General features: G+C 40.8%; 1 protein-coding gene across 1 annotated transcript; it reads right to left on the reverse strand.

Annotated features, from left to right (window-relative positions):
- Positions 1-18,060: 18,060 nt before the first annotated feature.
- LOC124552636 lies at positions 18,061-91,538 on the reverse strand. The gene is made up of 7 exons (XM_047126964.1): positions 91,180-91,538; positions 86,986-87,068; positions 77,115-78,183; positions 59,129-59,316; positions 53,231-53,419; positions 24,153-24,292; positions 18,061-18,912 (listed from the first exon to the last, which is right to left on the reverse strand). The coding sequence occupies exons 1-7, from the start codon at positions 91,238-91,240 to the stop codon at positions 18,897-18,899; spliced, it is 1,746 nt and encodes a 581-aa protein (XP_046982920.1). The 5' UTR covers positions 91,241-91,538; the 3' UTR covers positions 18,061-18,896.
- Positions 91,539-144,179: the final 52,641 nt, after the last annotated feature.

Genomic DNA, 144,179 nt, shown 5'->3' on the forward strand with positions numbered 1-144,179 from the left:
GTGGATGTGTGTATTGTGTCTAATTCAAAACGAGGTCTTTTGGCTGAAAGGTTACTTGTTTAGGAGTCTTTTAGTTGTGCTTGCCTACGATTTGACATCTGTGCTATACACTACGTAGCAGTCTACCATTTTTGTAGACTGTCATCATTCCATCCTGGGTTTTCCACTTTTTAACTTGTGTTCTTTTCTGTTCCATCTGTGACTCTACTCCTACTTTTTTGTTTCCTCAGCACTTCTTTCACTTTTGTGTGGTATTACCTCAAAAAGTGACTAATGCTTTGATGTAGGCTTCTCACTGACCGTAGTTATTGTTATAGTTCTTCATGTATTAGTTAATGCAGTTCCGACTTTTGGAATTAACGGACAGTTGTTAATGCTCCAAGATATTTTCTGCCACTTTCCAAATGATTTAAGTGAATGGATATTATTGTAAAATACAAATTTTTTCAGCAGAAGACCGAATCACCAATAAATAAAAAATTCACTCAAGACACTGCTTGATGTAATGATTGACGTACGTCAAAGCAGCAGCTTCCTCAAAATTATCTTTCTGCTTCAATTTTCTTCCACTACATTCTCTGTCAAGAAAGAATACCCATAAGATAGATGGCCAACTGGTAATGACTTAATGCTTCTTTTATAAATGTTAGTGCAAAAACCAGTAACGAAATATAAATTACTATTGTGTAAAAACATGTACACTCAGAATTTCCAAATGTCCTGATTTATCTTATTTGATTTTGTTATATTTAGACTGTTAAATTCCTATTTTCAATTTCATGTTATCATTTTGTAGTTCAGTCCTATTTAAAATCACAAAGTTTTTATTACTGCAATGCACCAGTCATAAATTATATTTGGCCTCATTTCCACAGCTCTGTGACAGAGAGAGAGAGAGAGAGAGAGAGAGAGAGAGAGAGAGAGAGAAACGGTTTGTCATTTTATGATGTCCCACTAAACAGAGCTTCCCAGGATGAATGGTCAGTATTCAGGCAAATGACTGGAATGATCATTTGAAACAAAAAAGTCCAGTTCATATGGGCTCTAAAATGCATACCTTAAGAGCTACGACTGGAATGCAGTTGTAGGGAAATGAGTAAAAGAAATGGTTACAGGAGAATAAGGGCTTGGGACAAGGAATGAGAGAGGAGAAAGACTAATAGAGTTCTGTAGTAAATTTCACTTAGTAATACGGAATACTCTGTTTGAGAATCATAAGGGGAGGAGGTGTACTTTGAAAAGGCCAGGGGATACGGGACGATTTCACTTAGATTACATCACGGTCGGACAGAGATTGCGAAATCAGATACAAGATCGTAAAGTGTACCCAGGAGCAGATATATACTCAAATCACAATGCAGTAGTGATGAAGAGTAGGCTGAAGTTTAAGAAATTGGTCAGGAAAAATCAGTACGCAAAGAAGTAGGATAAAGATGGTTGGTCGTTTGAGGTTTAAGGGACCAAACAGCAAGGTCATCAGTCCCTAGGATAAAGAAACACTAAGGAATGACCAGATACACTTTAAGTTCTCTAAGGTTATAGACACAACAATAAAGAATAACTCAAGAGGCAGTACAGTTGATGAGGAATGGACATCTCTGAAAAGGGCAATCATAGAAGTTGGAAAGAAAAACATAGTTGCAAGAAGATAACTGTGAAGAAACCATGGGTAACTTAAGAAATACTTCAGTTGATCAATGAAAGGAGGTATCAATATGTTCAGAGAAAGTCAGGAATACAGAAATAAAAATGGTTGAGGAATGAAATAAATAGGAAGTGCAGGGAATCTAAGACGAGCTGGCTGCATGAAACATAAGAAATAAAAAAAAGAAATGATTGTCGGAAGGACTGACTCGGCATATAGAAAAGACAAATCAACCATCAGTGAAATTAAAATGGAGGGTGGTAACATTAAGAGTGCAATGGGAATTCCACTGTTAAATGCAGTGGATAGAGTGGATAGGTGGAAAGAGTGCACTGAAGACCTCCATGAAGTGCAAGATTTGTCTGACATGATAGAAGAAGAAACAGGAGTCGGTTTAGAAGAAAGAGGGGATCCAGTATTAGAATCAGAATTTAAGCAAGCTTTAGAGGACTGAAGATCAAATAAGGTAGGAGCGATTGCTAACATTCCATCAGAATTTCTAAAGCCATTGGGGGAAGTGGCAACTAAATGACTATTCATGTTGGCGTGTAGAATGTGAGAGTCTGGCGACATACCATTTGACATCCAGAAAAATATCATCTACACGATTACAAAGATTGCAAGAGATGACAAGTGTAAGAATTATCATACAAAAAGCTTAACAGCTCACGCGTCCAAGTTGCTGACAAGAATAATATACAGAAGAATTCCAGAGAAAATTGAGGACACGTTAGATAACGATCAGTTTGGCTTTAGGGAAGTTACAGGCACCAGAGAGGCAAATCTGGTGTTGCAGTTGACAATGGAAACAAGACCAAAGAAAAATCAAGACACATTCTTAGGGTTTGTCGACCTGGAAAAGGTGTTTGACAATGTAAAATGGTGTAATATTGTCGAAATTCTGAGGAAAACAGGGATAAGCTACACAGAGAGACAGGTAATATACAATATGTACAAGAGCCAAGAGGGGAATAATAAGAGTGGACGACCAAGAACGACATGCTCAGATTAAAAAGGGCTTAAGACTAGGATGCAGTCTTTTGCCCCTAGTCTTCAATCTGTACATTGAAGAAGCAATGATGGAAATAAAAGAAAGGTTCAGGAGTGAGATTAAAATTCAAGGTGAAAAGATATAAATGATACAATTCACTGATGACATTGCTATCCAGTGTAAAACTGAATGCAATGAACAGTCTAATGAGTACAGAATACAGATCAAGAGTAAATCGAAGAAAGACAAAAGTAATGACAAGTAGCAGAAATGTGAACAGTGAGAAACTTAACGTCACGATTGGTGGTCACGAAGTAGATGAAGTTAAGGAATTCTTCTGCCTAGGCAGCAAAATAACCAGTGACGGACGGAGCAAAGAGGACATCAAAAGCAGACTAGCAATGGCAAAAAAAGGCGAACCTGGCCAGGAGAAGTCTAGTAACGTAAAATACTGGCCTTAATTTGAAGAAGAAATTGATGAGAATGTATGTCTGGAGTACAGCATTGTATGGTAGTAAAACATGGACTGAGGGAAAACCAGAACAGAAGAGAATTGAAGCATTTGAGACGCGGTGCTACAGGCAAATGCTGAAAATTCAGTGGATTGATAAGGTACTGTGACAGGATGATACGACATCAGGGAATGACTTCCACAATACTAGAAGGAGCTGTAGAGGAAGACAGAGATTGCAGTACATCCAGCAAATAACCGAGGATGTAGGTTGCAAGTGCTGCTCTGAGATGAATTTGGCACAGGGGAGGAATTTATGGTGGGCTGCATCTACCTAGTCAGAAGACTGAGCACTCAAGGGGTGAATACTGATCGTTTCTCCTGGAGCACCACGTATACTCTCACGTATATTGCAATTCTACACTTCATTTGAGTCTGGCCGTCAATCCAGTGCTGTCGTTTGATTTCTTTTCGGTGCACGGAGACTCTTTAATTGAGAGCGGTGGCTTTTTCCGAAGTACAATTTTTTTCCCTAACACAAACACATAAAGTAAACTTAGAAGCAATTATCTCTATTATCAGCTCGAGTGGATTAGTGCTAGCCACAATTTGTCGTCAGTACAGAGGGTCAGTAAAACGAGGGCAGAGCACCTACCACACTGCGACCACAGAAGTAATCGCCACACGTGTTAAGACATTTATCCCACTTCCCGTTTTAACGACTGTGGTCGGCTTGCCGACGGACCCACTGCCACACCAATTCTTGAACTCTCTCGTCTGACTGAAACCGAAGTCCACGCACACCTTTCTTCGGGTCACCGACGGTGTGAGAGTTGCACGGTGCAAGATCTGGGCTGTACGGAGGATGTCACACTATATTGCTACTCAATCGCACAAGTGCAGCCTTTGTCCAATCGGCAGTACAGGGTGGGCATTATAGTGGGACAGGACGATTCCATCCCACACCATATCCCGGCATTTCAACTTTACGCCGCACTGCGAGCTACCGGTGTGCCCCGTCACGTCAGGGGCCGATGGGGCCTTACCGGGCACAGATTGTCTCTCGGTGGAGTGCGCCCTTCCCAGAATCTCCTCTTCCAGTCGCACACACACACGTAAGGTACACACGGCAGTCACTGTATGCGGCGGATGTGCGATGACAATTTTGTGTACTCCAGTGCCCTCGGCCACTGTAAACCTAATCGCACCTCGCAGTTCTCTTTCGCTCGCCTCCACGTAAGAATCTGGACGAACACACTAGACGGGTCTGCCAACTATCGAGGTCATCACCTGACAACTGCACCGATGTGGCTGTTTCCTGGCGACAGTGGTAATAAAATCGAAATGTACTGACTGCAGAGGCCAACTGTTGTGCAGATCATGTGTTCCGTGTTTGTTTGACTGCCGTTTCCACTTTACAGGTGGAGCCAGCAGCGGCTGATCGTACCTACTTTTCACTGATTCTACATCCTTGAAGTCTCTTCTTTAGGTTGGGTTTTAGGGAGCAGGTTGTGCAACTGCTTAAATGAAAGCAGAATAAAGATTGTAAAAACTGCAACTATGATGATATGTGCATTTTACTTTTACATCATGTGTGTTGTTGTTGTTGTCGTCGTCTTGTTCTTAGCCCCTTCATGTCAGCACAACTACTGCAGCTGACACCCATTTGAACCATTGTACCTGCTTATTGTGTTCACCCTCAGTCTCAGCATACACCCCGCCGCCCCCCCCCCCCCCCCCACCTCCCCCAAAAATTTTCTTCTGTAACCAAATCCGATGACTTATTGACATCTCAGGTGTGCCATGTAACTGCCTAAAAAGCGAAGCATAAATGTGAGGTAAGCAAAAATGCTGATCCCCAACTAGTGCTGCAGGTAACCTAAACTGAGGACCACACGTGATCTCACTGTAGCAAACGATTAATTCGAGAAGTGCGAAATCCAATATGGGGAATAACAACAACACGCAGAGGACAGATTGCTACTCATCACATAGAGGAGGCACTGAGTTGCAGACATGCACAATGAAAATATTGCTAAATATTTAAGCTTCCGTACAAAAAAAAAATCCTTCAACAGTACTTCTGTCGGCCCCCAGTTGCCAGAGACAGTAGCTGTAGCTGTGTGTGTGTGTGTGAAATGGAGGGGTGGGACGTGAGGATGGGTTTGCAGGGTATGTGCTACTCCCGGAGGAAGACTTTTTTGTGTGAAAACTTAAATGGTGTTCAATCTTTTCATTGTGTCTATCTGCAACTCAACACCACCTCTACGTGATGAGTACCAATCTATCCTTTTCAAGTAATCAATTCTTGTTTTTGAGGAATGCAAATATAATAATAATAATAATAATAATAATAATAATAATAACACAGCAGAAAATATAGAAAATATCTTTTATTACAAGCAGTGTGATTTATAAGTGACATTTGTAAATCAGTCTTAGTAAGTACATAGCTCAGAACTACATACATAAGGCTAAAGAAGCTTATACAGTCTTCTCAGTCACCACTACCATTCCGACAATCGGTGTGACAAATTTTTGGCAAGTTCCCACAACAATTTTGAGTATTTTCAAACATAAGTCAAATTCAAAATCAAAAGAAAAAGGCAACAAACTGTAATACAAAGAGAAATCATCAACTAAAGTATCCGATTTCGCAAAAGAAACAAACTGACAAATTACAGTTTCAGAAAATAAGTGAGGTACACACAGAAGCTCCAATTTGTAAGAGGAGTGCCAACTGTGTTCTGACCAATGCGCATCTGCGTACCTCACACAGCATTACGAATCTTAAACTTCTGCGCTTGCAATCAGACGAGACTGAAATAAATCGTTAGCAGTTTCATAATTTTTTACGGTACCAAAGCATACTACATGAAATTCTCCACAAATTTCAGATTTTTCTCAGCAATTAGACACAATTTTCTGTGGAGGAGTAGGAGAAGGAGACTAGTGTTTAACATCCCACTGTCAACGAGGTCATCAGAGATGGAGCAGAAGCTCGGATTATGGGAGGAAATTGGTCGTACCCATTCAGAGGAACCATCCCAGCGTTTACCTGAAGTGATTTTGGGAAATCACAGAAAACCTGAATCGAGATGGCTGAACCGTCGTCCTCCCGAATGTGAGTCCAGTGTGCTAACCGTTACAGCACCTCGCTTGGTGAACCTTTCTGTCAACGCTAACCATCTGAGAACAAATTTAATTTAGAACCAATACTATACTACATGGCACACATTTAATGATACATACTGTAACAAAATTAGTTTTATGGATTTTGTGAGGAATTTCCTCAGCTAAAAGATTATTAAATTCACAATGTGCACATTTTGATTCTTACACGTGTATGGAAAACTTATTTTCTGCTGGTCCAATAGTGAAGAAAGACCACAGATTACATGCAATAAGGGTAAATTTAATTTTATGGTAAATTATTGTGTAATATTTTACTGTGTCACATAAAAACGACATCTTCACCTCCTTGGCAACAACCATACTGAACAAATAAAAATTATCTTACCTGCCATCTGAGAGAAGCTCGCTGACAGGTTACATTTAAAAATGTTTTCAAATTAGCATTGCCCAATTAATGGTACCGGACACTGACGCTTTGATGGAGAAAAGGGGAATATTGATTAACTATACATGTTTTTGTGTTTAATATGCAAACACAAGCGAGTATGAAATACAACTCAAATGTAAATACAAATTTTATATTACAACATTATTCATCTTCTGGAATGGGGGACATGGAAAGAGCATCCCAGAAGAGTGTATAACCCACACTTGGGCGTCCCCTGGGGAAAGGCGATGAACCGGCAGATCTTTCCACTCCAGTATAACCAACACTTAATGACAACGGTTAATAGCCTGCACAATCGGCCCCTCTCAGGATCGAAGCTGACAGTCATATCAATTAACATAGAAGGCATAACTTCAAACAAGGAAACTCTGCTACAACAACTGTGTCAAACCAATAAGTGCGATGTTCTCTGTGTTCAGGAGACTCACAGAAATGCTAACCAAAGGTGACCAAGAGTCGCAGGAATGCCCTTAGCATCCGAGAGACCCCATGAAGTGCTATTTTCATAAACCCATCACTACAAGTAATATCTACCACACAGACGACAATGACATCAAAATATTATCAGTTGAACTATCTAATTGTATAACAACATCTGTATGCAAACCACTGACTGTTCCCTTCCACTTTGCCGAACCAGACGCAGGGCGAGAGGAGAAGATCCGTGTGATTGTGGGAGAATTCAACAGCCATAGCTGCCACTGGGGATACAGTGAAGACAACGTAGATGGTGAAGCCGTGACTACACGGGCAGAATCTTATGAACTATCTCTAATACACGACAGCAAACTACCTGCACCTTTCAACAGCAGCCGATGGAGACGCGGATACAATCCGGATTTAATTTACGTCAGTGCGGCTATATCACAGCAGTGTGTGAAGAACGTCTGTGAATCTTTACCCAATACACAGCACAGACCCACCACGTGCCAAGTCGTATCAGCAGTACGCCAACAATCTGTCCCATTTAGGAAAAGATATAACTTCAAAAAAGCGGATTGGACGAAATTCACAAAATGCTTAGATGAAAGGATAGCAGACATCCAACCTGTCCCAGAGAAATTGTTGTTTTTACTACTGCTGTGCTAGAACACTCTTGTAAGTCAATTACATGAGGCTGTAGGTCTCATTATATACAGGGCTTAGACCCCAGTACAGCACATACGTTGAAAGAATGTATCTCCTTTTATGAAGACTACCCATTTAGCAAGGACACTATTAAAACTGGCCGACAAATAATTCAGTCTAAGGGCAAAATAAAGAGTGAACGTTGGGTTAAGCTGATGGAAGAACTCGACATGGCAAAAAAAAAAAAACAAACAAAGTCTTGATAAATGGCAAAACAAATAAAACAAGAAGATCATCTAAGCTCCAAAGAAATGTCGAACAAGAAACATCTAACTTTTCCAACCCATTCACTATCAGAGAGTTGGAAGACGCCATAAAAAAGAGTAAGACAGGCGAGGCAGCCGGACAGGTGATATGCGTATGGAGCAGATTCATCACTTTGGAAACCTTACCAAGCATTGGATTCTACAGCTTTTCAATAACTGCCTGGAATTATGACAAATCCCTAAAATCTGGAAGAAGACTACTGTTGTTGCTGTTCTGAAACCCGGAAAGCCAATAGACCCAAAGAACCTCAGGCCAATATCACTCCTGTGCCATCTTTACAAGGTTTTTGAAAGACTGTTATCGAATCGCATAACACTACTGGTCGAACCTCTTCTCATCCCAGAGAAAGCTGGATTTAGGCCACTAAAGAACTGCCGTACACAGATCCTTAAACTGACAGCACACAGAAGATGGTTTTCAGCTCGGACATATCACCGGAGTGGCCTTTCTCAATCTCTCTTCAGCCTATGAGACTGTACAACAGCAAATCATCCTAAGGAAGATTTACGGCCTTACCACGGACTTCAGGCTTACACAAATCGTTGCCACCCTGTCGCATAATCGACATTTCTTTGTAGAATTTCAAGGCAGGCGGATGAGATGGAGACTACAAAAGAATGGGCTCCCACAAGGCAGTGCCTTGACAACAATGCTGTTTAATACCTACACCAATGACCAACCACTTCCTCGACCTGGCATTGGCAACTCGGGGTAAGAATTTTGAGACGGTAGAAGAAAATCTCACTGCTGCTCTGAAGATTCTCTCAGAATATTATGAGGAAAACCATATCAAGCCAAACCCATCAAAAACTGAAACACACTTTTCATCTGAAGAACAGAGAGGCTTCTCGACAGTTGCACGTGCACTGGAATGGAAAGGAGTTAGGACACTGCAGTGCTCCAGTTTACCTCGGTGTTACCCTGGGTCCCTCCCTGACCTTCGAGGCATGCTGCACCGCCCTCAAGCCGAGGTTTCGTAGCGAAATCGCGTACTGTCCGAGGTAACTGGTTCTGGATGGGGGGCCCACCCCCAGACAGTAAGAACAACTGCCGCTCCGGTGTGGTACAATTCTGCACGTGCAAAAAACGTGGACACCGCCCCGAATGAAACCTGCAGGCTGACACAGGCTGTCTGAAGCCAACAACAATACAGACACCGTATACACTTGCAGGTACAGCCCCAACCAATATTAGACGCGAGATAGCTGGTAACAGTGAGAGGCAAAACATCTGCAATAACCCGGCCCACCCCTCGCACGAACATCAGCCACCACCACCTCGACTGAAGTCCAGGAAGAATTTTCTACAGTCTTCTGTTCCAATTGACAGAGACCAAAGTATAGCCAGGGTTGAACTGTGGAAGAAAAGATGTCCTGTCCATCCAGAGCGAGACATAATTGAAGAAACTCTGCTACCTGGTCACCGAGAAGGACGGGTGCACACGTAAGTCCTCGAACGGACTGCGCTCCGGCGTTGCGAGAACGGAGGACGACTCGAAGAAATTGGGCATTGCACAAGGCGGAGACACACTGTGTGAGTGTGGAGATGAACAAACTACAAGCCATCTCCTGGAGTGTCGTCTCTGCCCATACTCTTTTACAGGTCTCGAACTGGTCTCGGCTTATAGCAACACAATGTTGCCAAATACTGGACACAACTAGTGTAAATGTATTTATTATGTAAAAATTGATTTCTTGCTCCTGTGCGTATTATGTAAATGTTGATTTCTTACTCTTTTTTCCCCTAAGTGTTCATTTTATTACGTTTATATGTCTTTGAATTACCTGTGTATACAAATATGCATATTTTTAAATCAGCACAGTCTGTGCCCTGGTACTTCTGACACAAATTAATATCAGTTGTGAGGACTACCAAGTTTCTATTAAACACTGATCCATGTTCATAATTTTTGCAGAACGTTACAAGCAATGTGCAAGTATACATACACTGAACTTGGCCATTTTGTAGCATTAGTGCAGGAATCTTCAGAACTACAACAAATTTCCCATAAATATTATTAATGCGTCATTGTAGTACACCTAACTAGACACCTGATTGTCAAAATTAAATGTTAAAGCATGTTTTTAGTGACAAGGCAGTCACAGGGTTGGAGAAGCAGTGACTGCAATAGGTATTCATTAATATTTTGGATAGCTGTCGGCCAGCACATCAAAAAATGTCACGTTTGTTGTGGCTCCAGTTCAGGAGCATTGTGAGTAGTTAGCCTGTACACAACATGTGATGCATGGGTACTCTTGTGCACAAATCTCGGAATGTTCCCTGGCAAGACACTACTCTATATTGCAGGAAAAGTCAATACAACTATTACCTATTACAGAGTTACTGAGAGATGGTCATCATCTCTCCAGCGTGCGCCCACACACACACACACACACACACACACACACACACACACACACACACACAGAGAGAGAGAGAGAGAGAGAGAGAGAGAGAGGGTGTGTACACTACAGTGCCCTCGAGCTGTGCCCCACTCTGCCTGCTGAAGCTTTATTTTTAGCAAGTACGCTAACTCTTTTATACAAGGTTATTAGACAATATGGATTCCATTTAATTCATTTTTGTTTCAGGGTGTATAAATTGGATACAGATATTCTACACACCGTCAGAAAAAACAGGATCGGAAGTACGGTCAATACTGCTACTTGACAAGAGTCATGTAAACGAGCGCCAGACTGTCAGTTTGCATTAGCTGTGAGTGAGGTGGTTGCTGTCAGGTGTAAGGTTCTCTGCAATCTAGAGTTCAGAAGAAGCACAGAGGCTATTTCGTCTCCAGTTTGTTATCGAACCACCGACCCAGAAATTTATAAGATGTCAGTTCGATCAATTTCGACAAAGGGGATGTCTCGGCAAAGGATGACATGTGGGCTGACTACGTGTCTAGTTAGTTCTCAGACAGTTACTGTCTGACGAGAGGGCGACACACTGAACATTTACGACCTTCATTTGTAAACTATAAAACTTTCTGTTCACAGCTGCATATAGATTAATATCTAATTTATATTTAATGAAATGACAGTTAACTAAATTTGTTTATTTTTTTAAATAACCCTGCATCTGTACTCCACGTGGGGTAAAGGGGGCAGAGCTCGACACAGCCGCGTCACTAGGAGACTGCTGCTTTACCTGAACACTGTAAGTCTCGTGTGTTAACAATTAAGTTCATCACATTCCCGTTTCGTAGTTTTTAAAAGAAATTGGTCTGAGGATTGTAGTACAGCTGCAACTGATAACCGTATACAAGTTATCTATGATTTGGAAAGCAATACTGGGTAACACAAATGAATTAGTGTATGAAAGTTGCTTAGGAAATTGCTCCAGAACAGTGGCACGGCTAGACTGTCTGGAGACTCCTTAACAGACTGAGGATTGAAAGGAGCAAATCCAAAAACTATTTAGTTAACTGAAGATCCCATTTACTAATGCAGAAAAGCTCAAACTGTATCACATATTTTTACCTGCCCTCAAAATGCTACGTAGTTTGATATGACAGAACCACTGTAGTGGCAGACAAGACAGTAACAATGACAGCATACCACAGTTTTAAGAAAGAGCAGTGTCATTACAAATTTCTTTTGTCGTGAGCATTAAACTAACAACAGTTTCTCAGATTTTTAAAGTATATTACATCTGATGCAACATAAATGAGTTATTTAAAGCAGTGGTTATATTAAAAGCAGCAACATATTACAGTGAACTGTGAGAGCAGTAACAAGAAAAGTTAACTGTGACTCGGATTTTGAAGGAGACAATTTTGTTTCTGCCAATGTGCAGCAGCCTGGACAGTGAAGACTGACGTAATACAGAAACAACTTTTCGTGCAGTCCAGTACGGCAGGTAATGTGAAAAAGAAAAAGTGGAATCATTCTGATAAAAGTTACTGGCAACTAGTTCAGTACATGTAAACATTGCAGGGATAATGCAGAGGCTGTGCCGGAATTCCGGCCGTCGTGGTAAGGGAAGTAAGGGAAGAAATGCAGCATCAGACAATGGTGATTGTCTGTGCCTGAAACAGACGAATTGGTGCAAGTACCGACAGTCAATCTTTCCTTCCTGTCCCAACCGGTAAGTCTACCATGACCCAGGTTTCTGGGTGATACTTCTGTAACTCTTCCCACTACCTAACATCAGCAGTCCTTTCCCTTCAACCCATCTAGAAGAAGGAGCCACAGGTTTCCAAAGAATGTGTATTTCCACACCTTCTATAAGTGTTTTGCTGCATTACTCAGTGAGTAGATTTTTTATCTATCTGACAATGTCCATCATGTACCACAAAATACAACAGATGAAATTGGAGAACATTTTCAATGAGATGTAAAGTACACGGGTGCTTTTAAGCAGGGAAATTATGGGAAATCAGTTGTAGCCAAGCATATACACGAGACAGGCCATCCACTGACAGAGAAGAATGGAAGAAAATGTTAGATACCTGAAAGATTTGAAATATCAACCCAGCAGCACAGATTTGATGATGTGCTTAATGTACAAACAGCAGACAGCCACAACGGATTCCGCAACATATTTGTGGACCTTTTATGATGTCAGATCTCACCTGACATGTCAGATTTTCCCAGAGAAAAATAGTAACCATTTGAATTGAGAGAGATTGTAGAGTTACTTAAAGAACTGTATACTAATACAGCTGTACATGCTGTCCTGTCGATGTAAGTCAGCTGGACAAACGATGTGCGAGTGCCGAGACATAAAACCGGACAGTTAGTCTGAGAACCATACTTAAAACTGTTACGGTAAGCCTCACAAACTTAATTGTAAGTTATCGCATAGTTCTAAGAGAGCTCAAGCTACTCCAACACACTCATTATGTACCTACATACCGGGACAGCACACATTTCTTATACATACGCTCCTACTATATATGCACACATTTCGTAAAATTACTAGCTTACTAACTTACCGTCACTCATCGTAACAAAACCACCACAGATATGCGAGTGAAGCAGCGGGTACCAGATAGTTAATGTATAGTTCCTCCGTCTCAAAATAACACCCATTCATCTGTCTAGGAGTACTGCCCTGACAAAATATACCTAGTGTTGCATAATTAATGTCCTTTTTTTTGTGTTCCATTCGGTTAGCTTGCTCGATCGATTTGTTAACTGTGCCATCGTCTAGCTTTAGAGGCGATAAATTTATACGAAAGTGAAACTAAATGACCGTATTTCAAGTTTATAAAAAATTGTCATTGTTCTGAGAGATGACATTTCACATCTAAGAAATGAAACTTCTGAGTTGCAGAAATCTTGACAAGTTCCAAACAATAAAACAACTAAACCACAAAATGTGAATGGAGAGAGTTACGAGAAGCAGAAAGGAAGCACCGAACAAGTAATGAACTTAACAAATGAAATTACGTTCATAAATAGAAACAGGTACAGTGTACTGTCGACAAGCGGCGACAATTGCAAAAGGGATGACAGACTTTGTAGGCAGCACAGACTGAAATTCACAACAAAGGACAACGTACTTTTGCTTGCCGATAGCTACAGAAGAAAGCTAGCTGATACTAAACAAAACGGAAATCGTTAAATTCCAGTTAGCAACATGGTGAAGTGAGAACAGAAAACGTCACAGTAGACGGAGTTTTAGACAGAAAAGTGTTTGACTAAGTATCTAGAACAAAATAGATTTTGGGGGGAGGGGGGGGGGGGCACAAAGTATGAAAAATGTTTGGCTTTAGGTATACAGGTAAGTACATTATATAACAGCATTTATAACAAACGTGAATCATATTTTAAATATGAGGTAAGCACTTTTTGTGTAAAAAAAAAATTAGCAAAATGATTGCAGAAAAGATTGAACTGAGTGGCCTAACATACGGAAACAGCTCATTTCAGAGTGAACTCGAAGTCCCTCTTTTGAGTGTAAAGTCCCTTTTTTTGTGTAATGTAGCCCTCATGGGTGCACTAAGGAAGGCAAAACACACACTAACAGCACCAAAGAAGACAAAAAATTTAAAATGACCAAACCTTATCCTTGCAAGTCTTACACTGTGAATGGCCTTTATAATAAATACATCGATCCAGAATCCCATTTCACATTATACAGAATGAAGGGTAGGCAAAAAAGATGAGTACCTCTTAAGATAATGCACCTAATCTGCAGCGTGTTAGAAATAAGCTCAATTTGCTGCAACTTTTTTGTGGATGAGCACTCACCATACCTATTACTTGTAACAGAACATTAACTGAAAGTCAATGAAATTGAGTGTCATAAATTAAATGTTTACGCATTAGCAGATAGTTACTGCAGGCAATAACAGAATTAGGGTAAGTTGGCAATATTTGTTAATTAATATCTTACATTAATAAGAATCTCATTCCTCTAACAATACATTCACAAAGGAGCAATTGAAATGACTGGTGTCACAATCCACACAGAAGCTCATTCGAGTGGATTAGCTAAACATAAAGCTATTGGAATGTGCCAACAAGTTCTGATGTGTCATGCAGTACTGATATGCTTAACAGTGCAGTTTACGCAAACAGACTACTGACCTCTGTATTGTTGAAGACCTAAATAATGATGCAAACTGCTGTCATATAACATACATAAAAATGACAGATACATTAAATTCGTATAATCTCACAACAGTAAGCTCTGACACTCGAGCTCCTGTAAGACAGAAGTGTAACAGATTAAGTGTCGATTTTCATTACTCTGACCACTGCTGTCAGATGTTAAGAGTACTTAAGCTCTGCTGTACCAAAGGAACAGAAGTAACGGAGAGGAAGCGAATTCCGAATAGCGCCGACATCGGTGCCTTCGAAACTGAGCTGGCAGGAGGAGGGGTGGGACATAGTTCACTGAGCCAGAGCCTCAGAAATGAAACGGGATTAATTCTTCGTAATCGTGTCGAGGCATTTTGACAACTGCTGGCCTTTCAAATAAATAACGTGGATACAACAAACTGTAATATTGGAATTAATAGGTCTGCTAGATTGAAACTTCTGCCTGCCCAAATTAAGTTAGCCAGAATATATATGATCCTGACCATGTACAACAAGACACAAAATTACATACGTTTAAAAAAAAGTACAATAAAGCCAAAAAACCTTCAAGGGAGACCTTTTACACTTCAGGAAACAGACAGACAGACAATGAGGCGACAGACAGACAGACAATGAGGCGACAGACAGACAGACAATGAGGCGACAGACAGACAGACAATGAGGCGACAGACAGACAGACAATGAGGCGACAGACAGACAGACAGACAGACAGACAGACAGACAATGAGGCGACAGACAGACAGACAATGTGGCGACAGACAGACAGACAATGTGGCGACAGACAGACAGACAGACAGACAATGTGGCGACAGACAACATATACAATGCATCCTAGAGAGAGCTCCATAATCACTGCAATCCTCCAGCAAGGTGCGGAGTTAACCACTCGGCACAAGACGTGAAGCCCACATAGCGAACGATCTGAGTGCAATATGTATTTATTTGATACGCACTTTATCTATCCTTCTGGCCAATAAGTCCCCGTTACAGATCAACCGGCTTACACCAAATAATCTCACATACACTGCAGGGCTCAAATCTGTAGAGATTAATCGACAGGAGGCATTTAATGCAATGCGAAAGCTAACAAAAGAACACTCGTACGCATGGGACGGTATCTCGACAGTGGTGTTAAAGGAATGTGCCAATGAGATCACTAAACCTGTTAGATGAATTATTAATTGTAGTACTAGTGAAAATGAAAACCCGAGTGCCATAAAATAAGTGTAATTCAGCCAGTCCACAAGAAGGAAAGAAAAGAATAGGTTAAGTACTCAGTATCAAAATGGCGCCAATTGATGTAGAAGTAGTGCTCCGGCAAAATACACCTAGTGTCGCGTTACTGATGTCCTAGTTTTGTCTCCGGATCACTTAACTCGCTCAGCTGAGTCGTGAACTGTACCGTCATCTCACTCTGGTGGCAATAAATTTGTACGACGCTAAAACATTTGAGACAAGTGACTTACTTCTGTTCTGGCTGTGAATGAAAGAAGAGAGATTCTTCTAGATTAACGTATGGCATTTTGAGACTGATGAATTATATACTACAAAACTGTTTAATAAAAAGGAGTGTTATTTCTGTGTTTTGGCTTTTACTTTTACAATGTGTTAGATTAAATCCTCTATAGAATTAACTGTTTTAGCAAATTTAGTAGATCTAAGAGAGTAAAAATGGCACATTCCACCGTCACGTAAAGAAATCTCGGCTTCATACAAACTGATGACGGAGGTTAAATTATTTGGCACAGAACTGAATGGAGAGAGAGAGAGAGAGAGAGAGAGAGAGAGAGAGAGAGAGAGAGAGAGAGAGAGAGAGAGCAGGCACTATGAATTGCTGCCTGTCTCTCGCTAAGATACGGGCTCCCCAGGTGGTGCACAAATACTCCCGTGTGAGCACGCAATTACAATAATCGTGTGCCACCCACAGAACGCTACTGGAATAGTCCATAAACTTCTATGCCTGAACTGTTATTGAATTATTATGAAAGAAATAAATGACAAACGACAGTACACCAAAGTTTTTTATGCTTAACAAGAGTGCCATAGACTTAACGCGATAGCACCTTTCCAGAGCACATCGAAATTGAATTTGACTGCATTCTGTATTAACAGTGCAGTAACGACAGCAGAATCTCTCCGTTTCGATTCTCTGAGAAAAGGACGTGAATAAAAATGAAAGTCTACAGAATTTGATGATTTTTACAGAAAGTGTCGGTTAGAACTGCAACAGAAGGAAGTACCCGACAGCTAGAAAAACAGACTGATCTCTGTGAAAAATATAAATTATTCTGGCTCAGAGACCTCCGTTCTTGTCTTCTCCACTCATTTGGTTTTTGATGCAGAAAGTATAATAATCGACAAACATTTTTATTGGAATGGAGAGACACTGCAGCAGCAAGAAAGAAATTTTGTGTACGATGCACTTACTCATGCCGAGGACAATAGTTTTGTAGCATACTTTGATAAAACTCGGGTTTCATAATACCACAAGCGAAAATATATTTTGGTCGACTTCTACAGAAGTATTGGCCAGAAAGTACCTACAATTGTTTTTGTAGAGCATACATCAATGGTTCGGGTAGTGGGTGCGGTGGCAAAGGGTTAGTAGGAGCTGCAAATAAAAAATTTTCAGGAGGTAGGGAATATTCTTGGTCGTATTAATGTGAGCTGTCGGAAGTAAAATCCCGGCACCCGAGTACTCACGTGCTGCCGCGTACTGCTTCCCTCGTAAATAAAATGAGTTTATATGTGATGTGATACAATAATGCTGTCTCCAATGTTGCCAAAAATTATTTCACAGTTTTCTTAGAAACTTTCTCGCTAGAAGTTTCTACGAGGTCCAGCAAAATGCAAAGTCATCAGCAATGACATTTCTTATTACACAGGCAGAACAGTTTCACATGTCTCTTATGGTATTTTATTTTTTATCTCGGAACACTTTGCTGTTTTCACAATGAAATATGTATCACATGCATCTATAGACTTTGATAATGTTTATATATAATTTTCATTGGAATAGATCTGTGGTTCTGTTTCTTTTCTCCCCCCCCCCCCCCCCCCCCCCCCTCACAACTGCAATAAGAAAACATTTTTCTTCAAAATTTCTTGGAATGTGAGATTAGCTTTCTGAGAGAAGACTAAGGGCAGAACACTAAAGCAGTACTGGGTCACAAAGTGAACAGTTGAGATGCCTATGCACAGGAAGGTGCACGATATGGAGGTGGACTGAAATCACCTTTCCCACTAGCCCCCCCCCCCCCTCCCCCTCCCATGACACTGAGAACAGTTTCCATCTTCAGGATAGGAACAGGCTTAACAATGGACTGAACACTCCTGCAATGTACTCGCAGGTTATCTGTCCCAAATTTTCACAACCTGTCAGCAGTTGAAAAAAGGTAAATAAAAAAAATAAAGAAGCACTGATAGATTCACAGCCTCAGGAATAATTAAGTACAGTTAATTCAACTTACACAGTTACAAACGCACAGAAAAACAGTGGCAAGCTTCAATGAAAATAATTCTTTGTATAGTAAGAATTATTAATTATCTTTGGATTACATAAGCTGTAGTTCAGTCTTTTCGAGCTTGTGTCCCCGTTTATAGCCATTTACTCCATCATATTTAGCCTCTAAAAGGGTGATGCTCATCTTCCTTTTCCCTCCTAAAACAAACACAAAACTAATGCATTTTTTCTTTTTTTTCACCTATCTACTCATGCAGGCCACAGTTCAGTCTCACTATGTGACAAACAGGCACAAAACTTATATAATGAAGGCACTCATTAAATATTACCACCGACTGCAGTGACAAACGACAGTAAGTATTTAGCAAAAATGCAACGACCGTGCAGTTAAATGCGTAATTAATGTGCACGTCAGTACTGGACTAGATACAATTATTTTTGAAAGGTGAGGAACTATTTGGTAACCTATTCTTGTGAAATAAATGCTGGTTGTACAAAAAAATGTACAGCTTGTCACTCAGGAGAGAGCAATCGAGTGTGGTGTGGAGCTGAAGTGTTTTGTTGATATCTCATTTAGTATTTGTGCAGACAATATGGAAGGTGTGTAATTTCATATATATAGCGAGTCTAAAGTGGTATCTGAGTTCAAAAAGGCACAGAAACAGCACAGCCAACAGAACGGCAAATTTTTCAATAGTAGTACACCTCGTGTTGCAATTGGCTACTCTACAGTGATATTCTTCAGTGCAGGCACGCTTCTTCTGCTAAAACAATCCACGTGACAATACCTCAATGTGGTACGTCACGCCTTCCGCTGCTATCGTGTGGCAGGCCTGCAACAAACCGAGAAAAGTCAGAGGTGTTGTGCAAGAACTTAAAAAGAAAATCAGGCTCTAAAGAGGCAGGGACAAAGGAATAATAACCACTGCACAAGCACTTTTTTAAATTGTGTAAAACACGAACAATGAGACTGACGTTATGATTATTTTTATTAACATTTCGGCTCTGCCAGAACATGCAATGAACAAGAAATGGCATTTAAGACTTTTTCTCAGCCTCTCTCTTTCCCAATACTAATTTGATTTTCTCAGATTGGGCTCTTTTCTTATCCTCAGGCCAAATGGTGCACAGTTGTGAATTTTCAGCTTATATTTTTTCCTTCCCAACTGACAACTTTAGAACGCATTTAGAAATTTCTTAAGTGAAACACCATCACAAAAAAGGAAGCCAGAAAGATATGTTACACTTCTCTGCTGCCTGTAGTTTCAAAACTTCTGGAAAAAAGGACTTTATGAAAAGACTTGTAATTTTTTTATGTAAGTTACCAATAGAATCACAACAAGGCTTTAGAAGAAACACTCAACCGAAACAACGATATTTTCTCTTCTAAATCACGCGCTACAGGCATTGCATAGACAGGAACATACATCAAACATATTACTGAACTTATCAAACTCCTCAGATATCATTACTTATGATGAAATACTAAGTATTAGGGGAACAGCACACAGATGGATTAAAGCATGTGTCCATGAAAAGAAAACAGCTCAGTGATAAGACACGAAGTGTCAGATTTATTAGCAGTCAAATACTGAGTTCCCCAAAATTCCATACTGGCTACAATCCAGTTTTATGTTTTTACTTTATGTAAATGATTTAGAAGTAAGCAGTATTACAGACAACAGTACAGATTTGCAGATGACACCAGCATTTTAATTACAGCAAGTATGAAAGAAACCTTCAGGGTGGGCGGGGACCGGTGGGGGGGATTAATGCTCTCACAAACATACTACAATAATTTGACATAAACAATTTGCAGCATGCTGCTGGTGAAAAATAGGTTCACAACATGCTTCATAATTGAAATAAACGGTAGTAGCTCTGACGTAAGTTTCGTTATGAAGGATATTTTTTATTTCTTAAAGGTGACTACTTTTGGACACCTATGTCTAGTTTCAAACCACTTGTATCGTATGCCTAAGTACAAAAATTGCCTACGCAGTGACAACCGAAGCAGCCAAAAAGCTGACTTGACAGTAAACACACCATACAGAATACGCACTGGAGGTCTCCAATGTCTGTTCTATGTGATCTGTTTACTGCTGTTGAGTCAGCCATGGTGGGATCATCACTGCAGCAGTAATTTTTGTACGTAGGCTTTCACACGTATTGTCACGATTAAAATATAAGTGGTTTGAAAATGGACATAGGCGTCCAAAACTAGTCACCATTAAGAAACAAAAAAGGTACTTCTGAATGAAACTTATGATGGAGTTACAACCATTTATTTCAATTATGTAAACAATCTGGTAATAACTATGGAAAAAAAATTGTTGAAATGGACATATTAACCACCCATAATAGGACACCAGCTAATTCTCATATTCAAATGAATGGACAAGTGACTGGGGTAAAAAACAGAACACTATTTCTCAGGATGTGGATACAACAAGACATGAAATGGGATAGATATGTGGACTATGTGAAGAGAAAACTCAGAAAAACATAATTAGCAATACGAATACAAAGAAATGTTCATCATATTGAAAGCTCAGGCTTACATATTTTGATTATACTTGCTTGATATTGAAATACGATGTAGTATTTTGGCTAGACTGTGGAACAATTCTGAAATCACTAGGATTGCAGAAGTAGTAAATAATTATTATTTTCTTACATTTATGAAGTGGTTTTGAGCACCACCAAAAACTTGTATCGGAATTCATATATTTCAAAACTCTTAACATTAAGAATCCTATTTGCTATGTGCATTAGCATATATAGCTTAGTGTTTCAAATAAAATATATAAATATTTCTGAATAAAATGTTTTCATTGAAAAAAAGGGAAAGAATATAAAAAGCAAATAGAGTGAGACTTGAGGTTCACATAAGAGCACATCCATTTACACCTTACTGAATCATTCAAAACAGATTTTCATCCGCATCTGAGTCATGCTTTTTATTATTTTTCTGGAAAATATGAAAAGAAAAATTTCCTGCAAATTTTTTTGTCTCAGTAGTGAAGAGGCTACCTAGCTTAGCAGTAACTCGTTTACTGTGGGCTGTCAAAATGATTTCTCCTCGATGCTGATGAACTTTTCATATTGACAATTTAGTTTTATCTCAAGCACTTTCATATTTTCTCTGTGTTAAATGCAATATCAAGGTACAAATTAGGTCTTTGTTCCTCATGTTTCTGCAGCACTACTGATTACAATTTGAATTTCTTCTTCTTCTTCTTCTTCTTCCTCCTCCTCCTCCTCCTCCTCCTCTTCTGCTAAATTTGTTCTTCAGTCTTAATGCTTCCACTGTTCCAGAAATTACTGCATATTATTTCACCATTTGTAGCGTTTTCACTTAGAGCTGTTTCTTTTATCTTAATGTTTACTTTCTTTGGCATGTAAAGATAATGATGAGTACAATGGCATGTATTTAACTACATTTATTTTTACACATGTGCACAATTTGTCAACGGACACCCATAAACTAATTATGTAAAGTTTCTAAGCTATTCCCACTGACCAGTAATGGCTTATTTGCAATAAGTTTCACAAGAAGAGTTACATTGGAGACCCAAAACATGACCACCACTGCTCGCCAGAAGTCTGAATGCTGCCTCGCGGCACGGTAAGGAAGGTACGTACGTGGAGCACAGATGAACAGGGGATCATTCTCATTACGACAAGGTCGCAAGCGAGGGAATTCATTGACAAGAGTGAATCGGACACTCCACGATGCCTGGGAAAGACATCTCGGAAATGCTGAAGTCTGTCACCTATTCACGAGTTTCTACTGTGAGTATCTGTGAAAAGCCATCATCGTACACTGAAACCACAAGTAGGTGACAAGGTAACGGATGCCCACACGTCATCACAGGACGTTAAGTTCAGGGGCTCACCAGCTCCGTAAACCAGGAAATGTGCCGATCTGCAGCCCAGTTGAAGACAAAGTCCAGTGCCGATGCAGGAACGAATGTTTTTAGAGCAGAGGATTTGCCACATCTCAGTCAAACGTGGAGCTCTGCAGCAGACTGCCCTCTAGGCATACCCACGTCGATCTGACGACATCATTGGTTACGAATCCAGTGAGCACAGGACCATTGAGATTGCACAATGTATCGACAGAAATGGGTCACTCTGTCAGACGAATGCGAGGTCTGTTCAAAAAATTCCACAGCATTTTTCTACACTTACCTTTTACTTATGTGCATACTCAAAATACTCTCCTCCACAATTGATACATTGCTCCCAATGCCATTTCCACTTCCGGAAGCAGGCTCGGTACACCTCTTGCTGGACTGCACGAAGCACAGTCTGTGAATTTTCTTTTATCTCGTCTATCGTTGACAATATTCATAATTTCAACGGGGTTTTCAACTTTTGAAATAAAGTGAGTACGGAGGACGAGGCAGCACACTGATTTCGCTTTTTGTGCAACAGCTGTGCACCTGACAAATGTGCTGGTGTGTTACCGTGACCGAGAGCCACGAATTGTCCCCCCACATTTCAGGCCATTTCATTCTCACATTTTCTCGCACGTGATGCAACACGTCCCAACAGTACCGTGGGTTAATAGTTTTTCCCTGTGGCACAAATTCAAAGAAAACTGTCATCATGGCTTTGACATTTGACCTGACCTGATGAGCCTTCTTTGGTCTTGGAGAACCTTTCCTGACCCACTGTGAAGATTGAACATCGGTCTCAACATCATACCCACAGACCCACGTCTCGTCACCAGTTAAGATTCTCTTAAGGAACATCTCATTCTCATTTGCGTGATCTAAAGGCTCTTCACAGACTGCGAGGTGAAGGTATTTTCGGTTTCGACTCATGAGTCGAGGGATGAACTCGGCGGAAACACTACGCATTCCGAGATGCTGAATCAGGAGTTCATCACACATTCCAACTGAAATGTTACATTCTTCTGCAGTCTCTCCGACAGTCGCTCTTCAATTGGCACACACAATTTTGTTGACTTTTCCGACACGAGGGTCGTCGGTAGATGTCGAACGGCGTCCTGAGTGACAGTCACCTTTAACTTCCATATGGTCATTTTTAAACTGTGTAAACCATTCATAACACCGAGTACGGCTTAAGCACTCATCACTGTAGCCTTTTTGCATCATTTGGTGCATCTCTGCAAAGATTTTCTCGAGTTGCACGCAAAATTTAATGCAGAAGCGTTGCTCCTCTAACTCTGCCACCTCGAAATTCTCAAACTGTGTGACACCACGTTCTACTCAATAGAGCACTGAATAATAACTAACAGACGTACAACAATGAAATTTCCAGCAGTTACATATTCAACGCAGGTGTGTGCAGTGATGCCAATCGCATTTCGCTCCAACACACCATTGGTGCGAAATTACGAATGTTTTGGAATTTTTGGAACAGACCACGTAATGTTTTTCATTACACTAGGTCGACGCACGTGTCCGCACGTGCCACTGTACGCGCAAACGTCCGCTCGATACGTTCACCACGGTTACGCCACAGACCGATTGTAGGCAGTACAGTGCTCTGGGTGGAATTTATCTGGGTTTCTGTGGGACCCGTGAGAATAACTGAAGGCACCGTCTGAGCTACGAACTACGCAAACATCATTAAGGGCAATCTACTTCTCTCCGTGTCCGATACCTCCCTCCCTACGAGGGATCTCCGAGCAGTATAACCGCTCCCGTGACACGGCCAGGATCGGGCTACAGTGGTTCGGGGAGCAGAGGGAAGGCACCTGGGACACTACTGGGTGCTAGCTGAGCGTCCACAAACCACCGGCTTACAATTTGTGGGAAATGTGTGATCCGTGCAGACACATCCAGTGGCACGCACATCTGGAAAGCTACGGGGTACTTGTTGAATCCACACCGTGCAGAAGTGCTCTTCGTTCTGGAGGTGGACCGGCAGCTGCTAAACGAGTGGTCACAATGTTATGGCTCGCCAGCTTACGTTCTGCGAAGTACCTAAAATGCCCGACTCCCACAGGAGGTGCACGCAAGTCGACTGAGGGTCACAGCACCACATATTATTCTTACAGATATCTAAGTTCTGTTAGGCTGCAAGTCATTGTAATTACCGTATGCTGTGCAGACCAAGAGAGGCTGCCTTTAGCTGGAGATATTTCAACCTCTCCCTGTCAGCTGCAATAATCTTCATCCTCTCTCCAGTAGAAATATCGAAAAATGTTTCGTAAAATGTACTGCATGCAGCAGTCAGCTGAAAAGTTAAAAATATGTATATTAAATTACGATTAAACGGAAAGGAATTCGGGGACCAAAAAAACTATTACAATAGCTGATTGTAGATGAGGATATAGATGTGAAAATAATCTACAATTTTATTTACAGTATGAAAAGTATATACCATATTTTCAAAAATACACTGTCCAGACACACAAACACGGCCATCGCCTGTGCCAAAGTCAGTGTGCAATAACACTCGAGAGATGGCAGGTGCAATGCTACCAGTGGAGGGCATATAAATTGTGTCAGGAGATGCAGAAAACAGTGCAGTCATTGTCATAATGCAGAACTGGAGCTATTTATCTGATGTCCAAAAGGGAATGATTATTGGATTTGGGCCAAGGTTGGAAGCATTTCCGAAAAAGCTAAGTTTGTAAACTGCTAGTGTGATGTCACAGTTGGAGTATACCGTGCGTGCAAAACTAGCAGTATCGGCGACGGCCGACACAACTGTGGCACAGACGATGGGAGCGAGCGGAGGCTACAGAGATGTGAACGGGCAAATAGACGTGCTACTTTTGAGCAACTGAATGCCGGGATGAACCGAGGGGCTACCAACAGTGTCTCCTAAATGACTGACGAAAGAACACTGCTGCGTACCGGCCTCCTCATCAGGCACCCGGCTCGTGCACCTGTGCCGACTGCCGTTTTCTCGGCGACAGAAGCCGGCGTCTGAACTGGATGTCCACCGAGCTTCGACAGGCGACCTTTTCAGACGAGTTTGAGAAAATAGTTCGATTGGATAGATAAAACAAATCTACTCACCAAGTGGTGGCAGAACACACACATAAAAGAGGGTCGTAATTAGGCAAGTTTTCAGAGCCAGTGGCTCCTCCTTCAGGCAGAACGGTTGAAGAGGAAGGAAGAGGGGTGAAGGAAAAGGACTGAAGACGTCCAAGAAAAGGGCTAGATTTTGGGAAAGTCACCCAGAACCGCAGGTCAGGGGAGACTTACCGCACGGGATGAGAAGTAAGACTGATTCCGTGTTTTCTTCTCATCCCGTGCGGTAAGTCTCCCCTGGCCTGCGGTTCTGGGTGACTTTCCCAAAATCTAGCCCTTTTCTTGGACATCTCGAGTCCTTTTCCTTCACCTCCCTTCCTTCCCCTTCAACCGTTCTGCCTGAAGGAGGAGCCACTGGCTCAAAAGCTTCCCTGCTTACAACCCTCTTTTACTCGTGTGTGTTCTGCCGGCATTTGGTACGTAGATTTTTTATCTGTGCAATTAAATTATTTCATACGTGCAGTTTGCTTTTCCTCGTGATAGTGACATCTACCGGCAGGACAGAGCACGTGTCACGTAGCTCACACTGTACGAGTGTGGTGCGATGAGTGCCAGGGAGTGTTTACCGTACCCTCCCGACCACTAACCTCCCCAGATTTAAACTCAGTCGAGAATGTGTCGGAGCTCCTCGATCGGGCTGATCGCACCACGTATCCTCGATTCGGAAACCTAGTGCTGTCGGGCACAGCCTCGGAATCCGCACAGCTCCACATCCCTGTCACTATCTTGACAAGTGGCAACATTAATATGACTGGACGTGTACTGCTTAACAATTTTTTGGTTAAATTTCAAATTTGAAGTATTTTCAAAGCTATTAAAGAGGTATTTACTGCTTCAATAGAAGGTAAACACCAACAGGCCAAGATGCACAACTTATGGGAATGGGTAAAATCAACAACTTTTTAAATTTTTTCAAGCTATAAGAACAACAAAACAATAGGATTCCACCACATAAGTATGCATTCTAGGTAAAGTCACACTACAACTACAAACAATAGCAGTCTACAGATTCTATTAAATATCTTTTCATGCCGGGCAGCTTAATACGTATCTTCCTGTTTGAACAGCAGCTAATGGAAGCCTGCTTGTTACCTACCGGTACAGTTACAAGTTTAGACAATTTCCAAATCAGCGAACTCTTGAGAATGCACAAGACTATGCAAAGAACTAAATTGTTACAGACAGCAGAAGAGTGTCACAATCCTTCTACAATATTTTTGTTAAAGCTGTGTGATCGAGTTCAACGTGACTTGACCGATATTTCTGCAAAGATGTGTTTAGTTTGTGTGTGCACCAGCAACAGAACTGGTATGCTACTCTTGATGTGTAAAAATGACAAAGCTCAGCACACTTGGCGAAATGGACAACTGATCATTTCTTGAGAGCGACCATCTGGCCTCAATTTTGGCATTGTGGGGCCTCCAAGATTCAGGGCATTGTCATCGAGACGTCTTGGGATCCGCACGGCTCTCTAATCGGTTATAAAATTACAGACAGGCAGAAAGGCCATCCAGTACTTACCTTCACGAGGTGAAATACCAGTGGTGCTGACACACACACACACACACACACACACACACACACACACACACACACACACACGCACACGCACGCGCGCGCACGCGCGCGCACGCACACGCACGCGAGAAAGTAGAAAAAAATTTCCTAGCTGTCCAAAGCATTCTACTCTAATTTAAATTAGGTGGCATCTAACTTTAATGGTCCAAAGGAGGGGGATTTGTCACAACAAGACTGTATGCTGGAAGCAACCATGGCGCTCTGCAGGGACTCAAAAATCACTATAATGTCTCAGTTTTCTACAAAACTCGAGCAAAAAATATTAAACCCAAGATATGGTATAATGTTCTTATGAAGTGTTTCAAAATTCTGTAGTTAATTTTAATTTACATTTTCACACAGCAACAACAGTTGCAAACCCTTCCTCCACCAACTGATCACCAGAAACTTATCTCTGCAACAGATCTTTCCAAAATCTTGTATCAATTTGTGTTAACAACATGAAACACTTTCTGCCATTAACAAATTGATGATACCTTCATATCTCAGGACGTGTCATATCAAACAATTCATCTTTTAGTCAAATTGTGTCATAAAGCAGCTCCTCATCAAGTACTCAATCTACCCATCTAACCTTCAGCATTCTTTATAGCAGCACATTTCTAAAACTTCTGTACTCTTCTAGTCTGAACTGCTTATCATTCATACTTCACTTCTGTACGAAGCTTTACTCCAAAATACCTTCAGAAAAAAGTTCGTAACAACTAAATTTATTTTCAATGTTAACAAATTTCCCCTGCCTCTTTTCTTCTTATTGCCAATCTGCAATTTTCATATTCTCTAATTTGGCCATTGTCAGTTATTTTGTTGTCAAAATAACAAATTGCACCTACTACTATATTTCTTAACCTACTTCCCCCAGAATCTGTTTATTTAATTCATCTCAATTCCATAACTGATTTTTGTTCACGCTATAACTGCTTTTCAAGACACGATCTATTCCATCTAACTGCTTTTCTGTGTCCTTTCCACCTTTGACAGAATTAAAATGTAATAAGAAAATGCAATTTTTTTAATTTCTTCTCTGTGAAATTTAATTTCTATTCTCAGTTTCTCCTCAGTTTCTTTTACTGCTAGGTCGAATACCATCGGGGGGGGGGGGGGGGGGGGGGGGGCGGCACGGCACAACCCTATCCACTACCTTCTAAACTATCACTTTCCTTACATGTCCAACTCTTACAACTGCAGTCTGCTTTTTGAACAAATTGTAAATATCCTTTTTTTCCCTGGATTTTGGCCTCGCTACCTTCAGAATATCTAAGAACATATAGGCACCGACAACGTCAAAAGCTTTCTGCAAACCCAAAAATTCTATTATTATTATTCATAGCCTTTTCCCCTGTAGATCTTCCCTCGTATGCGTTCGACTTTCATATTGGACACACCTCATCCACCCACCTCTAACTGGCCACCTCAGTCTGTCTATCTTCTCCTCCCCCTCCCTCTGACCATTTCCTCCACCCCTATCTCCTTTCCTTCCCCCTCCTCCTCTTCCTTTTCCTCCAGCCCACTATCCACCTACAACTTCCACCTGCCGCACGCACCTCTACCTCCACCCCTCTCTCTGTCCATTTCATCCTCCCCTCACTCTGTCCATCCCCTCCTTTATCCACTCCAACCTTTCCCCAGCTGTGCCCATCAGCACATGTAGTCCCTGCAATACAGCTCGATAAAGCGGGCCAATATTCCTCCGACAACACGCCTGTCGTGAAGAGGAGGCTACGTATCGGGAGCTAATTTGCCCCTGACGTAGAAGCCAGTGTGCAAAAGAGGTCGATAAAGATGGCCGATGCTATTCCGACACGACCCGCCGGTCGAGGAGGGCAGAAAACGTGTCGGGGCCCACAGAGCTCTTTCCTGCCCCTGAAATGTAGGCTGCCCTGCAAAGCAGGTTGATGTGGCAGGTCAACACTGTTCCCACACAATGTCTGTCATGCACAGCAGCCTATGAAGCAGGGGATGGAGAAAAAAAAAAGGTTTTGCCCATATCTGTTTCTATTAACACAAGAGTGCCAATATTCATGAGGCCCCCTGTTTTTATGCCAAATTTGATTCAAATCGATCCAGGGGTTTGGGAGGATATCCCGGACACACACACTTACACTCTCCTTTATAACTATGAGACTATTAACTTTACTGGCGACATCAGACGTCTTGAACCATTACACATTCAAATTTTCTTTGAAATTTCTACTGTTTAGTTCCTATATTCCAGCCAATAGTGTTTCATTCTTTATAATCATCATTTTCTCAATTGAAATTTTCTATAATATGTGCCATTTTTGTTGAAAACTTGTGGTTCTTACAAATAGTATATTAATTTAATCTTTGTTCTCTGTATCTTTCATTTGGAGTCAAACTGCTTTAAGAGCTTTCTGAATTTATTGGATCCATTTTCCTCCTGTCTTCTTTCTAAGACTTCTTCCCCCAAATTGTTGTAAAATTCTGTTTTCTCACATTCACAAGATGCAAAAGAATTAAGAGATTCTTTTCTTCTTCACTGTGCCGATAATTGGATCAATCTATCGACAGACAGTTTCATCTGGGAGGAGTCTCCACAATCCTTTGTCTGTGCTTTTTCTATTTGGGCAATCTCTAATAATAATTCTTTCAGTTTTGAGAAGATGATCACTTCTTTCATTTTTATTTTTGAACAGGATTCTGAAAGCATATGTGGCTTCCGCGAGAGTTACAGATTTATAGTGTTTGATCAGTGCCTACTACAAGCATTTCTTATTATTCATCATTTCAATTTGTTGCTCTTGCATCTGCCATGTTTGCAGTAAAAATAATTTCTTATTATAGGCTGATCAGGTTAGAAATTGAGTTTCTTTTTTTTTCCCCATTTTCTCAGTTCTGTTAACCACATTTTTTTCTAATTCAAGTTATGCTCGACAATTTCTCCCAAGATATTTAAACAGTAGGAGTACGTTTTAAGGCGATTTCTCAGACTGGTGATCTGGAGACGAACTACTTCCACACTGAGAGCTAAATCATTTGCAAATGCTTGTCAGTTTCTTTTTATTAAGGGTTTTGCTCCAACTCCATTGGGTTTTCTTTTTGCTAAATCTTCATGCCAAAAACCTGTTTTTAATTTCATGTATGTCCAATCTTTTCGTTTTTTCCCCCCGAAATAGCTTCATTTTTCACACCTAGAAAAATTCTGTCCTTAAGAATTGCTGGGCAGACTGCTCTGTGGAGCAGGAGCTGCAACACAGTGGGAGCCGATGCTGGCAGTGGTGCGTGTGTACGGCACAGCTGTCGAGCTGCGATTTGCTGGTGGGGTATTTCAGCCTGCTAGCTGTCAAACAATGACCGATTGAAATAGGACTAGAATTCCTTCCTTGTGAAGGGAAGAGAAAGAAGTTAGAGAAGGCTAGAAGGAGAGACAGTTCACCCAGACCTCAGGATTAGAGGGACACCCTCCTGTTGTGAGGACACAGGAAGCAAAAGTATCCTTTTTCCTTCCCTCATTGTCACAGCTACAGATGGATCCCTCTACTTTCTTATCTTCCCAAACGCATTCTTCTGTCCTCCCTGAGGAACTAATCGCACTTCCGGAAGCTAGGTAATGTTCTTTTTACTTTAATGTGATTCTATCGGCAGTACTGGAATTTCACTTCCTGAAGGTAAGTTCAGACCAGTCATTCTCCCTCCTTATAAAATTATGCAAGGTTATTACAAACGACTGAAGCCATTTCAAAAATTCACTGTAGCTACATTAATTGACAATCTGTCACGAAACTCAACACTCATACAGAAAAAAAATCAGAAAGTTTTGCACTGTTGCAGCTGCACTTTAGGTTTCTACCACAAGAGCGCAACAGTAAACAGTTAGGCAAGATGGCAACAGGCGCTGAGAAAGTGTGCACCGTGTTCAAAATGCGTGCATATCGGTCCGCTGTAACAATGCGGCGACAATTCAGAGTGAACTTTGACAAATATCCATTAACTGCCAGCTCCTTTCAGCAACAGTACGAGCGGTCTAAAGCTTCGGGATGCACATGTGAGGGGACATTGATGGGTCGGCCTACAGTGAGTGAAGCAGCTGATGGCATGCAGGCGAGTTCCGCACGTAGCCCAAAGAAGTTGACGAACAGAGAAAGCAGAGAGCTGAATGTATCACAACCGATCTTTGGAAAATGTTGAGGAAACGTCTGAAGCCTTACCACTTGCAACTGCTACAAGCCTCAACATTAGATGACAAAAGCCAGGTGCTTTCGATTTTCAGCACAGGAGCAATGGCTTACGGAAGATAACCGGTTTCGTGAGAAACTCATCTTCAGTAATAAAGCAACAATTTTGGGTATGGCCCAGTGAACAGGCACAGTGTGCAAATCTGTGGGACAGAGAATCTCCACAGTATCATGTGGCACATTTGAGATTCATTAAAAGTTAATGTGTTCTGCGCATCTCGCAGTTTAACCCTTTTAGTGCCAAATACGATCTGATTGTGATCCAGATTTTCGGCGAAAAATGCCAGTAACGATCTGATCGTGATGCCTTTCTCATTCGCTAGGAAATACTAACAACTTTGCCTTCAAGCGCGGAAAAAATGAATGAGAAAGGCATCACGATCAGATCGTTACTGGCATTTTTCGCTGAAAATCTGAATCACGATCAGATCGTATTTGGCACTAAAAGAGTTAAAATTTACTGTAACTTTTCCTTCTGCGAAAAGACCATAATTACACACGTGCATCTAGACATGGTGTAAAATTGGCTCGTGCCACAACTGGAGACAGATAGTGTGGATTTCATCCACCAAAAGGTCAGTGCTCCACCCCAGCTCCATCACGACATCCGTGAATTGTCGAACAGGAAATTGAGAAGGTGAGGGATCGGTTGTGGTGGTGCTGACGATCAGCAATTTACATCATGGTCTCCATATTCTCCTCACCCCAACCTCTCGTGATTTTTTTGGATGAGGTTATGTGAAAGATTCAGTGTTCAGGTACCCTCTACCGACAAACCTACAAGAACTGCAAGCTCGCACCGATAGTGCTTTCGAACAAATTGATAGGGACACGCTGTGTCGAACGAGGGAAGAGCTCGATGAGTAGGGGACAGGTACGGAGCACCTGTACTATGTCAAAAACACTTTTTGAGTTTTTCTATGCGTGTGCAAATCCCCATGGCAATCTGTCAAATAATATAGCTACAGAAAACCTGTGGAAGGACTTCTATCAACTACAATAACCTCGTATTTTCCTCAGACAAGTTTTGCTGTTTAGTTACACAATCACTAGCCTTCAAGTTAACAGCTTTCACCTGTACACAACACTTCTAAATCTATGTACGGCAAGCCACTCTGCAGTGTGTGGCTGAGATTTTTATTATCTATTACCCACAATCTCCACCATTATCAGATGAATTTGTGCCGCATACCGGAGTGGGAACATCACTAACAGCAGTGCAAATCTGCTCTCTGAGATCTTCTCCGACAGGAAGGGATTTTCCGTAAAGATGACTGGAAGAACAGGAGAGAGACTTCAAAGTAATTAGAATACCTGAATATTTTCCGAATGATAAAACTACTGACCACTCAATTGTCTCTTTTGCTATGTGAATTCTGTGCTTCATTTTCTACGTTTTCTGATACACGCATACACTACCCAATCAAAAATACCTGCACAGATATTACTAACATCTACAGCTCTGCTGAGAACTTTTCAACGAGATTTCTGCACATATTTGAAAGAATAGCAGCCCATACTTCCCCGACAGTCGAAACCGGTGAAGTCGGCGACACGTCTGACGCTTGAGTCCGGAGTGAAGTCAACGTTCTATCTTGTCCCGAAAGTACAATATATTTCATCTGGTGAACATTCACAACTGAGAAACATATTTATAGAATTAAAATATGCTTCAGTTGCTAGGAATTTTCTTAATTTATTCAAAGGCTGGTTTTGAAGCTTAAAGCTTCATCCTCAGGTGCCACCAAATAATCACAGAAAGATAAATGTGTGGCATTTGAGTCACTTGTGGGAGATCACACCCACATCAGAGGAACACACGAGAGCTTAGGACCCGCAACAGCAGTGCCCGCCTAGAGAGCGCGACACGGAAATGACTAGAGTCGGTGCGACCACCACACATTTATGTTTCTGTAATTATTTGGTGGCACCTGAAGACGAAGCTCTAAGCTTCGAAACCGGTCGTGGAATAAATTAAGAAAATTACTGACAAGTGAAGCAGATTTTTATTCTATAATTACATTCCAAAGGTGTGCCATTGAGTTCAGGTGGGAGTGGGAACTCTGGGCAGGCCAGTACATTTCAGGATTGCTACTGTTTACAAACCACTGGCTCACAGATGCCGCTCTACGACAGGTGACACCGTTATGTCGGTACAAAGCACTGTCGTCTGCCAGCTGTTGCTCTATTGTATGCAGTACATAATGCTGTAAAATATGTTCGTATCCTTCTGCATCTAACATTTTCTTACGTGCAATAAGGGGCCCACACCCCAAATGGGAAAAACACGCCTACAGTATAACACCACACACTCTGTACTTCGCTGTCGGCACTACTCACCACAGCAGGCACCGTCCTCTAGGCATTCGCCAAACCCTAACCCTCCATCAGATTGTCGCAGGGCGTACCTTAAGTGTACAGAGTCTCTCTTATATATCCTGATTTTATATCCGTGTAATGAAGCTTCAAATGAAGGAACAGGCAGACCGAGTTGAGAACCAGTGCATTTTTCGTTAAGGAGATAATTACCATCATTTCAGTTTTAGAATTGTTCCGTTTTCGTAGTCTGCAGTTGTCGTATTCTCGTCCGAGGTATTCCTTTCGAGCTACGTGCGGTGCCGAGAGCAGTCGGGCTGCCGGTGACGTCGTCGCACGTAGCGGCAGAGAGAGCCCGGGCCGGACGCAGTTCGTGAGGAATACCGAAGACCGGAACGTAGAGCTGACAAGAATTTCGAAGGGAAAGTCAATTGTTCCTGGCACGAGAACGAGATTTTTAGTCATCTCGCTTGTCTGTATTCGCCTACGTTTATAAAGGAATAATAGGTCGTTATCCTGTATTCGAGGAATGTCGCTTCTCATTTAGTAGAGTAGTGTCATACAAAACAAAGGATTCTGTCCCGAGTCGATCGACATTTGCTCTACTGAAGACGGTCAGAGACCCTCGCGTGCAGCACAATTCGTCAATCCAATCGGTCACCCACTGTCCAATGACGTCACTCTTTACTCCGCCTCGATTGTCGCCTGCCGAGAACTACAGAAATGTACAGCTTACTAGGAGCTGCTCGACCATCGTATTTAATTCTTTTTAACTCCCGACACACAGTCGTCGTGGTAGCTGGACCGGTGGTAAGATTTTAGGCACTTTCAAATGTTTCCTTCCACAGATTTCTCCCGCAATGCCTGACGGCCCCCACCTGTCTGTGAACGAGATCTGCCCGGTCTCCGCTTACCTACGGTCTTTCCTTCGTATTTCCACTTCACAATCACACAGCAGTTGACTGGGGTAGCTTTACGAGGGACAAAATGTCTCCGACGGATTTTTTATTCCGGTGACGTCAGACGACCGGCCCACATTCGAAGTCAGTGAGCTCTCCTGACCGAGCCGTCCTGCTGTTACTGCTCCTCTGCCGACCACACGGTACGGCCCACCTCCTTTCGTACCGGCAGGTCCGCCTCGCATGGTCCCCGGTGCCCGATTCGCCGTTACACGTGGGTGTCCTCACACTTTCGATCGGACGGTGTACCGGTCGAGTGTCCGAACTCTACCTTACTAGACGGCGCAGGTGGTAGCCGAACGGACCTAGAAACGGTACGCGGTGAACCGTTTAAAGTCTCAATTTCACAGAGACTCGCGAGTAGACCGAGGGCGTTTCGAATGGAATTATTTAAACGAGAGTCGGCTGCCGGTAGTCTCCGTGCGAGGCGTCACCGGGCACACTTCTCGGTCGGCTCCTTTCGCAGAAGCTTGCGATCTGCGAGACGAGACGGGCACCTCGAGTTCAGTTCTCGCGACACGTCGTCCGTGCGCCCGCGCTGCAATTACTCGTTCCTGGGTCGCACCCACTGTGGTCTGCTCTCCTACGATTGTCAGAGGGCACCTTCGTAGTAAGTTCTTTACTGTTTTAACCCAGCTCTCTTTTGAATATCTTTCTCTAGTTTCTAAAATTACTCTCCAGTAATGCCAATACGAAAGCATCCCGTGCATTCATTTCACTGAAAACCACAGTGAAGTTCAATACCTCTTTCAGCTTCTATGAAATTGTACAACAGCAACCTACATCTAATGGGGTAGTATGTATTTATAAGAGACTTGTATCGAGCTTCACTTTACAGCTAAAGATGCACTACCGAGCCACTAGTATGTTCACATTCCGAGTGCATATTATCAAATATCTAGAAGTTACGGGCAACATCAGAAGAGGAGCTACAAATGTTTATCACTTATTACTTACACAGTGACTCTAACGGCCCCCTAATCTGGAAGGCAGCAATACAAATAAATTTATAATAACTGGCTTTCCAGAAATTTTCACCATTGAAAACTACAATAACGTTTGCAAACTAGTGTCAGCATAATGGCCGTATAATTCAAATCACTCTCAGAGGTCACATCGACGGACAGAAAGAGTATCAGTCGAGTAATTATTTTATACCACTAAATGAACGAAAATGTGTCAATAGAATCGTTTTGACGTACTGAACAAGTGTATCTGATCAGTTGTCCGGTACGAAGCCACATCAAAATTTCTTCCTTTACCAGTAGTTCGGCTAGGAACCACCCACTAATGTTTATAAGAGTCAAACACTGATATTTGTCTACCCTCACAATCACCTATTCTAGCAGATACCTGTGCATAAGCTTCTAAGGTGAAATATTGCAATTTGAGGTGCAGGTATCACAGACAAAATGAAGTGGTTAGCCAAACATGTATTACAAATAAGCACGTATTACGTGACAAACTGTAATATACTGACCGAGAATTATCCTAAAGTTCACTGTTCACAACAAATGTTTTCATTTATAATGAATTGAATGTCAAATAACCTTCAGCTTTCACTGGCGTTTATTCAATTGATGGCACATCGGCAGGTGTGCCACATGAAAACGTGTGGTATCAAATGATTAATAGTTCGCACAAAAGTGTTAATTTGGTAAAGTTTCCCCTCCATATTTCTCAGCCCGGGGTCACACAAACAGTACTGTGATCGGTTTCGACTCGTCAGTAAGTCGTAATACGATAATTTATTACGGGGTCACACCTGGTCACAACACTGTGTGACCGAAGGCTGAGAAATGCACAGAGAGAATTTCATTACGTTACAGTCTCTGTGTCAGACAGTACGGCTAGGCCGGACATTAATTTGCCGACATACAGTTTTTATGAAAAATTCTGGCCGGAAACATCAAAAATAGTTTTGCCTACCCCTAAACAATTACACTTCACTCAGTGGCAAGTGCTACTCTCTTTTCCAAAATAACACACACTACTTCTTTGTAATTCATTGAACAGGTTCTACTATTTTGGACCAGAATTTAAAAAATTTTCATCATCACATTTTTATGTGAACAATGAAAACTTTGAAAAAACCTAAAATTTATTACATGTGCCACACGATCAGAGGCATCCAGGTGCCTACTGGAGGACACTAACACAGGGTGTGTCACCCTCTACCTTTATGACAGCTCCCGCTCTTCTGGGACACTTTCAATGAGGTGCCCAACGTCCACAGAGGAATGACAGACCATTCTTCCTCGAGAGCTCAAACCTCACATCAAACACTGAAGTTACAATCTGTAGCGTATCAACCGTACCTGTTCAAAAAATACGCCGGGGCAGAAGTGAGTCGTGACAGAGGCATGCGAGCACGTTACGCGTCTCGAAGCGAAACGCAGCCGATGGGTGTCGCAGAGAGCCAAGCGCTGTATAGCAACCTGACTGAACGATACGCTGGCGGAAGGATGGGAGCCTTTCCTCACTTGCCACCACAGAAGTGTTTAGAGTACGTGCCTTAACGCCTAAACAAACACAGTCCGGAGCATACGAGTACTCAGCTGTTCTTGTACCAAAATATTCTCATCTCAGTATAACAGCCTACACTTCGAGCCAGTGAAACTTGGAGCAACATCCCGGAATGCGGTACGGGATCCGCCGTTCGAACGAGGGACGGGGCAGCCAGTCCCGAGTCACACAGAGCAGCCACTCCCCAAACGTACAACAGCCCGCTTGCCGGAAGGATGTCACGGCTGCACTGACACCACCTTCTTAGAGTGGCGTCTGAACCTACAGCCTATAGTACAGTGAGCCCAAAACTTTAGAGTGTATTTTAGTTACAGAGAAAAGGTTTGACAGTGGTGCATTTTGCAAAGTAGATTTCACTGCAAGTAGCGAGTAGATGAATTTGTCTAGTTTTAGAGGTAATGGATGTCACGATCGGTTAGTGCCTGTTAGATGTGCACAGTCTAACCGGTTCCAGTAACATGTTATACGTGTAATCGTTGGCGACGTGCAGCTGCGCAGTGTCAGGACTTGAGATGGCTCACGATTAGACATAAGAATTATTAAGTTAATTTAATCTGTTTTCTTGTCCTGTGAGGGTTAGTTCTCAAAACGAGTGTCATCGAAGACGGCGCTTCGTCAGAAGTGGAGACGCGAGGTGTGTCAGAGCCGGAAGCAGTATACGTATTGTTAGAAAAGGTAGCACAATTAACAGCGAATGATACGGGTCGATAAAATTGCGATCGTCACGACGGAGTGTACATTTGTCAGTTGCAAGTTTAATAGTTCCTCTTTCTGGAACGGCAACCGAGATGTACTGGCCTTTGTGGGAGACCCTGGAAATCTGGCTAAGATGGAAAGTTAGTCTGATAAGGAATTATTGAGTTTTGCAAAATTAAGACTAATAAAGGAACCTAAGACTCCACAACATTTGAAGAATTTACAGAAGAGTTAATTCAGAGATATACGAAATGAAATAGTGCCAGACACTACAAGGAATTATTAGGGGTAATAACTAAGAGAAATACAGAAACTGTGGAACAATTTGTGGATAGGACACGGAAAACTAATGGATGTACCTATGAATTAGGACAGGATACTGCAGTCAATGAAATTAGTTTGCACGAAGCTGAGTAGAGGCTGCTCAGTGCTTTTTTAAGAGGGCTGCCATCAGAAATGTCAAGATATGTACGGACAGGGGGACTGGCAGATTTGCACACACCAGTGCGGTTAACTAGAGAGCGTGAGGGGATCAATTTGTCGACTGGAATGCAGGGTAAACGGATAATGTTTGCAGTTAATATAAAACTTTTCAGATGTGGACAAACAGGGCCCGTAAGGAGGCACTGTCACCACCCTCAGGGTGATGTGAATAAAGCAACCAAGAAGTAGTAGTTTTACAAGTAGAGGGCTAGAGAAAAATGATGTGTTTAACGACAATGGGAACCCTGGGCTCACCGATAATCATTCCCAGTAAGATTGGATGCTACGAAATCGTATGCAGAGGCAGATTATATGATACGAGGAATAGTAGGAAATAAAGGTTACAGGATATTATTGGACACAGGGACAGATGTATCTGTTGCCAGTAGTAGTATGGTGAATCATAAGCAACAGAACCCACCGCAGTGCAGATAGTGTGGAGAGGGAGATACAGATGTCACACCGTTAGCATCGGTGGACGTAGACTTTTGCCTGGATACGGTTCAATTTAAACAATGTGTAGACATTGTGCCACATACGAGTGAGGGCTATGATATGATTCTAGGATTAGATTTCTGCTATTAGCATTGTGCTGTAAACAATGTTCAGCAACATAGGATGGAACTTGCTGGAAAAATGTTTCAGTCACGTAAAGCCACTGCCAGTGTTGCGATGTCACGAGGGAAGTCTGTCGCAAAAGACGAACTGATTAAACCGTGAATGACCACATTAAGGGTACTGGGAAATCACTTTGCATCATTGATGACGCTAGCTTGCTGGTAGGAAGTTAGTGTGTGGTGGAACCACTCCAAGAGAATCAAGTATAAGATCAGGGAGGTTGCCTAGTTAAAAAGCGGTATTGTACACGTACAAGAAATAAAGGTTGAAAAGAAGGTACCTATAGATAATTTTAGTGCAGAGGATTATCAAAGGGGTTGTTAACCAATAATATGGTTATCCTGGAAGGAAGGAGGGGTGTCAGCCACAGAATTTCCAGACGCAACTGAAACTTCATTGCGAAGAAGAGTGATGCACCTAGAAGGAAGCAATAGAGAATGGACGGAAAAATTATTTTTGGAATTTAAGGGCCATTAGTAGCTATGCATATTATGCAGCAATGCTTACCAATGGAAAATCAATCACCAGTCTACAGCAAACCATACAGAATAACTAGGTACTTACAGCCAATTTTGGAGGAATTTGTAAATGAACAGCTGAAAGATGGAATAATTTAACAAAATAATAGCACACAGGGGGTGGAGGGGCAGGAATAGTGGTTGTGCCAAAAAGGATCAATGGATATAACATGAAAATATGGCTTTTGTTGCGATTACAGATATCTAAATACAAAAACCATAATGAACACCTATCCTTTGCCAAACATCACAGAAACCTTGAATCATTTAGGGCAATGCAAATATTTTTTCAACAATGGATTTGAAGAGTGGTTATTATCAGATAGGGGCTGCACCACAGGATCGTCACAAAACACCATTTTCAGCACCCTGGGGACACTACCAATTCGGAAGAATTCCATTTGGATTAAAAAGTGCACTTGCAATGTTTCAGTGATTCTCAAATGACATACTCCAGAGGTTTAAAACTACAGCAATGCTTAATGTATCTCAATGACATAATTGTCTATGGGAGTGATACGGCACAGAATATGCAGCGATTAAGGGAAGTATTCCTAAGGTCAGAAGCAGAAAAGTTAACACTGAGCACAGAAAAGTGTAATTTTGTGATGGATGAGGTAGCACACCGAGGTCATATCATACATAAAGATGGGGTTAAGATACGCCCAAGATTAGTCAGAGCTGTAAGTGAATATCCTGCACCACAATTTGTAAAGCAGTTACAATCACTCTTAGAAGTCACAAACTATCACTACCGGTTCGTAAAAGGATTTGCAGATACTGCCAGACTGTTGACACAGTTGTTAAGAAAAAGAGCTACTAAATTTGTGTGGTCAAAAGAGTGCCAGCATGCTTTTGAAGAGTTGAAAGAAACTTTAACACTGAGTCTGCTATTGGTATTTTCAGATTTTAATAAAGAGTTTGTTTTGTCATACGAGCCATCAAACTTTGTACTTCGCTCTGCATTATCAGACGAGGTAGAAGGCACAGAACATACAGTAGCTTACCTGTCAAGACAACAAAATCCTGCAGAAAGAAATTATTTCACAATGCTAAACCTTGTTTATGACATAACATATTTTAAATGTGAGCTGTGCGGTAAAAAGTTTAGATTAATAACAGACTGTGTAGCATTAAAATGGTTTTTGGGGTTAAAGTATCCTTCTGGTAGGATGATGCGATGAGCAGTAAGACTAAGTGAATTTGATTTCAAAGTCACATATAAACCTGGGAAGAAGCACAGAAATGCGGATGGCTTAAGTAGAAGAGTAGCAGTATTACATACTGGGGGTAATGAGCATAAGGAATGTCAAACGGCACAGACAGAAGATGACAAATGTAAGCAGTATTTTAAGCAGTCACGGTTTTGTATGCAGGATGGGTTACTATACAGAGAAACCAAGTTGGGACTGCAAGTAGTCATACCAGTGAAGCTAAGCAATAGAGTGCTATAAGAAGCTCACGATAACATACTAGCGGGTTGTAGAGGTTGCAGGGGAGTAGCAGAATGGTATAGGTGGAGGAATAGGCAGGCAGATGTAAACCAGTATGTGTGCAATTGCATTCAGTGCACACAGATCAGATTTGTGTCGAACAAGAGTACCATAGCAGAGGCTACCTGAAGCATTATCACCATTAAGATTACTGAAGATGAATGATTTAGGTCCATTCGATAAAAAACCTGCAGGGAAACAGTACGTACTCACAATCACAGATTATTTTTCAAGATACACAGAAATGGTGCCAAACCGGCACACAGCAGCAGTGGCACAAACACTTGTGAATAATTTGATACAGGAACATCGAGGAATTATGTAAGTTACTGAATGTGAAGAAGCCAATGGGATAACTGGAAGAGTGCACAGTACAATCGGGACTATGCTCGGATACTACGTTGACTCACATCGTACCAATTGGGATACCTATTTAAAGTACGTTGTTTCTGACTACAACTCAAAACAGCATACGAATACAGGATTATCGCCATACAAAGTAGTATACGGTCATAAAATGCTGCCACCATTCGACATACTGAAAACGACGAAACGGAAGGCTGGAGCGTCTGTTATTGTCAGAGTGATTAGGAAAATTTGGAATAAGAGTACACACGGCAAGTACGTGAGCACTGAAGAAACGGGAAGAGGCAGCAGACCGTATGACAAGAATGTCACACTATGTGGTCGGTCAGTGGGTGATGCTATCAACTTCGTATATGCCAAAGAGACAGACAAAGGAGGGAGAGTAAGGAGAAAGGTATCGAGAGATTAACAAGAGGTTGTGAATGAACGGTAACGAGGAACCAGTACGGATTAAGGCCTACAAGATGGTCACTTATATTTTTTCAAGTTTGGTATAGATTTAGTGTAATTATTACAAGCAGATGTGGAGCAGCAATAAATTTAATAGGGAGGAAAGTAATAGGTATTCCTGCTCGTAGGTGAGATCCAGAGAAGGCGAGATGATGCAATTTATAGCAGGAATACTGATCTTCATCGAGGTGGAAGCATTAAGGAACCGGCACCTGGAAGGGGAGCTGTTCGCCAAGCAGGGAGACGTAGTCATCACCAGTCATCCCTTTGTGATACAGTTGGTATTCAACGTACGGGAGAAGTGTACTGAGGTGAGAAGGTTGGAAGAAGCGTTCGAGAAATTCTGTCAGGAAACAGAAAGACACGGGACAGTCGAAGAGGATGCCCGGGTACGCGGGAGAGTACAAGGAGTGCACGAGAAATTGAGGAGTGAAATGCAACAGGTATTGTGGATCATTCCTCGTACGCGGAGGAAGAGGCGTCGGATCGACACTGGAAGTTGACTTACGAAAACGATATCTGGCATTGCTGATGAGGAAGGCATTTGAAGGGTGAATGACACCAAAGAGGTGAAGCAGTGTGCAAAAAGGAACAAAGCTGTAAGTGATTGGCACACTACGCAGATTACAAGTTTAGACTACAACTGACTGGAGCAGTAATGTGGTATGCCAGAGCTACAGAAGAGGCACTTAATCAGAATACCACGGAACCACAAACTGAAGTAGGAGTCTTAGATAGGGAAGTAGTAATGACAAAATTGTTGCAGTCTGTAGAAGATAGAGTTTGGGAAGCACGAGGGAAAGCGACAGAACTACAGGAGGCTATGCAGCAGGCTGTAACAGGTCGGCTACGGGTAAACTTGTTGTCACCAAAGCAGTATTTAGTGGGTCTAAGGAAAGTACAGAACGCGAGCACAAAAACTTACTTTTTATTTCAAGGTAGTCACAGTATTTGTAAGAACTAACGGAGTGAAAGTTTACATTTCTGTTTATATACCAGTAGCACACAAACGAGCACATTACGATTGCCACGTAGTTCACGCTTACGCTATCGTGTGAGGGATATCAAATAAATTTGTAAGATTAAAAACACGGCTACTACCATTAATTGCAAAAGACGAGGGAAGATATGTAGAAATGGAGGAAGTAAAGTTACAAAAATGCTACCGAGGGGAAATTGCAGTCTGTCCAAATACGGTGACAAGAGAGAGGGAGAATTCCTGAAGAGTGAAACTGCTAATGGGACAAAAGGAGGTAAGAGAATGCAATACAGAAGTGATTGAGCCAGAATTTTACTTTCAGCAGGTCGAGGTGCATCGGCTGTACTCTACCTCTGACAAGATGGTAGTAGTAGCTAGTTGTTTTGAGCAGGGGAAACTGACGTCAACAAAGAGGCTAGAATTAACAGGGAATGGTTTGTTATTAAATGGAACAGCACGTGAGACACTGGGACCTACTTTCCATCTGCTCGCTGCAATTTCAGGGCTAACCTGTCTGAATATTTCACAGCCTCGTTCGTATTGGCCAGAGGAGCTCACAGTAGTGCAACGTGCCACGAGTCTAACCATCTTAAATCAGACTCTAGGGCCCGAATTAATGCAGTCTTATAAACACGCTTCTGAACAAGCAGGAGGGATGAGTCTCCTTGGAAACCTTATTTCACCATGTAAATTTATATCAGGAAAATCAGTACTGGAAACAGACGTCACCGACTACTGTCATATTGACTACTGAAGGGGCACTCTGTCTGCTGAGCACAGTCCTCGTTTTGGTGCACAGAATAAGAGAACGAGACTTAATTCAGATTCCAGTAAATTAGACACCCAGAGCATAAAAACAGAGTAAGGGAGATGTACATGCAAAGAATTAGTATTATGCATAATTGATTAGTAGTTATTGAGCAAGAAGCCTAGTAATGAAATAAGTTCCACGGTGTTTGAGTTAAGGATCAGGGCAAGATGCCCTGTGGAAATGTGTAAGGTTAAGTAGCAGCTTTAAGGAATCCGATCATTTGAATAATTCCTAAGAGGCAAAACAGGGCCAGAAGGGCCTGTCACCAGGAATCCCACGTAAAGGATAACCTAGTTCGGTCGACACGAAGGACAGGGTCTCGATAAAAAGGAGGGCAACGCAGCGTATCAACCGTATTCGATGAAAAAGTATTCCAGAGCGGAAGTGAGTTGCAACGGAGCCAGCTGCAGGCAGGCGAGAGTATTACGCATCGCGAAGCAAAACACAAACGACAGGCACTGTGAAGCAGAGCCGGCCGGGTGCAGTATAGTGACAGTTGACGCTGCAATACACTAACGGCAGAACGAAAGTATTTAGAGTACGTGCCTCGAGCCCTAAATGAACACAGTGCGGAGTGTACAAGTACTCTGCCAGTCGTGTACTAAAATATTTTCGTCTCAGTATCGCAGCTTACACTGCGAACTCTCGACAGCCAGAGCGACGTTCCGGAACGCAGTACGGGGTTTGCCATTTGAACACGGTACGGGGCAGTCCGCCCCGAGATACAGAGAGCAGCCGCCACCGGAGTGGAGAGCCACCCGCCCGTTGGAGGAAGGTCACGGCCACCTCCGCAGTACCGCCGGCAGCACTGCCGCTCCGTCATCACGGTTGCGGCGGGAGATGTTGCCGACTGCACCACTCGAGTGACGCCACACTCGGCCCCACTCTTTGCGCTGTCGGCAGTGCTGTATATCTATCGTTTACAGGAGAGGCAACTGGACAACTTCACAGAGATGTTCCCAATGTACTACAGCCGAGGGCCAGAATAAAGAAGTAATTTAAACAAATCTGCTGTTGTCCTTTATGGGTGACAATCCGTGGATTGTGTACCAGTTCCAACTTATTCCACAGGTATTTCATTAGATCAGTGCAGGGCAGCTCTTAGTCGACAGACCAGTGCCTCACACGTGCTGTTTTCTGACAGGGACGCTGATATAATCAATCACTGTATCTGAACTGTTCTTATACTACCATGCAGTACACAATACAGTAAAATGTATTCACATCATTCTGCACTCAACATTTTCCTACATGCGAAAAGGGGACCGGGACCTAACCATGAAAAGCATTCCCGTACTGTAACACTGCCACCTCTGCAATTCACTGTTGGCACTACACACGATAGCAGGTAATTTTCCCCACGCGTTTGCCAAACCCAAATCCTTCCGTCAGATTGGCACAGGGTATATCACTCCAAACCACTCGTTTCGGATCTTCCACCGTCCGGCGGTGTCGCCTGGTCGATCGGGAGAGCCCAGTGGATTTGAAGGTGGACCAGTCACTGGATGTCACCTGAGTAACAAATCTGTCAGGGACATTCTGACCCTTCTAAAGCTGCCCAAATCGACTGTCAGTAATGTGATTGTGAAGTGGAAGCGCGAAGGGATGACCACAGCTAAACCGAAACCGGGCAGGCACCGTCTTCTGATGGACAGAGACCGTCAAACATGGCAGAGGGCGGCTGTAAAAAAAATCACTTGAAATCGGCGGAAGGAATCACTCGAGAGTATCAGACTACAGATAGCTGTCCTGCGAAGGGACTTAAAAAGCATCGACCACAGTGGTCGAAGAGCTGCTCGTGAAGTGTTATGTGCCGTTTAGGCAAATAACATTTCACACAACCTTTGTGTAGTACGACATAAGTTGATTGTGACAGAGTAATATTAAGTAGGGAGTAAATCGCGTAATGTATGCTGGAGTGTCACTCAGCACAGAAGAGATGATGAAACTGGTATCAAACGTAGGCACTAATTCCGAGTTTTAATGAATGGTTGTCTATAGAAAGCAGCAGCAGGAGGACTGTGTATCCGTGCTCACCCGGTGTAGGCCTGGCACCGTGCAGGCGAACGGACTGTGCACGAACAAATTTTTGAACTGTTTGCGCACTTAGCATTTACGTTTCACTACTACAAATTAGTAATGGTAGTACACACTCATTACATATGTTCTGCGAGAGGAAAATCGGCCATTTATGCCAGACTACAGTGTTTGGCTTGCCAAAAGAGCCTCGGGCCATTCTTGGCTTCCTTTGTATTTCTTGGAATGTTCACCTGCAAGTTTTTTTCACTTCTACATATATTAATAGGCAAGCTGTTTCTGTAAATTAATCATTCACATTTGCTGTTCCATGTTTGCACTTTATTTTGATCTTACCATAATTGATATTCAGGTCTGTCATTGTACTTGTTATGATGTGTTCCTCCTCCTTTCGCTGAAGTTCTTTTGGATCTGTAGCAAACAAAACAGTGTCATCTACAAATTGAAGGTGGTCCAAATCGGACACGTATTCCTCCTCCGTGCCAGTTTAATGGTGTGAAGACCTCTCCCGAGACTGCAGAAGACAGTTTTGCTGAAACAGAGCCCTTCCCAAACCCCTTTCTCAACCCGAATTCTCCGTTTTCTCGATGTAATGCTGTGAAGGCTGTGGCTAAGCCGTGTCTCCGCAATATCCTTTCTTCCAGGAGTACTAGTTCTGCAAGTTTTGCAGAAGAGCTTCTGTGAAGTTTGGGTGGTAGGAGACGAGGTACTGGCGGAATTAGAGCTGTGATGACAGGTCGTGAGTCGTGCTTTGGTAGCTCAGATAATAGAGCACTTGCCCGTGAAAGACAAAAGTCCCGAGTACGAGTCTTGGTCCGACACACAGTTTTAATCTCCCAGGAAGTTTCAACTTAATTTCTTTTCATTATCCGTCACACTTACTACACTGCATCACATTAAGTAAAACACTGCACACAATTTTAAAGAGTTTTCAGAGGTAAAATCGCATTGTGTAAACTTTGCGTGCAGCTGATTTTAGTTCACACATTGGAATGAATGAAATGTAGATAAGATAAAAATTTACGGCACAACGATAGTTCTGTTGAAAAACTTTTATTTTACAGAAGAATAACTGCTAACAAATAACTATTAATGTAATGAGAATTTAGAAAGCATAGCCTGTTACATAATTTTGACATACCTCTGCCTGGATGTCAGATGGCACTGGCGAGAAACCTGCAGTTCAGGTAAAAAAAACTCAGTGAAGAGACTGTGAAAATGAGTGCATCTGGGCAAAACTTTTGGAAGAAGGAACAAAAGCAATCTGGCAAACGGAGAGAGGAAAAAACAGGAAATTGTGCAATATGGGCAATCTCCTGGCTGTCCTCAATGGTTAAGAAATCAGCAACAAATGTCAGTCACCACCAGAAGTTCGATAAGGAGGCTACAGCAGACAATGCTGCCAACCACAGTGGGGCTGCGATGCCGGAAGACTGCAGCGACACCTGCACGGGATCGGTGGCCAGAGAAGTACACTACTCTGAAGTAAACGACAATTTCTTTCTTTGTTGAAAGATCGCCACCTGAGATGCCACCCAAAGCCACGACGACCCGAAGACCGACTCCAGGCACCCGAGAGGAACGCAACCTGCAACAACAGTGTGCCGGGCACACACGCACGCTACTATGGGGCAGCTCGATACGGACTCAGTTACACAGTACCGTTTCCTCGACGACGATGGGTGTGCCTCAAAATCACAACGGCCTTTTTCCAAGCGAACATGTTCTGAGATGCAGATATACACAAATTGCACTCAGATGTGAATTTCCAACTCGGTCGGAAAATGGTTAGGTGATTCGCAGAAAATGTTCAAATGTGTGTGAATTCCTAAGGGACTATTTGTAGTAGAAATATTGCTACACAGAAGACGTTAGAAAAAATTCACTGAACATTCCACAGACAAGAGAAACTTTGAGGCCCACATTACAACAGCACATTTAACAGTGTTCCGTATCTGAAGCCATTGTTAGTTCTGGCTGTATGTTACTCGAGTCACAGTCCCCACAGTAGGCAGCAAAATGGCTGCAGACTGCCTGCAGCGTTCACTGCTCGCCATTAAAACTGCAGCACCACACAGACCTCAGTTATTTGTTGGATGTATTCCAAACCAAGTTAGATATAGTGGGAATTAGTGAAGTTCAGGGGCAGGAGGAATAAGACTTCTGTTCAGGTGAATATAGGGCTATAAATACAAAATCAAATAGGGGTAATGCAAGAGTAGGTTTAATAATAAATAAAAAATAGGAGCAGGGGTAAGCTACTACGAACACTGCAGGCAAGACAGACACGAAGTCCTCGCCTATGACAGTAGTACAATTTTATATGCCAACTAGCTCCACAGATGGAGAGATTGAAGAAATGTATGACGAGATAAAAGAAATTGTTCAGTTAGTGACGGGACATGACAATTTAATATTCCTGGGGGACCGGAATTCGACTGTACAAAAAGGAAGAGAAGGAATAGTAGTAGGTGAATATGGGCTGGGGATAAGGAATGAAAGAGGAATCCGCCTGGTAGAATTTTGCAAAGAGCATAACTTAATCATAGCTAACACTTGGTTCAAGAATGATAAAAGAAGGTTGTACGTGTGGAAGAGACCTGGAGACATTGGAAGATTTCAGATAGATTATATAATGGCAAGACAGAGATTTAGGAAACATGTTTTATATTTTAAGACATTTCCAGGGGCAGATGTGGACTCTGACCACAATCTATTGCTTATGAACTGTACATTAAAACTGAAGAAACTGCAAAAAGGTAGGAATCTAAGGAGGTGGGACCAGGATAAACTGAAAGAACCAGAGGTTGTACAGAGTTTGAGAGAGAACATTAGGTAGCAACTGACAAGAATGGTGGAAAGAAATACAGCAGAAGAAGAAAGGGAAGCTTTGAGGGATGAAATAGTGAAGGCAGCAGAGGATCAAGTAGGTAAAAAGACAAGGGCTAGTAGAAATCCTTGGGTAACGTAAGATATATTGAATTTAATTGATGAAAGGAGAAAATATAACGCAGTAAATGAAATACGCAAAAAGGAGTACAAACGTCTCAAAAATGAGATCGACAGGATATGCAAAATGGCTAAGCAGGGATGGCTAGAGGACAAATGTAAGGATGTAGAGGCTTATCTCACTAGGGGTAAGATAGATACTGCCTACAGGAAAATTAGAGAGACCTTTAGAGAAAAGAGAACCACTTGCATGAATATCAAGAGCTCAGACATACATCGTATGTTCCCGTAACCCTCCCGGCCTCAACCTTTGTTAGCCACTGTCCTCGCCCATCCAGCCCCCTCCCTGTTCCCATTCCAGCACTACACAGCTGTCATTTCACCACCACCACACCCAATCTTTTAATTTCTTTTTATTTCTCTCCTTTCTGCTACTTAACCCTCCCCCCCCCCTCCTTCTCTCCTGCCCTCTGTCTAAACTGCAGCACTGCTCTGTCTGCCACCCCCACCATACTATCCTTCCCCCTCCCTGCCCCAGCCTCCTTCTTACCCCCACCCAGTCACCACTACTATCATGGACTGGTGCTGGTTTCAGTTGTCTGAGACTGCAGACGTGTGTGCAAGTTGTGTTTGCGTGAGTGTATGTGTGTCTATTGCTGATAAAGGTCTTAATGGCCTAAAGCTATAATTGTGTGAATCTTTTCGTTGTGCCTATCGCGACTCAGCATCTCCGCTATATGTAGATGTAGATGTAGTACACTTTATGTCAGTGAGACGCTTACAGCATGTCGCCTTAATGCTGCTGCAGTTTTAATTTGTACTTGTAAGTACTCATAGAACATAAGCAGTTATATTAGAGAAGAGGTGCGACCGTTGTTCAAGTATACAATATGGCCCAAATCATTCATATTTAATGCCACCCGTATGAAGTCTCACCCACAGATTCTACTGATTATACTTAACAAATAAGAAATATACTCACCTACCAGATCCTGAAACCAGAGCAAATAGAGAAGAGGCAACAGACACAAAATTAGGAGGCGGCAACACAGCAAAAGGGCCATTTTTCACGTAAGTTATTAGTCGAGACGGAGAATGTGTGATACCCCAAAGAAATAAATTTAATAGGAACTATACAAATGTTACTGTATTTGAATTGTTTTGCAGTTATCCTGTCCGAATTTTTTAAGGTAGATTATACTTCCACCTTAAAGGTAAGCATAATTCAGTAGTATATCCAAACTAATCACTTTAAAATATTAATACAAATACGAATGAAGAAATCCTCCAAAAGAAACCACCAAATTGGTCGGCGGAACCAACTCTCAAACGTCTAGGACTGAATCACAATGGGCCTCGTATCCCTTCTTCGGCAAGTTATTCTGTAACTATGGTAGTTGTATTACAGAACTCTTAATTCTGTGGCCAAATGATGCACTGTGCTGCACCACACACACATTAAGAATGATACAGTGTAAGAACGTACACATTTGCAACCTCGATATTTCTCCATGTTCTCCTCTTTTCTGGCACATAAATTTGTATTTCTTCTGAATTTGGGTCTACACGTGCAGCATACGTACAGTATAGTCCGACAGTGTTCTTCATACACTGCTACGATTACTCTACCGTGTAAAGCAGAGTGAAGTCACAGCAAGTGTTCACGGGCCAAATGCAGGCCCATGGACGAGATTAAGATGCACGGCACGTGAAGTGCCTGTTCTGTGGGGACCGAGAGTGGGTGTTGGGCAGGTGGACTGCACCTGCGTTTTCACTGTGTCAGGCATGGGATCTGTCTCTTTCCGTGGCGCATCAAGGGCTGTACGAGGAAGTGGCAGAGAAAATATCGGGCATTACAACGGCCATGTTCTACAGAGGCTCTCCGATTACAAAGCCAACACGACAAGAAAACAGTACAATTTCTCATGAACAACATAACAACCAAATAATGTAGTGTTTACTACAGTTACAATGTTTCCCCTTACTTTCAATGAAGCTAAATCTGTAGTTGAGTAGAATTGCAGACAATCATGTCTAAAAATATGCAATAAATTTGAAATTAATAACACACACCCACTCACAAGCACATGCACATGCTCACCCCCCCCCCCCCCCCCCACACGCACGCACGCACGCACGCACACACACACACACACACACACACACACACACACACACACACACACACACACACACACACAGAGCTATTTTCTCTTAGCAAAACAGAAATAAAGATCAATACGTACTGATGATGGAAGGCAGGAAAAGTCACTCCAAACGCTGGGCAAGAAAGTTTATAATGCGCAGCAAATTAGTCATGTGAACATATGGAGAAAACCACTAAAACTTACATTTACAATATGATAATGTACTGGGTGCAAGTAAAAGATAGGATAGGCTCGAAACAAACTGTACTGAGAAAGACTTGATTGTTGCAGACCACACTGGGTGAGATTTGAAAACCTGAGAGCTTAAATCAGGGTGGCTACTCAAAACTGGAGGAAAAATTAAAATATCCTGAGGATTCTAGGACCGAGGAAGAAGACAGTTTCAAGAAGCTCCTGATAATTGGTGAATGGAGAATGGGGCAAGGGCAGCATACCACAATAATGACTTATTTCCTCTCAGCTGAGCTATATACCTGCCACAAGCAGTAAAAGCACCATTTTTAAACATAAGTACTCTATATGGAATAATATTCATATTATTTACACATTTGGACATATTAAGTATTTTTAAATTTGTGATTTATAAAACTCAATAAAATCTGATTTAAATACGTCAAAAACGCACAATTCCTTGAGATTTTATGAAATTCTTGAAATTCCCAAAACTTCACCGATTTTTCCAGGTAAAATGTAATTCCCTGAGAATTCCAGGTTTTCCAGAAAGAATTGCCACCCTGTTAAATCTGGAATATACAGTAATACACAAGACAGAAATTACTGACTAAACATTATGAAGTGACTTACCGAACAAAAGCGCTGGCAGGTCGATAGACACACAAACAAACACAAACATACACACAAAATTCAAGCTTTCGCAACAAACTGTTGCCTCATCAGGAAAGAGGGAAGGAGAGGGGAAGGCGAAAGGAAGTGGGTTTTAAGGGAGAGGGTAAGGAGTCATTCCAATCCCGGAAGCGGAAAGACTTACCTTAGGGGGAAAAAAGGACAGGTATACACTCGCACATACGCACATATCCATCCACACATACAGACATTTGGTGTATACTTAGGTAAGTCTTTCCGCTCCCGGGATTGGAATGACTCCTTAACCTCTCCCTTAAAACCCACATCCTTTCGTCTTTCCCTCTCCTTCCCTCTTTCCTGATGAAGCAACCATTGGTTGCGAAAGCTTGAATTTTGTGTGTATATTTGTGTTTGTTTGTGTGTCTATCAACCTGCCAGTGCTTTCGTTTGGTAAGTCACATCATCTTTGTTTTTAGATATATTTTTCCCACGTGGAATGTTTCCCTCTATTATATTCATATCGAAAAGTATAGTTACTGTGAATAAGGGTGTCTGGAGAAAGAATGCAGATGGCACGTGTGGTGAGAAAGGCACCGAGGTCACGATCGTCATGTTGAAGACGGTACTCTGCAACAGGATATTGTCTGCTACAACCATACATCCTCTGATTCTACAACTTGATAGTTATGACCTCAGTGCCTTTTTCACCACACATGCCATCTGGAATCTTCCCCCAGACACCAGTTTCTCAGAACTCCACAGGTGGGAACTGGCATTACAACCTGGCCTAAATTTATGTCAACTCCTTTGGACACAGGACTTCTTCTCAGTAACTACTCCTTTTCTTCACTCCCTTTTAGTTTTGTTCATCTTCCATTTTCTAACCTAACTAATTTTCACCGCCCTTCTCCCACCTCCATTACATACAACGCACTTCGATTTCTGCTCTTACACACAATGTTTTGTCAGTAATCTCAATCTTGCTTATTACCTTATCTTCTACCTTTAAGCTCTCAGTTCTTCAAATCTCGTCCGGTGTAGCCCCCGACAATCACAGTCTTTCATTCTCATCCCGTCCAGTAAGTGCCTCCATTCCCGGGGTTCTGGGCAATGTTTCCAAATTCTCATTTTCTACACCTCACCAATCCTTTTTCTTCACTCCTTTTCCTTTCCCTTCGACCCTTCTGCCAGAAGAGGCAGCCACTGACCCCAAGAGCCAGTAAATTTCTGTAAGCTTTATACACGTTTTCTCCTGCCGCTCAGTAGATTTTCTTTATCTATCCAACTATATCATATTTTCAAAAATTAATTATTTTCATCAATATGTACTGTGAAAGAAGAACACGGGTGGTAAACATTGTGGTAATGTGAAATTCTGTGCAGGCACTAGGAAAGATAACCAGTCACGGCAAAGAAAAAGTGCCACTCAAGCTAAGGGGACAGGAAGTCAACAACAGTGTGCGGTGCTCCTGGGGCACGAAGTGTGTACTCTGAGAGTTAAACTCTTATTGTGTGCCTCTGAAGCTGCTACTTTTGTTGCATTCAATAAGGTTCCTTTCGGGCCCTCGGGTCTTCAAAATATGTCACAGATTTTTAGAAATTTGTCAATGTCTGGCAAATGATTCACATGCATGCAGCAAAAGCAGAAAACTTTTAGAACCACTGCAGCAAGGTAACATTTCTTCAGCCGTATGATAAAACTGGAGATACCAGTTCTCCTAAATAACCTTTATCTTAGACAAAATGTCTATGGAACATACAGCTGCTGGCAGTAATGGAGCAATTTGTTAGAGAACAGCCCAATTTACTATTTCTGAGTCATCACCAGAGGTCGTTTATCAATGTCGGTATTCTCAATTTACAGTACACTCTAGCATGCGAATATCATGTTTGGTAAAGACACACCTTGTTGCAGTTGCTGCTATTATGCTGAAACAGTTATATGTACATGAATAGTAGAAATTTGGAACGATTTGCAGTAACATATCCTAAGCTTTACGTACTCTCGAGTCTGGGTTACAGCTAGCTGTGTTTCTTAAAAATTAAATGTAATCTCTTAACTGACAGGATGTTTAAATGGCAGATAGGCAGAGAAAAAGATCCGATCCACTGTTAATGCCATTTTCAGGCTTGTCAGTTTTATACTGAACAAGAAACAGCAGGGCGAGGAACAAGCGACTCCTACCTGCTGCAAGAGCCGATCGTACAGCTCCTGGTCGGCACGGAGTGGCCTCAGTGACTCTCCTTTCAACTCAAAGATGCATTTCAAACTCTCCTCCATGGTCTCTATCAGGTCCTGCACGTGCTTCGTCTTCATCAGCCTCCGGACGAGGTAGCCCCTCGCGGCAGCATTTATAACTGCCGACGCTTTCATCTGCAGGCAGTAAGAAATGGTACAAACTGAGAAGTGAATGTAGTTGTTATTAATGCAGGGAAATGTGAGAACCTGTAAAATTAAACACTGGAAAATTCAGGACAGAGTAACTATATGAAATACATCAGTGGTTCGACCCATCTGTCACACCCGTAACCCGCATCTCCAACACCACAGCTCGAATCTCTGACACCACCGCTCGAACACAGAGAGATTTTGTGTCATTTTTGCTTCTGTTTCACGCCCTTAAAATGCTAAGCCCCATATGCAACTCGTAACACTCTTTTTCCACCTCAATGTTTTTTGTTTTGTTTTCAAATCAAATACTTTTGTATTAAAGGAGACCACTCCAAAAAGCAGAAGCACTGAGCTGTCGATAGACTAACACAAAGAAAGAAAACTTGCTAACTTTTTGAGTTATCCTGTCATGCGCACAGCCCCCCCCCTCCCCCCCAAAAAAAACCAGACCCATCCCATGACCCGAACACATCCAGCACCATGTAGGGGCACAGGATGGTGTGTGTGTGTGTGTGTGTGTGTGTGTGTGTGTGTGTGTGTGTGTGTGTGTGTGTGTAGTATTTCTGTCTTGCATTAATTCCCATTTTGTATTTTTTTATTTACTGTGTTAACAGGGTGATGTGTCGACAGAAATGCCGACACAGTGTTATTTCGAGGGGGCCGATAGGCACGCGTAATCTCACGTTGGCTAATGAAAGGTCTGAAACAGGATACGTAATAAATGGTAACAAGAGAAGTACGTAGCTGCTATTATACTTAACTTTTAATTCTTGTTGTATACATCGTTCTTGATGAGACATTTCATACGATAACTATCAAACTATGTAAGGCTAATGGCGCCTTGCTAGGTCGTAGCCATTGACTTAGCTGAAGGCTATTCTAACTGTCTCTCGGCAAATAAGAGAAAGGCTTCGTCAGTGTAGTCGCTAGCAAAGTCGTCGTACAACTGGGGCGAGAGCTATCCCGTATCTCGAGACCTGCCTTGTGGAGGCGCTCGGTCTGCGATCACACAGTGGTGACACGCGGGTCCAACATGTACTAAATGGACCGCGGCCAATTTAAGCTACCACCTAGCAAGTGTGGTGTCTGGCGGTGACACCACACAGAGTGTATACACGGACAAGGGAAAAAAATTCCCTTATTTTTCTGGATTTCCTGGGTAAAAATACACTTTCTCCCAGGTGAAAACACATCTTTTCTGTGTGACTGACTACTTTTCCTCTTAACTGTAAAGCTCAACAATGCTTTATGGTTTTATACACCGCCACAGAACTTCCTGGACATTAGAAAACCAAACTCAAGTGGGAAAAAAAAACTGTTTTGGAAAGATCTTTAATGTACACCAATATGTACACTGCATATTTTTCATACTACAAAAGTATAAATTCGAATTCCACCAAACACTGCACGTTGCTTTCCGAAGCCTCGAAATTGAGATTGTGATGCGCTTTCGTAAGCCAGTCATGGCTCGTGTCACGTGATCTCGCCAGCCAATGACAGAGGATATTCAAAGCGTAGGACACATGACGTAGTCAGCCAATAGCAATATCACTGTTAAGTAGCGTGAACACACAAATAGTAAAAGTTAATGGTTTAAATTAGTGTACATAATGTTGCTAGGAGAAAAAAAGCTTTCACATATAATATGAATCTCTAAGATTAATAAGCTGCAAGAGAAGGTAAGCTTTCATGTATAATATCGATCTTTTTTCTGCGTGTTACATTTAGGATAAATCACACAAATGTACCAGTAAAATTTTTAAGGATGACACAAATGGCTGATCATCTGGGCTCGAAATTCTTCTAAATGGTCATCCTCAAAGTATTGATTTTTAAATAAGAGTCAAACGTTCTGCGATTTAAGAAATTCATTGTACATTCTCGCACATAGTTCATCTTCTGTAAAAAGAAATTTACTTCGAAAGTAACGCTTTTCAAACAACCATTCACAATATTTTCCCGCACCTTGTTAGGAATAGGTCCGTTTCAGCAATTGCCAGAGAGCGCTGGGTAACAGGCGTCACCACGCTTGTGCAACTACGGTGGCAGAGGAAGCCCACATGTTCGCATTTGTAAAACACTGAAAGATCTTACATTATGTCATGAAATAAACAGGACATTAGAGGATACTCCAAGAGCATAAGCATTTTGTGAACCATACTAAAATGCATAATTCGGCTTAAAGTGTAGATTTGTATGTCCAAATTTGGATGTAAATTTTCTTGGAGTATCAGTGCCGTGTTATATAATGTTTGGTTTTTTATTATGGCATAATGACACACATGCTAGAAGATGAAAATGTGCACTTGAAATGCAGTGAACAGTTGAAATTAGCTAATAGTATGGAATTAAACACTTCATTTCAAATAAACTGACTGCCTCAGTGGAAAAGATTAATAAAAGTCTAATTACTTTAGCAATCCGACAAAAATAACTTCATTGTTCTGCAAGGCGATTAGTGCTCAACTGTCAGAAAGGCGGAAATGAAATAAAATAAAATCTGAAACTAACAATATACTTCAGCCTTCTGTCATTATTTGAATGTATTTTAATTCACTCGATAGCTCCCGGCCACAGAAATCCGTTTTGTTTTCATTTGACGTGAGATGAATAAATGAAGAGTAAACAGCAAAATCACTAAACATAAACACGAGTCACATGGAGACTACCCACCTCCCCACTACACACTACAACTCAGACTGCTCTGTGCATCACGTCCGGATCTCCGATATTTCCGGACCGGGGCAATACGAGATAGTTGCCCCCCCCCCTTCCCCCTCCCCTGCCCCCCATCCGCACCCCAAGCGTTTGAGGTAGGACGCCAAAAATTTGTTCACTTTGTAGCGCACATCTTTCTAAAGAGTCTGACACATAAAACATATGTGCTTTGAGGAAATGTAAGGTGTGTTATTTGGTCTTAGGCATGCCAAAGTGCAGTCCCACACCTCTTCACACATTACTGTTCAATCGCACATCACTGTATTTCGCTCTGTGGAATTCGGACGTGTAATATTTTGTAATGGATGCCATCAAACTATATTCAGGACAGGGAAAATTAAAATGTCTTGTGGTGCCTCTCCTGCCCCCAGTCGGCCAGTTTTACATCCTGCTCCTCTTAAAACAAACTCGCAATTAATACTGGATGGGGTTATTTGTAACCGGGAGAACAAGAACTCTTCAGAAAACTTTCATTCTCTATTGCCTATTAGCTAATAACTTGGTGTTTTGTGTGACATAAAATTAAATATAGGATACACACAACCAGTAAAGACAAGAGCCAAACAAGACAGTACACATTTCTTCAGTCCTTAAGTCCTAGCATTATTTTCTTTCTAATCTTGCTACAGCTTTGCGTGGCGTGTTTTCCTTTCTGGGAAAGAGTTTATTAACTCAAAGTTCGTCAAACATTTTGCTACGCGAAAAAACAAAATGTCATTATCTAATACTGAAAAAGCTGAAAATACAAACACTACCTGAGACTGGTGTGGTTTCTCGATCTGATTACGCGTATTTTGTCACTGTCTGTTAGATAAAATCAAATAGGCCTGCCTAATATTGCAGCAGTTTTAACACACACACACACACACACACACACACACACACACACACACACTAAATAAACAACACTGTTTTGCCACAAATGGCCATTTTTATAACACGACGGAATATAATTCGTGAAGTACCAGTATGAAATGCCTATTAGGCATACTACAAGCGAAAAGCTTTATGTTAAGAAATAGTTTCACAGTTCACTTACACTCCAGCTTCTCAAACATGAGATCAAAAAGTAGCAGTACAAAATTTTTATATAAATTTGGAATCATCATATTCTTCCATAATTTGTTTGATGTCCCTGTTTCATCTTCTTTGTCGTTCTAATAAACAATCATGTCATCAGTAATTGTGTAACTATTCCTTCCAGTGTCAAAACTTATTCTCCAGTTAACTTCACTAACCCTACCACACTCACCGATTTAGTTATCCCGCATTTATTCTCCAGTTGGGTGTTATTACATGTTCGTACAACATGTTTTCCAGGCTACTCCCAGAAAAGATCTTAAGCGGCTGCTAGCCAGGAAATGTACAATGGTCCTTACTAGTGTAGAAGTCTGGCCAAAAATTTTCTGTCAAACTTTCACTTTATTGGCTACAACGAGAAGATGATACGTAATCTTTCTTACTTGTTATTCCTGTTAGTTGTTTAATTTCGTTCTTACTTGTTATTCCTGTTAGTTGTTTATTTTCATTCTGGTAATCTGAACCTATGATTTCACTAGTAATTATAACAACGCTGATCATTCCCAAATCCAGTCAAACACATAAACAGCGATTGGCATTCACCTGCTCAGCTCGTATAGCCCCGTCCCCTTTTGTCTGCAGGAAAGTTTATTTCTAGATGCGACAGGGATTCCCCTGACAGAGACATCACGTACACAATGGATGCATTCAAAAAATCAACTTATGATTCATTTGGAAATCAAACTGGAATGTGTTCAAGTATGTTCAAAAACCAACAGGGATGCGATTCAAAATTATATGAATAATCGATAGACCAACATGCGCTGGATGCTAGGCTCTTTGTGAAACAAGATTTTTTTCCCTCAAGAATATGAAATTTTATTTTTTAAGCTTACTGCAGTGTTGCGTGAACAGGGTGAACTCGGTACTTTGGAGGGTCTGAAGATGGGGAATGACATGCCCGAGTTGAGCAGCTAAGACCATATAGATCAGAAAAGTCATTTGAAAATGACGAGGTCAGGCAGAAGCTATTTGCATAACTAACAGTTTGTAAGTCTTCAGATTTCACCTGATTATAAGCCAGAACAAAAGCTTTTTGTTAATATCATGGCTGCAAGGGTTTTTTGAATGCATTTCTTGAAAAAAAACAAGCACCAGTGTTATTGCTGCAAGTCGATGTAGTTTAAGGTCTCAATTTAACACTAAGCCCAGGTCAAGACTTAAGATATCGCCAACGGATGCAGAAACATTCTGGGAACAAGTAAAAATAACAAGTAATTGAGAAAAAATGTACAAAGTCAATGACAACTGAGACTGTTGGCACATAAACAACAGCAGGAAATAACTCACAGACATGAGTGTCATCAAGATCGTTTACGTAGGTGGTGGAATATATTTAGTGGGACACACCACTCCGAGGCAATTACGCACTCCTCCACACAGTTCGTGCTGGCAAATGGTGACTGAAGCGGAAATGGGACAAATATAATTCTCAGATACTGTCAGCATTTCTATTTCTACGTACACGTGGTGAGATATATCTGGGGTTGACTAGTGCCTTCAGAATGAGGCATTCACGACAATTTATGAAGGTGTGTCGAGAAGAAGTACCCACTCGGGCGTTCGGTCAGTCGATCTGGAAGAAACTTCGTGTTCGCTCAGCGAGTGACCTCGAACACTGGCACTACCATTCATTTAAAGCGGTCTGTTTGAAAGCGTACAAAAATTAACGCACATTGGATTATTGTAATTTTTCAAGGCACAATCTAAAGATCAGAGAAGTAGGTCGGATAGTCACTGTGAGAAGTCCTGTGCGACCGCGTGCATTAAAAAGGTCGAATGCTAAAGAAAATACGGCGTCAGCTGCACACGTGACAGAGTAACACCACAGCCCGCAGCAGCTGACCTGCTTAAGCCGCCAGTGACAGTAACACAGGGATTCCCGGCACTCACCTGCAGCCGTGCCGACTGCTGCACCTGCAGGAACGACCTGGCCAGCGCCTCCTGTTCAGCCCGCTGCCTCACCAGCAGCGCCTCCATCGCCGCGTCGAACCTCTTCCTCAGCTTCTCCCGCAGCTCCGACACCTTCGAACTCGACACCAGGTCCACGGTGTCGTCTTCGATGTCCGGCAGCTCGAGCTCTGAAGAAAAAAGTCTGTGTGTGAATTGGTAATGCAAACTGTGGCAAGAACGTTGATAACATATGTGATATGACAATACTGAAAAATAGGAAGTGTTTCTATAAATCAAATCTTCTTTCAGTTTAATTGAGAACATAAGGTTTCAAAGATATTATTTAATGGAAAGGCCAAAAATTCTCACACATATTTTGAACTATAAAACATCTGTGGACTCAGAACATAATTTATTGGTTATGAATGGAAGATTAAAACTGAAGGGATTGTGGGGAAATAAATCCAATGGGTAGCTATGAGAGGTGATACATTGCAGTCAGCAGAGGTTGAAACAGGCTAAAAGACAAGACTGGATAAATTCTTAAATAATGCATGCGATATATTATTTGACAGAGAAAAGGGGAAAAAATTAAAATGTAGCAAATGAAGCATGCAAAATCCCGTGTGTACGTCTAAAGTAGGAGACTGACAGAAAGTACAAAGCAGTTAGAGGAAAATTGCAGAGCTATAGAAGCATTAGGGAAAAGGTAGACTCTGTCTGTAAACACTTTTGCAGAAAAGAGAAGGAGCTGTATGAATATCAACAGCTCAGATGCAAGCCAGTGCTAAGTAAAGAAGTGAAAGCTGAAAGGAAGGAAGGAAGGAAGGTAGGTAGGTAGGTAGGTAGCTATTGCAAAACTATTCCACTAAATGTGGAAGATATGTGAGACACAGGAAGTATCCTCAGACATTAAGAAGAATGTAAAAATTTCAGTCCCAAAGAAGAAAGGTGCTGGCAAGTATGAATACTACCAAACCATCAGTTTAATAAATCACAGTTGCAATATAGTGACAAATTATTTACAGAGGAATGGAAAAAAAAAATATGGTAGAGCTTGGGGAAGATCAGTTTTGGTTCCAGAGAAATGTAGGAACATTGAAGAGATTACGGACTCGATAACTTGTCTTAAGAGGTTAGTTTGAAGAAGGGCAAACCTACACTTACCGTGTTTGTACATTTAGAATTTTGATTGTAGCACGGATAAAACACAGGGAGCGAAAGATTACTTACAGCTCGCACAGAAACAAAACTACAGATTTTAGTGTAGCATTATCATTCTGGTGAAGCAAAGTGCCACACAAGCATTTTCCGAAGAGAAGAATGATAATCGCCACTACAAAAAAGTTTATTTTCTTAATGATTTAGAATAACCTACTGTTCAGATGTGTGCTTTACTTGTGCATGTGTATCATGAAATGAATGGACACAACAGATCTGCAAACTGGGTCACAGATAAACATCGTACCACATTCGCGATACCTGCCGGTCGGGCAGTTTACTCCGTGTCGTCGGTTCCTGCTTCGGAGATAATGTGTGAACCACTGAGGAAGACTGGCCGTGACTCTGCCTGCAATGTCGTGGGGACAAGAGAAAATGTGTTATATACTTACCCGATTGGAATCTGTTAAATATGACAGATCATTTTGGGACTCTTAGTTCACATCACTGTATTTGCCATGTTCTGAATAACGAAGCAGTTTTGTAATGCAGGGTCACAGGAAACAAGAGTACAATATACGGAACACGCTTTATGAGAAGTGTCGTATTTATTTCAAGAACTGGATTTAGGATTTGTACTGTTACACTTACAGCAGGAACTGCAGCACTTCGAGGAACAAAAGTGGATCAGAAGGTATTGGCGAGTGGATCAGAAGGTATTGGCGAGTGTGCGGAATTAATAAGGTGAGCGAGATTGAATAATAGGAAGTCTCAGCTCCAGATCAGACTTCACTTTGCCACCCACTGTCACGGCAAAGAATCGGCGGAACGTGACGATTTACGACAGTCAGACAACAGGAAAAGGAAGCACCGGTCGAGAAGGGGTCGTAGGTTTTCCTCGAAGGTAATCTGTACACTAAGCAAGCAACAAAGAACACAAAGAAAAATGCAGACTGGCTATAGCAAGAAAACCATTTCTGAAAAAGCAGTATTTGTTAATATCCGACAAATTTAAACAACGGAAACTCTACGTCGGAATGTCAGCAGCATAGAAAAAGATATATTGCTACTAACTGTAAACATGATAGGCGAAGGTCCCGAGTTCAAGTTTCGGTCCGACACACAGTTTTAATCTGCCAGGAAGTTTCAGTTTCCAGCACGGCTATCCTATCACCTTCCAGCCTCTCCATTTGCTACCCCCTCCTACTTTCCAAACTTCACAGAAGCTCTCCTGCGAGGATGGAGCGTGAGTTGTACTTGGGTAGCGCAGATGGCAGAGCACTTGCCCACGAAAGGCAAAGGTCCCGAGTTCGAGTCTCGGTCCGGCACAGAGTTTTAATCTGCCAGGAAGTTTCGTATCGGCGCACACTCCGCTGCAGAGTGAAAATCTCATTCCGGCGTGAAAACTGTCGGGTGGAGGGCGTGGGGACAGTACATTACTGAGCCCGAGCCCGGGATACTTACGGGCGTGGAGAATGTGCGGTACAGATAGCTCGCATCTGCACAGTTTCAACTCTGTCACAGTTCATCCCAGAGGACAGGTGGTCGTCAGTCGTACCAATATAGGAAACATTTGCAGCACATCTGGTGCATGACATGGCCGCTTTCACAGGTAGCCCGGCCCCTGACAGGGTAGAATAAACCTGTGACACGACTGGAATAGGAAGTACTGCATGGCGGATTCGGCAGGCCTTTCCTCGAGACAGAAAAGCTCCCGTTCATGAGTCTAGCTCGTACAGAACTTGGCTCGCCCTTTTGTCACGGTATCCTGTGAACCGGGGATGAGGGGAAATAGGCAGATTCCATATTCCCACATTTCCGGACAGCATTAGACACGGTGCCACACTGCAGCCTCCTAACGAATGTCCAAACGGGTTCTCAGGTGTGCGTGGCTCCGAGATTTCGCAATTAATAGAGCCCACTGTGTTGTCCCAAACAGTAAGTGTTTGCCAGATACAAAATATTATCGGGAGTGCCCCGGGGAAGTGGGATAGGACTGCTCCTGTTTTCTACGTACATAATGATTTGGCAGACACGAATGAACAGCTATCTGCAGCTAACTGCTGATGATGCCGTGGTGTACGGGTAGTGTCACTGCCAAATGACTGTATGAGGGTACGAGATGACGTGCACGTATTTGGTGTGATGAGCTGCAGCTCGCTCTAAATGTACAAAAATGTAAGTTAATGCGTACGAGCAAGAAACATTCCTGTAACGTTTCGTTGCAGTATTAGTGATGAGCTGCTTTCACACTCTTGTCAGTTAAATACACAGGTGTGACATTGCAAAGTATTACGAAACGGAATGAGCACGCGAGGGTAATAGTAGGGACAATAAACGGTCGACATCGGCTTATTACGAAAATTCTGGGAAAGTGTGATTCATCTGTAAAGGCGACCACATACGCAACACTTGTAATACCTATTCTCAGGTACTGGTCCAGTCTCTGTGTTCTCCACCAGATCTGACAAAGAAGACATCGAAGCAATTCACAGGTGTGCTGCTATGTCCATTTGTTACCAATATGGCTTATCACCACTTGAATATTACAGAGATGCTTCGTGAACTCAAATGGGAATCCTCGGAAGGAAGGTGATATACATCTACGTCGTACTCCGCGAGCCACTTAATGGTGTGTGGCGGAGAGTACTTTCGGTACCACTATCCGATCCTTCCAATCCTATTCCACTCGCGAATAGTGTGTGGAAAGAATGATTGTCAGTCTCTGTATTGGCTCTAATTTCTCAAACTTTCTCCTCAGGGTCAATATGTGAGATGTATGTGGGGGAGAAGTAATTTGCTGTCCGGCTCCTCCTGAAAAGTGCTGTGCTGAAATTTTAATAGTAAATCTCTCTTGTAACACCTGCAAGTGGAGTTTGTTTAGCATCTCCGCAACACTTCCTCTCCAGCTAAATGATCCAGCAACGAAACGCGCCGCTTGTCGTCGGATCTTCTCTATCTCCTCTATCGGTCCTACCTGACAGGGAGAATCGGGCAAACGAGCGCCTTGTAAGCCACTTCTTTTGTGGACGAGTTACATTTCCTTAAGATTCTTCCGATGATTTCCTCAAGATTCTTCCGACGAATCTGAGTCTGGTGTCTGCCTCTCCCACTATCCATTTTATGCGGTCATTCCACTTAAGATCGCTCCGGATAGTTACGCCTAGATATTTTACGGCAGACACTGTCTCCAGCTGTTTGTCATCAATAGTGTAGTTGTACAGTAGTGGATTTCCTTTCCTGTGTATGCACTTCTGTGAAACACTCTTAAGAAAATGTGGAGAAATGGTATTTGCAGCTGACTGCAGAATGATTCTACTGCCACCCACATATATTACATGTAAAGACTGCAAAGACAAGACAAAATAAATTAGGGCATATGGAGGAATATAGATAGTTGTTTTGCCTCTCACAATTTGCAACTGAAACAGGAGAGGAAATGACTGTCATACCCTCCGCCATGCACGATATGACAGCTTGTGGAGTGTCGGTACACGTGTGTTACTTAGCTCTGCCCCACCAAAAAGAGAGAGAAAATACAATCTGCAATGAAGGCCTCTGTCAAAAATCACAAGCAAATGAACCACTACTTGTAGGCCTAAAAACGTCACATTCGGAATGGATCGAGTATGTAAAGATGACAAATCGAACAGTAACAGCAAGAAAGTGGCTCGAAAAGAACTCTAACACAAGAGAACTGTAGGCTGGCCCCAGAAATGGTGGAGCACTCAAATGGGGCAGGATGTGGAAGGAGGAGACACGGAATGGTGCCGGTTAAGAGAGAAGGAGGCAAAGGTTTAAAGCACTCCTGTAGTGCCCCTGCGAAGCTAGGGATGGGTAATGGATGATGATGATGATGATGATGATGATGATGATGATGATAAGGTGGTATCCGTAAGTTCCCAAAATGTATCAATTTAATTATTACATCTTATCTAGGCCTTATTCTGCTCCTTACCCTTAGAAGTACTCCTGGGAAAGGATACACTGACCACGATGTTTCTGTCAGTTTTGAAATGCACCCTGCAGTCCTTTCTTAGTTAGTACGTTTATTACCAACAACCATTCTGCCCGAAACTCCTCTACCGTATCGAGTCTCTGATCCTTCAACTCGACTTCCATCTCAAAGAAGAGGAAGAAGTCATTCAAAGCTAAGTCTAGTGAGTATGGTGTGTGGAGAACAAAAAATTTCCTGAATACTGTAGGCCACATAATGTCACATATTGTTACAGTTGAGTACACACTCATTGTACGGCACTTCTACAGGCACTTTCTCCTCCTGTCCTCCTCCAAACATCTTGGAATCAACAAAAGAAATTTTATTGAGCATACAATCAGGAGGGACAAACTCTTTACGTACAATTCCCATAATATATGAGAAAAAGATCAACGAAAGCTCAATGTTATTCTCTCTAACTTTTTGTCGGTCGAGGTGAAGCGGGACACCTCCACTGCGACAACTGTGCTCAGTTTCAGGTACGTGTCACAAATCCAACTTTTGAAATTAAAGTTTGGACAGTTTAGGAGCAGTCAAAGTTTGCTGGAGACCTCCACACGATGTCACTTATGAGCACATTGATGCAATTTGCTAGACTCCTCCTCGTGTCAATTCTTGTGATAAAATACGTTCGTATGTACTGTAACTTACTCCCAAATTGTTGCAGAGTCTCAGATGATCCGTTTCTGATGTTGCAAAATCAAATCCCTCTCTTTCTGGACATTTAACTGTCGGACTCCAGTTGACTGTGAACTGGAACAAACATCAGCAGTCGACATATGACCATTGTTTTAAATACGTATAGCATCACAACTCCGTGTCTGACTTAACGCGTTGCCTCCACAAGCTCGCTCCAACTGTCTGTGTGTTTCTGCAGCAATTTTCCCAAGTTTACAACAAAACTTAATACAAAGTTATTGCTCTTTCAGGTTGGCCACTGCAAAGTGGCAAACTAGTCCAAACAAAACAAAGGAAATACATTCGACGACAACGAAACAAACCACCTGTCCTACAGCCGTTTACCACACTGACCTGAGAAAGATGTATGTGGAGACCCTAGCAGTATTTCAGTATACAGGTAAACATTGTAACATTACATGAGTATGTACTATATAGTCGGGTCTACTTTGCATCATGTGAGTGTAGGGGAGTCGAAACTAGTAGTGACCCAAGATGTCACATGAACTTGAGATTTTTTGATATGTGTCACTCATTTCTAAATTTTATTGGTTATTTACAGAGTAAAGAATTTAATACGGTACAACATTTAATAGGTAATGAGTTTTCATGAGATAGATATAAATATGTTTTGACATAGCAAATCACCTTGTTGCATTACTCGTTATCTGTTCTCTCTTTGTAAGAACAAAAAACTTCCGTGTTGCTCGAGTGCACGATCAAGTAGTCGTCGAGTGCGGATATGCTGTAGCTTACATGTATGGGCATTGACGACCCACAGTTGATTTAAAAATTATTTTAGCAAACCATGGCCCGACTTTGGTGCAAACAAATCGCGCGCGAATTCTCAAATATCGGCGCAGAGTTTAAGATACGCGGCTGGATATCGGGCGTTATCATAGCGTGTGTGATTCAGTAACATTAACCGCAATTTACAGACATTAGCTTGATAATAACTATCAAAGACTTACACGAGTGGCATAGTAATCGTCTTGATTACTAATGCAAACGAGAAGCGATTTACTGTCGGGATACGACAAATATTAATCATTGTATAGTCAGCTTGTTGATACGTTGCTTAGCAACTCATAAACGGACAGTTATAGAATTATTGAAACTATCTTTTAAGTATTAACAACCACTACATACACATCAGAAACTGATTACTTTAACTGTGAGTGACTTCTGGATTGGACGAGTTTTTTTCAATTTTATTTCAGTAAATTGGTATAATAAATTTCTTTCGAGATTGAAACGTCATCAATGGTGTCGTGCTCATTCAGTTTAGTAGAACGATAGATAGTACTAACTACGCTACTTTTTATAGCTTTAAAAGAAATTAGAGCACATACCTGTTTTTCTTTTAAGAAATGTTCATAATTCAGTCACAGTCTTCTCAAACCAGAGGCACGAGTGATGCTCCCTCACAGCACTACGATATCGTCAACCACCACGCACATCACTACATTTCTGCATTGAAAACCCTGAGATATAGCCGCGATACGAAGAAGGAAGAAAGAAGAGGAAAAATCAGCGAAAGAAACGGAGCAAAGAGAGAAGGGAAGGTCACATTTGGCACCCAACGAGTCGGTCTGAGTACTTTGCGGCGCAGGAGACATCTGGTCGCAACGTCTATCTTCGCACGGACCGACTGAATAAGTATTCGCTATTGAAATGCGAGACTTGCAGCTATTTGTAGACTAGTGAATCAAAAGTTGTTATTGTAGTCTTTTGTGTGTGTCGTAACGAGGTCAGTAGCAGCAGTGCGTTGGGAGATTTAATTTGTGAAATGCATACTCGAAGAAAAAGTGATTTGAATAAGAGTACGAAAAATATGGACACAGGGAGTAGTGATTAGGAAACAGAAGCTGAGCCACAGGGTGAGGCGTTTCAGGAATTAAGTGTGGGACAGTCATTGCATGCGCTGAGGGTGGAGAGCCATGAAATTTCACATGTGAAAGAGATAGAATCACAAACACCAGGTTTGGGTGAAAGTGATGTGCACGATACTGAAACAGATACGGAGACAGGTGCCACAGCCGGTGACACAAGTGAGGTAGAGATGTTCACTAGCATGATAACGGACAGGGATGCCAAGATATTGGATTTGTTTGTGGTATTAAACACAAACGTGCGTTCACTGAACACGATATGAGTTCATTGAAAACAGACATGTGTTCCCTGGACACAGATATGAGTTCATTGAAAACAGACATGCATTCCCTGAACACTGAGATAGGTTCATTGAAAATGGAAATGGGTTCCCTAAATGAGAAATCTGAAAAATTACAACTTAACTGGGAAGAACAATTAAATGCTAAGTTTCAAGAATTTGAAACAAAATATTAATGACTTACATTCTGAACTTACAGGAAAAATAAATGAAGTAGACAGTAAATGTGATATTATTTCAAAAGGGTATACCGATTTATCAGAGTCAGTAGTTGCGAAAGTAGTTGTCTGAAAACCGGTGTGCAGATCGAAGATCTGTCCGCAAAAATTACAGGTTTCGAAAACGATACATGTAAGGGCATTCATAAGTATTTAAAGGAACACCCTTCAAAATTGGACGAAGATCTTAATGAATGGATTGAGGTTAATAATAAGGAGGTTGAGGAGAAATTTAATAATGCTCTCGAAATGAAACAATCTGAACTTATCGAAAGGGTACAGTTGGAACATGACGAGCTTATCAAATTGTTTACGGATGAATTTCAGGCAATTAAGGAAAGGATAATTGTAGAACTGCTGAAGGGGCAAAGCGACATGAATTTTAAAATGTCTGATTTGGTTGGAGGTCATGACTAAATGTTTGGACTGACAACAATCATTCAATGGACAAATCAAAAAACAGTAGACACTGTAGTGAGAGTAAATGTAACTACAATACCACGGTAACTGATAAATCTTATGAACGTTACGAGAGTGAACATGATCCGTTTGTACAGAGAGGGTGCCTATTATCTCTACAAGTTGAAACTAACACATTTAAAAGCAGGCAATTTCAGACATTTTCGTCAGATGGAAACCAAACGACACACTGTTGTTGTTGTAGTCCTCAGTCCTGAGACTGGTTTGATGCAGCTCTCCATGCTACTCTATCCTGTGCAAGCTTCTTCATCTCCCAGTACCTACTGCAGCCTACATCCTTCTCAATCTGCTTAGTGTATTCATCTCTTGGTCTCCCTCTACGATTTTTACCCTCCACGCTGCCCTCCAATACTAAACTGGTGATCCCTCGATGTCTCAGAACATGTCTTACCAACCGATCCCTTCTTCTAGTCAAGTTGTGCCACAAACTCCTCTTCTCCCCAATTCTATTCACTACCTACTCATTAGATATGTGATCAACCCATCTAATCTTCAGCATTCTTCTGTAGCACCACATTTCGAAAGCTTCTATTCTCTTCTTGTGTAAGCTATTTATCGTCCACGTTTCACTTCCATACAAATACTTTCAGAAACGACTTCCTGACACTTAAATCTATACTCGATGTTAACAAATTTCTCTTCTTCAGAAATGCTTTCTTTGCCATTGCCAGTCTACATTTTATATCCTCTCTACTTCGACCATCATCAGTTATTTTGCTCCCCAAATAGCAAAACTCCTTTACTACTTTAAGTGCCTCATTTCCTAATTTAATTCCCTCAGCATCACCCGATTTAATTCGACTACATTCCATTATCCTTGTTTTGCTTTTGTTGATGTTCATCTCTTACCCTCCTTTTAAGACACTGTCCATTCCGTTCAACTGCTCTTTCAAGTCCTCTGCTGTCTCTGACAGAATTACAATGTCATCGGCGAACCTCAAAGTTTTTATTTCTTCTCCATGGATTTTAATACCTACTCCAAATTTTTCTTTTGTTTCCTTTATTGCATGCTCAATATACAGATTGAATAACATCGGGGATAGGCTACAACCCTGTCTCACTCCCTTCCCAACCACTGCTTCCCTTTCATGCCCCTCGACTCTTATAACTGCCATCTGCTTTCTGTACAAATTGTAAATAGCCTTTCGCTCTCTGTATTTTACCCCTGCCACCTTTAGAATTTGAAAGAGAGTATTCCAATCAACATTGTCAAAAGCTTTCTCTAAGTCTACAAACGCTAGAAACATAGGTTTGCCTTTCCTTAATCGAGCTTCTAAGATAAGTCGTAGGGTCAGTATTGCCTCACGTGTTCCAACATTTCTACGGTATCCAAACTGATCTTCCCCGAGGTCGGCTTCTATCAGTTTTTCCATACGCCTGTACAGAATTCGTGTTAGTATTTTGCAGCTGTGACTTATTAAACTGATAGTTTGGTAATTTTCACATCTGTCAACACCTGCTTTCTTTGAGATTGGGATTATTATATTCTTCTTGAAGTCTGAGGGTATTTCGCCTGTCTCATACATCTTGCTCACCAGATGGTAGAGTTTTTTCAGGACTGGCTCTCCCAAGGTTGTCAGTAGTTCTAATGGAATGTTGTCTACTCCGGGGGCCCTGTTTCGACTCAGGTCTTTCAGTGCTCTGTCAAACTCTCCACGCAATATCGTATCTCCCATTTCATCTTCATCTACATCCTCTTCCATTTCCATAATATTGTCCTCAAGTACATCGCCCTTGTATAGGCTCTCTATATACTCCTTCCATCTTTCTGCTTTTCCTTCTTTGCTTAGAACTGGGTTTCCATCAAAGCTCTTGATATTCATGCAAGTGGTTCTCCTTTCTCTAAAGGTCTCTCTAATTTTCCTGTAGGCAGTATCTATCTTACCCCTAGTGAGATGAGCCTCTACATCCTTACATTTGTCCTCTAGCCATCCCTGCTTAGCCATTTTGCACTTCCTGTCGATCTCATTTTTGAGACGTTTGTATTCCTTTTTGCCTGCTTCATTTACTGCATTTTTATATTTTCTCCTTTCATCAATTAAATTCAATATTTCTTCTGTTACCCAAGGGTTTCTACTAGCCCTCGTCTTTTTACCTATTTGATCCTCTGCTGCCTTCACTATTTCATCCCTCGAAGCTACCCATTCTTCTTCTACTGTATTTCTTTCCCCCATTCCTGTCAATTGTTCCCTTATGCTCTCCCTGAAACTCTGTACAATCTCTGGTTTTTTCAGTGTATCCAGGTCCCATCTCCTTAAATTCCCACATTTTTGCTGCTTCTTCTGTTTTAACCTACTGTTCATAACCAATAGATTGTGGTCAGAGTCCACATCTGCCCCTGAAAATGCCTTACAATTTAAATCCTGGTTCCTAAATCTCTGTCTTACCATTATATAATTTATCTGATACCTTTTAGTATCTCCACTATGACTATCATAAAACTAACAATGAAAGAGATCAATATAAACAAAATGCTTATTATACTAAGAAAACTTATTGGAATAATGGTAATTGCGTAAATTATGTTAACACAAGCCTAATCGTAAATGGAGACATGATAGATATCCGGAAGAAGACCCTGATAAGATACAACAGTGGGTAGATTATCGGCAAGGTAATGCTACAGCACTACAACTGCAAGGACTGATACCACTGAATGACAAACCAATAACGAACCCTGAACACAATATTCGTATAGTGGAAGTTCTTGAACCAACAATGAAGACATCCACCGAAAGGTTAAACTAAAAACGGTCTCCAAAAGCCTTCCTAGGATGACCGGGGATGGAAAGGAAGGCAGGCATAATTTTTCAGCAGATGTATTGAGATAGAATAATGATTTGGACTTAAGAGAAGAGCTGAGTGAAGAAGTAACGAATATTTCCAATAAATGTGGACGAAACTTACAAGCTGTGCAAGCAGTAGTAAATGATATCGATATTGAGATCTTGATCGACACAGGAGCAAAAATTAGCATAATGACGCAAGCATGTTATAAACAGATCAGCAGAGGACGGAGAGTATTAAAGTTTCCTGTTACTGGATGCACTGTATCCGGCGCATTTGGTGCGAAAGCACAGAGAATCTCAAAACAGGTACAAGTCGACATTATAATGGGGGGGGGGGGGGGGGGGGCTACTTCAGATAGTACCTTCCTGATTGTTTCGAAAATGGCCGTACCCTGTGTTTGGTGTCTTGGTTTTTTGAGTAGAGCCAGAGCAGTAATTAATTTGAAAGAAAGGACATGTACTTTGAACACTGGAAGTGAGATTATGACAGTTCCTGTGATGAAGGGGCAACTAGTCCCAGAGCAAAGTTGTATAAAGCTAATGGTTAGCTGTATTGGTGTTAAGTGCGATTCAGCAAATGAAATTCATTTTATTGAATCTTCTGAAGAAGAGATAGATCAAGGCACAATATGAGACAAAGGAAGACTTACTATGTTTGTGAACTAATTATGCATCAGTATTTAGTGAACGTCCAGGAATCATCAAAGAAATCGAGTTTAATATTCAAACCTATCCTCATGAAGCCTTTTGTCGCACTTCATACCCTATTCCGTGATCTAAGAGAGAGGCAGTGATAAAAGAAATCACTAAGACGTTAGAGTGAGGAATAATAGAAGCCTCTAGTTCTCAATATTTAAGCCCTCTCTTGGCTGTCATAAAATCGAGTGGTGATGTAAGACTAGTTCTTGATGCCAGGGAAATTAACAAAATTATTATTCCAGTACAAACGAGACTTGAGAATTTAGAAGAACTTATTCAGAAGTTTAATGGTGCCCGCTTTTTGACATCCCTGGATATGAGGAGTTCCCATTGGCAGACGAGAATATCACCTGAATCACAGAAGTACACTGCTTCTATCTTTCTTGGGAGAAGCTATCAATTCACGGTTATGCCATTCAGCTTAAACATCAGCAGAGGAGTATTTATTTCTGCATTATATACTGTACAAGGACGAGATCTCCTTGACAAAGTTACTTTGTAAGTAGACGACCTTTTGATTACGACTACCACGAGGGAGGAGCGTACCAATTTGTTAGAGAAAGTATTAATGAAATTCTCAGAGTACGGAGTGACAGTGAATTCGCCAAGAATCAAACAAATTTTCTCGGACACACAATTACACCGAACGAAATTATGTCCAACCCCAAGAAGATGAACAATGTCAAAAAGTACCCATATCCTCGAAGTAAAAAAGAATTAAAGTCTTTTTTGGGGCTCGCTTCATTCTTCCGTCGACTTCTACTTCACCAAATAATTAGCCAAGACTGTTTACTACAACCACAGCGAAAGAACGTTACTTGGAAATGGATCCAGGAATGCAGCCAAGCATTTGATAAAATCCGGCATCCTTTGATTAATGCACAACTTCTGCACCATCCGAATCTGGAACAGGACATTTGTATTGCAATGAATGCTTCAGAAACAGGTTTAGGTGCCACATTGTCTCAAATAGATGATCCGTGTGACCTGAACGCCATCAAAATTATAGGGTTTGCAATCAGAACATTGTCTAAATGCGAAAGAGCATATTGTACCACTGAATTAAGAGGTTTAAGCTGTCGTTTAGGCACTCAGGAAGTTCAGATATATTGTTTATGGCAAGAGGACTACGATATACTGTGATCGTAAGGCTTTACCTCATACCTTGACAGGTCGAACATTTCATTCACGGTTAACCCGATGGGCCTTGCTGTTACAAGAATACAACATTTCGGTGCAATACATAAGGGGAATAGACAATGTAACTTCTGATGCTTTATCTCTACTATCTAAAGGGAGAACGAATGAAGACGATGATGAACTTTCTTTAAATTTTAAAGTAATGGACATATCAGAAAATTATTATGAAGGCAAGTTTCAGAGCTGTGTCAAAAGCTGCCACAGTTACAAGAAGAAGACCTACACTGGAAGCCTGTTAGGGACAAGATAATGCACAAAAATCCTACTGGTACTAAATATCAATATACTGTACGATCTGAGGTATTATTTAGGGAAGAATCTACCAATACCAACTGGAAAGTTTGTGTCCCACAGGGTTATATAGAGCCATTACTTTGGGTGAATATTGCTATTATCCGAACCTAGAACGACTAGCGAACAATATTCTGAAGAAACGCAAAATATGCCAACAGACCAAACCCATAAATTATTGTCGAAGAATCGAACTACATCCTACAATTCCTCACCGACCTTTAACACTAATAGCTTGCGATGTGAGTGGTCCGTGTCCGACTGTACAAGGAAGATTTAAGTATATACTTATCCGTTACAGAGTCTACATGTCCAACCAATGTTAAGGAAATTTATCATCAGTTACATTACTGATTATGGGAAACCGAAAATGATTTTGACTGACAATGCAGCATATTTTACTAGTGGATAGTGGAAAAGGACTATGAAGGAACATAACATGAAACATATATACATATCCCGGTTTTATCCTTGTGGGAAGACAAATGTTGGGAATTAGACCGCTTTCTACGGGCACATACACCACAGCGACAATACCAATGGATTGATCGGTTGCCAGAATTCGAGAATATGACCTACCACATGGTTCTACTGGATATTCGCCGAATCAAATAATGCGTGGAAGAAACAAATTTCAAGATTGGTTAAGGAATTGGCCCAGAATTCAACAAGATGATCGTACGCAAGGGGATATTCTGCAAAAATTTTATGACAACCTACAACATAAGGCTAAACTAAAGAAAGCAAAGTTTGACAAAAGTGTAAAGAACGAAATCACATATACAGTTGGTGAGAAAATACTATTAAGAAATCACCCAAAACCATCCAGCGAGAAGAAACTTAACAAAAAGTGGCAGTATTTGAATACCGGGCCTTACAAGATAATTCAAATACCACATGAAGGAAGTTACATATTAGCTGATTGTGACTCAGATACCATAAAGGGACCGTTTCACCAAACAGAAATTAAGAAATACTTTCAGTAAGAAGTGAAGGACAATAATATGGAAATAAACTGCAAGAAAGAAAAAGAAAGAAGAAATTTGATAGTGAGACACCATTAATGGAATGAAGCCTTATGAATAATACAAAGGCATATCATGACTGCTATTGTATGTTGGTAATATACGGTTAAGAAGAGTATTTGCTTTTTCTTTGTTATGAAAATAGTATATATACATAGTAAAAAGTATTTTTTATGAGGAGATGGAATGAAGAAAGTCATAAGAAGCAAAAAGATATATCCGAATTGGAAAAATAATTGGATAACAGATTTTCCATTACAGAGAGAGAGAGAGAGAGAGAGAGAGAGAGAGAGAGAGAGAGAGAGAGAGAATGCTAACGGATTCCAAAAGTGTTATTCAGAGGACTGAAGACTTGATTTAAGATTTGTAAATATTTTTCTCACATTTTTAATGTTATGAAGAATATGTTATTAATAATAGTATTAAGATGAAAAGTAATTTCGTGTGTGTGTGTGTGTGTGTGTGTGTGTGTGTGTGTGTAGTGGGTATGAGAAAGAAAAAGGACATGACTTGATAAAAGGAAACATGTATACGGAAAAGGATATCATCATCGTCGAGAAGATGACCTACAACAGATCACATCGGAGAATTCATTGTCAATTACAGTGAATCTGGACATGAGATATGTAAAATAATTTTATGACTATTATCAAAAAATAATCACCAGTAAGATACAAAATGGGGGGACAAACATCGTGTAAACACGAAAATGATGGAAACACTGGAACGGTTCATAGAAATAATTTAGAAACAACGGCAGATAGGAAAGGATTTTAATATAAAATGGAAGAGTATTATGACACAATGTAAAAGTGACTTGCAAGCAAAAACACAATAAATATACTCACTGTATCTCTGAAGGATAAACCAATCCAACATTGACGAGAACTCACAACAGATTCGTACAATGTATCACACAATAGTGAAGTCTGTATTCAACAATCAACAAGTGGAGTATAGTAAATGCACAGCAGTGCTAAGATGTATTAAGACTGACAATATCTCTTATTAAATTAAAGTTGGGAATCATTCGCCGTATAATTGTAAATGAGAGCTGGAACAGATTACATTAACAAATACGTGTTGATAAACATGAAATGTCAAGGATACAATGGTAACACCAAAGAAAAGAAACACGCACGGTTGAGAAACGGGGATGACATTATCAGCTGAACTATTAAATAACCCGGCAATACGAGCGGCCTGTTTAAAATCTGGAATCGACGATCGACGAGCAGCAGTACCGGGATCGTCAAAAGACGAAGAGCCGAAGAACACGACCGAGTCGTCTTTAGCAGCCTGATCAGCTTGGTGGCAGCCGTTGCCTTGATCATTTTTCTATCGGGTCTGGCTGCAGTCCCTGCTTTGTGCAGTCAGTTAAAGAAGGGCTTCTCAACTAATAGTGTTGTGAAGTTAGTGCAGTGAAGTGAAAGTGTAATATCTGTGTGAAAAGGTGCTTGAACAGTTTGGACAAGTATTATGACATTTGTGGTTTATTTAATAGGCAAATTCTGTTAGGCCCCACATTTAATCAACGTTGTAAAGATCAATGTACGATGTTCGTAACTTGTCATATGAGTGCGTGAATGACTGGTCCAAAAACAACAGTACACAACACCATATTGACATCATTCAGAGAAACCTCCAGTATCTGTGACCTTTCAAAGATATTAAGGTTTGGGGGGGGGGGGGGGTGATGTAACATTACATGAGTATGTCCTATATAGTCGAATCTCCTTTCTGTCACTTGAGTGTAGAGGAGTCGAAACCAGTACTGACCTATGACATCATATGAACTTGAGATTTTTTGATGTGTGTCATTCATTTCTAAATTTTATTGATTATTTACAGAGTAAAGAATTTAATTATGTACAACATTTAATAGGTGGTGAATTTTAATGAGATAGATATAAATATGTTTTGACACAGTAAATCACCTTCTTGCATTACCCATGATATGTTCTCTCTTTGTAAGAACAAAAAACTTCTGTGTTGCTCGAGTGCGGGATCAAGTAGTCGTCGAGTGCGGATATGCGGCAGCTTACATGAAGGGCATAGAATCGTTAATTCGCAACCAGCAGTTTATTTAAAAATTATTCTAGGGAACCATGGCCTGACTTTGGTGCAAACAAATCGCACGCGAATTCTCAAATATCAGCGCAGAGTTTAAGATATGCGGCTGGATATCGGGCATTATCATAGCCTGTGAGATTCTGTAACATTAACCGCAATTTACAGACATTAGCTCGATAATAACTATCAAAGACTTATATGAGCGGCATAGTAATTGTCTTGATTACTAATGCAAGCGAGAAGCGATTTACTGTCGGGATACGACAAATATTAATCATTGTATAGTCAGCTTGTTGATACGTTGCTTAGCAACTCATAAATGGACAGTGATAGAATTATTGAAACTATCTTTTAAGTATTAACAACCACTACATACACATCAGAAACTGATTACTTTAACTGTGTGTGACTTCTGGATTCGACGAGTTTTTTTTTTTTTTTTATTTAAGTTAACTGGTATAATAAATTTCTTTTGAGATTGAAACACCATCAATGGCGTAGCGCTTATTCAGTTTAGTAGCACGATATATAGTACTACCTACGCTACTATTTATAGTTTTAAAAGAAAAGAGAGCACGTACCTGTTTTTCTTTTAAGAAATTTTTGCACTTCAGTCGTCAGTCCTCTCAAACCAGAGGCATGAGTGATGCTCCCTCACAGCACTACAATATCGTCAACCACAACACACGTGCCCCTTCTCACTACATTTCTGCATTGAAAACCCTGAGATATAGCCGCGGTACGAAGAAGGAAGAAAGAAGAGGAGAGATCAGCGAAAGAAATGGAGCTGTTGTAACTTCAAATTGAACAAATATATTTCAAGGACGACGCAATACATGAGAGTCACAGATCAAGTAAACAAAGTAAGATGTGTGTACACTTTAACAGTCAAATCATAACTGAGTCCAAGTCTAGCGGTCGCTGGCTGGCTGGCCACTTAGGTGGTGCTGCTGCTGCTGCACGGCTGGCAGACAGCGCCGCAAGTAGAGGACGCGCGTAACTGCGCGGCAGCACTTTGAAAGATCGGCGAGTCACAACAGGAGCAAAGGGAGCAGGGGAGGTCACAACACTTTCCATCAAAATTCATATTTTGGGAACTATCACATATAATCTCCAATTGCTACACATAAAGGAGTACCAACTGATACCTGCAAAAAAAAAACTACAGAAAACAGAGTACATAAGAACAAAAACTGACTTACCAACTATTTCTGTCTGGACTGATGATTCTTTCATAGGTCTGACAGGCCGATGAAGCCCAGTTTCGCCCGTGCTCTGTTTCTTCAGGTGGTCCAACAGTGCCTCGCTGGGCTTATCCAGGACGTACGAGCCCTGGCGAACGAGCCGGTAGCCGCCGCTCCGGTCGTCGTCGGCACCGGGGTTGGGCGGGATGTCCAGCAGCACCGCGCCGCTCTCCCGTGCCGTAACGTAGTCCGACGACGCGCTGTGCGAGCCGCCTCCCGAGCCCCCAGTCCCCGGCGGCTGCCTCCCGTCGACCTCGTCTGACGAGTCGGAGTCGAAGTTCCTGTCCTCGTTCTCCAGGGGGAACAGCTGTCTGTAGACGCTCACTGCCCACGTGGAGTCGGAAGCAGAATTGTCACTCGGGTCGTTCTTCTGGGGCGACGCCGACACGAGAGAGAGCTCGGACTCGGCAGATGCGACACCCCCGCCTTTCATGTATGTGATCTGTGGCCCGTTTCTGTCACGAACCTTAGCTGGCAAACTGACTTTGGAATTTCTGGCTCTCTGCTGCTCCGAGGAAAATGACCGGCTGCTAGATACGACAGCTCGATCGGGTTCTCTGACGCACCTACAGAGGGTGCACTCCGAATCCGACTTATTTTCGCTCTGCCGTTTCACTGGCAGGTATTCTGCAGAACTGCACTTTCTCAAAACTTTTGTCGACCCCGTAGACTGAGAGAAAGGAAGGATCGTCGACCTTCTGGCAGAAGAGCTGCCCGTCTGCGACTTCCACGGCACGGCATTCGGTGACCCGTCCGTCAGACACGGTGCGGAGGTAAAGCTCCTCGAGATGTGATGTCGTCCTTTTCCACCACAAGTACACTGCGGGAAAACCTCGTTCGCATCTCTGGGACCTCTGTCGCGCGTACCATTCTGAACTGACAAGCTAACCGCATATTCTCTCCTTTTCTCTGCCAACTTTTCGGCACACTTTTGTTCTCGGTAGCCATCAGTCCACCCCAGCTGCATTTCCAACTGCAATGCCCTGTTCTTTGCTTCCACTGCCATTGTTTTGGTGCTTTTGTCCAGCTGAAAATAACAACCAACAACAATTAAAGTATTATGGAAGAGCAACTGTGACACACTTAAAGGTATTAAAAAATTAGATTTGACTAGAAATGATACAAAGGAAGTGATACCTATAAAAAAGGGAAACTATAGAGGGTGGTAAAAAACAGCCTGAATAGCTAGTAAGAGTGTTGCAAGCTGCGTTGTGCTGAGAAATAACGGTTACGAAAATATTCACTATATAGTGACGTTACCGAGTTAATCGGCATCGAAATTAGCCAATTGGACCACTTTGTGCTCAAATTAGAGCGACCCCCCAGAGAGGAGTTGACAAACGTGTTCTCCGTTCGGTTTCCTAAAACCGAACAAGACAGAGATACAAAAATTGGGCACGTGACAGTGGTAAGGGTCAAGCTCGAGCCAAAGTCTGGGAAGTCTCGTGCACTATCACCTGTGCCACGAGAACAACTGACACTATTGTACCTGGAGGCCCATTCGAATTTGCACACGCAATGCTAATTAAGTCGGAAATGGTGCAACATACAAGTTTTTTCTTAACAATTATGTCCGAGCACAACGTACCGTACAATACTCTTACAGGCTTTTCAGACTGTTTCTGACCACCCTGCCAACAATATGTCGGCATCGCAACCCGAGGATGTCAAAGGTGTGACACAACACGTTAATTCCTCAGCTGATAAACTGTCCAAAACCATATTTGTCATAAATATCAATGTAAATAATGTATGGCCTATAAACTGAAAATCATGCATATTTATAATCAAAAGTAAATTATTCGAGAATAAATTAAGTGCAAAGACAAACAGCTATCTTTGTACATCATCATTACTGTAGAAACATTTGTGGTGTTCATCCCAGAGCTGCTCGTTCCCCCTACACTGCTCGTACTTACGGTTGTATTTAATGGACAACTGAACAATAACTGTGAGAGGCAGCAGTGGTACATTCTGTACGAGCACTCAACTCTACCGTTTCCTTAGAAACAGACACCTCGACATCACACACTACCTTCTGCATCGCCCAGTATCATAAATGGCACCTCGTTTGCATGGAAATGCCGTCAGCATAACCAATATAACCAGCACCTGTGGCTAGAGTGTTTGAAGTGGGACAACTGAACTCACTGCCCACGTGAAGATACAGTAAAGCAGTTTCATTGCAAGTGAGGACTGCGAAACCACACTGATACCTTCTGAAGAAAATCTGTTACCAGAGTGCATCCAACCGGGTTTGTGACAGCGATGAAAATTTCCCGACAGGGAGGTCAGAGGCCGAGCACTCTCTCCTGCACAAAGACTCCTCCACAGACGCTGGAGTAACGGCTGCTACGTCTAAGGTAGACCGCTGCCGTTCACATTGTACATTAAAGAAAGCAAATTCTATCACATCCAGGCTTTGAGCAATTGATGCAGTTACCGGCAAGGAAATTGTATACAGTAAAATTAGCACTAACATCTGCAATATCCGCCCAGTAGTCGATTGCATCTACATCTATATTTATACTCCGCAAGCCACCCAACGGTGTGTGGCGGGGGGCACTTTACGTGCCACTGTCGTTACCTCCCTTTTCTGTTCCAGTCGCATATGGTTCTCTGTTGGCACTTCTTAGAATCTTCGTGCCTAAGTATTGATTAATTTTCCCTAATTCATGCATATTAAATTCTGACCATAACTGTTCTTTAAAAAAGTCCATCTGGCTTTCACTATTGGTTAAAATAAAAAATCATCTACCCGTATGGCCACGATTACAATTTCTTCATTGCTCGTTTTATAATATATATACTGGGATCTGCCTTTTATGCAAACATTTATTCCAGCAATGGCCACTTTGCTTTAATCCGTATATGCCTTTCTTCAAACACCGAATTCTCCCTTTCCCTTAATAAACGGCCTTGCTGTGCTGGTACTGCGAACGGCTGAAAGCAAGGGGTAACTACAGCCGTAATTTTCCCCGAGGGCATGCAGCTTTACTGTATGATTACATGATGATGGCGTCCTCTTGGGTAAAATATTCCGGAGGTAAAATAGTACCCCATTCGGATCTCCGGGCGGGGACTACTCAAGAGAACGTCGTTATCAGGAGAAAGATAACTGGCATTCTACGGATCGGAGCGTGGAATGTCAGATCCCTTAATCGGGCAGGTAGGTTAGAAAATTTAAAAAGGGAAATGGATAGGTTAAAGTTAGATATAGTGGAAACTAGTGAAGTTCGGCGGCAGGAGGAACAAGACTTTTGGTCAGGTGAATACAGGGTTATAAATACAAAATCAAATAGGGGTAATGCAGGAGTAGGTTTAATAATGAATTAAAAAATAGGAGTGCGAGTAAGCTACTACAAACAGCATAGTGAACGTATTATAGTGGCAAAGATAGACACGAAGCCCACGCCTACTACAGTAGTACAAGTTTATATACCAACTAGCTCTGCAGATGACGAAGAAATTGAAGAAATGTATGATGAAATAAAAGAAATTATTCAGATTGTGAAGGGAGACGAAAATGTAATAGTCATGGGTGACTGGAATTCAACAGTAGGAAGAAGGAGAGAAGGAAACTTAGTAGGTGAATATGGATTGGGGCTAAGAAATGAAAGAGGAAGCCGCCTGGTAGAATTTTGCACAGAGCACAACATAATCATAACTAACACTTGGTTTAAGAATCATGAAAGAAGGTTGTATACATGGAAGAACCCTGGAGATACTAAAAGGTATCAGATAGATTATATAATGGTAAGACAGAGATTTAGGAACCAGGTTTTAAATTGTAAGACATTTCCAGGGGCAGATGTGGAATGTGGACTCTGACCACAATCTATTGGTTATGACCTGTAGATTAAAACTGAAGAAACTGCAGAAAGGTGGGAATTTAAGGAGATGAGACCTGGATACACTGAAAGAACCAGAGGTAGTACAGAGATTCAGGGTGAGCATAAGGGAGCAATTGACAGGAATGGGGGAAAGAAATACAGTAGAAGAAGAATGGGTAGCTTTGAGGGATGAAGTAGTGAAGGCAGCAGAGGATCAAGTAGGTAAAAAGACGAGGGCTAGTAGAAATCCTTGGGTAACAGAAGAAATATTGAATTTAATTGATGAAAGGAGAAAATATAAAAATGCAGTAAATGAAGCAGGCAAAAAGGAATACAAACGTCTCAAAAATGAGATCGACAGGAAGTGCAAAATGGCTAAGCAGGGATGGCTAGAGGACAAATGTAAGGATGTAGAGGCCTATCTCACTAGGGGTAAGATAGATACCGCCTACAGGAAAATTAAAGAGATGTTTGGAGATAAGAGAACGACTTGTATGAATATCAAGAGCTCAGATGGAAACCCAGTTCTAAGCAAAGAAGGGAAAGCAGAAAGGTGGAAGGAGTATATAGAGGGTCTATACAAGGGCGATGTACTTGAGGACAATATTATGGAAATGGAAGAGGATGTAGATGAAATGGGAGATATGATACTGCGTGAAGAGTTTGACAGAGCACTGAAAGACCTGAGTCGAAACAAGGCCCCCGGAGTAGACAATATTCCATTGGAACTACTGACGGCCGTGGGAGAGCCAGTCCTGACAAAACTCTACCATCTGGTGAGCAAGATGTATGAAACAGGCGAAATACCCTCAGACTTCAAGAAGAATATATTAATTCCAATCCCAAAGAAAGCAGGTGTTGACAGATGTGAAAATTACCAAACTATCAGTTTAATAAGTCACAGCTGCAAAATACTAACACGAATTCATTACAGACGAATGGAAAAACTAGTACAAGCCAACCTCGGGGAAGATCAGTTTGGATTCAGTAGAAATGTGAGGCAATACTGACCTTACTGATTAAGGAAAGGCAAACCTACGTTTCTAGCATTTGTAGACTTAGAGAAAGCTTTTGACAATGTTGACTGGAATACTCTCTTTCAAATTCTAAAGGTGGCAGGGGTAAAATACAGAGAGCGAAAGGCTATTTACAATTTGTACAGAAACCAGATGGCAGTTATAAGAGTCGAGGGACATGAAAGGGAAGCAGTGGTTGGGAAGGGAGTAAGACAGGGTTGTAGCCTCTCCCCAATGTTGTTCAATCTGTATATTGAGCAAGCAGTAAAGGAAACAAAAGAAAAATTCGGAGTAGGTATTAAAATTCATGGTGAAGAAATAAAAACTTTGAGGTTCGCTGATGACATTGTAATTCTGTCAGAGACAGCAAAGGACTTGGAAGGGCAGTTGAATGGAATGGACAGTGTCTTGAAAGGAGGATATAAGATGAACATCAACAAAAGCAAAACAAGGATAATAGAATGTAGTCTAAGTCGGGTGATGCTGAGGGAATTAGATTAGGAAATGAGGCACTTAAAGTAGTAAAGGAGTTTTGCTATCTGGGGAGCAAAATAACTGATGATGGTCGAAGTAGAGAGGATATAAAATGTAGGCTGGCAATGGCAAGGAAAGCGTTTCTGAAGAAGAGAAATTTGTTAACATCCAGTATTGATTTAAGTGTCAGGAAGTCATTTCTGAAAGTATTCGTATTTAGTGTAGCCATGTATGGAAGTGAAACATGGACGATAAATAGTTTGGACAAGAATGGAATAGAAGCTTTCGAAATGTGGTGCTACAGAAGAATGCTGAAGATTAGATGGGTAGATCACATATCTAATGAGGAAGTATTGAATAGGATTGGGGAGAAGAGAAGTTTGTGGCACAACTTGACCAGAAGAAGGGATCGGTTGGTAGGACATGTTCTGAGGCATCAAGGGATCACCAATTTAGTATTGGAGGGCAGCGTGGATGGTAAAAATCGTAGAGGGAGACCAAGAGATGAATACACTAAGCAGATTCAGAAGGATGTAGGTTGCAGTAGGTACTGGGAGATGAAAAGGCTTGCACAGGATAGAGTAGCATGGAGAGCTGCATCAAACCAGTCTCAGGACTGAAGACCACAACAACAACAACAACAACTTAATAAGGTCACTTAACTTCATCAGGCAGAATCACATATATTTCCTCTTTCAGTCTTCCATTCAGGTAGGCTGTTTTCACATCCATTTGATGAATTAATAAGTCTTCCTTTACTGCCAGAGGTAAAAGGTACTTTAATGATGAATACTTCACCACTGGCGAGTAAGTTTCATTGTAATCTATTCCTTCTTTCTGGGAATATCCTTTAACTACCAGTCTGGCTTTGAATTTTGGTATTGCACTCTCAGGTTTTTTAATACTAAACACCCATCTTGTTCTTAGTGACTTTTTACTTTCAGGCATGTCAACCCATTCATATGTATCATTATCCACAATAGATTGCAGCTCCTTTTCAATAGCCTTTTTCCAATCTTGAGCATTTGAACTTGCTAAAGCTTCATCAACTGTGATTGGTTCATTGTTGATTGTTTGGGCAGCATTACATTTCATAATCTGGATATTCTTTTGGTTTTGCTATACGTGAATACTGCCTTAAACTGACTTCCTCTGTTGAATCTTCTTCTTCAATTTGATTCTCGGGTAGCGCATCAGCTTCCTCTTTATTCTTGTCTTCCTCTGTTTCAGTTTCCATCTCTGTTTCAGCACTATCACACATTATGCTTGGTTGCATTACTGTATAACTTTGACTACTTTCCTTTATTTTAGGTCTATAATCCTCCAAAAATACTACATCTCTAATACTTATTATCTTCTTATTCACAGGATTATAAAATCTGTAGTCTTTTGAATCCTGACAGTAGCCAACAAAAATATATTTTTGAGATTTTGCACCCCACTTTCCTCTTAATGGTTTTGGAATCTGAACCATGGCTTCACATCCAAAGATTTAAGTGCTTTAGATCTGGTTTCTTCCCAGTCCATACTTCATAAGGTGTCTTGTGTCTCACAGCTTTGGTAGGTGATCTGTTAATTAAATACACTGCTGTTGACAGAGTCTCTGCCCAAAAACACTTACGTAGCTCAGCATCGCTTAACATACTTCCTGCCTTTTCTACAGTGGTTCTGTTGGCTCGTTCTACAACTCCACTCTGAGGAGGACTGTAGCCAATTGTAGTCTGATGCCTAATACCCATTCCATTCAACTGTTTCTTAAACCGTCTGTTTACATATTCTGATCCATTGTCTGATCTAATAATTTTAATTTTCTTCCCAGTCTGTCTTTCGACCATTTTGCAATAAATAAAAAATACATCATTTACTTGGTCCTCACTACTTATAAAATAAACAAGCATGTATCTAGAAAAGTCAACTATGAATGTCAAGAAATAGAAGCTACCTCCTAAGGATTCATTCTCCATAGGTCCACAGAGATCTGAATGTATGAGTTGCAAGACTTCGGTAGATCTGCTATGACTCTATTTAAATGGCAATCTAGCCTGCTTCCCTTGCAAACATACCTCACATTGAACATTATTCATTCCATAATTTTCCATCCCAGTTGCTATATTCTTCAGTAAAGTCATACTTTTCCTATTCAAATGTCCAAGTCTCCTATGCCACAAGAAACCTTTTGCAGCATAAACAGAGTGACTTCCTGTTTCAGCAGTATTTTGAGCTGTATTCACTTTGCAAATACCTCTTACGTTAGTTGCAGTAGCCACAATATCACCACAAGAGTCTATCACTTTGGCTCCCTCTACATCGAAGATAACTTTATTACCCTTCTTTACTATTTCGCTTACTGACAACAAATTAGTTGCAATATTCTTTACACAATGTACATCATGAGCAGCAACGATTTCCTTTTCCCCATTCACAAGCAAATTAAGATCCACTTTTCCTGCAGGTTCACACCTTAATTTAGATCTGTCAACTGTGGAAATTCCAATGTCAATCCTTGACTGAACATCATACTTTAACACTATCCGCTGTAATTGATGTTCCGGAACTTTCCAAACCCATAATCAATGGAAATATTTCTCTGGTAGTCCAGCTAACAATATAGTTCCAATCCATTCATCCGCAATTTCAAAACCAATATTCCTCAGATGATTAGAGATTGAAATTATTTTATTCACACATTCATCCACGCTTTTACACTTAATCAATCTTGTGGTTATCAGCTCACGAAGTTATCCCACTTTTCTGGTTAAACCACCATCTTCAAATGCATTTTTCAGTTTGTCCCATACCTCCTTTGGTGACGCAGCTTTTCTATGCGAACATAATTCACTGGATCAATCAAAAGGATTAGTTTTGATTTCGCCTTCCAATCCTTAGTTGCAAAACTTGATTCCGTAGGTGCCAATTTACCGTTTACAACGTCCCATTAGTCACCCAAGTGCAAATACGCCTCAATGGCAAATTTCTAGGTCGTGTAATTTTCGTGCCCAACAAGCTGCTCTATTTGCGGTATCTGAGTTGTATTCATTTTACAGTTATTTTCTTCTTCGTATAGCTTACACAATCGAAGTTTAACCGAACTTCCGCGCACCTTTTGCGCAAATACATGTCACCTCAAAGCTTATTATTTCGCTTTAATCCAGTACCTGGGCCCATAACCTGATGTAGTTTATGCAGATTAACACAGCTAAATGACAGGTAACTACTATTTAAGGGACAAAATAAACTTATGCTTTATTCACAGAACACATGTTAATACATTTGACTACCAAATTATATTACGTTGCCCCATCAACAAACACAGAACATGTATATTCCACAGAGTCTAATGCACTCTGCACACCATATCTTGTGCGCCACTATGCACGCTGGAAAATGTTTGTTCACATATCCCCAACAGCCTGCCGACAAGCACTGCAGTCCTAGGTCCGTGGAAAAACCATAAAAATCCGCTACATTAAGTCACACACAAACAGACCCAGCCTGCGGGCAGATCGGTGAGACTAGATACAGCAGGCAGGATCTGCACATTAGAGACAAGCTGTGGGCTTCAGTTCTGCAGGCCTGAGCCATTGGCTACACCCACAAAAATGGCCTGCGGTTTTAGCCTATCTTTTCCAAGTCCACTCGTGTGGAAAGTTATTTACATGTCAGCCGGCCGGTGTGGCTGTGCGATTAAAGGCGCTTCAGTCTGGAACGGCGTGACCGCTACGGTCGCAGGTTCGAATCCTGCCTCGGGCATGGATGTGTGTGATGTCCTTAGGTTAGTTAGGTTTAATTAGTTCTAAGTTCTAGGCGACTGATGACTTCAGAAGTTAAGTCGCATAGCGCTCAGAGCCATTTGAACCATTTATTTACATGTCACAAACACCGTGTTAATGAAATGAGACCAGGGTGATCGATCCGCACAGCAGATAACTTGCTCAAATACCGTGAGAATCGGTGCCAAATCCCTGTAAAGATGATTGCTGAGCCGCAGACAGGCACATAGGAAAGACAATCACACTCTCACAACTAAATTTTCAGCCATAGGCTTTGTCAGAAAATGAGAGCACATATACATTCACGCAATCACTCAGAGACAACTCACGCACACACGGCCGCTACCTCCGGCCGCTGTGTCAGCAGTCTCAGAGTATCGGATCCAAACAGACCACTCCTCACGTCTCCCTGCCTCTCGTCGGCAGCTGCTAGGCTGGCGGCAAGACTCGCTGGCAGCACTGACTGCAGGCTGAGGGGAGGGGTAGAAAAGGGGAGCAGCAGTAAGAATGTGGGAGCAGGGAAGCAGCGCAGGTACTCAGCTGCACGGCATACCAGTAAACAAACCGTTTCATCTACTGCGACAAAAATGAGATTTTTCTACGCGACCCCCCCCCCCCCCCCCGCCCATGTTTGAAATTCCCCAATTTCCAGAAATTGTGGCAACCCTGTAATACAGCATGAAACTGAAACACCATAATAAAGAATTAACAAATTATCAAGAAAAGAGCTACTTACTAGTGGTGGAAGAATGGGGACTCCATTCAGTCTGATGCAGGACACGAACGGCCTCTTTCTCTCGACACCACATGTCACGGCCACTGCAAGATATACAATTCAATTATTATTCATTGCAACGGCTACATGAAAAGCACAATCTAATGCACTTTCTTCATTAAAATAACGGCAAGGGACTTCAATTCTGAGCACACGCTCGAGATAATTACAAAAACATTTTATTAGCAAAAACCTGAATCTGAACAAATTGACTTCACCCTTGTCAGCCTGCTGCTCAAAGTCCCATCTATTATATACTGAGTGGTTACCTTTGCACATTAAAAGGCAGGTATTCCACACTCCTACCCATGGGTCTCCAGTATCACAAAACATATAAATCTTAAGATTATTTGCCAGCTACTTCCTCTTTTAATCATTACAGTAGACACTTAATAATTCAAGGTGCATGTCTGGAAGAGTAACACATCGAGTTTTATTACTCCACATATAACGGTTAGTCCCGTAACCAAATGCCTCCTTCCTGATTGCAAAAAACCTGGCAGGTTACTAGGCTCTTGGACAAAAATGACACAGTTAACTACTAAAAAGACCTCAGAGTGGTGAAACTTTCCTCCTGAAGCTTTACTCCCACAGAAGTATCGGACCTTTCCAAAGGCATTACGTTTTGCCCCAGTCCCAAATTCAGTCGTGCCGAACTTCCCTCCTCCTCCAGGTACCTACAGCCACCACCCTACTGACCAAACTCGACTCGAAGCCAGTGCCGAACACTGCCCCCGATTCAGTTCACTCCTACATCCCCCACTACTCTCAAATCACCCCTGTTAACATCACAATTTCTTAACCTCGAACCTCGCCTCACCGTCATTCCCCCGAGTCTCTCGACGTGGAAGCTAACCTTACATCTGCAGACACAACCGCAATCATCCACCCAAAGTCTGATCCCATCCTTACAGCCCAACCTGCTGACAAAGGCTCCACCACTGCGGTTTTGAACCGCACGGACTACACCAGCTGTCACATTCGTCCACCAACAAACCCTGCCACAGTGACCCCATTCCAAAAATCCAACAGAGTCTTAAATCAGTCCTCAGACCCTTAAGCCTATCCTAGAATCTCTCCCCAGAGACTCCCCCGCCCCCCCTCCCTGCCCCCCCTCTCTCTCTCTTTCTCTCACTCTCCCCCCCCCCCCCCCCCCACCTCTCTCTGTACCCACTCTCCTACCTTCTACACACCTCCTAAAGTCCATAAACCCAAAACCCATTCTGGCCGGTTTCTGTGCCCACCAGAAAGAACCTCTGCTCTCGTGACACCTTCCACCTTTTACCCACAACCTACGCACCTACATAAAACACACCGATCATTTCCACCTCAGACTCACCACAATTCCTGTTTCTTTACCACACAGGATCCTGATCATCACTTTCAATGTCACTTCCCTCTACACTAACATCCCTAATGCCAGTGGCTTTGCTGCAACTGAACACTACCTTTCCCAATGTTCAACTGACCTCCTAACCTACGAGCAGTCTCACTTGAAATATGTCACACGTCTCACTGAGGCCTTCACAGACTAACTACCCTCCCAACCTTTTACAGAAACAGATCTCCCGTGCCTCGTCTCTCCGGCGACCTACTACATCCCACTTACCCACACACTGGCCACAAAAGAGCACTCGCCCCATAACTAAACACCCGGACTGGAGTAACCGAATCACACTCCTCACCAGGGTTTCGACTAAATCTTGTCGAGCCCCAAAATGAGGAATATTCTACCCGCTATCCTTCCCACCACTCCCACAGTGGTATTCCGCCACCCACCCGGCCTACACGGTATCCTCGTCTGTCTCTACACGACACCTGCTCCCGACCCCTCGCCTCGTATCCCTCTAATAGACCTGCCCCCGTGTGCTCCAACCGCAACTACTCCAGACTGGTCACAAGCATCATTTGTTCCACCAATGGCAGGTCTGCGTGTGTTAGCAGTCACGTGATCTACAAACTAAGTTGCAACCACTATGCTGCGTTCTACACAGGCACGACAAATAACACACCGTCTGGCTGCACGAATGGCCAACGACGAACATATGCCATGTTTGTTTAGAGTATAAATTAAAAATTACAAAGTCAAAAAACAGAAATTCTTTTTACATGTTTTTAAAAGTGTTGCACAAAATAATGTAACCTAGCCTCCGCAGAGAAGCCTACGATATTTCTTCACTGTTAATAATTATAAAAATATTTGGAAGTTGTCAGATAAATACTAACAATGTTAACAAGATCCCTCAGCATGTAAACATTTGATACACTTGCTTACATAGCACACGAAATTATAGCCTACATTCTTCACTCAGGATTTTGAAGTAATGAGGCTATAGACATTTATAACAAATGTCCTTCCGTAACAAGTTTTACAAAATAAACAATTATTAAATAGTCGTGTTTCATATGGATTTATGCTACTGAAGACATCATAATACGCTTATATTCGGAAGCTATGGAAAAGAAAATTTTATATTAACTGTTCATTATATTTTATACTGAAATTATGTCAACAATTTGTTACGGAAGGATATTTAGAATTTTGAGGGAAATTTTATGTCTTTGATAAACATACCAAATTCCTTCTTTTAATACCAATGTATTCCTGTTAGGCTAACTTAACTGCCCACATAGATTTTGTCACAGGATCAACAATGTGTGTGATACAAATAATAAAAATGAAATGTCCTTCCAATACAGAAAATATTTTATTTTTTCTAAATGTGTGAGAAAAAATCACACATAATTTTTTAAAAAGGAAAATGACTATAGCATATGAAACTAGACAGTTTTCTGAACGATATAGCTCAAAGTTTTATGGTGATTAAAAGATTTTTGAATTTCAGTACTTGTGGCATACAATATCATGGCCTGACCCTTAACTATTCTATTGATTTATACATTGTACTACATATTGCCAAAGTCAATTAACAGCTATGAAATAACAGGGCACTAATTATTAAATAAGCTTTCAGAACCTATACAAGTTTTCACATTCAAGTAGGTTATTGTTTATAGTTCTTGCATTGAGCTAACCGTAGATTCTAGATATATTATTGCATTATTTATTGTTTGTTTGTAAAGCAAATAACAAGTGAGGTGGTACCATGTCATGGTACTATTGAGGACTGAAGTTTAACCCTGGTATGGCCATCCTGACTGGTTTCCCCTGAGTCTATAAAGTGAATGCTAGGATGGTCCCGTTTGAAAGGCCATAACTTTCTGCTACACTGTTGCCTGATATAAACCAACTTCATACATGTTGGATAACTGTGTAAATATATCTTAAATGTATTTGGCACATCCTATACCACTGTATTAAATGTTCAAGAAACAAATAAATAATGAATAAAAGATATTTCTGAACAAGCAAACAAACACTATGGCTGGGTAGCTGCCATCCCCTTCTACACTATAAAAGTAATTATTAATTATATTATAAACTTGTAATGTCGCCAATCAATCCATTGAAGTTTTGTATAATTATGTGCATTATATTGTGTATTTGATGCATAGTACTTTAATGGCCTTAAGTTAGTGAGGTTATTTATAGGCAATAAATGTGCTTCATTACATTAAAAAACGTTGAAGACATCTATTCGAAGTTCGGGAATTGATGTTACGCCAATCACAATGAGTAAACCGAATAACGATGATGATAAATGATGTTGTTGTTATTACTATTATAAGTTTTCGTGGCATAGATGTAATGCTGAAATGTAATGGTAATGACAATTTACTATTAACTCTATTAGCTATAAAGATCAATCGATTCCCTTCTATATGAGTTGGCGAAAGAAATACGGGCCTTTGGATTCATTATAGACCTACAAGACCACTTTTCATTCCGAAGAACGCTAAACTCTGTGTCTAACAGGAGGTAGTTCGAGCTTTGAGCGGTTAACAAATGTATGTTACCGAGTGCACACAATGTTTCTTCCAAAATTTCACTTCGTATTTGTTAATACGTAAGAAACCTAGCTTTTCAGTCACTGTTGGCACTTCAATTGCAAATATCAGTTGACTTGTTTTAACAGAGTTATTACACACTAAACGACATACACAATTGTTACTGGAAATTAAAAGCAACCACAACAACATTTCAATATAAAAATTATGTTTGTAAAGGTAGTTTATCATACGTGCAACACTAACCTTTTTCTGCTCCGATCATCGTACATGAAATTGGTATTGTGATATTAGAAAAACAAAGCATTTGGATGTATTTTCCTATATCCTAAGATGGTGCATGTCACTAGTATCCAAAGTTTTTTTGTTTATGCCAATACTAGTTTTCCAGATATCTGTACTTCTCAATTCGGCGACTGAATAAGTCTCACAAAACACAAATATGAGTATTTAAAACGAAACGCGGTTTTGGTGTTAATAGCTGTCACAGACTCGCTGTTGGACGCCAGTTGTGCGGTGTTAACTAATGTGTTTATTTTAACACATCGAATAACACATCTGCTCAAGACCCGCAAATTTCGCAAAGTTCCATTCACTAGAGTATCCTTAAAATGTGTACACATACAACACCGTTCCGTTAGCAGAATACCACAAGCAGTCGAACCTGTCAACACATAAACAAGTCTCACAGAACTCAAACACGCACAGCAACAAAATATACTTCCCGCGTTCGCATTCGATACACGGCATGTCAGAGAGAGAGAACTGGCAAGTCGAGAGCCATGTATCAGTTGTGAATTACCAAGTCCCGTTTTACTCTTTTTATGTTTGATATGGACGAAATGTACTCTTTTAATTCAAGCGATATCCGAAGAAACTGAGAAATCAGAATATGACGATGTAGCTCAACGACGATCTTTATATGTAAGAAAAACTGGATGACCAGTAGGTAGCTAGGGTAGATGCTTCAAAATATCTGGTTTTACGTATTGTTAGCAAACCAAATCTCAGACCTATGCAAAACGCTATGTTAGCTATTTTCATTCGATTATAATATAGGGAAACATCTTTTGGGGAAACCAGCCATCGGCTAGAAAAGTGCTGCTATGTATGCATAGACATGAGTGAAATATGATTTATTCATCTGGCTACATGCAGTTCTCTAATCATTTGATTTGTATTGTATTGTATTTTTATTGATCCAGGCAATCATAGTATTCTACAGCTGTACATATGATATTGGACAGGTCAAGAGAGCTATTTACAAGTAATTTTTATAAATTGATTTTTATATTATTTTGTAGCAAGGCAATTATCTATCTTAAACAAAACAGTTAATACAAATCATAGAATTGTACGGTTGTACATATGATATATGTATATATCATATAATATACAAATATAAATATAAAAATGCAGTAAGTGAAACAGGCAAAAAAAGAATACAAACGTCTCAAAAATGAGATCGACAGGAAGTGCAAAATGGCTAAGCAGGGATGGCTAGAGGACAAATGTAAGGATGTAGAGGCCTATCTCACTAGGGGTAAGATAGATACCGCCTACAGGAAAATTAAAGAGACCTTTGGAGATAAGAGAACGACTTGTATGAATATCAAGAGTTCAGATGGAAACCCAGTTCTAAGCAAAGAAGGGAAAGCAGAAAGGTGGAAGGAGTATATAGAGGGTCTATACAAGGCCGATGTACTTGAGGACAATATTATGGAAATGGAAAAGGATGTAGATGAAGATGAAATTGGAGATACGATACTGCGTGAAGAGTTTGAGAGAGCACTGAAAGACCTGAGTCGAAACAAGGCCCCCGGAGTAGACAATATTCCATTGGAACTACTGACGGCCGTGGGAGAGCCAGTCCTGACAAAACTCTACCATCTGGTGAGCAAGATGTATGAAACAGGCGAAATACCCTCAGACTTCAAGAAGAATATAATAATTCCAATCCCAAAGAAAGCAGGTGTTGACAGATGTGAAAATTACCGAACTATCAGCTTAATAAGTCACAGCTGCAAAATACTAACACGAATTCTTTACAGACGAATGGAAAAACTAGTAGAAGCCAACCTCGGGGAAGATCAGTTTGGATACCGTAGAAACACTGGAACACGTGAGGCAATACTGACCTTACGACTTATCTTAGAAGAAAGATTAAGGAAAGGCAAACCTACGTTTCTAGCATTTGTAGACTTAGAGAAAGCTTTTGACAATGTTGACTGGAATACTCTCTTTCAAATTCTAAAGGTGGCAGGGGTAAAATACAGGGAGCGAAAGGCTATTTACAATTTGTACAGAAACCAGATGGCAGTTATAAGAGTCGAGGGACATGAAAGGGAAGCAGTGGTTAGGAAGGGAGTAAGACAGGGCTGTAGCCTGTCCCCGATGTTGTTCAATCTGTATATTGAGCAAGCAGTAAAGGAAACAAAAGAAAAATTCGGAGTAGGTATTAAAATTCATGGAGAAGAAATAAAAACTTTGAGGTTCGCCGATGACATTGTAATTCTGTCAGAGACAGCAAAGGACTTGGAAGAGCAGTTGAACGGAATGGACAGTGTCTTGAAAGGAGGATATAAGATGAACATCAACAAAAGCAAAACAAGGATAATGGAATGTAGTCTAATTAAGTCAGGTGATGCTGAGGGAATTAGATTAGGAAATGAGGCACTTAAAGTAGTAAAGGAGTTTTGCTATTTGGGGAGCAAAATAACTGATGATGGTCGAAGTAGAGAGGATATAAAATGTAGGCTGGCAATGGCAAGGAAAGCGTTTCTGAAGAAGAGAAATTTGTTAACATCCAGTATTGATTTAAGTGTCAGGAAGTCATTTCTGAAAGTATTCGTATGGAGTGTAGCCATGTATGGAAGTGAAACATGGACGATAAATAGTTTGGACAAGAAGAGAATAGAAGCTTTTGAAATGTGGTGCTACAGAAGAATGCTGAAGATTAGATGGGTAGATCACATAACTAATGAGGAAGTATTGAATAGGATTGGGGAGAAGAGAAGTTTGTGGCACTACTTGACCAGAAGAAGGGATCGGTTGGTAGGACATGTTCTGAGGCATCAAGGGATCACCAATTTAGTATTGGAGGGCAGCGTGGAGGGTAAAAATCGTAGGGGGAGACCAAGAGATGAATACACTAAGCAGATTCAGAAGGATGTAAGTTGCAGTAGGTATTGGGAGATGAAAAAGCTTGCACAGGATAGAGTAGCATGGAGAGCTGCATCAAACCAGTCTCAGGACTGAAGACCACAACACAACAAACATATGATATTGGACAGGTCAAGAGAACATATTTGCAAGTAATTTTTAATAAATTGATTTTACATTATTTTGTAATGGGGAAGTTAGCTATCTTTAACAAATCAGTAAATACAAACGTTGTATAGTAAAATACAAATAGCCAATACAAATGTAATAGTAAAATAATCCAGTATATTTACTAGACATGCACAGTATATAACAATCCAGTATATTTCTTAGACATGCACTGTATATAATTTTCAGACCTAATTGAACATTTATCATAAAATTGTTTAAAATTTTAACCCCATTCAAAAAAATGATCAACTGCATAAAAGCAATGGCACAAGAGATATTTTTTTAACTTATGTGTGAAGGCTCTTGGGTTCTTTGTTGCTTTGATTTCATTTGGTATATTATTATACATTTGTATCCCAACATTTAAAACACTTTTTTCGTAGCAGGTAGTTCTGGCCTGAATGATATGTAGGTCAGATTGCTGCCTTGTTGCATAGTTATGAATATCTCCATTGAATTTTAATGTGCAGTCATTGTTTAAGGGGTATGACTAGACAAATGAGACGATATTATAAATGTAAGCAGAGGCCAATGTCATAATGCCACTTGTTTTGAAATGTTGTCTGCATGATTCGTTATGTCTTAGATTACATATTATGCGTATTGCCTTTTTTTTTTGCATTTTGAAAATATATCTACCTCCAGGTGAGTTCCCCCAAAATATGATTCCATACTGTAATGTAGAGTGGAATTAAGCATAATATACATGTATGAGAACAGATTTTGTGACTGATTATTTGAGTATCCTTATAATGTAACACACAGTTGATAGATTTTTTGAGATATAATTTGTGTGAGTCTCCCACTTAAGATTTTCTTCAAGCCATATGTCAAGAAACCTGACAGAGTCCACACACATAAGCTCTTGGTTATTTAGAATCACATTGGGCATTTCTTGTTTTTGGGATGAGAGTCTGAAGTTGATGTACGTTGTTTTCTGTATATTTATAATAAGTTTGTTCTCGTTGAACCGTTTGCTGAGTGATGACATAAGCGGTTTAATTTTTTGTTGTGGTACTCTGTATCAGTACCTTTTTATTAGTATACTCGTATGATCGGCAAATAGTGTGGTATGTCCTGTAGCAAGCTTCGTGCTTACGTCATCAATGTATAGCAGAAACAGTATGGGTCCCAGGATTGAGCCTTGTGGCACACCATCTCTAATAGGCATTGTGTCAGAGGAGTGGACAGTAGATTGATGGGTGGTTGTATTCTGTTTTTCAAAATTAATTTCAACTTTTTGAAATCTGTTTGACAGGTAAGATTCTAACCATTTGTCTGCAATTCCTCTTAACCCTTTATTTGCTAACTTCTTAAGGAGTATGGTATGGTCAATTACATCAAAGGCTTTGGATAAATCTAAAAAGATACCAGTAGTGATTTCCTTATTATCCAGTGCTTTTAACGTTTTGTTGAGATACTCATAAATAGCTGTGGTAGTTGTCTTTTGCTTTCTAAAACCATGCTGGTTGTTTTGTTAATAAGGATAGATTTCTTGTTCCAAGACTCTGAGGAACTTTTTGAAGCATGAATAAAGAGTGGCGATGCAGACGTAGCCGACGAACTGATACAGAGACTGGAGGAAGCACGAAGAAACGGGGATTAAGACAACTACTGAAATGGTGTTAAGAAATCTAGCAGGCCAGCATGGAGCTTACTGATGAATTTGGAGAGTCAAAGTAACACATTCATTATCACCAGACCAAATATCAAGTGGAATTGCATCACTATTTAGAGCACCAGGAGACAGATATCACACACAGAAACTATAAAGGGAATATACAAATGCACAACGATCAGTAGCACAGGAAACTGAATACTCTCGGGGCTTCACCGCTGAAGAACTAGAAGCGGCTCTCAATGACGTTAAAAGGCGCCTAATTTTGATGGGGTGCGCCCTGAATTGTTGACTCAGTGTGGGAAGGAAACGAAGAAATGGCTGACCAAATTCTAATCTTGCATACTGACATCGGACTGTCTGCCAAAAGCTTTTAAAGTTGCTAACGTAATTTCAGTATTGAACTCAAACAAACCACGGGATAATGCGGAAAGATACTGCTCGATAGCCCTTTTCAGCTGCCGCTACAATCTCTTTGGAAGGGTGCAGTCATCCCACAAGAGCAAGCGGGTTTCAGACAAAAAAGGAATTGCATTTTGAGCCTAAATGCACAGATTGAGGTAGGTTTTCAAATACAAAAAACGACATTCGTAGCTTTCATATTCCTAACAGTTGCCTATGACACTATGTGGAAAGAGGGGCTTAAACATATACTGATTAAAGTAATTCCCTGCCGAACTACGCTGAGATTTAACAATAACACGCTTTGAGCTAGACACTTCCATGTGATACAGGGTAATCACATAAGCAAAAAGAGGAAACTGAATAACGAATTGCCTCAAGGATCAGTGTTAACACTAATTTCATTTAATTTCATGTTTTTGAACCTCTTCATTTCTGACCTGTCTGAAACTACGTCGAGGAAGTTCAGCTATGCTGATTATATGGCTCTAGCTACCCAACACTAGCACTTCGAAGATGCTGAAAACATTCGCACTGCTGACCTAAATAAAATGCATGGGTATTTCACTTAACCTCACCAAGACTGAGGCAGGCTGACTGTTTTCATTTGAACAACAAAGTGTCAGGATATGAGCTGAAGGTTCACAAGAATAACATTGAAGTTCCCAATCACCTACATCTAAAGTGCTTCTGGGTTACTCGTGATAGTACCTTATCCTTCAAATGACATCATGAAAGTGTATTCTACAGAACATGTTCATGCAGCACTAAATTCGTAGACTCTGCAGCACTAATTGGGGAGCATCAGCAGATACACCTTTGTATTCATGTATTCTGCAACCAAGTACCTCTCACAAGTGTGGCTAACCAGCAAGCATGCAAAGAAGGTGTACACCCATCTCAATGCTACTATGAGGTTTATAAGTGGATTTATAAGGATGACCCCATTATATTGGCTTCTAACGCTAAGATACCTTCCGTGTGTAGACAGGAAACATTTGTGAAGGAAAATATGAAAGTACTGAGCAATTCTCTACTTTCCGTCGACAAACCACAAAATGACCCAATTTTGGAAGCAACCTGACCTCATTCTAGAATCCCGCCCCCCTCTCCTGCCTCTGAGAGTGGCCCAATAACTAATAGCTGCTTACTTCATCAGAGATACTAAATAGCATGAGAGCTGGAGTGATAATGCCTCCTCTGAGAACCGTGGCCAAATCAACCCAATAGAAAATATAAGGGTTTTGAACTTTCACAATGGATTTGGAAGAGCTTAAACAGATTCTGAATGGGACATTGAATATGAGCACACAATCTTCACTAGTGGGGAAAGCCACCCAGACCTCGCTGTGACTGTAGGATCCAAATCAAACCGTCCAGCACGTCAACTGGAACTGTCAACTAAGACCCTGTTAGGGTAACCTGGCTGATTTTTTCAATGCCACAGCATCCTGCCTCGAATGGGTCACCCATCTAGACATCAGAATATGAAGACACAAGATATGCAGTTTATCTTCTGCTATGTTATGTTTTGTTATTATTTTATTGTATTCTATATTTTATCTCTTTTTATCTTAGTTCATTATGTATCCTTCATTTATGTTTTATAGCGAATTTTGTCATTGATTATATAACTAGTATAAACCACATGTGTAGTCCCATAGGTTACATAAAATAAAATGAGTGTGACATTGGATATGTTATTTACGTTTCTTGATTTTTAGGAGCCACTGCTATGTTACACGAGTTTTTCCACTACCTCAACATAATGTTGATTAAAAATATTGCTGACATCGTTTGGATCTCAACATTCCTTCCTGTTGTTCCTATCAGATCCTTTCCTTTATGCATTTATATTGGACTGTATTGTCTTAGAAACGCTTTTTAAGCTGAAATTTCATTTTGGTAAAAACTAGACTTAGTTTCTCTTGTTATTCTACCACAGGTCCTCTTTTTGACTTTATAAGTGTCAATGCTAGCCGCAGTCTTGTGTATCATGCAATTTTCAAATGCCATTTTCAGATCTCTCCTTGATTTTATAATGTCTGACGTGACTCATCTGTTAGTATTTCCCATATCTAGATTTCTACATACAATGGGGCAATCAATATTTATGAACTTTCTCTATGTTATTTATTGAGTTTATTTCCCTACTTTCTTTTCCCATAATTAATGTTCTGACCTATGCTGTCAAAATTATTACTTTATTTCTTCACAGCACCATTTAGCTACTCTGAAGGAGATTAGTAATAACATGGTCTATCGATGTTCATGAGGCCTGACCACGTCTTGTTGGTCTTTGTACACCCAGCTTTAGGTTTTAGGCATTGGGGGTCTAATAAAAACTTCTTGTACTACAAACAATCTTTTAATATATCAATAGTTAGATCTCCCACTACATTTCTACCATGAGTGGGCTTCCAAACTATCGTCTCTAAGTAGTTTTCAGTGTGGTGCTATTACCCCCTCTTGGAGCAAAAGCTATAAATCGTTAGCAAATGTAATAAGAAGTAGTGAGAAAACCATTACAAAGGATCACGTTAGCAGCTGTAACCCAGTAGCTGTCAGTGTGGCAATGTGTGGGTCACAATAATAGACAGTTGAGAGCAGTGGTGAAATTCATCACACAGCAGTAATCGTGTAGTGAACAGGGTGAAGTCACCAGAACAGGTCAGGCCGCTTGCTAGTGGCAACAAGACCAGATGCCAGGTATAGTGAAAAAATTCATGCCAGAGCCATACGAACAAGTCTGAATTTCGATGCGCTCAGTGCCAGCTGCCGATCGACTTCTGCCAGAAGGCAGCAATTCGTACCCCGTGCACGGCTGTCTTCATGTATTACCATGGTTATGTGAGCAGAGTGAAGGGCCTCGAGGCTCCATGACACTGAGGAAAGATTACTTTGATGCGGTTCTCCAAACTAGTCTATGTTGTGCAAGCCTCTTCATCTCTGCACATCTGCTGCAAAATACATCCATTTTGAACTGTTTACTGTATTCAAGCCTTGCACTTCCTGTTCACTTTGTGTCCCCACCCCCAACCCTTCTTTCCATTACTAATATTATCCTCTAGATACAACCTATCACTTCGTTTAATCAAGTTGAGCCATAAATATCCTTCCTCCACAATTTGTTCTGTATGTCCTTATCCATAATCCTATTTGTTCATCTCAGCTTCATTATTCTACATCTACATCTATATCTATATCTATACTCCACAAGCCATCTTACAGATTGTGGCAGAGGGTGTACTAGTGTACTATCGCTTTTCCTTTTCCAGTTGCGGATGATCTGTGGGACAAAGGATTGTGGCAAGCATCTCTGTGTTCCTGAATCTCTCTGATTTTAACTTGGAGTTTTAAATGTTGACTTATTCATAAAGTGACATAATTATTCTTATTACTGGTTTGAGTTGCGGTCTCACAAATTAGAATTTCTATGATCGCTAGACAAGGTAACATTAGACTTGGATATTTGTAAGATACAAGTTGCTGGTCTGAAAGGACACAAATTACAATACGAGACTGGTCATAAAATGTTAGTTAAGCGCCAAAATGCTACATCAATTATCTTGGCTGATTGCTGTGAAATATTAGTATAGAGACACAAATTCCTTACGACATAAGCATATTGAACTAATATACTGTCATTTTAAGTAAATCACCGATATTTACTTTATCAACTAAATAATTGTCTGCTAGATTACGCTAATATGTTCCTCTCCAAACTCTAACAGACAGAACAGAAAAATAATAATTATTGAAGTTTTTGTCTTTTGTTTTAGAAACAAAAATTAAATGAGATACTATCTTTGAAGCCTGTCACTTGTATATAAATTAATTCTTTGCCGCTACTTGAGATTTTTGTTCCACACAGATTTTTTTGCATCATATATTACAGTCTTTTCGCGAGATATATGTAGGAGGAAGCAATATACTAGTTGACTTTTCTACAAACGTAGCGTGCTGTTTTGGTACTTTAACATCAGAGCATACTGGAATGCAGATTGCCTTTTCTGCTGATTCTGCCATTGGAATCTGCTGAGCATTTCCTTGACGCTTTCACGCTTACAGAATGAACCTGTAACGAAGCATGCTGCTCTCCTTCGGATATTCTCCATTTATTTTATCAGTCTATCTGGAAAATGTCCCATTCTGATGAACAACATTCAAGTAAAGCTCAAAACAGCGTTTCGTAAGTCACTTCCTTTGCTGATGCACTACATTTCTTGAACATTCTTCCAATGAATCTCAGATTGGCATCTGTTTAATTTTATGTGGTCGCGCACCACTTCAAATTGCTCTGTACACATTCTGTACCTCTAGATATTTTATGGAAGTAACAGCTTCCATGGATTGTTCTGCAATTGTATAATCATATAACAAACTGTCTTTCCATCTATGTGTTCGAAAGTTAGAGTATTTTATAATACAAATTAATTTATATGTAATTAAAAAAAAGAGGATCTTTTATTATAAATGTGACTGTAACGAACAAAATTGTAATTTATGGCAGACTCTCTAATTTGTGCTCAATGTAATCTGCGTAACAAACGTAATTATATGATGTATGCAAGATAAGTAATATCTATGTAATAATATTTATACTGGGTGAATCATCTGAAACGTTCACAGCAAATGTTGTGGAAACGAAAAAGTGCTATTGATGTGCGGTTTTCACAGAATGGATTGGTAACCAGGGGCTCATATTGTTAGCCAATAAACAACTGTAATAATATTTAAACAAGTTTTAAATGGAGCAATGCCTACTGACATTAACAAACTCTAACTATGGCAGATTAGAATGTGAGTCGTTTACGAGATGTATTTTGTAAAGTTCCCACACTGCACACACTAAAGCACAACACAAATGGGTACACTAGTTATGTGGAGTCTGAACAGCAACGAGACAATTGACCATCACAGGTTGTGTTCAAAATGACCACTGGCAGCGGCAATACACGCTTATAGTCTGATATCAAATGACTCCTGCACACATGCTAGCATTTCAGAGAAGATGTCGAGCAGGCTGCAGTAATAGGTCGTTGCGTATTATCAGGTGTAGTTAGTATGCGCTTCCCACAGAAAAAATCTACGGGCGTCAAATCCAGGGTACAGGCCATCCAAGGTACAGGTCCTCTGCATCAAATCCAACGATTTGGAAACAATTCATGAAGATACACTGAAGTGCTCCTTCCACTGTGAGTTGAACATTCATTATCTTGGTACCACAGGTTCCTCCTAGTCTGCAGGAGTACTTATTCTAGCACCCATGGAAGATGGTCTGTTAGAAGGCTGCAATATTTGTTCACATTCAGTATTCCATCTATGAAACACGGGCCTATGATCTGGTGGTTCACTAAGCCACACCACACGTTTATACTCCATGGATGCTGACATTCCACCTGACATGGATTGTCAACAGAGCAACAGTGTATGTGTTGGCAGTTTAGCTGGCGATGATTGGCTTCATCACTAAACGAGATACCTGATAGATGTGGAGTATCGTGTGTTAACGCCCACGTACAGAAGTTCGCACAATTCTCACAATCGTTTCCGTACACCTCTTGGTGGAGAGAGACGTGTTAGTGATGAAACCTATGTGATTGGAGGATATGTAGGACACTTTCCTGATTCACACCACTTCTTCGTGAGATTGCACAGGATCTAACGTGTGATTCGACTCAACAGCAGCAAGAACATTAATTTCTCCCTCTTCTGTCGTCACTGGTTTCTTTCTGTTACGTTGTCTGAGTGCTATGCTACCACTTTCACGCATCTGGTTGAAGAGGTTGATAAATAATTGCCGAAATGGTCAAAGTCTATTGGGATGTATTGCCGTTTACACCATACAACAACGCACTGCATACCTCCTACATGAGCACGTCGGCTTTTCCTTCATTGCTAAATCCCACCGTCCTCTCACAACCTCAGCTGGGACTGTCACACACTAATTGAACAGCAAGTTGCAATGCATTCAAGGAACACACAAGCACCCTGAAAGAAAACATAGCAACATCCTACCCAGCAGCTACGCAGGCTGAAGACACAAACAAGTGTCAGTATGGGAACTTTTCAAAACGCGATAGCTCGTGAAAGCGTTGCACTAGAATCTGGCAATGAACACTGCTGACATTCTTATTTGCCCTAATTTTAGTTTCTTGGTGTCAGTAGGTATTGATCGCTTTTAAAAATGCATATGTTAACACAAAAAATATATTATTTGAATCTGTTTATTGGCTAACAATACGAGCTCCTGATTACCAATCCATTCTGTGACAACCGCACATCATTCCCACTTTTCATTTCCACAATATCTTCTGTGCAAGTCTTCGGAGATTCACACTGTATTTGTTAACCACATGTATAATCATTTGTATAACCAGTTATATAACTATATATGCACTGATAATGCCTTATAGGCAAATAAATCAATTCAGTTCAATTAGGTCTGTTTATGTGAAGGGTCAATCGTAACTTCCTGCACCAAGCGTCAGTCCTCCCCTTGCCATCCTTCATTCCGCTACAGTTTTCTAGCATTGTTTTAGAAAAGCCTCACAGAACTACCAACATTATCTACAAGGTGATTTATATGTACTGTGAAAAATAATAGTCCTGTAACACTCCTCTGAGGGACACATGAAGTTACTTTTACGTCTGAAGACTTCTCTCTGTTCATAATGACATAATGTATGCTGTTTGCTCGAAACGCATCAACCCAGTCACACAGTTGGTCTGATATTCTATACATTCACATTCTGTTCATTAGGCGACAGTGCGGTACTGTCGAATGTCTTACAGAAGTCAAGGAACACGGCATATACGTGGGTGCCTGTATCTACAGCTTTCTGGGTCTCATAGACGAACAGACCGGGCTGGGTTTCACACTATCTTTGTTTGCAGAACCCATGTTGGTTCCTACAGAGCGGATTTTCCGTGTGTAGAAATGTCCTGGTATGTGAACACAAAACATGTTGCAGAATTCTACAACAGACTGACGTCAGAGATATAGGTCTATAGCTTTGTGCATCTGTTCGACAACCCTCTTGAAAATGAAAATGACCTGTGCTTTTTTCCAATAATTAGGAATGCTCCGCTCTTCCAGACCTACAGTCACTGCTGCTAAAAAAGAGGCAAGTTCTTTTACGTATTCTGTGTGGAATCGAATTGGTATGCCATCTGGTCCAGTGACCTTTCCTCTGTTGAGCGATTTCTGTTGCTTTTCTATCCCATGGTCACTTACTTCTATATTTTCTGTCACTTTGTCGTATGCGCGAAGATTTAAAGGAGGAACTACGGCGTGCTTTTCCCTATGTAATAGTTTCGGAAAAAGACGTTTAGTACTTCTATCTTTTCTGTGTCATTCTCTGTTTTATTGACGTTATGGCTATAGAGTGTCGACCCGCTTACTGATTGAACATAATACCAGAACTTCTTAGCAATTTTCTGCCAAGCAGGTCGGAAAGTTTTACTTTTTTATTCATTGAATGCTTCACGCATAGCCCTGGTTACGCTAGTTTGATTTTGTTCAGTTTCTGGCTGTGTAAGGCTTTGGCTACCAGCATATTTAAATTTGCAGTGATGGTCTTTTTGGTTGCGTAGCAGATTCCTATAACACGGTGAGTCTTTTCCATCCTTCATGCTTTCGCTCCAGGAGAACTTGTCTAAACATTATTGTATAGCGTTCTTGAACATTGTCGATTGATGCTCAACATTGTGAGTGTTGGAGATTAAATTTTCTAGATAGCCTGTCAGGTAATGTGAAATCAGTCTCTTGTCACTCTTGCTAAAGAGAAAGATCTTCATGCCTTTCTCTGTTTTATTTCTATTTACAATTGTATTCAGTGATGCTATAATGGCCTTATGCTCACTCATTCCCTCTTGAGCGATGACTGAATTGAAAAATTCGGCTCCATTTCTCACCAGAGAATCTAAGAGTATTATGTTCACGAGTCAGTTCTCTGATTAACTGCTTAAAGTAATTTTCGCATAGGGTACGTAGAACAATTTCATACGGTTCTCTGTCTTTAGTACCAATCATAATAATTTGAGTCTCTAGTCCATTCCTGATAAGTTAAAATCTGTACTTAAAACTGTAACATGATCAGGCAGTGGTTAGCATACTGGACTCACGTGTGGTAGGTTATGGTCCTAACCCGCGTCCAGCCATCCTGATTTACGGCTTCAGTGATTTCCCTAAATCGCTTCAGACAAATGCCAGGATAGTAGCTTTGAATGGGTCCAGTCGGTTCCCTTTCCCTTCTTTCCCCTATCCGTACTTGTGCTCTACCTCTAAAGACCTCGTTGTCGACGGGATGTTACATTAATCTCCTCTTGATCACGACCAGGAAATTTACGCGAAATGTTCTCTAAATTTCTCCTTAATTACTCCACCACTGTTACTTTTGCAACACCATTTTTCCATACCTTGTAATTTCATCTTATACGAAATGTTTATCGTCCACGTTTCGCTTCCACTATAATATCTTCAGTAAAGACTTCTTAACTGTTAAATTTGTGTACGATGTCAACAAATGTCTGTTTTTCAAAAACATCATCTCTTTTTTGGCCATCGACTGGTATTTTTCTGTGCAAATAGCAAAATTCATCAGCCAGTTTCAGTGCCTCGTTCTTAAATGAAATCTGTACGCATCGCCTTATATAGTTCTACTACTTTTCACTATATTGGTTCCACTTTTTACTAATTATTCACGTTACAAATTCTTAAGCAATATAGAGACCGTTTATTGTTAATACAGTGTACAATTAAGTTGCTTCACATTGCTGCTGCCTTGTAACGTATGCCTTGACTCGTTACGTCGTTACACATTCGCAGAGGCATCCATTCCAGTAGAACACTATGACCGAATGAAAAATATTGATTTCATATATATCTACTGATTTATCCCGTAGACTGTGGAGATAAAACAGACTAATTGAATGTAACTGGGAGGCGTATACACTTCAAATAATAAATGTGTGCATCTCTGGATTGAGCAGCGTGAAGATCTTGATGTCTGATTGGATAAGTAGTATTGTAACCTCTGCCACATGTTTTCATCGTTGTATACGATTGTAGAATAATAAATATGAAAAAAAATTAAAAATTTGGATAATATCATCGCACATTTTATTCTACATATGTTCCTGCGGAAGTTTCGTACGTGAAACAAGAAAATGAAATGTGAAGTAACAAGAATCAAAATTATTCTTCATCCTTATTCTGCTACGGCAACAATGCAATTGGCAACAACCTGTATGATTGCTGATTAGCCTTGCCTGTTGCTTACTATGTGTGTGAGTCTGGAGCTGTGAAACGACGTTCAAAGTAGTGAGTACGAAAACTTATCTAGCACGTATTGTGTAATAAATTAGCATGCTGAGGAGAAGTGTAGTATTATAAAGTAAGTAACGAACATACGAATTTGTGTTAGTTATTGCCGTTTGGAACATGGGAGTAACTGTACATAATTTTCGTGGTATGATTTTGCAGTAATTATGCATACCACTGCGTAATTTGAATTATGCTAATACGATAGGTTAAACTAATCGCACGTTTAATAGTATGGTAAAAAGAGTTGGATAGTGGTATTGTGCACCGATTTTCAGTAAAAATGACGCACTAAATCAGCAGGTCTGTGTTTCCATTGGAAATTGGATTAATGGCTTTAGTATATAAACAGAGAAAAAAGTGTGCCTTTCGGGCGGAAGAACACTTTGGATTGTTATCATTGTTTCATGTACCGATATGTATGAAAGAAGTACCGAGAGTGATACTGCGTATTAATTCTGTACTGTTGTATACATGTACCTTAAATCTTTTATTTCATGCCTGCGATGAACACAACTTTAGTATGAGTATATCTCTTCACGATAAAGAAATATTTACAATAGCACGTCAACCTAGTGTGAGGAGACAATGTTGGAATGAAAACAGGCAGCAGGTACTAAGTATTGTAACCCTAATATTTAACACCGAAAAAGTACTTGTACATGAGAGGTTAAAAACTAAAAAATTTTGAGCTCGACGCGTTTGGGATCAGGCAATACGGCAAGAATTTTTCGTGCCGTGGCCGACCTAGTTCAGAGACGCGCGATGCTGTAGCGTGTCCATGTCGTATTTTACAGAATCCGAGTTCCATTAAGGAAACTTTGCAGCACAAATAGAGAATTACGTGGAAAGAGAAATAAGTTATTGTTAAAGATAACGTGCGTTCACCCCACAAGTCTTAGTGTTTTCTCCAGCAGGGAGTCCAGAAACGAAAGATGTTCAGAGACATGCTGAAAATAACATTCTCATTGATAAAACGCCGCCAGAAAACAAATTTTAAAGTACACAATTCATGCAGACAACCTTCTTTAGAACTAGACATATTCACAAATTGACAGAAAAATTAGGTTCATCCAGTTTTAATTCGGCCAGTGCACTAAATCAATTATCCTTATTGCATCAGAATATCCAACGGCTAAGGGGTAAGCTTAATGAGTTGCTTATTCGTGTTAAAGAATTAGAGTTGAGCACACTAGATATAATCAGTCACTCTGAATATCATGTGACCACAGGTATAGATATGTTCAGTGTTACGGGATTATAAATATGTTAAACAGGATTCAAGCTAGCTTCTTACTTCTGTTGAGGAAATGTGGCAAAAGGGAGGAGTTTCAATATTTGTCAGAAACTATTTTGATTTCAAGAATATTTATATTAATAAATTTTGTTCAGTGCTGCACTTAGAAGCTTGTGCAACAGATTTAGTCAGAATCAGAATTTTTACTGTCCCATAACACACAGAGTCAAATCTCAAGATCTAGTTTACAGGGGACTCGACAATACTGCAATTAGAATTTATATGTATTACAGAAACAATAATTATTAATTTATAATTTACAGAGAATGTGTGTAAGCTAAGAACAGTATTATTGAAAAACATAATTTATTAGACATAAAACTTCTAAGCTAAATTAACCAAACATTCAGCCACTTGCTTTCTTGCTCATATTGTCATAGTATCATTAAGAAATTCTTGTAAGGAATAATAACATTTCTGTAGTAACAGTTGTCGTAGTTTTTGCTTTAGTTGCCCCATCTCCATGCTGAGAATTTGTTTCTTTTTTATAGAATGTTGTAAATTTTCATACTCATGTATTCTGTGGTTTGTGTAAACATCTTTAATCACTAAGTGGGATGCATGAAATTCTCCTTTTACCTAGTAGGATATTGATGTGTAAAGTTATTGTCTATGAATAACTTCGGGTTACTGTATACAAAAATAATCAGTTCATAAATGTACAAACATGGAGCACTTAATATTTTTGAATTTTTAACAGGATACTTTAAGTTTCTCATTAGACATATTTCTAACAATTGAGTTTTGTAATTTTAAGATTCTAGTCATTTTGTTTCTGCCTCCCCAAAAAATAATGCCATACCATACAACTGATTGAAAGTAGCTGTGGTAAACTGTTTTCCTTGTCTCCATGCTAGTTGAATATGACAGAATCTTCATTGCAAATGTCAGACTGTTTAATTTACTTGCTAAATACTTTATGTGTGAAGACCAGGATAGATTTTGGTCCAAATGCATGCCTAAAAATTGTCACAGTCCGCTTCTTTCAGTTCTTGGTCTCTACGACTAATGTGGAATCCTTGTACCTTAGAGTTTTTGGTTTTAAACTGCAAAAAATGTGTTTTCCCAATATTTAGTTTTAACCCACTTAGTTGGAACCAGTTTTCCAAACAGTCTAATAATTTTGTGACAGTTGAGGAATTTATTCGGGGTCATTGATTTCAACAAGGGCAGAAGTATCATGAGCAAATAAAAGTGAGTGTGAATTTATGTTCAGGGTGTAAATCATTTATATAAAGTAAAAACAAAATTGGATCCAGAATTGAACCTTGAGGAAGTCTTGCGAAATAATCACCCATTCAGAGAAGGAATTTCCCTTACTTGATGATATAACTACCCTTTGTTTTCTGTTCATGAGAAATGACCTAAACCACTCTAAAGCACAACCCCCAATTCTGTATCTTTCCATTTAATACAGGAGCAAATGATGGTTTAAACAATCAAATGCTTTCGTAAGGTCACATTTCTCGACATGTGGAACTGATTTGATTTTTGTTCACGAACTTATTAATAACTCTGTTTTACTCTTGCCTTTTTGAAAGTGATATTGATTATCAGAAATTATGCTTGATTTCTATATAAGTTTTATAATTTGTGTTACCACCACTTATTCAAATATTTTTGAAAATATTGGGAGAATAGAAATTGGGCAGTAGTTCCCCATATCTTTGTTCCCCATATCTTAGTTCCCCATATCTTCTCTTGAGCTTTTCTTAAGCAAAGGTTTTACTTCCACATACTTTAGAACATCTGGAAAGTGGCCTTCTTTGAGTGATTTATTAATTTTTGTTAACAATTTTACTCCCCACCTTAATTTTGTAAATATCTTTGCTGTCAGTTCCAAAACAGGGTCTTCATTATATTTCAGTTCCTTGTGCTGTTGCCTTTTTTTTTCACTGGATATTTTTATTCCAGCAGTGATCCAATTTAGCTTATTAGACACTTTTGCCTGGCACACTATAAGTGGAAATATTTCATTAAATATATGTAATAAAATTTCAAAAAATATGTTAAAATGTACAGAGATTGGAATCTCATCTTGGACTTGCTACTCCACCTTTTGTAATTTAGAGCAGAACAATTTTAAGGTTTCAACAGTAAAATGTCTTTTGAGTCACTGGTTTCATTTGATAAATTTATATTGAAATCAGCAGCTATTAAAACCCTTTTCTTTACTGACTTTTTGTAAAAAATGCATTAACTTTAATAAAAAATAATTTTGTTACTGCTACACCTTGAATTCTGTATATTGTTATAATTACAGTATTTTGTTTTTATAATTCATCTGAGCAGCTTTCAAATACACCTTCTTCATTTAGAAAATTGAAACTATTTTTCACTTTGTATTCTAAAGGAAGTATGCATGAGCCTCCATGGGTACTGTTTGTTCTACAGAAACTTGAGGCTACACTGAAATTGTTTGGATTATTTAAAATTGTGACACAATCGTTAGTAAGCCAATGTACATTTAAACAAATAATTTTAATACTTTTGCATTCTGAGAGTGAAATCTGTGGTGCATCAATTTTATTCGCTCTGACATTATGACTGGTTGCACCAAATCCATTTATGTCCAAATGCATTAAGAAAGTGCTGGTATTTCTGTCTTAAGTCTCAAAATTAGATTTCTTTATAAGATTTCTGCTCTAACTATTTTCTGGTTTCTTATTTATACTAGAGTGTGTGTGTGCACTTAAACATTTGGTTCAACTTTGTGGTATTTTCATAATATGCCCTTTATAATATTAAGTATATACAGAGCAGAAACTGTAACCTCTTCATAAAAAATCTTGAAGCTCTGTTGTCCCATCTCACAGTAAAAAAACAAGTAAATAATGGTTGCTGGTAATTTTAATGTGGGTTTATTGAAAAGCTCTGTTAGTGAACAATTATTGCAATCAATAACACCATCATTCAATTTAGTTCCTTCTGTGAACTTTGCTACTAGGATGTGTAGTAAATGCTCTGAGAATGCTATTGATAATATCTTTGTAGACAAATCTAGGAGAAAACTCATATCACAAAACCAATAGTAAATGGGCTATCTGATCATGACATGCAACATCTTGTGTTAATTGTCAGGATAAAAAAATCTATTAAATCTGAGTACAGGAGGATAATAAATCAGTCAAAAATTGAGAATTTTAGGACATTGCTCTAAGACATGATGTGTTTACACTACTTTTGGCTCAGATGGAAAATACAAAGCATTCATTAATAAAGTTACTTTTGCTTTTGAAAATTGGTTTCCCGCAAAAGTAAATCATATCTAACACAAATCAAAAAATAAACCATGGATTACACAAGGAATAAAGATGTCATGTGGGACAAAAAGGAGACTGCATCTAGTATCTTGGAACAGCTCTAATGTTAGCATTGTAATGCATTACAAATTATACTGCAAAGTATTGAAGCAAGTGATCCAGAAATCAAAGTAGCTTTATTATGAGAAAAGGGTAATTACATCAGGCAACTAAATAAAAACTATACGGGGTATAGTGAAATCAGAGACAGGTGGGCCCCAAAAGGAAGGGGAACAGATAACGCTAAAAATAAATCAGACATTGGTAGCAAGAGCATGTTGTGTTGCAAACGTCTTAAACACGTACTTTATTTCTGTTACTGACAGCTTGGGGTTACCAAGCTCAGTGAGCAGCGCAATGATGTATCTGAGACCTATCGATAAAAGCAACTTCAGTAAAATGGAAATGATACGTCTCCCAAAGAAGTAACATCCATTGTAAAATCTTTAAAATATTAAATACTCTAATGGGTATGATTACATATCAACAAAGTTAGTTAGAGTGCTCATGCGAGTTGAGTCCTGTCGTAAGGTATTTGTGTATAATCAATCTCTTATCAGCAGAACATTTGCAGACTAGCTAAAATATGCTGAAGTTAAGCCTCCTTGCAAGAAGGGGGGGGGGGGGGGGGTAAAGAGATATCATCAAATAAAGAGATACCATCAAACTATCAACCAATTTCACTTTTGCAAGCTTTTTCACAAATATTTGACAGCAAATAATATATTGACCATGTCACAGTTTGGCTTTCTTAAGGGCTCTCATATAGAGAAAGCTATTTACACTTACAATGAGAATGTGCGAATCACAGGATTCTCTTTAATAAATTAGAATATTATGGAGTCACCAGCAATGCTACAAAATGGTTTGAGTCTTATCTAACTAATAGGAAACAAAGGGTGTTGTGAAATACCTATGCAGTAAACAGTCAGTCTTCATCCGGTTGGGAATTAATTACAAGGGTAATCCCAAAAGTAAGGTCTCCTATTTTTTTATAAGTACATAGACCTGTTTATTTCTACAATGGTTTACATCTTGAACATTTAGCTATTTTTCAACATAATTACCATTTCTGTCGATGCATTTTTGTAGATGTTGTGGCAGTTTTTGTATGCCCATGTCATACCAGCTTGCCGCCATGCTGTTCAGAAAGTTATGAACCTCTTCTTTCACCTCGTTGTCGCAGCTGAATCGCCAGGACCACAGTTAACGCTGACAGGTACTGTGAGACTTCGAAAAAACTCAAACGGAAAATTCAGAACCGGAGAAGAGGAATATTGAGCAAGGGCGTATGCATTCTCCGTTACAACGCTCGTCCACCCATCGCTCGGCAAATCATTGCTCTCCTGGAACAGTTTCAGTGGAATATAACCACTCACCCACCCTACAGTACTGACTTGGCACCCAGTGACTATCACCTGTTCCCTAGGTTAGGTTAAAAGAACATTTGGCAGGAAAGCGATTCAGCTACGACGATGAGGTGAAAGAAGAAGCTCATAACTTTTTGAACAGCATGGCAGCGAGCCGGTATGACATGGGCATACAGAAACTGCCACAGCATCTACAAAAATGATGATTTTGTCACAAAATAGCTAAATGTTCAAACTGCATCTACAAAAATGATGATTTTGTCACAAAATAGCTAAATGTTCAAACTGCAAACTGATGTAAACCATTGCAGAAATAAATAGGTCTATGTACTTACAAAAAAATAGAAGACCTTACTTTTGGGATTACCCTCATACAAGTGGTGTTCCTCAAGGTTACATATTGGGTCCATTGCTTTTTCTTGTGCACATTAATGATCTCTCATCTGTTACATTGCCAGATGCTAAGTTTGTTTTGTTTACAAATGATACAAACATTGTAATAAGTAGCAAGTCACATACAGATTTAGAAACGGCTGGTAATCAAATTTTCACTGACATTCATAAATGATTCACACCTAATTCACTCTCATTAAACTTTGAAAAGACCCACTAAATGCAGGTGAGAACCGGTTAGAGATTTCCATCCAGCTTGTGTATGACATATGAAGACATGCAGATTGAAGAGGTTGACAGTGTTAAATTTCTGGGATTGCAACTCGATGATAAATTTAGTTGGAAAGGGCATACCACAAAATTGCAGAAGTGCTTTAATAAGTCTGTATTTGCAGTGAGAATGATGTCAGATGTAGGATATCTAAATATAAAAAAACTTGTATACTTTGATTACTTTAATTCTGTCCTACGGGATCATATTCTTGGGTAACTCATCAAAACGAGCAAAAGTTTTTAGTGAGCAAAAGCATGCAATAAGAATTGTTTGTGGTGTAAATTCAGAATTCAAGAACATCATGTAGAAACCTGTTTAAGGGACTTTGTATTCTAACCACTGCTTCTCAGGATATTTATTCCATAATGAAATTTGTTGCCAGTAATGTATCTCTGTTTCCAATCAATAGCTCAATACATGGTATCAATACTAGGAATAAGAACAATCTATATAAAGACCTAAAATCATTTACCTTGGTCCAAAACGGTGTCAGATATTTAGGAACACACATTTTCAATAAATTGCCAGCAGCCATTAAAAACTTGGTTTCAGATAAAGCATGATTTAAATATGATTTGAAAGACTTTTTGATAGACAACTCCTCCTGCTATGTAGATGAATTTCTTAAGGAACTGTTGGACAAGCTTAAATAAAAATGTCTGTTAGGCTACAGTTTTGACAGTACTAGATCACAACAGTCAACATTAGGCATTTTGTGTCTGATAAATTTATTAAAAGTGCAGAACAGTGTTTCATTCTGACAGCGTATTTATTCTGTAAATATTTGCAATACCAGTTCACTGTAATGTATTCACGTATTTTGACAATCTCTTAACAAATGATCTGGCTAGTAAGTATTATATTCAGATGTTTTGTGTTTTTTATGTTATTCTTTCTTACATGATCCACTCCCATGAGAATCCTCTCATTCTTACCCAGCCTATAGGCTGCTTTCACGTACTGATATCCAGAATTCACAATTCACAGCTACCAAAGGAGAACTAAATAAAGAAATGTAGTGGTCTATGACTGGTGGGCTCCATGTGGTTCCCAAGTCGTGCAGCGACCGTAAACCATAAAATTACCAAATATGCACCAACCAGTCGCAAAATCATGTTTTATTTATTCACTTTTGCAAATCAATTTCAACATAAATGTTTGGCCTCTGCTTAAGACAGCATTACTACTCAGGACACATTGGTTGAAAGCACCAATGATGGCTGTTAATCAGTTGAAATCGATTTGCAAACATGAATAAATAAATAAAACGTGATTTTGCTACTGGTTGCTGCATATTTGGTAATTTTAAATGTAGAGGTAACATCGTGGAAGTCTGTTGGGTTGCATTATGGTGTATATTAATGACTTGTCAAATAAAATTAATATTATCGGTAACCTCAGACTTTTTTTCATATTATGCAGTTATATATAATTAAGTACCATCAGAAAGAAGTTGCACTTAAATTTAACTCTGATCCTGATTAGGTTTCACAATAGTGTTAAGATTGAGCAGCGTGTTTTAAACACTGCACAAAATGCAGAAATTCAGTATGCTATGACTACAATATCAGAGAACAACAAATGGAATCGGTGAGCTCACATAAATAACTGAGTGTGATAGTTTGAAAGGATATGAAATGGGACAGTCTCATAACCTCAGCCATTAAAGCAAGTGTTAATCAGTGACTGATGCAAATTGCAGTTTACAATAACCAAAGGTTGCAATACTTAGATGTAACTCGAGGCGTTCCTCACGGTTCCGTGTTGAGGCCTTTATTTTTTATAATATTTGTGAATGATCTTCCCAGTAACATGCCCTGCAGATCTATACTTCATGCTGATGACAGAATATTCGTTAGCTGCTTGAAATTGTAAAACAAAGAGTACCTTAAACTGTTAATACGTGGTTGACAGCCATCAGCTATGAAAAGACAGTGAACGTGATTTTCAGTTTATCAAGCAGTGAAACTCGGCCGTTTAGCTGCTTGGTGTATACCTCGATTCCAAATTAACCTGGTACAAATGCACAGACCACACGTGCAGAAAGCTCTCACATGTTACCTTTTTATGGACTAAGCTGCAGACATGTGTGCTACAACACCTTCAGTAATGTGTGTGTGTTTCTTGTGCACTTGTACATTCCACACCATAACAGTTACTGTGAGATTGATCAATGGAACACCAACTATCAACACAACTGTTACCTAACTCCTACTATGCCTTCTTTCACTGCCACCTGCTATATGCTATCCTCTTATGGAGTAATTCTGCTGGGTCCAAAAGATTTTTCATCTGGCAAAATAGAGTATCAGGTCTATTTCTGGAGTTATAAACTCCAAAACTTTCTGCAAACCACTCTTTGAAGACTTAAAAATATTGGCATTCCCATCACTTTTTATACACTGTCACCTACTAAAGATTAAAAAAAAACTTAAATAACTACATCTTAAGGGAAACTGTTCACCAACAAGAATCTAGGCAAACGAAGCAGGCAGATATGCCCACAGCTTGATTAAAGAAAACACGGGCTAGTTATAAGGCCCTGAGTATGAAATCAATGTGTCCTCAATATGTCACTAGGGTCAGTCATGGTCAGAACAGTGGTCTGTGTGCGTGACATCAGAGATACGTGAATTCGAAGGTGTGCAAATTGTCGGTGCTCGTACGTCGGACCGAAATAGCCGAGTGTTTTGCGTTTCGAGAGACACCGTATCGAAGATTTATACTGCGTACAGGGAGAGCGGAGAAACACCACCCGCTAAGTCAGAATAGGAATTAAAGTGCGTGTCGAGTGATAAATTTATATCCCTATTTGAACATTGGTTTCCAAAGGAAATTACTAAATATGACACCACATACTTTTCAAAGAAACCCTGGATTACTACAGGTATTAAAAAATCTTCAGAAAGAAAAAGAAAACTGTATGAGACAGCAAGAACTAGTAAAGATCCAGAAGTAGTTTTACACTATAAAAAGTATTGTAACATACTGAGAAAAGCTGTAAGGAAATCAAGAAATATGTATGTTAGAGAAGAAATTAACAACTCCGGCAATAAAATCAAATCAATATGGAATGTTGTTAGAAGGGAGACAGGAAAAGTAACCACTGGGGTAGGTAGTATTACCATTAAAGAGAATGATACCATCCTAACCAACAGTACACAAGTAGCTACTGTATTTAACAACAATTCTTAAGTGTAGGAGAAAAAATTGGTGAGAACAGTTCAAAAGAAAAAACCAGGCAGTACATGGAAGAGTCTTGTTTTGAAAAAAATTAGTCAGATTAAGTTTCACATAACAACCTCTTGTGAATTAAGTAAAATTATGAAATCTTTGAAAAATAAATGCTCTGTTGGAGTAGATGACATCTCTAATATGATATTAAAAAATGTGGAGCAATTACAGCTGATGTTCTGAGTCACATATGTAATGCATCAGTACCTCAAGGTATTTTCCCAGACAAGTTAAAATATGCCATTGTCAGGCCTCTCTACAAAAAGGGGGACACCACAGGTGTCAATAATTATCAGCCAGTATCCTTGCTTACTGCATTTTCAAAAATCTTCGAGAAGGTAATGTACTGAAGAGTGGTTAGCCACCTCAACAGTAATGGGATACTTAGTAGAACACAGTTCAGATTTCAAAAATGCTGTTCCACCGAGACAGCAATATACAATTTCACTGTCCACGTAATATAGTCTTTAAATAGTAAAATGTCACCAATAGGAATTTTCTGTGACTTGTCCAAAGCATTTGATTGTGTGAACCATGAAATTATGTTACAGAAATTACAATTTATGGTATAAATGGAATAGCATATGAGTGGTTTAAGTCATACCTACAGAACAGGAAGCGAAAAGTTTCCTTATATGGGTCAAGTGATTTAAATAAGTTTTCCACTTCATCTAACTGGGGTGAAATTATATTAGGTGTTCCGCAGGGTTCAATCATGGTCCCCTTCTGTTCTTGATATATGTGAATGACCTCCCTTCCTATCTGAAACAGGAAGCTGAACTGACGCTGTTTGCTGATGATACAAGCATCATTTTTAATCCAGTAAAGAAACTCCAATTGAAAATGATACAAATAAGGTCTTTGGAAAACTCATTAATTGGTTTTCTGCAAATTGGCTTGCTCTAAACTTTGAAATAACACAGTACATCCAATTTTTTGCTGCAAAAAGTACAGTTCCTTCAATAAATATAACACATCAACAGAAGTCAGTAGACAGGGTAGAGCATAATAAGTTTTTGTGTGTACGTATAGATGAGAATCTTAACTGGAAAATTCATGCTTTGGATCTTCTGAAGCAACTAGGTTCAGCAACTTTTGCAATCAGAATAACTGCCAATTTTGAGGATATAGAAATTATTAAGCTGACATACTTTGCATACTTTCACTCACTTTTGTCATATGGAATAATATTTTGGAGTAACTCAACATTTAGAGAAAAAGTATTCACTGTTCAAAAGAAACTGGTTAGAACAATGTGTGGGGTTCATAGTCGCACATCTTGTAGGCATCTTTTTAAAAGATTGGGAATTCTTACAACAGCCTCACGGTACATTTACTCACTAATGAAATTTGTTCCCAACAACATGGACCAGTTTAAAAACAACTGTGACATTCATGATAATAATACCAGAAAAAACAAAGACTTACACTATCCTTGACTCAACCTATCTTTGGCACAGCAAGGGGTAAAATATTCTGCTATAAAAATTTTTAGCAAATTACCAGATGAAATATAATGTCTGACAGACAGCACTAATAGCTTCAAAAATAAATTGAAATCAAATCTCATTGACAACTCCTTCTATACCATAGATGAATTCTTGGATAGGAATAAATAAATCTATAAATATAGTATACGCATTTTGTGCCATTTAAGGGAATGGGGTAAATAATAGAAATATTAATCTTTAACTCTGTGTTTTATATATATATATATATATATATATATATATATATATAGACACACACACACACACACACACACAAACATACACACAAAATTCAAGCTTTCGCAACAAACTGTTGCCTCATCAGGAAAGAGGGAAGGAGAGGGAAAGACGAAAGGATGTGGGTTTTAAGGGAGAGGGTAAGGAGTCATTCCAATCCCGGGAGCGGAAAGACTTACCTTAGGGGGGAAAAAGGACGGGTATACACTCGCACACACACACATATGCATCCACACATATACAGACACAAGCAGACATATTGTGTCTGTATATGTGTGGATGGATATGTGTGTGTGTGTGCGAGTGTATACCCGTCCTTTTTCCCCCCTAAGGTAAGTCTTTCCGCTACCGGGATTGGAATGACTCCTTACCCTCTCCCTTAAAACCCACATCCTTTCGTCTTTCCCTCTCCTTCCCTCTTTCCTGATGAGGCAACAGTTTGTTGCGAAAGCTAGAATTTTGTGTGTATGTTTGTGTTTGTTTGTGTGTCTGTCGACCTGCCAGCACTTTCATTTGGTAAGTCACATCATCTTTGTTCGAAAGCGCTGGCACGTCGATAGACACACTAACATACACACAAAATTCAAGCTTTCGCAACAAACTGTTGCCTCATCAGGAAAGACGGAAGGAGAGGGAAGGACGAAAGGATGTGGGTTTTAAGGGAGAGGGTAAGGAGTCATTCCAATCCCGGGAGTGGAAAGACTTACCTTAGGGGGAAAAAAGGACGGGTATACACTCGCACACACAAAAATATCCATCCACACATATACAGACACAAGCAGACATATTTTGATGTCTGCTCGTGTCTGTATATGTGTGGATGGATATGTTTGTGTGTGCGAGTGTATACCCGTCCTTTTTTCCCCCAAGGTAAGTCTTTCCGCTCCTGGGATTGGAATGACTCCTTACCCTCTCCCTTAAAACCCACATCCTTTCGTCCTTCCCTCTCCTTCCCTCTTTCCTGAAGGGGCAACAGTTTGTTGCGAAAGCTTGAATTTTGTGTGTATGTTTGAGTTTGTTTGTGTGTCTATCGACGTGCCAGCGCTTTCGTTTGGTAAGTCACATCATCTTTGTTCTTAGATATATTTTTCCCGTGTGGAATGTTTCCCTCGATTAATATTTTCATATGCGCATTTCTTGTGCACTTGACACATTCCACATCATAATGGCTACCGTACCATGAGATTGATCAATGGAACATGCAACTAACTAACTGCACCCTCCCTATCAAAAAGCCAACAATCTGCTCACAAATTTCATTTGATACCCCATACGATCACATTTTTGACAATAAGAGCAGGTGCGGTACTGATTCAAATACTTTTTGGAAATTGTGAAATACTGCACCTACCTGACTGCCTCAGTCCCAAGCTTTGAGTACGCCACATGAAAACAGTGTGAGTTGGGTTTCACATGATCAATGTTTTCAGAATTGGGGTCATTCTATTCGAGATACCTCATTATGTTTGAGCTCAGAATTTGTTTTGAAATTCTACAACTAACGGATGTCAAGGATATTTTTTTTTGTGGTAGTTTTGTGGATCACCTCTACTGCCCTTCTTGTAGATGGATGTTACCTGTGCTTTTTCCCAAGAGCTGGGCACAGTTCTTTGTTTGGGGGATCTATGACAGACTACAGTTAGAAGTAGGGATAACTGAGCTGCACATTCAGCACAAAATCGGACAGGGATTGCGGCGGGCCATGGAGCAAGCCTTGTTCAATTTTAATGATTTCAGCTGTTTCTCAACATCATTGGCACTGATCTTCACTGTGAACATTCTTTCATACACCAACAAAACGTGGAACGTTACTTCCAAAATGATGCTTTGTTCATCACTTTACCGTAAACTTCAGTTATCTGTCTATAAATTTTGATAGGTCAGACTTCTTGACCTCGAAAAAGCAGTTAACATGCGCACCTTGCACTTGGTGGGCTTAACAGTTTTGCCTCACATTTTAAAGTCATACAGTTATGCAGTAGCAACCGTATCAAATCATTGCTGCTGCCAAACTGAAGTTAGTGGTCAGTTGGCAGTGGTGGTAGGCGGGTTGTGTCACTGGTTAAAACAAAATGTTCTTTCCTTTCCAAATGACTCTCGTATGTACTTTTTCCTGGTCTCCGTTAGCTAAGTGATCCTGCTTAATACTGTGTCTACCAATCTAACCCTTTTAAGCATCCTTCTGTAGCACATTTTGAAAGCTTCTGTTCTCCTCTTGTCTGAACTGCTTATTGTCCACATTTGTCTTCTGCACAAGGCTATACTCCAGAAAAATACCATCAGTAAAGACTTCCTAACATTTAAATTTATATTAGACGTTAACAAATTTCTCCCCCTTTTTTCTATTTCTACCGTACATTTTAGCCATTTTCTCTTTCTCTCATTTCTTTTTCCTTTCTTTCTGCTTAAGCAACAAATATTACCTCATATTTTTAGTGTCTTATTTCATAATCAGTTTCTCTCGGCATTGCTCGATTTGTACAACAAGACTTCATTGCCATTGTTTTACTTTGTTGTCATTCATCTTATAGCTTCTTTTCGAGAAATCCATCCATTACATTCAGCTTTGTACCAATTCTGCTGCTTATGTTGTGTGTATCACATAGGGATAAGAAAAATAATAGAGATTAGGAAACATACTATTATTTTCACTTGCTACACACACAGATGTAAAGGATGACAGCTGCCTAATTTTGGTATGAAATATCCACTGTACTCTAGTTTGTATAGTGTAGTGGCTACGACATTTTGCACTGCTGCCACCCCCACCCCCCTTCCTGCTTCTTCCTAGCCTCTGCCCCTCCCTCTGTTTTTCCAAAGCCGCATTTACTGTGTGAAGACTCATTCCATTGTTCGTAACACCTTTTTAATTATACTACAGCCTTGCTGTGCTGGTACTGCGAACGGCTGAAAGCAAGGAGAAACTACAGCCGTAATTTTTCCCCAGGGCATGCAGCTTTACTCCATGGTTAAATGATGATTGCGTCCTCTTGGGTAAAATATTCCGGAGGTAAAATAGTCCCCCATTCGGATCTCCGGGTGGGGACTACTCAAGAGAACGTCGTTATCAGGAGAAAGATAACGGGCATTCTACAGATCGGAGTGTGGAATGTCAGATCCCTTAATCGGGCAGGTAGGTTAGAAAATTTAAAAAGGGAAATGGATAGGTTAAAGTTAGATATAGTGGGAACTAGTGAAGTTCGGTGGCAGGAGGAACAAGACTTTTGGTCAGGTGAATACAGGGTTATAAATACAAAATCAAATAGGGGTAATGCAGGAGTAGGTTTAATAATGAATTAAAAAATAGGAGTGCGAGTAAGCTACTACAAACAGCATAGTGAACGTATTATAGTGGCAAAGATAGACACGAAGCCCACGCCTACTACAGTAGTACAAGTTTATATGCCAACTAGCTCTGCAGATGACGAAGAAATTGAACAAATGTATGATGAGATAAAAGAAATTATTCAGGTAGGGAAGGGAGACGAAAATGTAATAGTCATGGGTGACTGGAATTCAACAGTAGGAAGAGGGAGAGAAGGAAACATAGTAGTGAATATGGATTGGGGCTAAGAAATGAAAGAGGAAGCCGTCTGTTAGAATTTTGCACAGAGCATAACTTAATCATAGCTAACACTTGGTTCAAGAATCATGAAAGAAGGTTGTATACATGGAAGAACCCTGGAGATGCTAAAAGGTATCGGATAGATTATATAATGGTAAGACAGAGATTTAGGAACCAGGTTTTAAATTGTAGGACATTTCCAGGTGGAGATGTGGACTCTGATCACAATCTATTGGTTATGAACTGTAGATTAAAACTGAAGAAATTGCAAAAAGGTGGGAATTTAAGGAGATGGGAACTGGATAAACTGACTAAACCAGAGGTTGTACAGAGTTTCAGGGACAGCATAAGGGAACAATTGACAGGAATGTGGGAAAGAAATACAGTAGAAGAGGAATGGGTAGCTCTGATGGATGAAATAGTGAAGGCAGCAGAGGATCAAGTAGGTCAAAAGACGAGGGCTATTAGAAATCCTTGGGTAACAGAAGAAATATTGAATTTAATTGATGAAAGGAGAAAATATAAAAATTCAGTAAATGAAGCAGGCAAACAGGAATACAAACGTCTCAAAAATGAGATCGACAGGAATTGCAAAATGGCTAAGCAGGGATGGCTAGAGGACAAATGTAAGGATGTAGAGGCTTATCTCACTAGGGGTAAGATAGATACTGCCTACAGGAAAATTAGAGAGACCTTTGGAGAAAGGAGAGCCACTTGTATGAATATCAAGAGCTCAGATGGAAACCCAGTTCTAAGCAAAGAGGGGGAAAGCAGAAAGATGGAAGGAGTATATAGAGGGTCTATACAAGGGCGATGTACTTGAGGACAATATTATGGAAATGGAAGAGGATGTAGATGAAGATGAAATGGGAGATATGACACTGCGTGAAGAGTTTGACAGAGCACTGAAAGACCTGAGTCGAAACAAGGCTCCGGGAGTAGACAACATTCCATTAGAACTATTGACGAACTTGGGAGAGCCAGTCCTGACAAAACTCAACCATCTGGTGAGCAAGATGTATGAAACAGGTGAAATACCCTCAGACTTCAAGAAGAATATAATAATTCCAATCCCAAAGAAAGCAGGTGTTGACAGATGTAAAAATTACCGAACTATCAGTTTAATAAGTCACGGCTGCAAAATACTAACGCGAATTCTTTACAGACGAATGGAAAAACTGATAGAAGCCGACCTTGGGGAAGATCAGTTTGGATTCCGTAGAAATGTTGGAACACGTGAGGCAATACTGACCTTACGACTTATCTTAGAAGAAAGATTAAGGAAAGGCAAACCTATGTTTCAGCATTTGTAGACTTAGAGAAAGCTTTTGACAATGTTGACTGGAATACTCTCTTTCAAGTTCTAAAGGTGGCAGGTGTAAAATACAGGGAGCGAAAGGCTATTTACAATTTGTACAGAAAGCAGATGGCAGTTATAAGAGTCGAGGGGCATGACAGGGAAGCAGTGGTTGGGAAGGGAGTGAGACAGGGTTGTAGCCTCTCCCCGATGTTATTCAATCTGTATATTGAGCAAGCAGTAAAGGAAACAAAAGAAAAATTTGGAGTAGGTATTAAAATCCATGGAGAAGAAATAAAAACTTTGTGGTTTGCCGATGACATTGTAATTCTGTCAGAGACAGCAAATGACTTGGAAGAGCAGTTGAACGGAATGGACAGTGTCTTGAAAGGAGGATTTAAGATGAACATCAACAAAAGCAAAACGAGGATAATGGAATGTAGTTGAATTAAGTCGGGTGATGCTGAGGGAATTAGATTAGGAAATGAGACACTTAAAGCAGTAAAGGAGTTTTGCTATTTGGGGAGCAAAATAACTGATGATGGTCGAGGTAGAGAGGATATAAAATGTAGACTGGCAGTGGCAAGGAAAGCGTTTCTGAAGAAGAGAAATTTGTTAACATCGAGTATAGATTTAAGTGTCCGGAAATCGTTTTTGAATGTATTTGTGTGGAGTGTAGCCATGTATGGAAGTGAAACATGGACAATAAATAGTTTGGACAAGAAGAGAATAGAAGCTTTCGAAATGTGGTGCTACAGAAGAATGTTGAAGATTAGGTGGGTAGATCACGTAACTAATGAGGAGGTATTGAATAGGATTGGGGAGAAGAGATGTTTGTGGCACAACTTGACTAGAAGAAGGGATCGGTTGGTAGGACATGTCCTGAGGCATCAAGGGATCACCAATTTACTATTGGAGGGCAGCGTGGAGGGTAAGAATCGTAGAGGGAGACCAAGAGATGAATACACTAAGCAGATTCAGAAGGATGTAGGTTGCAGTAGGTACTGGGAGATGAAAAAGCTTGCACAGGATAGAGTAGCATGGAGAGCTGCATCAAACCAGTCTCAGGACTGAAGACCACAGCAACACCAACAGGTTGATTCAAATAAAAACCTTAAATGTGCAATAATATTTTTAATTGTAACAGTGAACAAAAAGCTTACACATCATTTTTCAATGTAGTCTCCCTGACATTGATTGCCCATATTCCAGCACGTCGGAATTGCACAGATATTAGGAGGAAAGAATTCTTTTGGTCATGCTTGTAGCTAGTCGTGCACCACAGTTTTCACCTTGTTGGCATGTCTGAAATGCATGCCTCATATTGCTTCTTTGAGTGCACCAAACAGATGAAAGTCACTAGGAGTGAGGTCTGTTGAAAAACGAGGATGCACAAGACATTCAGATGTAATTTCCTGAACAGTCTCAACTGTCTTATGGGCTGTATGTGGTCAAGCATTTTCATGCCGTAGCAGTACTCCTGAAGTCAGAAGTCCTCGTCGTTTACTCTCGACTGCAGGGTGGCGTTGATTTTTCAACACTTGTGAATAAGTACTGGTTACTGTCACACCCCTATCTGTGTAATGCTCCAATATTACTCCATATGCACCTTGAAGAGAATGAGCATTACCTTTCCTGCAAACAGATGAGTGGAGAATTTTGGTTTCGACATGAGCTGTGGTGGTGTGCCTTGCTTGACCTTTCCGTCTCTGGTTGGTGATAGTGGACCCGAGTCTCAACACCTGTAACAATTTTTCCCGCAAATGCACCATCTCCGACACAGAAACTGTGCAAAAGTTTGTCACAGGCATCCTCACGACAGTGTTTCAATTTGGCAGTCGACTGACGTGGCACCCCTGTCGCAGAGACCTTATTGTAGAACTTTGCGAACAACGTTCTGCACTGAACTGACACCAGTCTTCAAACTTTTGGCTATTTCATTCAGAGTTTGGCACCTGTTCTCCTTTTCGAGCTCCTCCACTAGCGCAGTATTCTCGTCCGTCACTACCCGGTGAGCGTGCCCCGGTCTTGGTGCATTCACCACAGAATTTCCAGAACTTTAAAACTTCCTACACCCCTCATACACTTGCTGCAATGAGAAATACGAATCACCGTCATTCTGTGACGTATTTCAACAGTTTTGATGCCTTCACTGCATAAAAAACTTATCACAGGTTGCCACTCAATTGCGGTGCACGTCGACAACAGGGCGGCCGTCTCATTGTGGACGCTACTGCCTTCTTCAGTGTCGCAGCGTCACTCTTCTGCACATGGAACTTTTAAGGTTTTCCTTTGAATCACCTCTGTAGTTTGTCCACATCATCATTTCTACAAATTGCGAATATTCCACTTTCAACACTGTACGAGAGACCGTCACATAACAACGTGCAGTGAGCGACAGTGTTACACTAGTTGTCGATTCCCGATACAGAGATTTCTCCTACACGGAGTAATTTATTCTACAACGTGTCAATCACTGACTCTCCTTTACTGTGCAGATATTTTAGTGTATTACTGTTATATTTGCAGTAATTTCTGTTTCAGGTGAAACCGTATGGACCCATTGAATCTTAGTAGGGGTGCCCTGTACACCCGGATGCAACAGTACACTTTACAGACCCACAGCCTGCCGGACGAGGAGCCGACGCCGACCACGGGCAGGGAGAACCGACGCCAGGTGAGCCGGCGGTCGCCGCTAAAAGTGCGGAGTCCGTCTGTCACTCGCGATAAGTTCAGCATTTTTGTCGTTTTGTCGTAGGTGAACGTTTCGAGTAGAATAAACGGAAGTGCGATGTACACGAGGACTCAGCGGTTCACTCTGCAGACGCACAGCTTACCGGATGCAGAACCGGTGCCGAGTACCAGCGGGGAGGGTCAACGGCAGGTGAGTGAGTGGAGGAGAGAGGGAGCACATTTCAACTGGAGCCACATTTGACAGTTTGAATTTCTCGCTGATGGAACGTCCGTGTATTTGGCCGACAGATAAGCATTCCAGTTCCACAACAGGACAGGAGCTAACAGTGGATTCCTCACCTTTATTACATCTACACGACTACTCTGCAATTCACACTTAAGTGCCCGGCAGAGGTTCGTCGAACTAGTTTCACACTTAATTAACGTTTCATAAGTGGGATTCACAGTCGTGTAAAATTTTTTGAAAGACATCATGTTTACGCTAGTGATTGTTTAACTTTTTATTTCCACTAATGCAATTTCAGCCTCAGACCATTATCAAGTGCAGATGTTTTGGCTTTAAGCCATGTCAACTTTATACACACTGACACATTTATATGTCATCGTCATTCGCTGTTATATACATTCGTAATGCTGCTAAGTAGTGCGAGTGCACGTGCCCGTATATCGTAAAACAGCGCAGTCTGTACGTACACCTTGTTGTTCTACCATCACTAGTAACTTTTGCACTAAACCACAGTAGCAAACGACTGTTATAGGCTACTGGTAGCCATTTTGGCCAGGGCCAGTATTCGGAAGAGCAGTGGCTCGAATCCGGCAATTGAGATTTAGATTTTCCACAGGTTCCTTTAATTTTGTAAGGCAAATGTGAGAATGCTTCTTTTTAAAGAACGCGGCTAATTGTCTTTTCCCTCAACCTTCCGTAAAATGAGCTCGTGTTTAGTCTTCTGTTACTCCGTTGTCGATAAGGTGTTAAGCCCTGAACTTCCTTCTTTCTTCGATTTGTGTACAAAGGGATTTTAATTGTTGTCTGACTATCCTGATGCAGCAGCCCACTAGAGGTGAATGCCAATTTAGCTCTTTAGATTGTGGATTTTGGACTCTTACTTTATCTCTTGTGACCATCACAGTGGTGGGCTGTTATATTCTGATCTTCTTTTAAATGACACTTTTGAAGAGTTACTCATTTGAAGAGTTACATGACATCCCCCCAAAGGAATATGGAAGTTGGGAAACTCATATGACAGGAAGGAGCCAAATCAGTTTGACTCGTTTTGTGTCATAGAACATCACTGTCCGAATTATATCTATTTCTCGTGTACGGAACTGAAAGATGAGGATTCTCTACTACTGAGTCCCGCCTAAATAACTGTGTAATATTCTGGGGAAAGTTTCGTGAATCACTGTCTATACACACACACACACACACACACACACACACACACACACACACGGTTTATGACAATATAATGTTATTGGATAAACAAAAAAATCTACTCACCTAGTGGTGGCACCAAGTGGTGGCAGGAGAAGACACATATAAAAAAAGGTTGTACGTATGTAAGCTTTCGGAGTCAGTGGCTTCTTCTGGCAGAAGGGTTGAAGGGAAAGGAAGAGTGGTGAAGAAAAATGACTGGAGAGGTTTATGAAAAGGGGTAGAGTTCGAAAAAGTCGCCCAGAACCGTAGTTCAGGGGAGACTTACCAGATGGGATGAGAAGGTAAGACCAATATGTGTGTTCTTCTGCTGCCACTTGGTGAGTAGGTTTTTTATCTGTCCAACTACATTATTTATAACAACGAAAACAATCAATTTTTGAGAAAACAATTTAATTGGATGGATAAAAAAGCTACTCACTAAGTGGCAGCAGAACACACACATAAAAGAAGGTTGTATTTAGTCAAGCTTTGGGAGCCAGTGGCTCCTTCTTCAGGCATAGGGTTGAAGGGGAAGGAAGAAAGGGGAAGGAAGAGGGATGAAGGAAAAGGGCTGGAGAGGTCTAGGAAAAGGGGTAGGTTTCAGGAAAGTCATCCAGAACCGCGGGTCAGGGGAGACTTACCGCACGGGATGAGAAGGAAAGACCTTTCCTTCTTTCCTGCTCATACCGTGTGTGTGTTCTGCTGCCAATTACATTACTTAACTAACAAAACTGCAAAGAAACTATGATGTTCAAAAACACAATACTAGGCCAAACAAAAGTATTAATGTCATTCGCACTGATACTGTATAATGTCAGAAGGACACATTTCATGTATGTCTTAAGCTGCTTAACAAAATTCTTGCAGAACTTAAAAACTGTCAATGATATGAAGGTCTTTAAAATGCCCTTAAAGTCATATCTACTGTGCCACTGCTTCTACTCAGTTGTGGAATGCATTGTCTTGTAAAATACTGCATTGTGTTCAATGTCTTATACATGTGTACTTCATTTAAGTGTAAGTTACGTACAGATTTAGAATGATGACAGATTTATAATTCACATACCAATTTAAAGGGTTACTATGCAAAGTTATGTACAATTTCGATGCATTTCACACGTGCAGTATCTGTAACACTCAAATACATAAAAAGCACAAACAAATAAATATACGTAGAGTACTCATCTTCATAGAAGAAAAAAGCACAACTCTCTATGGTCTTTTATTTTGTTGTCATGGAAAGTGATAGTCGAGATTGTGAAATCACGTGCACTACCATTATTATATTTTTGTTTAAAGCTGTGCAAATAATTTTAAAATACAAGCATTACAATAACTTAAACAAAGATGTATGTCATTGTAATACTATGACAGATTGAGATTATCATGTGACAAGGCATTACACATCAGGTGCAAACAACAGTTCGTGTTAACTCATCAACTAGAGAATTATGAACACTGACATACTATCGTACGAACCCGTCCAGGTAACAGCAACATCACCTGGCGAGAAATAACCGTTAGTGAGACACGTGCACAGTGCACTTAGTATCTGCGATCGTGCTGTCTGTAAGTAGAATGTGGAAGGCACGCGTCTATCAGAGTTTGACCGAGGGCAAATTGTGACGGCCCCGAGTCTCGGCACGAACATTTCAGAAACTGGACGACTTGTAGGGTGTTCGAGGAGTGCCGTGGTGAGTGTCTTCAAAATGTGATGAAACCGAGGTGAAACCACATTCAGGCCTCGTGGGATAGGCAGCCACCCCTCATTAGAGACGGTAGGCTGGGCAGACTGTTAAAACGGGACGGCAGAGAACTGTGGCAGAACTAATGTCAGACTTTAATTCCGGGCAGAGTCCAAGTGTGTCCGAACACACAGAGCACTGAACACTCCTAACAACTGGCCTCCGCAGGCGACGACCCGTGCAAATGCCAATGGTAACACCACGGCATCGGCAACTATCACTGAAATGGGTACGTGACCGTCAGCGCCGGGTGTTGGCGCAGTGGCTGAGCGTCGCACGGTCAGTACCTCCTCCGACGTACCAGTTCGAGAGCACCAATTCGTCATCTTCCAGGGGAACAGCTCCTCGACATCTGTACTACGAGACTGAGACGAGGTGGCGGTGGTTTCATTATGCTCTGGGCAACATTCAAGTGGGTATCCCACATCCTCGGGTCCAGTGAAGCTCTTGCAGGGAATTGCGATGGTCTTTATGTACCACACACTGGTTGCAGATCACATACACTCCTCGACAATTATGTTTCCCAATGCCAGCGGCAGTTGTCAATGAGTCGAGGCATTGTGTCACGGGGCCAATTATGTGATGGAGTGGTTCGAGAACACAGTGGTGAGTTCCAATTGATGTTTTTGCCCCCCCCCCCCCCCCCCAGCCCAACTCACCAGATCTAAACACATCTGGGATGTGATTGAAGGTGGTGTCCGAGCTCGTCAAGCCCCCTCCCCGGAATTAGGTGACACGTGCTTGCAGACGTGATACCAATTTCCCCCAGTGACCTACGGAGGTACCGAGCAAGGTGGCACAGTGGTTAGCACACTGGACTCGCATTCGGGAGGACGACGGTTCAATCCCGTCTCCGGCCATCCTGATTTAGGTTTTCCGTGATTTCCCTAAATCGTTTCAGGCGAATGCCGAGATGGTTCCTTTGAAAGGGCACGGCCGATTTCCTTCCCAATCCTTCCCTAACCCGAGCTTGCGCTCCGTCTCTAATGACCTCGTTGTCGACGGGACGTTAAACACTAACCACCACCACCCACCTACGGAGGCCTCGTCACTTCCACACCACAATATGTCAGCGCTGTTATCCGTGCTAAAGGTGGACGTACCGGCTATTAGGTAGGTTATCATAATGTTCTGGTCGATCAGTGTATACAGTGATAAATCTGCGTAACAGAATTCCACAATAGTAAAAAAATTTAAATGGAAGGTGCTTTGAAGAGGGATTGAAGGGATTTCTTACAAGTATGGAATTTTATGGTATTAAAGAATTCCTCTCAGCACAGATTCTATTATATTTTTTGTAAGTATTAGAAATACGTTGCAATTTTTAAATTGTTGCAACAGAGTTGTCACATGGATTGTAAGATACAGGGGTTGGACAAAAATATGAGAACACCAAAAACACAACACATTACCGTGCCTAATACAGTGTCGGAAACCCGTTGGCACTCACAACAGCTTCCAGTCATCTCAGAATGGATGAATACAAGTCCTGTGTGGTTTTCAAGAGAATCTTTACCATTCTTTCTGCAAAATAGTGGCTAGTGCAGGTAATGATTACGGACACAGATATCGATCGTGCTTCCTCTCCAAAGTAGACAACAAAAGCTCAGTATTGAGAATAGTGGCCGTGGTGGCCAGGGGAGGTATAACAATTAATTTTCGTGCTCACAAAATTGGTCCCAGACAGTGCGAGCTGTGCGAACGTGCAGTGTCGTTTTGGAACACGGCCTCACCGTCGGGAACAAACGTTGTACCACGGGTTGGACACAATCGGCCAAAACGGTCACGTAATCCTCGGTAGTAATGTGGCCGTGCACAGTTAACTGTGGGGTCGAGGAATACCGGGGAAGTAAACTCGGCCAGAAATCGGAAACAGTGCGATACGAGACTCTTCCGAGCAAATGGTTTTCGTCCATTGCTCCGTAGTCCACATTTTACAGCTTTGGCACCATATTTTCCTGTTACGGACATTTATGTCAGTAGTGAGTGGTTTTGGAATTCCAGTTCAGCCTGCAGTTCGCTGCTTACGGAGCTCTCTTCATGTTGTTTCAGTGCTCACAGAGTTACCGAGTGTGACGTTCAGTCCTGCAGTGTCATTTGCAGCTGCTGTCATCTTATTTTTCATTACAATCCTTTTCGGTGACTGCCACCAGTCGACACAGACTTTTGTCCGTGTTGTGACTTTGCGAATCGTGTTTTTTTACTTTTTCTGTACGTGCTATAAATCTTTGATTCGGTGCCTTGTGAAACACTAAACACTTTAGCTACAGAAATATCCACCGTACGAGCCTCAACAATTAGCCCACATTCACATTCACTTACCTCTGACATAATCCACTGATAACTTTACAGAATACTGTTACGGCTACAATTGACACTCGGAATGAACTGAGGGCGTAGCACGGGTGCCACTCGTGGTCAAATATAACGGTGTCACCTGTGTGCTTCACTAGCGACAGCTTTTGTGTTTGAGCGTTCATTTCTTGTGCTGTTTCTATGTTTTCCTCCAACCTCTGCAGGTCCGTAACCCAGAACAGCTCTTGTAGTTATCAGTGTAAAATATAAAAATCAATAAAAAAAATTTCATGTTGTCAGTCATATATTTACCAAGTTTAGTCGAAATTGTTCGAGGCATTTTGGAGTTGTGATGGAACGTGCATTCATTTTGATACGAATCTTTTGTGTGAAATGCATCAGGAAGATGTGCAATTTGTTTTCTTGTGTATGTGCAGGTAACTGTAGCAGGAGAACAAAACGTTGATGCAGAAAAGAGAGGGAAGAGGCTGTCTGAGAAGACAACTGGTGAAACTCAAAGCAGTAATTCATCCACAGATCCAAACTATGGGAAGAGGCAAAAAAAGGCTGCCGACTCTCCTACTGCTGCAAAGCGTTCGACGAGGTAAACATTTTTCTCTCCTGTAACTGCCTTTCCTGTGTTTTTGCCTGCCACACATATCTTCTAGTTAATGCAGTCATTGTGTTGTCGTTTGATGAAATTAGAAGACAAAGTGAAGTAAGATGTATCAGTTATTGTAATATCGATACGTGCACGTTACGAATACATTCCAAAAAGCCGTGCGCGAAAATGTGATTTTGCACGGGGTCGAGTCGGGGGTTCTATTGATCACAGAGATAGGCGTCAAGTATTTCGGATAGGCCCCGGCCTAATGACCATTTGTATATCTGCCGGGAGATCGGGCATACTGCAGCTGTCGTCATTCAGTACAGGGTTGAAATTTAAACATTACACACTTCAAAACTTCCTGGCAGATTAAAACTGTGTGCCCGACCGAGACTCGAACTCGGGACCTTTGCCTTTCGCGGGCAAGTGCTCTACCAACTGAGCTACTGAAGCACGACTCACGCCCGGTACTCACAGCTTTACTTCTGCCAGTACCTCGTCTCCTACCTTCCAAACTTTACAGAAGCTCTCCTGCGAACTTCCTCCAGTCCGGGTAAGTTGAGCACATCGGTTGGTTCTTTTGCATCAGGTGTGGTCTAGGGTGGACAATGGATGGTTTACAAAAACACCACTTGTTCATATGTGTTTCCCGAGGAAACCCTGATAAACATTGATTTTTGTGTACGAAAAGTACTGGTTGTGGGGACGTCCACTGCTATAATTTCTATTAGTGGCAGATTGTTGATATTTTTGCAACATATTCTAAAGATGATATTCTGAGTACTTAAAACTTTTTTCAGTGTCATTATCTGTTACTGAGAAGGAAAAAACAGCAAAAACCAGTTTTTAGCTATTTTTGCACTGTGAGCTGCAATTATCTATATGACTGACCGTAGCAAAGCACTCAAATTTTTGTACATTCTTTAGACATTCATCTAGAAATGTTATTTTGACAAATCTGTATTTGTTATCAAGATCCATCTGAAAAACAGTGATTTTTGGGAACCAAAAGTAGCAATTGTGGGTACTACTACTTCTATCATTTCTGTTTGTGGCAGATCATTAAAATTTTTACTGTAGGTTCTTAAGAGGACAGTCTCAGGGAACATCAATATTTTTTTTTTTTTTTTTTTTTTTTTTTTTTTTTTTTTTTTTTTTTTTTTTTTAATATATATATACCATTACCCATTAGTGAGATTCAGAATTTCAGAGTTATCGTACTTACGTGTGCAGTACCTGGTCTGAGATTAAATGTAGTTTTAACTGATTTGGTGAGCACACAGCAAGGGTTCTAGGCATCATTGCAAATGATCTGAGGTCACCAAACTGTGTTTCTAGTCAGCATTTTTTCACTAATGTAACTTTATAACATGCTGTCTCTGCATAATGGGCACTTCACACAAATATGCCCAGAGCGATACTGCAGAGACCTAAACTGGCCTAATAATGAATTAGTTTTATATAATCAGCACAACCTGCTGTTGCAGGGAAAAGAAGGAAACCAGCAGAAAAATGCCCGTTGGATCGCAAAAAAGGTGAGAGAGGAGACAGTGGAAATGAAAAATACTGACAAGTGGAGACCGTACGTAGGCTTGGGAGGGTCTGGACCCATCCCCTCTTCCTGTACTGGCGAATTTAAAATATGTGAGTATAGGGGAAAAAAATTGGACCCCCCCAGAATTTTCCAGCTGCCTCTGTAACCACTCGTTCATAAAATCTGCCCTCCTCTATACCTATGTGTTAGAATTTGCTGGTCTTTGAGGTTCCAGATGCCCCAAAGTCTGTGTAGGTCTCGACTCATGGGCATTTTTCATTTCCTCTGTCTCCTCTCTCTTTTGCTCCCACTGCTTCTACCACCATCCATCTCTCTTTCTCTTTTACTGCCACTGTCTCTCACCTCTCTCCCACTGGCAATGTATCCTCTCTCTTGCACCTTCACTGTCTGTCTGCCTGCTTCTCTCTTTCAGTACAAAAACTGCTGACATGTTCGTGTGCCAAATTTTTTGGAGAAAGAGGTAGAATGAGGATAGAGGGAGCTGCTTCTCCACTTTTCTTTCAGAGCCTTTTGAAAAGGAATAGATTAGCCATTTTTGCTCTGACAGGAGCATTTTTCTGGTGGTGCCCTTCTTTTCCTTCCTAGAGCAGGTCGTGCTGCTTATATGAGACTAATTCTGTAGGTCAGGAACATTTTGACGGTTTATTTATATGTTGTTGTTGTTGTTGTTGTTGTTGTGGTCTTCAGTCCTGAGATTGGTTTGATGCAGCTCTCCATGCTACTCTATCCTGTGCAAGCTTCTTCATCTCCCAGTACCTACTGCAGCGTACATCCTTCTGAATCTGCTTAGTGTATTCATCTCTTGGTCTCCCTCTACGATTTTTACCCTCCACGCTGCCCCCCAATACTAAATTGGTGATCCCTCGATGTCTCAGGACATGTCCTACCAACCGAACCTTTCTTCTAGTCAAGTTGTGCCACAAACTTCTCTTCTACCCAATTCTATTCAATACCTCCTCATTAGCTATGTGATCTACCCATCTAATCTTCAGCATTCTTCTGTAGCACCACATTTCGAAAGCTTCTATTCTCTTCTTGTCCAAACTATTTATCATCCACGTTTCACTTTCATACATGGCTACACTCCAAACAAATACTTTCAGAAACGACTTCCTGACATTTAAATCTATACTCAATGTTAAAAAAATTTTCTTCTTCTGAAACGCTTTCTTTGCCATTGCCAGTCTACATTTTATATCCTCTCTACTTCGACCATCATCAGTTATTTTGCTCCCCAAATAGCAAAACTCCTTTACTACTTTAAGTGTCTCATTTCCTAATCTAATTCCCCAAGCATCACCCGAATTAATTCGACTACATTCTATTATCCTCGTTTTGCTTTTGTTGCTGTCCATCTTACATCATCCTTTCAAGACACTGTCCATTCCATTCAACTGCTCTTCCAAGTCCTTTGCTGTCTCTGACAGAATTACAATGTCATCGGCGAACCTCAAAGTTTTTATTGCTTCTCCATGGATTTAAATACCTGCTCCAAACTTTTCTTTTGTTTCCTTTATTGCTTGCTCAATATACAGATTGAATAACATAGGGGATAGGCTACAACCCTGTCTCACTCCCTTCCCAACCACTGCTTCCCTTTCATACCCCTTGACTCTTATAACTGCCATCTGCTTTCTGTACAAATTGTAAATAGCCTTTCGCTCCCTGTATTTTACCCCTGCCACCTTCAGAATTTGAAAAAGAGTGTTCCAGTCAACATTGCCAAAAGCTTTCTCTAAGTCTACAAATGCTAGAAACGTAGGTTTGCCTTACCTTAATCTTTCTTCTAAGATACGTCGTAGGGTCAGTATTGCCTCACGTGTTCCAACATTTCTATGGAATCCAAACTATTCTTCGCCGAGGTCAGCTTCTATCAGTTTTTCCATTCGTCTGTAAAGAATTCGCGTTAGTATTTTGGAGCTGTGACTTATTAAACTGATAGTTTGGTAATTTTCACATCTGTCAACATCTGCTTTCTTTGGGATTGGAATTATTATACTCTTCTTGAAGTCTGAGGGTATTTGGCCTGTCTCATACATCTTGCTCACCAGATGGTTGAGTTTTGTCAGGACTGGCTCTCCCAAGGCTGTCAGTAGTTCTAATGGAATGTTGTCTACTCCCGGGGCCTTCTTTCGACTCAGGTCTTTCAGTGCTCTGTCAAACTCTTCACGCAGTGTCATATCTCCCATTTCATCTTCATCTACATCCTCTTCCATTTCCATAATATTGTCCTCAAGTACATCGCCCTTGTATAGACCCTCTTATTCTCCTTCCACCTTTGTGCTTTCCCCCTCTTTGCTTAGAACTGGGTTTCCATCAAAGCTCTTGATATTCACGCAAGTGGTTCTCCTTTCTCCAAAGGTCTCTTTAATTTTCCTGTAGGCAGTATCTATCTTACCCCTAGTGAGATAAGCCTCTACATCCTTACATTTGTCCTCTAGCCATCCCTGCTTAGCCATTTTGCACTTCCGGTTGATCTCATTTTTGAGACATTTGTATTCCTGTTTGCCTGCTTCATTTACTGAATTTTTATATTTTCTCCTTTCATCAATTAAATTCAATATTTCTTCTGTTACCCAAGGGCTTCTACTAGCCCTCTTCTTTTTACCTATTTGATCCTCTGCTGCCTTCACTATTTCATCCCTCTGAGCTACCCATTCTTCTTCTACTGTATTTCTTTCCCCCATTGCTGTCAACTGTTCCCTTATGCTCTCCCTGAAACTCTGTACAACCTCTGGTTCTGTCAGTTTATCCAGGTCCCATCTCCTTAAATTCCCACCTTTTTGCAATTTCTTCAGTTTTAATCTACAGTTCATAACCAATAGATTGTGGTCAGAGTCCACATCTGTCCCTGGAAATGTCTTACAATTTAAAACCTGGTTCCTAAATCTCTGTCTTACCATTATATAATCTATCTGATACCTTTTAGTATCTCCAGGATTCTTCCATGTATACAACCTTCTTTCATGATTCTTAAACCAAGTGTTAGCTATGATTAAGTTATGCTCTGCGCAAAATTCTACCAGGCGGCTTCCTCTTTCATTTCTTAGCCCCAATCCATATTCACCTACTAAGTTTCCTTCTCTCCCTTTTCCTACTCTTGAATTCCAGTCACCCATGACTATTAAATTTTCGTCTCCCTTCACTACCTGAATAATTTCTTTTATCTCATCATACATTTCATCAATTTCTTCATCATCTGCAGAGCTAGTTGGCATATGAACTTGTACTATTTTAGTAGGTGTGGGCTTCATGTCCATCTTGGCCACAATAATCCGTTCACTATACTGTTTGTAGTAGCTTACCCGTACTCCTATTTTTTAATTCATTATTAAACCTACTCCTGCATTACCCCTATTTGATTTTGTATTTATAACCCTGTATTCACCTGACCAAAAGTCTTGTTCCTCCTGCCACCGAACCTCACTAATTCCCACTATATCTAACTTTAACCTATCCATCTCCCTTTTTAAATTTTCTAATCTACCTGCCCGATTAAGGGATCTGACATTCCACACTCCGATCCGTAGAATGCCAGTTTTCTTTCTCCTGATAACAACGTCCTCTTGAGTAGTCCCCGCCCGGAGATCCGAATGGGGTACTATTTTACCTCCGGAATATTTTACCCAAGAGGACGCCATCGTCATTTAATCATACAGTAAAGCTGCATGCCCTCGGGAAAAATGACGGCTGTAGTTTCCCCTTGCTTTCAGCCGTTCGCAGTACCAGAACAGCAAGGCCATTTTGGTTAGTGTTACAAGGCCAGCTCAGTCAATCATTCAGACTGTTGCCTCTGCAACTACTGAAAAGGCTGCTGCCCCTCTTCAGGAACCACGCGTTTGTCTGGCCTCTCAACAGATATCCCTCCGTTGTGGTTGCACCTACGGTACAGCTATCTGTATCGTTGAGGCACGCAACCCTCCCCACCAATGGCAAGGTCCATGGTTCATATATTACAACAAATTTGTAGTATTGGACACATATAAACAACAAATTAGTATGCTTAGTATAAGGTCAACACAGAGTCGTTTTACATTTTTTCTCGCTCGTCGATAATAATTTGTCCAAAACACCCGGCTCGTGATCGGTACCTTAAAAAAGTAAAAGTTTGGAAATATTTTACTGAATTTGCAGTCTTTGTACTTAAACATAATTTTTGAAAGTCATTTTAACTTCTCTCAGGCATGCTATAAGGCCCTATTTAGTCCTTTTTTTTTTTGTCACTGCAGTACCACCTCGAGCGTATTTGTATAGGTGTGAAGTGCCCATTATACAGAGAAAGCGCATCATAAAGCTACCTAAAAACGTAGTTTTTCGACCCCACAATCCTTGCAATGACCCTAGAACCCTTGCCACGTGTTAGCTACGTCAGTTAAAAATACATTTACACCTCAAACCAGATATTACATACATACTTAAAGTGCATAAGTATCGTAGCTTTAAAGCTCTGGATCTCAGTAACTGATGACGGTATTGAAAAAGTTTTGAGGTTCACCGAGAACCTCACATTAAGAACATATAGTAAAAATTTTGATGAACTGCCATGAATAAAAATTATAAGAGTGGCCATCCCTGTAACTGGTACTACTGAAACCCAAAAATAATTTATTTATGCATTTATTTTACCTGGCAAGATTAGGGCCTTCAGGCCCTCTCTTACACCTCACCAGGCATACTCAGATTGAACAAATTTCAGTTTGTACAGAACATTAAGGACACATAACGTGTTATACAGTACTAATGTTACAGAAAAAAATAGAGATTATAACAGTAGTACAATGATAATTATAACAATCAAGAATAATAATAATAATAATAATAATGACTGTGTATGGAAGTAAACATATTTTTCTTTATGAATGTCAGTCCTATTGCTAGTTGGGAATTTTCTCGTTATGTTCTTGCAGCTTGTGAGATATTCTCATCGAGCAGAGAGATAAGACGATACATGGGGTGAAAGAGATATAGAAGAGGTAGCTAGGTTAGAGGAAGAGAAATAGTATGGTGAAATTTGAAGCTATGATGGAGAGGAGAAAGAAAGAGATGAGAGGGACACAACAAGGATGGCTATACCGTCCCTAATATGTAAGTCTTGAGTTCCCTCTTGAATGTTGAGTGGTTCTGGATAAGACGCAGATCACAGAGGAGCGCGTTCCATAGTTGTATGGCTGAGATCGAGAATGATACGGAGAAAGATTTTGTGTTATGTAAAGATACAGCCAAGATGCTAGACGTAGCCGATCTGGTTTTGCGGTTGTGGAATGATGATAGGTGTTAAATGTGAGAAGATAAGTATTGGGGGCACCAGTGGCTAAGAAATCGATGAAGTAAGCACATCGTGTGGAGATCACGTGCCTTATGTGGGCGTATCCAACCTAGCTGGGAGTATGAAGGACTGATATGATCATACAACCGTATATTGCATACGTATCTAACGCAAGCATTCATCACTAGCTCGAGGCATCTCGAATTTTCACTATTTGTACCGTGTTGAACTTCATCACAGTAGTAAAGATTAGGCAAGACTAGTGTTTGGATTAATTTTTGTTTCACATGGGTTGGAAATATTTTTCTAAATTTTTGGGTTGCTTGTAGGAAGGAGAGCGATTTCTGGCAAGCTGTGACTGTTTGTTCTTCCTACAGGGTGTCTACGACCTGGGACAACCGGGAGATCTGGGAAAAACCCAGGAATTTTTTCATCCGGGAGAAAACCGGGAAAAACCCGGGAATCTTTTTGAGTTCCGGGAATTTTTCATTGTTTTAGTTTTCAGTTAAATTTTTGTGCTTTTGACTGGTAAGAACCAATAGTCTAACAAAAAATTTACTGTATCCTGCTTCTGCAGAATAATACTGCAGCCACAAAACATGAATGAGAGAAAAAAACGAAAATAAAACTTAAGTCGCAAAGAAAATGCGCCATATACAACAACAACACACAGTGCTCATACAAGCGTCTGCCAACAGCAAAGTGTGTCAAAGGCTTTAGGAAGACTGTGCAGTGCTTCTTAACAACAAATTGCCTCCAATGAGCGTGACGTGACAGTTTTTCACATTAGATTCGTTTTAATGCAAGATCTTTTAATGTTTCACACGTACGAACGTGTGTGCTTCCTGCGTCATCGTAGCTGTGCAAGTGCAGTGACGCCTGTTATCTGGCGCTCTCTGGCAACTGCTAAACGTACCTTTCTAGTAGGTCATGGAAAAATATTGTGAATATTGCTTTGAAAAGTGTTACTTTCAAAGTAAATTTCCTTTTATGTAAGATAAACTATGTGAGAGAGTGTACGACGAATTTCTTAAATCACAGAGCGTTTGACTCTCATTTAAAAATCAACTCTTTGGGGACGACCATATGAAGAATTTCGAGGCCAGAAGACCAGACATTTATGTCATTATTAAAAATTTTTACTGGCACATTTATGTGATGTATGACGCGCAAAACAGATCAACAATATATGTGGAAGCTTAGCTTCTCTTGCAGCTTATTAATCTTAGAGTCCAATATTATTTGCGATAGCTGTGCTTTACTTGTAGCAACAATTGCACATTAATTTAAGCCATTAATTTTTCTTATTTGTGTGTTCACGCTACTTAAGAGTGATCTTGCTATTGGGTGACTACATCACGTGTGAAATGCTGTCATCAGCTGGCGAGATCAGGTGACATGAGCTGTGACTGGCTTACAAAAGTGCGTCACAATCTCGATTTTAATGCTTCAGAAAGTAACATGCGGTGTTTGGTGGAATTCGAATTTATACTTTTTTTTTTTTTTTTTTTCACCTGAGTTTCATTTTCTAAAGTGCCGGGAAATTCTACGCCAGTGTATAAAACCATAAACCATAAAAGGATTGATAAGTGCCGAGAAAAAGTATACTGTCACTTAATACGCAAAAAGTGTATTTTCACCCGGGAGAAAGTGTATTTTCAACCGGGAAATCTGGGAAAAATCCGGGAATTATTTTTCCTTGTCCATGTAGACACCCTGTTCCAGTTTAGGTATTCATCCATGATTATTCCAAGGTCTTTTACTGTTTTTTGGTATGGTAGTTGGGTACCATTGAGGAGTATTTGAGGGACTGTTTCGTGAAAGTACCAGCTGATTAACTTTGGATGAGATATAAGAAAGACCTGGGATTTCTTGGGGTTTAGTTTCAGACCTAGGTTCTGTGCCCATCAAGAAACAGAGCAAAGATCTGCGTTCATACTCGCTACTGTGTCAGCAATGTTCTTGGGGCTTGCACTTATGTACAGTTGGATGTAGTCGGCATATAGATTGTAGTTGCAGGAGTGAATCACTGAAGAAATATCATTAATGTACAGTGAGAAGAGTAATGGACCAAGGATGGAGCCTTGGGGAACTGCAGAGCGCACGTTTTTTCATGATGACTTTCCTCCGACCCACAAATGACTTGTTGACTTCTGTTTTGCGCTGTTTGAGAAATTCAGCTGTTTCATTTTAATTAGTAATATATCAAAGTCAATTGTGTCAAAAGCCTTGCTAAAGTCAAGCAGTGTTAGGATGGTATCTTCATGTCTGTCCATAGCATGTTTAATGTCATCAGTTCTACATCTACATCTACATCCATACTCCGCAAGCCACCTGACGGTGTGTGGCAGAGGGTACCCTGAGTACCTCTATCGGTTCTCCCTTCTATTCCAGTCTCGTATTGTTCGTGGAAAGAAGGATTGTCGGTATGCCTCTGTGTGGGCTCTATTCTCTCTGATTTTATCCTCACGGTCTCTTCGCGAGATATACGTAGGAGGGAACAATATACTGCTTGACTCTTCGGTGAAGGTATGTTCTCGAAACTTTGACAAAAGCCCGTATCGAGCTACTGAACGTCTCTCCTGCAGAGTCTTCCACTGGAGTTTATCTATAATCTCCGTAATGCTTTCGCGATTACTAAATGATCCTGTAACGAAGCGCGCTGCTCTCCGTTGGATCTTCTCTATCTCTTCTATCAACCCTATCTGGCACGGATCCCACACTGCTGAGCAGTATTCAAGCAGTGGGCGAACAAGCGTACTGTAACCTACTTCCTTTGTTTTCGGATTGCATTTCCTTAGGATTCTTCCAATGAATCTCAGTCTGGCATCTGCTTTACCGACGATCAACATTATATGATCATTCCATTTTAAATCACTCCTAATGCGTACTCCCAGATAATTTATGGTATTAACTGCTTCCAGTTGCTGACCTGCTATTTTGTAGCTAAATGATAAAGGATCTATCTTTCTGTGTATTCGCTGCACATTACACTTGTCTACATTGAGATTCAATTGCCATTCCCTGCACCATGCGTCAATTCGCTGCAGATCCTCCTGCATTTCAGTACAATTTTCCATTGTTACAACCTCTCGATACACCACAGCATCACCTGCAAAAAGCCTCAGTGAACTTCCGATGTCATCCACAAGGTCATTTATGTATATTGTGAATAGCAACGGTCCTATGACACTCCCCTGCGGCACACCTGAAATCACTCTTACTTCGGAAGACTTCTCTCCATTGAGAATGACATGCTGCGTCCTGTTATCTAGGAACTCCTCAATCCAATCACACAATTGATCTGATAGTCCATATGCTCTTACTTTGTTCATTAAACGACTGTGGGGAACTGTATCGAACGCCTTGCGGAGGTCAAGAAACACGGCATCTACCTGTGAACCCGTGTCTATGGCCCTCTGAGTCTCGTGGACAAATAGCGCGAGCTGGGTTTCACATGACCGTTTTTTTCGAAACCCATGCTGATTCCTACAGAGTAGATTTCTAGTCTCCAGAAAAGTCACTATACTCGAACACAATACATATTCCAAAATTCTACAACTGATCGACGTTAGAGATATAGGTTTATAGTTCTGCACATCTGCTCTACGTCCCTTCTTGAAAACGGGGACGACCTGTGCCCTTTTCCAATCCTTTGGAACGCTACGCTCTTCTAGAGACCTACGGTACACCGCTGCAAGAAGGGGGCCAAGTTCCTTCGCGTACTCTGTGTAAAATTGAACTGGTATCCCATCAGGTCCAGAGGCCTTTCCTCTTTTGAGCGATTTTAATTGTATCTCTATCCCTCTGTCGTCCATTTCGATATCTACCATTTTGTCATCTGTGCGACAATCTAGAGAAGGCACTACAGTGCAACCTTCCTCTGTGAAACAACTTTGGAAAAAGACATTTAGTATTTCGGCCTTTAGTCTGTCATCCTTTGTTTTACTGCACCAGTTTACTTTGATTAATGCAGTTGCTGTACTATGGTGCTTTCGAAAGCCTGACTGATATTTATCACGGATGTTATGAGTTTTGAGGTAATCCGTCAGCTGTTCATGGATGATGTATTCTAGGGCTTTAGATATTGCAGGTAGTATGCTGATCGGCCTGTAGTCACCTGGTGACTTTGGGTTGTCAGTCTTGGATATAGGTTGAATTAAGCTTTGCTTCCACTCAGTAGGATATGTACTACTGACAAGAGACAGGTTGAAGATGTCTGTGATAGCTGGAATAATAGTGTCTACGATGTTCTTAATCATGCCAATGCTCACTCCACGATTTCCTACTGCCTCGGAAGAGATTCTCATAATTGCCTTGTGTACTGTGCCTGTAGTGACATGTTTTAGGAAAAACTTGTCTCTCGAGAGATTGATATCTTGGGGCTGGTAATTGGTCGCTGCATGGCAGTTTACAGCTGTTGAGAAGAAATCATTTAATTCTTATGCAGATGCTTGATAAACAGCGTCAGATCTTCGCTTCTCTATGCCGAAACTGCGCAGCTTTTTCCACAGTGCAGCAGGTTTCAATATGCTGCATACGACAGAGTGGGCATGTCTGATTTTGGCATTCCTCACGCTTTGCTCGGTTCTATTTCAGAGTTTCCTATAAGCTTCGTACACCTCGGGAGTTGGGTTACGCTTGAAGGCCCTATGTGCAGCATCACACTTATTCGTTAACTGGCATACTTCAGTGGTGAGCCACAGAGCGGGAGCTCTCTTTACCTTGACAGTGCATTGAGGAGCACGTTTGTCATACAGTGCAATAATTTTGCAACATAATTCCCGTATTTTTCCGTCTAAAGTCGATTCATTGCTTATATCATGCCAATGGATGTCTTAGCAATCCTTTTGAAGAGCGTCATGGTTAACATTTTTTAGGTTTCTGTAGGTTACCAGGTGAGATTTTTCTTTGGTAGTATGCATTGAGTAATTTAAGAATGTAACGTCACGAGCAGAGTCCTGGAGTGGATGTCTGATTGGCGCAAATTATTTTATCTGGTCGCTTTGTTGCTATTATATCTATGAGTGTATGGCTGTGTGGCGTATGATGAGTTGGGTCCAGCGGTGTTAAACTCATATCATTGGAGTGGAACAGTCTCCTTAGTTTTTCTGCAGAGGGAGATTTTAACTGTAAGTCGATGTTTGTGTCGCCCATAACGATTATGTGTTCATACAGTGTCACGAGCGAGGACAGGGCAGACTGAAAGGAGAACATAGCACCGACGTTTGGAGGTTTATAGATTACTCCAATTAGCAGTTTCTGATTTGATGTATTTATTTCGAAAAACAAGAACTCTGCTTCTCCTTCGCCCTTTGCATTCGATGTGCATAGTATAATAGGTTTCAGATCAGAGCGAACATAGGCACCCACACCACCCCTGCGTCGTGTTTCATGATCTGCCCTTAGGAGAGAGTAACCAGTGATTCGAATAGCGTCGGAAGAAATGTTTGCAACCAAGTTTCAGAGACGAGGATAATATTGAACAGCGACAGGCAGAACAGGTCACAGAACTCCTCGAAGTGCGCCGTTAGCGACTGCGCGTTCGCGTGGGCCACAAAGAGCCTGCTGCCGGAACCGGTCCGTCCTATTGTGGCTGCCTGTAGGACCGAGCGCGCTCCGTTTACCTGCTGGCCAGAAATCGTGGTTTTTTGAGTGTATCTTGATAACAGATATGTATTTTTGAAAAAAAAAATGTCCTAGATGGGTGTCTAAAGAACGTACAGTTAAAATTTGAGCCATTTGCGAAGGTTAGTTTGGGCCCACAGTGCAAAAATGGCTAAAAACTGGTGCGGTAACTTTCAACCCCTGGATTTCAGTAACAGATAACGGTAGCAAAAAACGGTGTTGAAGTTTTCCCTCTCCACGTCGACACTGGCGCGATGGCCGATACGAAAGGTCTACTGCCATCTCTGCGTAAGGGCCAGTTTTCACTAAAGTGAGGTCTCGCGAGATGGGGGTACTGCGATGTTTGCGTACATCTGGATAAGTTTAACCGTTAATACATACTCGTCTGGAGATAGATTCGGTAGAAAGTCAAACGGAGGGTAGTGTTTCGAAGTGCAGAGGGAAAAAAGTGCCGAGGGAAAAAGAGCTTCTGCGACAGTCGTGTCGGGTCGTAAGAGTGGTAGCAGTTTTCTCACTGCCCACGACAGGTCGTGCGAGGGCAGGTTTCGTCAGTGGTGAGTATCGTGCAGGCGGATACCTCTGACGTCACGCGGCGGTGTTACTCGGTGGTCGCCGCCGGGTGTCGGGTTCGACTTCTCGGTCAGCGTCAGCGTACCTGTAAAGGGGAGGTCCGTCACCATTTAGTGTCCGAATTCGCAGTGTAGGGTAATGTCGGCAGTTTGTCCGTGCGTAGGTGTGCGAGCTTGTCGGTTTCCCCGCTGTAGCATATCGGTCGATTTAATAGCAACTGGCATATCCGGTCGACATTGCCGATACGATACGCGGGGGCTTGGCGATGTTGTCGCTTGAATTTGCCCAGACTGGAGGAAGTGCATAATGTTTAAATTTTGACCCTGTAT

The sequence above is a fragment of the Schistocerca americana genome, chromosome 10 (assembly GCF_021461395.2).
Source record: "Schistocerca americana isolate TAMUIC-IGC-003095 chromosome 10, iqSchAmer2.1, whole genome shotgun sequence".
NCBI lineage: Eukaryota > Metazoa > Arthropoda > Insecta > Orthoptera > Acrididae > Schistocerca > Schistocerca americana.

Excerpts from the sequence above, each read along its gene's own strand:
- LOC124552636 (XM_047126964.1), bottom strand. The coding sequence starts at position 91,240 with ATGCTTTGTTTTTCTAATATCACAATACCAATTTCATGTACGATGATC. Across the intron at positions 87,069-91,179 it reads GATGATCGGAGCAGAAAAAG|TGGCCGTGACATGTGGTGTC; the intron begins GTTAGTGTTGCA and ends TATATCTTGCAG. Across the intron at positions 78,184-86,985 it reads TCCCCATTCTTCCACCACTA|CTGGACAAAAGCACCAAAAC; the intron begins GTAAGTAGCTCT and ends TGTTATTTTCAG.